Source organism: Panicum virgatum, chromosome 9K (assembly GCF_016808335.1).
Source record: "Panicum virgatum strain AP13 chromosome 9K, P.virgatum_v5, whole genome shotgun sequence".
In the NCBI taxonomy this organism is placed as follows: Eukaryota; Viridiplantae; Streptophyta; class Magnoliopsida; order Poales; family Poaceae; genus Panicum; species Panicum virgatum.
Genome location: NC_053144.1, coordinates 4,023,470 through 4,153,440, shown reverse-complemented (window position 1 = coordinate 4,153,440; position 129,971 = coordinate 4,023,470). Strand labels below are relative to the sequence as shown.

The 129,971-nt window shown below is 47.2% G+C and overlaps 9 protein-coding genes and 1 long non-coding RNA gene across 16 annotated transcripts in view; 3 read left to right on the top strand and 7 right to left on the bottom strand.

Moving 5' to 3' along the window:
- Positions 1-28,129: 28,129 nt before the first annotated feature.
- LOC120649467 lies at positions 28,130-32,736 on the bottom strand. Its single transcript, XM_039926263.1, has 4 exons — positions 32,303-32,736; positions 32,015-32,153; positions 29,968-30,332; positions 28,130-29,078 (listed from the first exon to the last, which is right to left on the bottom strand). The coding sequence occupies exons 3-4, from the start codon at positions 30,307-30,309 to the stop codon at positions 28,548-28,550; spliced, it is 873 nt and encodes a 290-aa protein (XP_039782197.1). The 5' UTR covers positions 30,310-30,332; positions 32,015-32,153; positions 32,303-32,736; the 3' UTR covers positions 28,130-28,547.
- An 831-nt stretch (positions 32,737-33,567) lies between these two features.
- On the bottom strand, positions 33,568-36,455 carry LOC120649465 (60S ribosomal protein L4-1-like). The gene is made up of 2 exons (XM_039926261.1): positions 35,292-36,455; positions 33,568-33,926 (listed from the first exon to the last, which is right to left on the bottom strand). Exons 1-2 carry the CDS (start codon positions 36,390-36,392, stop codon positions 33,813-33,815), a joined length of 1,215 nt encoding a protein of 404 aa, XP_039782195.1. The 5' UTR covers positions 36,393-36,455; the 3' UTR covers positions 33,568-33,812.
- A 1,469-nt stretch (positions 36,456-37,924) lies between these two features.
- Positions 37,925-41,876, top strand: LOC120649464 (pyruvate kinase isozyme A, chloroplastic-like). The gene is made up of 6 exons (XM_039926259.1): positions 37,925-38,614; positions 39,365-39,455; positions 39,584-39,777; positions 40,122-40,243; positions 40,648-41,126; positions 41,342-41,876. The coding sequence occupies exons 1-6, from the start codon at positions 38,078-38,080 to the stop codon at positions 41,641-41,643; spliced, it is 1,725 nt and encodes a 574-aa protein (XP_039782193.1). The 5' UTR covers positions 37,925-38,077; the 3' UTR covers positions 41,644-41,876.
- Positions 41,877-50,802: 8,926 nt separating this feature from the next.
- Positions 50,803-54,604, top strand: LOC120649466. 2 transcript variants are annotated; one of them, XR_005665266.1, is made up of 4 exons: positions 50,803-51,485; positions 51,622-51,814; positions 51,910-53,149; positions 53,900-54,604. XR_005665266.1 is itself a non-coding variant. In XM_039926262.1 (4 exons), the coding sequence occupies exons 1-4, from the start codon at positions 51,063-51,065 to the stop codon at positions 54,018-54,020; spliced, it is 1,137 nt and encodes a 378-aa protein (XP_039782196.1). In that variant the 5' UTR covers positions 50,804-51,062; the 3' UTR covers positions 54,021-54,604. The 2 variants fall into 2 exon arrangements, 1 of the variants encoding a protein (XP_039782196.1); XM_039926262.1 differs by having other exon boundaries at positions 50,804-51,485; positions 51,910-52,400; positions 53,991-54,604.
- Positions 54,605-62,518: 7,914 nt separating this feature from the next.
- Positions 62,519-68,807, top strand: LOC120649462 (guanylate-binding protein 4-like). Of its 3 annotated transcripts, XM_039926258.1 has the most exons (17): positions 62,521-62,974; positions 64,114-64,216; positions 64,345-64,414; positions 64,506-64,544; positions 64,657-64,774; positions 64,858-64,915; positions 64,988-65,052; positions 65,157-65,163; positions 65,249-65,309; positions 65,855-65,914; positions 66,025-66,044; positions 66,130-66,195; positions 66,360-66,527; positions 66,608-66,865; positions 67,201-67,413; positions 67,900-68,171; positions 68,251-68,807. In XM_039926258.1, exons 1-17 carry the CDS (start codon positions 62,859-62,861, stop codon positions 68,393-68,395), a joined length of 1,839 nt encoding a protein of 612 aa, XP_039782192.1. In that variant the 5' UTR covers positions 62,521-62,858; the 3' UTR covers positions 68,396-68,807. The 3 variants fall into 3 exon arrangements, 1 of the variants encoding a protein (XP_039782192.1); XR_005665264.1 differs by lacking the exon at positions 68,251-68,807 and having other exon boundaries at positions 62,519-62,974; positions 67,186-67,413; positions 67,900-67,925; XR_005665263.1 differs by lacking the exon at positions 68,251-68,807 and having other exon boundaries at positions 62,520-62,974; positions 67,334-67,413; positions 67,900-67,925.
- LOC120649463 lies at positions 68,396-70,616 on the bottom strand. The gene is made up of 4 exons (XR_005665265.1): positions 70,173-70,616; positions 69,537-70,067; positions 68,981-69,138; positions 68,396-68,698 (listed from the first exon to the last, which is right to left on the bottom strand). It is a non-coding gene; the product is annotated as an uncharacterized LOC120649463 (long non-coding RNA).
- Positions 70,617-71,567: 951 nt separating this feature from the next.
- LOC120649460 (bZIP transcription factor RISBZ2-like) lies at positions 71,568-75,284 on the bottom strand. The gene is made up of 6 exons (XM_039926257.1): positions 74,676-75,284; positions 73,709-73,802; positions 73,020-73,203; positions 72,521-72,596; positions 72,312-72,437; positions 71,568-72,111 (listed from the first exon to the last, which is right to left on the bottom strand). Exons 1-6 carry the CDS (start codon positions 75,057-75,059, stop codon positions 71,749-71,751), a joined length of 1,227 nt encoding a protein of 408 aa, XP_039782191.1. The 5' UTR covers positions 75,060-75,284; the 3' UTR covers positions 71,568-71,748.
- Positions 75,285-87,218: 11,934 nt separating this feature from the next.
- LOC120649459 (tryptophan synthase alpha chain, chloroplastic-like) lies at positions 87,219-90,003 on the bottom strand. 3 transcript variants are annotated; one of them, XR_005665262.1, is made up of 8 exons: positions 89,826-89,959; positions 89,323-89,469; positions 89,057-89,231; positions 88,555-88,880; positions 88,289-88,366; positions 87,787-87,864; positions 87,627-87,686; positions 87,219-87,538 (listed from the first exon to the last, which is right to left on the bottom strand). XR_005665262.1 is itself a non-coding variant. In XM_039926256.1 (8 exons), exons 1-8 carry the CDS (start codon positions 89,898-89,900, stop codon positions 87,398-87,400), a joined length of 831 nt encoding a protein of 276 aa, XP_039782190.1. In that variant the 5' UTR covers positions 89,901-89,993; the 3' UTR covers positions 87,219-87,397. The 3 variants fall into 3 exon arrangements, 1 of the variants encoding a protein (XP_039782190.1); XM_039926256.1 differs by having other exon boundaries at positions 88,804-88,880; positions 89,826-89,993; XR_005665261.1 differs by lacking the exons at positions 87,219-87,538; positions 87,627-87,686; positions 87,787-87,864 and having other exon boundaries at positions 88,318-88,366; positions 88,516-88,880; positions 89,826-90,003.
- Positions 90,004-91,791: 1,788 nt separating this feature from the next.
- LOC120649458 (indole-3-glycerol phosphate lyase, chloroplastic-like) lies at positions 91,792-98,215 on the bottom strand. The gene is made up of 7 exons (XM_039926255.1): positions 97,740-98,215; positions 97,492-97,638; positions 97,147-97,398; positions 96,936-97,013; positions 92,276-92,353; positions 92,115-92,174; positions 91,792-92,014 (listed from the first exon to the last, which is right to left on the bottom strand). Exons 1-7 carry the CDS (start codon positions 97,989-97,991, stop codon positions 91,880-91,882), a joined length of 1,002 nt encoding a protein of 333 aa, XP_039782189.1. The 5' UTR covers positions 97,992-98,215; the 3' UTR covers positions 91,792-91,879.
- Positions 98,216-127,262: 29,047 nt separating this feature from the next.
- Positions 127,263-129,971, bottom strand: part of LOC120649457 (indole-3-glycerol phosphate lyase, chloroplastic-like) — a 19,320-nt gene continuing 16,611 nt past the window's right edge. Inside the window, exons 5-7 of one of the 2 annotated variants that reach the window (XM_039926251.1) lie at positions 127,888-127,965; positions 127,725-127,784; positions 127,263-127,621 (exon numbers count right to left, since the gene is read on the bottom strand). In XM_039926251.1, coding sequence (XP_039782185.1) covers positions 127,487-127,621; positions 127,725-127,784; positions 127,888-127,965 — 273 coding nt within the window. In that variant the 3' untranslated portion in view covers positions 127,263-127,486. The remainder of the gene's footprint in view (positions 127,622-127,724; positions 127,785-127,887; positions 127,966-129,971) is intronic. The other variant, XM_039926252.1, reaches the window with a different exon arrangement.

Below are 129,971 nucleotides of genomic sequence, written 5' to 3'. Positions count from 1 at the left end.
TTATAGAGAGAAATATAAAAATTTATGATATCAAATTGATATCCTATGAAAATATAACTAATAAAGAATCTAATAATATTTAGTTTATATAATAAATATCATTATTCTATTATATAAATTTGGTATAATATAAAAAAACTTTAACTCTCCAAAATTGTTGTAATGTCTTATAATTTGGAACGGAGGGAGTAGTTCAGAGTCTAGACGGTATAGTACAGACGAGCTACGCGTACAATATTATAGTTATCATATATAAAGGGCAAGGGTGCGAAAGGCATGTAGTCTAGTGGTTATAAGGTCCTCGATAGCACCTGAGGTCCTGGGTTCGACTCTCTATGGGAGCGAATATTCTGGGATTTAACGGCGTTGTGCATTCAATGGTAGGCGACATTTCCGTCGACAACGAGGCGTCTATGTGTGACTTCGTCAAACTCGAGAATTTGCCGGCTCAGTCTTCGAAGATGCTCGTAGGGATAGTGTTTGCGTACGTATGACTTCGTCAATCTCGATGATTTGCCAATTCAGTCTTCTAAGATGCTCATAAATGTAAGATTTGCGTATGTGTATTCATAGGGGTGTAAGTGTGCATGCGTTATGAGTGCCGGAGTTGCACAAACGCGCTGCGGTCGGAACGGCAGTTGCCACCTCTCCTGCGAATTTGCTACTAGAGTACTTTCTCCGTCCCAAGTCGTTACGTTTTTCCGCTCTCTTTTACTTCCATGATTCATGGATGGCCATGTATATGCAGGGAGTAACCCCTTTTCCAACATGCTGGGAGCTAGATTGTTTTCCTTTTTCTTTTCAAACGCTCCTAGCTAATTTGTTTTTCACCCTAGATTCAGGCCCTGTTTGGATACATTTAAAAGCCGATTATCAACAAAAACAATCGAGAATCCCACCCAAACATCCCGCTTACTTTTCGCTTATCTGAGGCCCCGTTTAGTTCCCAAAATTTTTCCTACAGTACCCGTCACATCGAATCTTTCGACACATGCATGAAGCATTAAATGTAGTTGAAAAAATAACTAATTACACAGTCTAACTGATTAGCACGAGATGAATCTTTTAAGCCTAATTAGTTCATAATTGGACATTATTTGTCAAGTAATAATGAAATGTGCTACAGTGACTTTTCACCCAACTTTTCGCGAACTAAACGCGGCCTGAGAAGCGCTTATTAGAATTCGGAGAAACAACGTGAGCTCCGCTTTCCTCATACGCGAGCTCGGGCACGTGTACGTGAGAATCGAGCGGCCTTTTCCTCGCCTACCCCCACCTCTCCACGTCTCTGCATGACCCTCGCACCCACTCCCTGCATCGCAACACCTGCCCTCCCAACGCCCTATGCGTCACATCCGAGCTCGCCACAACCACCGCCACCCTCCAACGTAAGCTCCCACCTTCGACCCTCCTCCGACCGAGCTAGCCCCCAGAACGGATTCCCATCGGTCCATTGATTCTCCCTAGCCCGAACTTGCTCGCCTAGCCCCACCGGACCACCGGTCACCCGCCACCACCGGCCACTGGCGAGCAAGCTGTCACTGCCGGCCCTCCTCTAGCTCAAGGGTATTTCAGATATTTTATCACTAACTCAGAGAATCAACTTAAAATAATTAGAATTGCCAATCATCCAACTTATCCAGGCAATCAACTCTCCGTATAGCTGGTTATCTCAAAATCTTGCTTCTTAGAAAAACAAGGTCCAAAAAAGCGGAATTAAACAGGGTCTAGTATCACGAACCCCAATCCAAGAGTTTACAAAATCTTGGAAGTAGCTTTTTTTTCTATATCTAAGGGAGTAGCCTTTTTCTATAACACGGTAATAACCCTTTTCAATTACAACAAATAATAGGGAGCTGTCACCTTCTGCATCAAGATTTAAGAAGAATGAAGGGAGAAGCGCACAACACGCTCATCAGGTTTATTTGTCCTCATCAAGCAAGAATTTGACGAAACTGCTGTGTGCATCCCTTCATCTCGAAAAAGAAATATACGATCTAATAAAAAAAAAGTATGTAGCTGATTAACAAAGGGACAAACACAATACTTCAAGATAGTACGGCCCCTGAACTACAGTGGTGGTGTAGGATCAGAGAGTGAGTAGAGCCGAGGAGCACCAGCAGCTACCAGGACCAGGGCTGCCGCTTGCTGATCCCTGCATGCATCGCTGACACGAGCCATGCCCATGGCTAGCGATCGAGCCAGGGCGTTAATGCGGCCGTAGCATACAGCTGTGTATCTGTATGCATGCTTACCTTTAATTCTTGTCTTGCTCGACCCCCTCGACTGATCGGTCGTACACACACGCGACGCTGACACCGCATGCCGTCTTTTTTAGTTCATGCCAGCAAGTTTTTTTTATGGTGAACTCGAAGAGCTCTGCAAGCAATTATCGATCCATGGGGGATTGACCTGCATGATCCCCGGCAGACTGATGATGATCTCGTCGCGCCGTTCTGATGATCGTCCATCGATTGGTCACTACTGCAGCATCAGTTCTTTAAAAAAAAAAACTACTGCAGCGTCAGTGAGGAGAGGCACTGTGACAGAACCGCCAAATTAAAACTCTAATTAAGCGTAATGGCCGTCATTTGAACACATCAGGCATGTCGTGGTGTGGAAAATCACAGCCGGGTGGCGGAATGCACCCGCCTAATCCTAAGTGTAGGATGTGCTTGGGGGCAGTCAAGGAATGCTCGATCTAGAGGCGTAAGAACACGATGAACACAGCAGGTTTAGAGTGGTTCGGGCCGCCGGAGCGTAATACCCTACGTCCACTGTGTGTTGTATTGCTTGCGCTCTCAAGAGGTTGAGAACGGGATTGTTCGGAGTGAATCCGAGCTTGTGTTGTGTCTACCTTCCTCTCGCCTTAGCCCTGTCTTAGCGGGCGTGCTCTCCCTTTTATATGTCCAAGGGGAGCACGTACACTGAGCGGGGCCCCGACAGGTGGGCCCGGCGATATATTATAAACTACACTCTGGCCTTCAATGCCTCAGATCCGGAAATCTTGTCGTCAGCTTTCGTGCGTAGCTTCTGACCAGGGATGGTCTTGAGCTGTTCTGTTGGAGTAGAGTCTAGCCTCTGGAGCCGTGCGTCGAGGTCATGATGAAGCGCCGAACTACTGACTCAGTCCGCTGTAGCAGCGTGCACTGTTGCTCCAGTTAGTAGCTGGTCATCATGACTTGTTGCCCATGCGCGCGGCGCTGAGTCTTTAATGCTTGCCTTGATAACTGACGAGCCGCCTTGGAAACAGGCGGGCTTACCGTGTTGTCATGTCACGCCTGTCCAACCCGTGAGTGGGTATCCGATGCCCTGCTCTGGCAGCGCACGCCCCAACCACAAGAATTTAATGCGGCAGGAGGGCTGGCGATCCACAGTGTGGACTGACAAAAGCTGCCCCGTGCCCAGTGGCAGAAGAGCACGCCTCAACCGCTCGCAGTTAATGCGAGTGGGTGAGGGAGCTTCTAGCGGAAGGCTTGCGCCCGCGCCCGCGTCTGCGTGACACGTGGCGGCTCCGGACCCCTCCCGAGCAGCTAGCTAAGCCGAGAGCTCACGGGGGTTCGGATAGGCACGTGGAGGTCCCGGACCCACCTGCGGGGGTCCGGGTCCGCGGCCACAGGTGCTGAGTATTTCCACCTCTGGGACACGTGGTGACACCGGACCCGTCCCCGAGCAGGAAGCGGGTCCGAGACCGTTGGCCCGGTGATATGGAACCGGACCCCATGGGTCCGGCTGCTCAGCTCCTTAGGTCATAGTTACGGATAACTATGCGAGTCTTGTCACAGTAGGAGTGGGTACACCAGTTGCAGGGTACCGACAAGGCACATTCGCTTAATGGCTTAATTTTGGCGATCCTTTCTCAACCCACGGTCCAATAGAAACGACACCGGTAGTCCCACGCGAAGGCGGGCGCAGATGGTACAAGCACGACAGAATACTTGAAAATAAAACAACTCGACACAAGGTCATATATAACTTTTACAAACCCATTGAAAATACCTTAGTTTTACAATCCGAGTTCAAATACACCATGACTTACATAATTTACAAAGATTACATAATGTTGAAACTTTACAATAGCGAAACTAGTTCAAAGAAAAGAACCTGCAACTAAACTAACTCCCTGGTTCAGGTCCAACACAACCGGTCAGACCGGTTCCCAACACCGGACATACCAGTGCCCCTCGGCCTACACTAACCACCGGTCAGACTGGTCCAGACAGGACAGAGGGCTGCACACTCAGCCCTCGAGGGTGTAACCCGGCTAACTCCTAGCCTAGGGATCTCGATCCACCACTTCCCACCCCTCTGCATCTCTGTGGATAAACTTGACACAGCAGGGGAAGAAATCAACATACAAATGCCCTGAAATAAAAAAATGTGGTTGCTACAAACCCTGAGCAACTAATACTCAGCAAGACTTACCCGACCAGTGGGTATAACTTAGCCCAAATATCTAGACATGTAAGGCTTTCTGGCTGGTGGTTAATTTTGCAGAAAAAGCTTCTAAAATGAGTCCTTATTTTTTTCCATTTTTTGTTCCAAATTCTATATGCTAAAATGATCAACTAGTATTTGCACCTGCTAAGCAATCGTAACGAACATAGAGTAATAATTCATGATAATCATTTCCAATCATCACTTAAATTCCATATAGCATTACTACGATGCGGTGCTGCGATTAAGATGCTCATATCCGAGAGCGACTGACGGCGAATCGATCCTCTTTAACCTTGTAAGGTGTCGGACCACACGTACCAACTATTCCCCTCCACGCCTCGAACTACAGGAACCAGCCCAACGACAAATGGTCAGCCGAGCTCAACGTGAGACCACCAAAAGTAAACATATGCATTCCCAATTCTCCGCGACTACTCGACCACCCTAGGAGTTGGGTGCGGGTTCCTGTACTTTCGAAGCAAGGCAGTACTCGGCTTACCGGTTTCGACTACCTCCTACTCCCGGCATGCGGCTAGTACAATTCAAACTCGATCACAGGGCCAGACAACGAACGGTCCTTAACCGACACAGACGGGGCTAGCCTTTCCCCGCCCGGTCTCCAATTTTTTTTCCTTCTCCAACCTATTCCAATATTCCATATACTCGAAATAACAAGATATCCTATATCTCGCGAGTGACCAGAAATCACTCGACTTCTACCGAGATCTTATTAAGCATAGCATTTATATCGTCCTATACATACTAGTATAACTCCAGGGAACCTAGGGATCATGCAACTAGAGTTCCAAACAATTCCTAAACCTAATGCACAAGTAATAGAAACATATATATGTGTCATAAATTTGAAATAATAGGGCATGCACCGGGGCTTGCCTTGAGTCTGCTGCTCAGCACTAGGGTGAGTTGGGCCTTGGGCCGACTCCTCGCGAACCTCCTGCAGCGGGGCTTGCCCCTGGGGCTCCTGTGGCTCCGCAACCACTTCGTATACCACCTCCTCTGCCACGATTGCTACACATATGCATATGATATGAGTTAATGCAAATACGATTTTATAATTACAATTAACCATCGACCGAGTACAACTACTAAGGATCTACCCCAATTGCTCTTGTCCACCCAAAAATACCCAAAAACTCGGAGTATCCGGACACCTGCTCGGAGTTTCCGGGTCTATACCCGGAGTTTCTCCTGGAGTGTTCCAATGTCCGGAGTATCCGGACTTATATCCAGAGTTGTCCCCGGAATGTTAAAAATCCGGAGTATCCGGGCTTATACCCGGAGTCTCCGGGCCCGACAGCATTTTTTTCTACCAAGAACAGAAATTCTCATGGTGGAAAAACTAGCCCACCAAAATTGAAACCATCTTGAATCCTAGTTCAAAGATGCATAAGGAGATGATTGACTAGAGGAAACCGCTCAAAACCTCCTAGAAAGATAGATCGGGCCGGCACAAATTAGCGTACTTTGAACGAGCTGTTACCGCGCGAAGAACTTGGAAACAAAGACACCCCGTGGAGGAATACGTGGGGAAGATGGTTCTCTAGGCGGATTTGAAGCCTCCTTGGTCTTGGGATTGATTTGGGAGGGGATTTTTGAGTTCTAGAGTTTGGGGAGAGAGAGGGCTCTTGAGGGAGTGAGAGGGAGAGAGAGTAAAGAGAGAGAGTGAGAGTGAGCTGGGAGAGAGATGACTTAGTTTTAATGGTTGTGGGGCCAGATGAAAAAACTTAGATGACTTAGAAACTCTATGTCCGGAGTATCTGGGCCTACGGCCGGAGTATACGGACAGGGTGTTACAGGCACTCTTCTTACAACAGAACACAGAACAAAGTCATCGCATAGCTCGAGAGTCAAGAGACAACTCTAGCTTGACTAGTAGCATGCATCAATGCAAAAATGTTTGTACGGGTATCCCAATATATATAATGGGGTTGTCACTTGGCATTAACGATGCTGTCAGTGAAGCAAACAGGAAGCCACTATTTATATCTTTAATCTAAATTCACTTTGTTCGGCTCGCTCTGGCGAGTGCTGATTCGTTGTTTGAGAAAATACTGTTAGCTGATTGATACTGATTTGATTTGAGAAAAGTACAGATCAGAATGATTTTCCATCTAAATTTTTAGTTTGTTTCGTCTCATGTCATTGAAAGATAGACTTAGTCCATCCTCGTACGCGAGTCGAACCAGCTCTCCACATAGATCCCTATAAACTCATACACGACCGAGAATACGTATCTAATATTTATACCAATTTTATCCGTGCTCGCCTAGTAAATATAATACAGGAAGCCTATTTATCAGCATTTGTTAAGTCAGTCCACAATTTTATGGTATTAGGCTGCATCTGAAAATATAAATTATAACAAGAACTCCAAAGCGATGACAATGTTTTATTTCTTCCGTGTAAAAGAAATAAATTTATAAGCTAGCAAGGAATTCAATTCGCAAATGATGGTGTCTTCAAAAATTCCCATGCATCGTGACCGGGAACCTAAGAATTGAAATGTCTCACGCTCCAGAGTCCAAATGGAATTTCTGGATCACTGGCAATCTGTTTATATAATTGCCTTGGTGGTGGACTACAGGTAGCCGAATCCTTTTCCTTTTTTCCGTAGAAGGGAACAAGCATCTGATCGAATTTGTACCCAAGAGGCAAGAACACTACACATTCAAGATAATCGCACCAAATTAAGAATTTAGAATTATGCCACGGTTACCCCTCTATTAACAGAGGGCTAGCATTTTACAAAGTCATCAATCAATCTCCAAAAACTAGAACAAAAGAGCATTTTTGTATCCGTGCAAGGTGTCAAATGTAGCGGCAGCAAGAACCGTGCGCCAGTACATCAGCGTCTGTCTTCTGCCGAAAAATTGAAGGGCCTGACTACGACTTAATCAGTGCATGGATTCAGACTTTTGGGTCACATCAGCACCAGCGATATTGTATATTCGCCTACCCCATCAGTACCATGCTGCTCCCCGACCCGAGATTTCAGGCCGCGTTTAGTTGCCAAAAAGTTCCAAACTTTTCCGTCACGAACTTTTCCGTCACATCGAATTTTTCAACACATGTATGAAATATTAAATGTATTTTAAAAAAATAACTAACTACACAGTCTGACTGATTACCACAAGATGAATCTAACGACATTAATTAATCCATGATTGGACATTAATTACCAAATAAAAACGAAACATGCTACAGTGTCGTAACCCAAAAATTTTCGCGATCTAAACGCGACCTCGCACTACATCAGGCATCACCCTTCGGAATTTTGGGGTCCAGATTTTCAGCCTCTATCTCTGCGAGTTTCTGTTGCTGGTGCGGGAGAGAGACATTATGCAATCACAAAAATAATAGTTTGATATATATGAAAACATTAAGGACGAATTCAAGAACAAAAATTACTCAAGATCTTCACCATGCGATCATGGCAGCCATATGCAACACTGAGGACACAACTCGCTCAAGGCCAAGTTCTCTCTTGCATCGACAAGGCAAGAGTTGCTCAAAGAAACGGTAAACATCTGTAGATTTGAGTAGTTCTGCCGAGTACTGCAAGCAAGCTAGAGTAATAAAATTAAAAAAGGATGTACTTCTGCACACTAGTTAGATTCTGTTCACGCTCTAAAAAGGAAAACGTAATTATTTTCACACCATTTTTTTTTTCAAAAACGCAGCTGAAGAGTTGTAACATTAAGATGATTTGCCAAACCCAGGTATCATAGAGACTAGGTTCGTTATGTAAGACCAAGAAATTCTATAAAACTATTTTTGCAGGATTTATATTATACGATATAAAAGAAAGAAAGAATTCTTGTGTGGGTTCAAAATAATCAAGATCATGTGCTTTTGCAATCGGGGAACAGGTAACATGGATCCCGATATGCAGCTACATGCCAAAGCTCGCTGCTAGTAACACATCTCGGCGTCTGATCGAAAACGGTCGATCACGAATCATGCAATGACTGGACACAACCATGACAACCAAATGATTGATCTGATCAGTGATCCATACTAAATGGAAGCCGGATAGGACCACAAGCACAGTCAGCTCTGGATCAGAAAGTAGCATTTAGAACAGCAAAGCAGCAGGAAAATGGAAGCAAGGAACATTCAGGATTTCTGGATGTTGCCGTCTCTATGCTAGAGAAAGATTGTACCTGTGTCGTAGGTACCGCGAGTCAAAATTCAGCAGGAAAGTAGCACGGTTCCAAGCATTAGACTTAAATGAAGCCATGGAATGCACCATCAGCAATCAGAATTACCAATAATGAATCTACCACTATTCAGACCTGACACTAGCATAGACCTTTGAGCAATAATGAATCTATCGGAACCAACAAACTGGTTCTCAAAAATAAACATCAAGTGGTAAGATCGATAAACAAGCCGATATATATACAGTTAACACAAGGAAACTGCTCATCAAGGATCGAACAAGTATAGTGAAACAATCAGAATTACTATTCATACCAAGAAATGCAGGGAATCAATCAAACGCTGGGAGAAATAAAAAAATATTGGCACTACCTGCTTTGCCCAGCAATCAATCACCGTGCTGTGCCCAACGACGGGAAGAAGTGAGGCTGCCGCAGCATGACCTAGCAAGGCATGACCATGAGAGCTCGAACTTCCGTTCCTCTCGGTGATCACTCAGAGCTAGATCATGCTGGCAGCTTCACTCGTTCCCTTGGGCAGTTCCAGGCTAGATATATTGCATAAAATACCATGACCAGATAGATGGAAGCTTCAAGCTTAGATCCAAAAACTTAGATCCAAAAGCACACAGGAGATGGAAGGATCTCTATGAAATAAGGGACGATGGCCACTGAATCTAAGAAGCTGCTAAACTTATTCCTGAAGATCAGCTACCTTAATCTTTCCGCTGGAAAATTGCTCCGTGATCTGATCTGATCTGGTTCGGATCAAGAAACCTGATGTGTAGCATCTCAAAAACCAAAGATTATGCACGGAAGGAAGAAGGGGAGAAGACAGGAACATGGCAACTTCCAAGACCTACAGAGAGATAGAGACGCGAGTAGATGGGCAAGGAAGAGAGATACAGATAAGTGTACAACGGGAAGCAAGGCCAAACGCAAGATTTATAGAGGGGTTGTGGTGGGGGAGATGTAACAATATTGCAACTTATGCAACTCTCAGCTGCTCAGAATAGTGGTTGAGTGGGAGTAAAGTGGAGTGAAGGATTTGAGTGAGGGGGGTGCAGGGCAGAAGAGGCCAAAGGGCGGAGCTAGGAGCTATGCCTAGGACCTAGGGTTCTAGAGGCCTATAGGGGACCTAGACAGCCACCGCTGCAGAGCTGGTGGAGTGAGTAGGGGTGTCAGGGCAGGGGGGAGGGTGCTGCGCGCAGTGCAGACTGCAGGAGGAGGCAGGAAAAAGAGATGGTAAAAAAAGATTTGGGTTGCATAGCGTCGGTTTGATGGATGGATCGGGGGATGGGGAATCAAGACAAACCCAGCCGTACCCCATGCGGGCTCGGCCGTTTTAATGGGCGCCACCTTTATGATTCAGCCTTGCTTTCGTGATGCAGCTTTTCACACAGTAGTAGTGATTAAGGACGTGTTCAAGGCACTCGTATCATCAAGCTTTCAATCCAGGCAATAAACCTGCACATTTTGGTGACTTCATGAGATATTAACATTTACCATAATCATGCGTGTGCAAAAAACACATGCTAGAGGCAGCTGTGTTTTTTTAAAAAAAATAAGCGGGGGCACCACCATATCATTTAAGAACAAAGAAGTAGAATCCAGACCCGTACACTCGATCTCTAATAAGGAGAATACACAGAAGCAATAGTTTCATAAAGTGCATTTTGATACGAAAGGTCACATTGTTGATCTTTTCCCCTAAAACCCGATCAAACTCACACATAAATCAACAATGAACTCCAGAATTCGGAACACTCCAAGCTACCTAAATTTTGAACGCAAACAATAATCAAGCTCTATATATGTACTCCAGGAACCATTCTACTTCGAAAACCAGATTTCGGACTCCAAAATGAGAAGGAATTCATTTTGGGATTTTATATATATACCTCCCAATGAATGGGAAACATACCAAAAAAACAGTGGCATTTTCATGACACAATCTTGGAAAAATAACATATATAAAGATCTGAAGACACACCCAAAAAAAAGAGCAAGACAATTGTCAGGTTTGAGACATGGAAATGTGAAGATATATATACATACAAAATCAACTCAATGAAGACAAATGGCCGCTAGAAATAAAGGATCACTACAAAATAATTAGGATTCAAAATTTTGGAGCAGTAGCGCTCCTTTTCAACTTTACAAATTATCACTTGCAATGCTGAAGGAATGGGGCTTTCGAAGGAAGTACGTACTCATGCCATGCCATAGAAATAATCACCAGTAGTTGCAGTGATGTCGTCATCAAACTAGAGCACACAGCAACATCCACGAACCATACTTCACCAGCTGCAGCAGATTCTGAATTCACGGCTTTGCTTGAGAATAACTTCTACGCACTTTGCAGTCACATGCACATCCAGGTTCGTGCACAGTGCCGCGATTGCTGAGTACTGAGCCCGAATACTGTGTGCCGAGAGCCCGGGACTGCAAACGTCCAACTTAAACCAATCACTCATAACGCCGTATGTTGCTAATAAACACATTCATTTTACTAGGACCATACAGAAAATTAAAGGCTTAATATTTGTATGAATTTGTCTGCAAATTCAAGCTAAGGCTAGCAAGCTAAGCTCGTCTAGGAAAGCTCGTCTACAGAGACCGGAGGAGCATGAGGAAGGGATGAGGGTCGTAGTAGGAAAGGCTAGCAATGCAAGCTAAGCTCGTCTAGGCCTAGGCTCCTAGAACCATAGAGGAGACAACAACGGCAGCAAAAGCATTGTAGGTGCATGGGCGCGTTACGGAGTTACGGTGGTTTGTTTTATAGAAAAATATTCTTTCACATTTGCTAAAGAAATGCCATAACGGTCCCATATTACATCATGTTGACCGGAACCCAAAGACCTCTAGTAGATTGTGCAATGCTCAGCAGAAAAATGGATGGAGGTCCTCCCCGTGTTGAAAAGGCAGGGATTTATGTGGACTTCAAATTTCCCTCTGCATATCAACAGAACTGCCTGGATCAATAACTAGCAAATTATTCCAAACTACAGGATGAAAAAACTGCGAAATCATCGGCCATGTACGTACCCATGCGGCCATGCAAGTTTATTACCGCTTTGTACCAAAAGCTCTCCTTGTGTGGCTGAGGATGTGACAATACTTGGCAAGCTAGCTAAGCTATATAGCTAGGAGGAGCTAGGCTGGGAGGGCAGCCACCAGCAGATCCTCCTAGGCTGGGAGGAGCTATGTACCGTCGACGACGCCTTTCTTCTCCAAGGGCAGCAGAGGTGCAGGCAGGAAAAAGGAGCCCAGCTTACAAGACGCGTGCCTGCATGCGTGTAGAGCGAGGGAGACTAGTCATTGCTCATTAGTCAAGTCTTTGTTGACTGTACCTCGGCTTAGCAAAAGAGAGCAATGACAAAAGGAAAAGCCACGAGCCCACGACGATGATGTGCCCGCTATGCCTATTAGTTTGGTGATCTGGCTCCAAGGCCTTTTCGAGATCTATAAAGATCTTGTCTTTTCTATGGCATGACAAGGCTGCACGCTAACGCTTGCAGAGCATCAGGAAAAATACTCTTCCGGAGTATTTCAGGTTTCTGAATCCGTTCCTCATGAAATCTGTATGTAAACGGGGTTTTGCATGAAGGCATGAAAGCTGAGGTATAAGTGCTGATGGGATAATTTACCTTGCTCTTGGCTCTTGCTGCCGGAACTCAGGACCGCCGCCGCCGCTACCTCTATTCTCTTTTGTGTCTGATTGGTGTTGAAGCATAATTCAACCACAGTTCGTGCCTTCGAGGATACCAAACCTTTGCAGCCAGTGGAAATAGACGCCATATCGGGTGCATTATCATGTAGGAACAATTTAAGTGCGGCACCTGCTGACCTGCATGCAGTAATAAACAAACTACAAATGAAGCTGGTTTCAAAACTGAAAGTATCATAGCTATATGTCAACAAGGTGAATTTCGCATGAAAAATTAACATGAAAAAGGCAACATTTTGACAGTGGAAGAATAGCATGTGCGTGTACACTAGAACCATATGCAGCTACAGAAAAGCAGTTGAAAAATTCTTTTTTTTTTGAAATATTGTTGAAAAATTCTTTGGCCGTATGGTTCTTTGGAACTACAGCCAAGCCAGGCGGCATGCGTCATGTCCTGCTTGCATGGATGGATTCAGGCAGCCTGCATGCACACGTCTCTCGTCATGTATAAATGAAAACAATTGTGTGTTTTTTTTTGAAAAAGAACAATTGTGTGTTTGTCAAAACGGTTCCGCGCAGTGTTCACAAAAAGGATGGATCTCGGTGTAACATTAAGATTCACAAAATGTGTCAAAAAAATTAACAACATACACATGCTTAAAATCTGGGTTGATTGTTGTAAGAATTGTGCAGACGTAAACATGATGCATATAAACAGATGCTTCCTAGTTAGAACAGGTATAGTACTAAAGTACTCAAGCATATAAAAAATGCAAAACTTTGCCAATCATAAGAGCAACTAAGATTCACAGAAAAAGGTAATGGAAAAGACGGTGCAAAAGGACGTGCAGATGGGAATGGCATCTTGTATCACAAGTAAAAATTTTGAATCGATCTTTATGGCTGTTTTTTTCTCCCAGATATTTAGTCTCTATATGGTTAATATAATATAGATCTATACCCGCAAAAAAAATATAATATAGATCTACTATAACTTTATGTAACACAGGGAAATGCCAGGTATGCTGCAGCAAAGCTTGTGGCAAACTGCAACTAAGAAACTGATGAGACGCAGAAAACAGAATACGCACTTCCTCAGAAAAAGATGGATTAACAATACGCAGACGTGCTGCTTGGTTAGACATACCATATGCACTTTGAATCTAGCTACTATCCTTGATCTAAAATTATTAATACCCGGCCGCATGCCGGCCTGCCTGTGGTCCATGGCCGGTACTATACTGGAGTAACACATTTCACAAGATACTATGCAGATGCAGTCGTTGCACTGATCTAGATCTTTTAGCAGGTGCAGGCCTAGAGATGCTTAGCAGAGCTTAGGTGGTCCTCTTAGGCATGTATGCATGCGTACTTGTGCTCCCTCACCTCTCACATCCAAAGCCGAGGCAGTGTACTCTCCACTCTCGAGTCTCGGCACCCCCAGATGAGATGAGCTGGGTGCTGTCCTTGCTTTGGGGAAGGGTTGGAGGGGGTGTGGTATGTGAGAGCAGTGACAGCAGCTTGAGCAATACTGTCACTGTTTCCTCTGTACTTCGACAGGACCAAAGAATGCATGCCCGCGAGTTTGGATCCGCGCAAAATGGCAGTACTGTTTGCGGGAGAATATGCATTGTTTTGACAAATGCCACAAGCACTACGTTTTTCACTTCTGTACTTTCAGTTTTGTACAGGCCCAGGTGCGTACGTACACCCGAAGGCTTTCGCACTGCACACATCAGGGAACAGTGCCATACTTTCACCTACCAGTTACCACAGTTTTGTTGAAGCCAATCATTTGCTGAAACCAGAAAACATGAAGGCATTGGGCAGATTAGCCAAGCCAAGGTCAGAATCCTCAAAAAATCAAATCGCAGCTTTGGTAAGTTTAAACACTAAACCACCCATTCCCTTAAAAAAATAAAACCACCCAATTCGTTGGCAGCATACAGTGCCAGCAACATGGCGACATGCGTGTGCGTGTGCGCGGTGCCTGCAGGCAGCGTCGTCTCGCGATACCTTTCCGCTGCGGCGCTGCCAATGGCGTGCGCGAGTGTCCTCGCGCGTGCTTGGTTGTTGGTGGTGGTCCTGCGCCTACGATCGCCTGCATCGGCCATCATGGAGAGGAGCGCAGCCGGGCAGCCCTGTGCGGCGCGCGCAGATACGCGAAACCTCCCCCCGTTCGTCCATCAATGCCTCCTCGCGTGTACCACCGTCCAAACGAGCCGCGCGCGATCTGGGCTACCTCTAGTTTTCACACCGATCGCTCAGGCTTTTCTCTATGCCGCCAGACATTGTTGATCTACCCGCGGTGATTCAAACCCTAGCACGCGAAGTTGCGAAAATCGCCCGGTGATTGCGTTGTTGGGGGATTGGACCTTCGGGTCAAGCCCTCACCCTCGGAAATGCTCCTTAACCTGTTTGTAGGGCCACAACATGATGGAGCCAAGTATACCGAAGGTATCAGGTGAACACTAAGAAGCGCAAGCTCAAAAACCATGACCTTCGGACCCAAGGATACCACTTTCTGTAGGCCGAAGGTAACGGACGGCTGCCCAGAAGCGCAAGCGCAAACAACAAAACCTTCGGAACGAAGAACACCTCCTCCATCGTGCCGAAGGTGACGAAGAGTTGCACAGAAGCACAAGTCCGAAGACCAGGACCTTCGGGTCAGGTGATCAACCTCGGGAACGAAGGTGGTGGCCGATTGCTCGTTGTTGGAATCTTCACGGCTCTACCTCCCGAAGCTCCCCGAAGGTTGTTGTAACCTTCGTCGGTTGCAGACATGTGAGTAAAACGTGAATATGTAAGAAGGTCGGATTTGTGTACCCCTCGAATACGTGAGAAGGTCGGATTTGTAAACCTCTCACCTTGTAATTTTACCCTGGAGCCGGCTAAGAGTGAGCTGTAAATGAGTTGGGAGGGGGCAATTTAGGAAAACCTGGCCGAGGGCTAGGGGTATAAATAGCCCGCCCTCTTCACATTGTAAACGGTTGAATTTTCTAATCATTATTGGAGAGTTCGACACTCACTTTCATTGTCATCTTGCTCACTGTTCATGCTCCCTGTCTGGGCAGCTAAGAAGTTAAGATCCCAACAGCGGCGCCCACCGTTCCAGCACGTAAGACAACCCTCGATGGCCCCAGCGAAGAAGAAAGCCACCGCCGGCACCACAAGCACCTACACTGAGCCTGGCCGCATCCTCGACGGCACTCAACCGCAGCACGAAGGAGCAAACCCACAAATGGAAGACATCACCAACGAAGCTGCTGCTCATGGAGACCTGATCGACAACACAGAAAACACCAAAGCTCATCAACTTACACAAGCAGCACTCAAGCTAAAAGCTCTTGAAATGAAGAAAAAGAACATCGAAGCCCAGCTTGCCACTAAAAAGAGGGCAATGGACCAAGCAAACAAGCTAGCCAAGGCCAGGCGCAGGCTAGCAGAGATGGAGGCAGAAGTTGAGAGCTTGCAGAGGGCATACCAAGAAATGCCCGAAGGTTCCTCCCAACAAGAAAACCGCGTCATCCTCCAGACAACCCTCGCCCATAATGAGAACCAAAGGCCACCGCCGGTCAACCTCCCATTTGACCCGACTTCGCCACTCTCAGTCGCTTTGCAGCGAACTTCATGGCTGCTCGGCTACAAACCAACACAGCTCCCCAAGTACAACGCTACAACAGATCCAACTCAGTTCCTCATGGCCTACAAAGCAACCATCGCTTCAGCCGGAGGTGATGACTCCACCATGGCCAAGTCCTTCGTCATGGCCTGCGAAGGTTCTGTGGCCAACTGGTACTCGTACTTGCCTCCGCAATCAATCAACAACTGGTATCAGTTGAAAGGAAGGCTCCTACAGGACTTCCAAGGCTTCAGAAGGCTCAACGACAACACTGTAAAAGACTTCAAATGCCCCCGGCATGACCGTGAGCCTCTCTATGACTACTTCCGGAGGTTCGTCCAAAAGAAGTCTCAAATCCCAAACTTCCCAGAGAAAGATGCGATAGATAAATGCATCGAGGGCCTCCTGCCTGGTCAGCTTGCTTCCCACCTCATAAGAGAGCCTCCGAGGACTCTAGAAGAGCTTTATTCAAAAGCAGAAAAGTACGCGAAGTCAGACGCCGACCACCGCAGAATGGTCGAGCAAAGAAGAATCATGCGACAGGCTGAAAAATACAACCAGCAAACATGGCAGCAAGAAAAGCAGCCAGCTCACCAGCTCATCTTACCTCTGGAACCTTCGCATGAAGATGAGGATCAGATAACCTTCGATCCCTTCATGACACCACCAGAGCCCGAGCCCCAACGCTCAAACGACAAGCAACCTTCGTCCGGGGCACGGGGCAGAGGTCGCGGCAGAGGAAGGGGCCGAGGTCGTGGACCTTCGCATGATCCCAAAAAATTCTTCTGTCACTTCCATGGGTCTGACTCCGACCACAGAACAAACCAGTGCCCGGAGAAGAAGAAGACCATTGACAGAATGGAGGTCGAGAAAAAGGTCAAGCTAGTTGGGCACACTACATGGCCACAAACCCAACCACCTCAACAAATACAGTACACACAACCTTCGTTCGTTCCACCTCCACCATTTACACAAGCATACCGCCCACCCATGTTTAACTACAACTACAATCACAATTGGCAGCCGCAGCCAAACCCTCAAACACAAGTCATTCATCCCACAACCCAAACTCAACCCGCTCAGGAGCAGCTACCGCCACCCCCAGCCCACCCACCAAAACAAGAAAACCAAACCACAAATAGCCAACCCGCGGCACTACCATCCTTCGGCATGATCATGCCTATCTCCGGAGGTTCCACCCTGGACTTCGAAAACAAGAGGCAACGCAGGGACTACTTCAGGCAAGTCCATTGCATCGTCTCCGAAGGTCCAACCAAGAGAACCCAGTGGTCACACTCTCCGATCACCTTCTCTGAAGAAGATGTCAACCTCATCAGCTACCCACACACAGATGCTCTTGTCATCGAGGCAAACATTCAGGGCTGGAGGATCGGCAAGATACTAGTTGACACTGGCAGTTCCGCAGACATCATCTTCTCAGATACCTTCGATAAGATGGGTATCGACCGAAGCCTGCTTCAGCCCTCAGAAATCCCTTTAATGGGATTCGGAGGAAAGAGAGTGAACGCAATCGGCAAACTTTCACTCCCTGTGTCTTTCGGAGACACGGCCAATGCAAGAACAGAACACATCACCTTTGATGTGGTAGAAATGCCGTACCCATACCGCGCAATCTTAGGAAGAGGAACAATCAACAAGTTCGAAGCTATCGTCCATCAACTATACTTGTACATGAAAAAGCCAGCTCCCGCAGGGGTCATCACCGTTCGCGGGGACCAGCAACTTGCGCGGGACATTGAGCGGGGATACACCCCAAAACAGAAAAATGTCCACAATCTTCGGACTGAGTCCAAGCCTGTTACCCTTAAAGAGCAGCAAAGGGACAGCGAGAAAGCAAACTTCGAAGAAGACTGTGAAGTCAAGAAGGTCCCCCTCGATGTACATCTACCCGACAAAATGGTGACTATCAATGCAACCTTAGAGCCCGAAGAGGAGAAAGAACCTCTCGAGTTCCTCCGCAAGAATCAAGATGTTTTTGCATGGTCAGCCAGCGACCTTCGGGGAGTCAGCAGAGACATCATTGAGCATTGCCTAGACATCAACCCAAACATCAAGCCTAACAAGCAGAAGCTTCGCAAAATGGCAGATGAAAAAGTAGCAGCAGTCAAGGCCGAGGTCCAGAGACTGCTAGATGCAAATGTCATTAGAGAAGTCAAATAACCAACATGGCTGGCAAACACTGTGCCGGTCAAAAAGAAGAATGGCAAATGGCACATGTGCATTGATTTCACTGACCTCAATAAAGCCTGCCCGAAGGATGACTTCCCACTGCCAAGAATCGATAGAGTTGTCGATGATGCGGCAAACAGTCAACTGATGTCTCTACTGGATTGTTTCTCCGGATGCCATCAGATTTGGATGAGGAAAGAGGACGAAGAAAAAACAAGTTTCATAACCCCCTTCGGCACTTACTACTTCGTGAGAATGCCCGAAGGACTAAAAAATGCAGGACAGTCTTTTTCAAGAATGTCTTCTGTAGTCTTAGAGCATCAACTTAGAAGGAATGTCCTGGCTTATGTCGATGACATTGTTGTAACCAGTTCAATAAGAAGCAACCATGTAGCAGACCTGGCCGAAACCTTCGCAAGCTTAAGAAAAGCAGGACTGTCCTTGATCCCCAACAAGTGCATCTTCGGAGTTCACAAAGGAAAGGTGCTAGGATGCCTAGTGTCCACCAAAGGCATCGAGGCAAACCCTGACAAAGTAAAAGGTCTTTGGAACATGGAGGAGCCAAAGTCCATCAGGGACGTACAGAAACTCACAGGGCGGATTCCAGCCCTAAACATATTCATCCCCCGCTTTGCAGACCGAAGCCTACCATTCTTTAAGGTCCTTCACAACGCAAACAAATTTGAGTGGGGCCCCGAGCAAAGCAAAGCACTCCAGGCTCTCAAAAACCACCTACAGAATATGGTCAAAATGACCTCACCTGACCCGAAGGATGTGTTGCTCCTGTACATCGCAGCATCCTACTCCGCAGTCAGTGCAGTCCTCGTGCTCGAGAGAGAGAGCGAAGGAAAAAAGAAGCAACTACCTGTTTATTTCGTATCCGAAGCTCTCGCAGGCTCGAAGCTCCTTTACTCAGAGCTAGAAAAAATTGCATATGCAGTAGTCATGTCTGCCCGGAAGCTTCGACACTATTTCGAAGCTCACAAGATAATAGTGGTCACAGATCACCGTCGATAACGGAAAACTGTTTGATTCACAGCTCTTCAGAGAATTCTGTGACAGTCTGGGCACGAAGGTAATCTTTGCTTCGGTATACCACCCACAATCCAACGGGGCTGTCGAAAGGGCCAATGGCATCGTCTTCGGCAGCATCAAGAAGTTCTTGTTTGATCAGAAAAAGGGCAAATGGGCAGATGAACTCCCGAAGGTCATCTGGTCACACAACACCTCAGAATCAAGAACCACCAAGTTCACCCCATTCAGACTACTATATGGTGCCGAAGCAATGACACCAGAGGAGCTTAAGAATCGAAGCCTAAGGGTGACCCATCAAGTCGAGTGCACACCCTCGGAGGAGAAAGACCTCATAGAGCTAGACATCCTACAAGCTTCGAAAAATCTAGAAAAGTATCAGCAAGAAACCACGAAGTGGAGAGACAAGAAAATCGTGAAAAAGGACATCGCAGTCGGAGACTGGGTCCTAAAAAGGAAGCCAAATGCCGAAACATCCGGCAAACTTCAACCCAAGTGGGAAGGACCATTCCTAGTAATCAAAAGCAACAGGCCAGGGTCATATCACTTGTCCGACGCCGAAGGCAATGAGTTGCAGCATCCTTGGAATGCCGACAACCTCAAAAAGTACTACATTTAAACTTGTAAAAAGGACGCATCGCGAAGCTATAAGCGATTGCGGACCCTCGCATCTATTTTCAGTTATTTCTTACATTGTAAACGGGCCGTACTCTTTTCCTCACAAGGGGAAACTCCGCACAGGAGGTGAGGTTTTTGACGAGGCGGACCCAGTGTAAACAATCTCAATACAATGAATTTTCCCCAAAAAGTGTCAATCGCCTAAGCAGCCAAAATGGCAAGCTTCGGCAAGCATCCTCATGCTAAACAAAATAGTAAGTTAGCAAAGTATGCAGAATCTGCAAACTTTGCATACTTATCAAAACAAATGCACAAGAAGTGCAAAATAGCCAAGGGGCTTCGACCTTTAAAAAGGTCTGAACCAAAAAACTTTCGGCACAAGCACACAACAAGTGCAAAAATGCCAAGGGGCTTCGACCTTTAAAAAGGTCCGAACCAAAAAACCTTCAGCACAAGCACACAACAATTGAAAAAACACCAAGGGGCTTCGACCTTTAAAAAGGTCCGAACCAAAAAAACATTCGGCACAAGAACAACAAGTGAAAAAACGCAAGGGGCTTTGAACTTTAAAAAGGTCCGAACCAAAAAACCTTCGGCACAAGCACACAACAAGTGCAAAAACGCCAAGGGGCTTCGACCTTTAAAAAGGTCCGAACCAAAAAAATCTTCGGCACAAGCACACAACAAGTGAAAAAACGCCAAGGTGCTTCGACCTTTAAAAAGGTCCGAACCAAAAAACCTTCGGCACAAGCACACAACAAGTGCAAAAATGCCAAGGGGCTTCGACCTTTAAAAAGGTCCGAACCAAAAAACCTTCGGCACAAGCACACAACAAGTGCAAAAATGCCAAGGGGCTTCGACCTTTAAAAAGGTTCGAACCAAAAAACCTTCGGCACAAGCACACAACAAGTGCAAAAACGCCAAGGGGCTTCGACCTTTAAAAAGGTCCGAACCAAAAAACCTTTGGCACAAGGGCACAACAAGTGTAAAAACGCCAAGGGGTTTCGACCTTTCAGAAGGTCCGAAGCAAAAAACCATCGGCAAAAACGCACAACAAGTGCAAAAACGCCAAGGGGCTTCGACCAATAAAAAGGTCCAAAAAACCTTAGGCAAAAACGCTCAAAAAGTGCAAAAACTCCATTGGGCATTTCAAAGGACACGAACCAAAAACAAACAACAAAAAGGGGCACAATAAGTACAAAACGAAGACCAACAGGCTACCTTGGAAAAATCAAAAGATGGATGCCAGAAGGGGGGAATGTTTTTTTTCCCACAAGAACCTTTGGCATCCATCATTCGATTTACCCAAAACAAAAAAAACTAAGACCTTCGAGGACAACAGCGCGAAAGAAAGGGGGGAGACGTTTTTTCACCAAAAATAAAGTTTCCGCGCATTGCCTCGTCGGCAAACAAATCTTATATCGAAACAACAAACACTTCAGCAAAAATACATCCGGGCAACGACTCATTAGGAAGGGGGGAGACGTTTTTTCAAGAACCACCCTAACGAGCGTCGCCCCGGATAAAAACAAGTTACATCCAAAAAGGTCCTTCGGCAAGAAAAAGCGAAGGCTGGAGGGGGAGACGTTTTTCTCCAAGAGCCCCACAACAATACAACTCTGCAAACTTCAGGTGCAAATACGCCTAACACATCACACAACAAGGCACCTCGAAGGATGCGCAAAGCACGGCACCTCGAAGGATGCACACCAAAAAGAAACCCTAAGGATGCGCAACGCACGGCACCGCGAAGGATGCACACCACAAGGCACCTCGAAGAATGCACATCATAGCACCTCGAAGGATGCACACCAAAAAGAAACCCGAAGGATAAGCAATAAAAGCCATTACAAAGAATCGCGAAAGTCACATTCAGGTCCTGCACACTACAATGAATTTCTACCGGACCAGATTAAATATTCCGCAACACTGCATCCAGGACAAGCAAGGCTAATAGCCTCCCAGCTCATCAATACCATAGCATTGTTCACATCCTGCACCATGGCAATATTTACAGACCAAACTGCCAGAAAACTACCAAAGTAAACTACAAACCAATCTCTACACCTGAGCCCCGGAAGAACCAGCAGCAACATTCCTCGATGGAGATCTCCGATCCTCGGACATTCGATTGTTCTCCGAAGGCCGATCAGGAGTCGCCTCCTGCACCAAATAGACGAAACCAATCAAAAACAAACAAAAGACAGAACGAAAGGTTGCTGAAACCAACCCTACCTCAGCAGCTGCAGCCGCCAGAGTCCGAACGGCAACCTTCCCAGAAGTTTCCCAGAACTGCTCAAAAAAATGCAGCCTTCAACTCTTGAATTTTTTCCACCTCTACTGCCAAACCTTCGTAGGGTACATACTGAAAACCATCCAGTCGGGCAAGATCAACTGCGCCGGCACGAAGAAGATTTCCAACAAGCCCCTCGAAGGAAACAGAGGCCGCGTTGTCATTTGCCACGCTCATCACCTCACCAAGACCCTCGAATTCCGACAGCAACCAGTCCAAAAGCAGAAAGAAAACTTGGAGACCTTCGACCGGCTCAGGCAAGGGCAAAGGCTCAACCCCAAGGGCATCAAGAGCCTTCTTGTACTCTTGGTACACTCCATCGGCCCGTCTGGCAACCTCGGGTATGGCCCGCTCGAGTTCAATCATTCTAGTCTGAACCCACTCCAACTCGGTGATCCTACTCTTGAGGGCAGCTTTCTCGTTCGCATCCCCCTCAATGGTCCTCCGAAAGCTCTCTAGAACCTTCTCGTTATCCGAAGCAGTTGACTCCAACTTCGAGCACTTAACCTTCAGTTGCTGGTTCTCCTCTCTCAGAGCGAGAACCTCCGCCTCAGCTCGTCGCAGTTTGTCAGCCAGACCCAATCTCTCGGTGGCGCTTTTCTCCCGAAGATCCGCATCTGCCTTAGCCTTTTGCAATAACATCCGGTTGGCATGGGCAAGCTTCTTGCTCAACTCGGTAACGATAAAGGCAGCGTCGGAGGTAGACGTCTCCGCCACGGCTGCATTAAATTCTGAAACAAAAACAAAATCACATTCGGGAACACTAAAAGATTGATCAGAAGCTAAAAATAAAACAAGGCCACTCACCTTTCTCGGGGGGGGGGGGGGGAGAATCCCAGTCGTGCCAGGCCCGCGCATCACGGCCAAGAGCTGTTGCATTGACGCCGAAACAGCTGCAAAAAGTAACATAAGTAAAAAGCCGTTTGAGAGCAACAAACAAGTTAGGTAATCAGGAAAAAGCCAAGTAGGTGAACCTTACCAGACTCGTCGAAAGCCATCCCCTCTAAAGCCTCCACCTCTTTGTCCGAAGGTGGAGCAGAGGAGCCTCCAGGAGCCTCTCCATCTCTGAGCACCATCAGCGTCTCACCAACCAAGATCTCCCCTTTCTCAATGTTCACCGCAAGAATAGGCTGCGCATCCTTCGGCGCTGGAGCCTGATCCTTCGGGGCTTCAGCCGTCGAGGCAGTCACCCTCGTCACGGGTGGCTTCGGAAGGTCCGTAGGCTTGGGCCCAGTCTTAACGAGGCTCTGAATCCTCTTCCTCTTCGTCGTACCTTCGGAGGAACAATGAAGATTAATCAGCGCTTTCGCCACCTCAATCCGACGGCCGGAACCAAAAAGCATGGTCCCGTACTCATCGCTGAGATCATAACGGGATCTAAAAAGCCTCCCCTCAGGAACTACGATCTCCCCGCCCATCGTCCCCATGAGCTCTTCCATGAATGAGGGCGTACCGCTGTCGTCCGAAGAAACCTCCTCATCTCGCGCCTTCCTCTTGGCGCTCTCAGCCCTCGCGACAGAAGCCTTCGTACTCGAAGGTTTCCAACAACGCCCGCATCCCCGCTTGCCAGTAGCCCCGGAGTTCCCCGCCTCCTCCACCTTAGCCTTGCCCCTAGATTTCGACTTAGGAACCTCCGAACCAACGTTCCCCGGCGGCGTCATTCTTGGAATGGCGTTCGCCGGAACCGGTCGAGGCTCGTAAGCGACACCCATCTCAGCCAAGCACCAGTTCAACCGAAGGTTCCCTCCGCACACCTCCACCAAAGAAAGATACTCCTTTTTGTTCCAAGGGCCCAGTATCTCCGCAGCCTGCCGCTCCAGCTCATCCACAATAACTTCGTCACTGGAACCCTCGGGTCTCCGAAGCCCAAAAACCGGTGAAGTCACATCATACTTCAAACCAACAAAGCGCTTACGCTCGAACCTCGCCGGAGACCAGCCAGCAGCAAGCGGCCAAACCTTCGCAGCCAGAAATTCCTCGACAGCGTCCCTGCCACCACAAACTTGGCAAGCCGTCATGAAGGCCTCTAGACACGATTTGAAACCTGGCCCGCGCTTGCTGAAGGCAGGCTGATAGATGTGATCGAACATCTCAATGTCCGAAGCCAGCAAATACTTCTCCTCACCAGAACCTTCGGGATCAGGGAAGCCAATCTTGGCGTAAAACCAATATCCTAACCAGTTCCCCTCCCACTTGTTCTTGTAAGCTGTCGAAAGCATAACCTTTAACATATCGGTCCTTTTGTTCGGCTCACGAGGAACGAAGGTGCAGCAGCCGTTCTGAACCTCGCTAAGCTCCGAATCATCATCTACATAGACCTTACGAGGCTGTCAGTGCAGCTGGAAAAGCCTACAAAAGGCGTCCACAGACACTTCCCCTCCGAAGCTCCGCACAACCCACAGAAATTTGGCCAATGCAACAATCCCGTTCGGGGTAAAGTGGTGTAGCTTCACGTTGAATGGCTCCAAAAGCTTCGGCACAATTGGATCCATTGGGAGTCTAAGCCCCGCTGTAAAAAAATCCTTAAAGACCACAACCTCGCCGGTCTCCGGTACAAGAATCAATTCTGCCCCCGGAGGACGACAAACCCCCTCGGTGAAATAGCCCTTCGTAACGTAGAAGTCTATCATGCTCTGAGATACGACAGATGGCTCGAAAAGCAAAGTCTTACATTTCTCTGGAGCCATCAGTTCCGACAGGTCCGCAAACACCGCCGAGAGACTCTCGCTGGATTGCTGCTGCTGCTGAGACGGCTGCGAACCACCAACCCCTCCTTCGGGAGCTGAACCTGAGTCTGCACGAAGAACCGCCCTCTTAATAAATGCCATATCTACAAAAAACAAAGACAAATTAGAAACAAAGGCTCAAACGAACCTTCGATCAACCTCGCTGTTTGTTTAGTGCGAGCCATGATCCGCAAAGCTACTTACACCGAATAAAACAATCAGCCTGATTAGCACGAAAGAAAAACCTTCAGAAAAAGTGCTTTATAATCGAAAGCGTCGAAGGTAAGCCAAGCTCGAGAGGGCACAGGCTTTACCCCCCCCCCCAACCACCTCCGCTTTTATAGGCGGTGAAAAACAACAGTACCAACGGTAAAACCGAGGAGATGGCCAACCAAGCGGCGTAATCAGAGCCCGACACGTACACAACAAAAATCGACCGTTGCAGCCGACGATTCGGGAGACATTTTTCATCGGGAGCTTATCGAAGGTTACGCGCAATCTTTTTCATTAACAAGGGTTCGGACCGTCGGCTTCGGACCTCGCCCTCGAGGGGCTACTGTTGGGGATTGGACCTTCGTGTCAAGCCCTCACTCTCGGAAATGTTCCCTAACCTGTTTGCAGGGCCACAACATGATGGAGCCAAGTATACCCGAAGGTATCGGGTGAACACTAAGAAGCGCAAACTCAAAAACCATGACCTTCGGACCGAAGGATACCACCTTCTGTAGCCCGAAGGTAACGGACGGCTGCCCAGAAGCGCAAGCGCAAACAACAAAACCTTCAGAACGAAGAACACCTCCTCCATCGTGCCGAAGGTGACGAAGAGTTGCACAGAAGCACACGTCCGAAGACCAGGACCTTCGGGTCAGGTGATCAACCTCGGGAACGAAGGTGGTGGCCGATTGCTCGTTGTTGGAACCTTCACGGCTCTACCTCCCGAAGCTCCCCGAAGGTTGTTGTAACCTTCGTCGGTTGCAGACATGTGAGTAAAACGTGAATATGTAAGAAGGTCGGATTTGTGTACCCCTCGAATACGTGAGAAGGTCGGATTTGTAAACCTCTCACCTTGTAATTTTACCCCGGAGCCGGCTAAGAGTGAGCTGTAAATGAGTTGGGAGGGGGCAATTTAGAAAAACCTGGCCGAGGGCTAGGGGTATAAGTAGCCCGCCCTCTTCACAGTGTAAACGGTTGAATTTTCTCATCATTATTAGAGAGTTCGACACTCACTTTCATTGTCATCTTGCTCACTATTCATGCTCCCTGTCTGGTCATCTAAAAAGCTAAGATCCCAATATGCGTGACCTAGAACTCGAGGGAGGAGCATCCATGGCTGAGATCAGTGGCGGAACCAGGATTGAGTCGAACCCCGGGCCGAGTTTTAAGTATAGACGTCCACAAACTCACAGTTCAAAAGATACATGAAAATATAAACGGAAAGATAGATAACATACAAAAAGCGCCATCGCGAAGTAATATATTTATTCTTCTTCAGCAATTGATCCAAGTCTTTCTTCAGCAATTGATCCAAGTCCAGAGGTAGAAACTACTGCAAAATGAAAAAGATATATTAAATATCTAAAACATGTAGCAATGATAATGTAGAAAAAGATATATTAAATATCTAAAACATGCAAAATTTGGGCCGAACCCCGGGCCATGGCCCGGGTGGCCCGAGTGTGCATGCGCCCCTGGCTGAGATTGAAGTTGGGACGGAGGAATCCGTTCAGGGAGCGCACCTGTATCATCGGCAGCGAGATCGCCGCCGCCCCCATGCCGATCGCCGGCGCCGGCGGCGCGGCGGCAGAAAGGGCGCACCAAAAATTCGGAGTTCCGCAACGCGCCGACCAACCCGCTCCGTCCCCGCGCGTGCCGCCGCCAGCATGTCCACGCTTCCCTAGTTCCCTCAATCCTCGCCGACTTTGCCGAGCCCACCGACTGCGCGTCGCTTCTCTCTCCGCTTTTTTCCCGGACCGGGCCCGCCGGGCCTTCAACCGCTAGGCCCACACAAATTTGATGTGGTACAAGCCCATCAGGAGTGGCACGGCCTGCCAGACGCTTGATACAATTGCACGGCCCTTATACGCTAGCGTCTCCCATCAGGTGGGCTTGCCTGCACGATCGGAACCCAGGGAGCAGCTGGCTGAGCATGCGCCGCGGCGCGCCGGGGAGTCTGGGAGATGCCGTGGCGCGGCCGCAGGCCGTCGGTGAATCACGCGCGCCGTACCAGCATGTCTCGGTTGGATTCTTGTTTGGCTCAACGCGCGCCATTGTCACGATCACGCCAGGCTACGGGGGCGGGCCGTGCCGGGGACCTCTGCCGGCGGGCGGGCCGTGCCGGGGACCTCGGCCGGCGTCTGCAGGGCCGTATCTAGGCCCGTGCGAGCTGTGCGACCGCACAGGGTCCCTAAATTTTAGGGGCCCCAAAATATAACGAGTATACTAGTTATAGTTATATAGCAAATTTTGTTTTAGTTATATTTTGATCCAATACGAAGTAAATTGTAGCCCAAATATGTCATAGAAGAGGAAATATGCCGCTTGATCATTGTCTTTCAATCAAATCTGCAAATCGCAGTGCAATCTTTTTCGCTTCCACTGTAACCGCTCGCCAGGCACGGCACAAGTCACGTCTGCACTTCCACCTTCCGGATTTCACTGGACACTCGCAGGCTCAACGATGGTACTAGAGTCCAGTTCATAGTTTCGCACAGGGCCTTCGAATTTGCCGGTACGACCCTGGCGTCTGGCCCGGGAACTCCGGCGGCGGGGGCGTGGCGGCGACTCCGGCGAGGCAGCGCACGCCGGCGCGCCCCGCGGAGGAAGGCGGCGGTCCGCGCCCGCCCGAACGCAAGGCGCGGGCCGACGCCGCCGCGGCGCGGACGGCCCGGCACGGAGGCAGCAGCGACGCCGTCACGAGGCGGACCGGCATCGTTGCGCGCTGCTCTTCTTGGGCTTGCACGATTCGATCGAGGACGAGAGGCTAAAGGAGGCATGGAAGACCCACCGGAACAGTGCGGCGGTGTCCTTATACGGCTGTCAACTCGATACGTTTGGCAACGAGCCGGAGCACGTGGCGTGCGTGCCGCTGAAGGTGGCTTTCTCTCGACACGTGCGTACGTGTCTGTCGCCTGGGTGTTCGCTGAATCACTCTTCTCCCGAAACAGAGATAGTCGCATGCTAACGATTGCAACAAGAGCTTCCGTGACCTTCCAAAACGTTTGTTGGGCGTACGTTGGAGCTTGGACTCGTAAAAGTGTTCAAGACAAAGTATTTTTTTTTATTTTGATTGTTAATAATAAAAATTATAAAGATCGATAATATAAAACCAATATCATTAGGTTGATGGTGAAAACAAAATATCATAATAGGTAACTCCTATTTAAAATATTTTTAACAGTGGTCTTACAAGATTTGACTTGGAACAAATCTAACTGACAAATATATATCAACTGTCAGTGAAACAAAAGTAAAGAACCTGTAAACATGATTCCTCAGTCAGAAGGAAAACTTGTAAACATGTTCGCATTTACAAGCAAGATAGGTATTCAGGATACACAAGGCAGGACAAAGATGCAGACTTTTCTCTCTGTGTGTGTATAGATCCATATCTCGACACTGGTAAAAACAGGATTCTACTTGAACTAGACAAGACAGGGGATAACCATGCAGGCATGCAAGAACAATAAAACAAGAGCTCGATCGAACAGGACGTGGTTCGGCGAACCCAGCGTGTACGACTTGACTGACGCTGGTGAAGAAGGGTGGCTGTCAACGATCACGAGGACATGAGCCGCCGGAGCTGGAGCAGGTGCTCCTCGTTGGAGATGTTGAGGGACAAGCGCAGGTTCGTCAGCAGGGCCTCCTGCTCCCACGTCAGGGGCCCCGACGCGTACAGCGCCCGCATCGTCGACCGGTACGCCTCCAGCTCCAGCCCGTGCACGTCCACCGCGGCCTCCTCCCGATCCCCGGACGTGCACGGGCACGCGGACATGGCGTCGTCAGGGAGGCAGCCTGCGCCGCGGCGGCGCCGGCCGCTGCCGTTGCCGCCATTGTCCAGGCGGCACGGGTCGTTCACGCTGCAGCTGGCCACCGAGCATTCGGCGTCCTCTATGGCCTGAGAAGAGCTGTGCAGGTAGCTGTCGGCCATGGATGCCACGGCGACCTTTCGCGGGTGTGCTCTTTTGCTCGGATGGTGAGAGGCACCTGCGGCTGCTTTCCTCTTCTTGCCGCTGCTCCCCATTTGCTGCGCAACTCTTGAGCCAAGCAAGACGCAATCAGCAGGATGGCGTTTGCCGCGTCCGGTGGCCTGAAAAGGATATGGGAACTTGTAAAATCGTCCAGTTGGAATGAGAAGCATACCAATGCACAAGATGAAAAAGTTGGTCTAATGCTTCATGCATCAGTCATTTTTGTTTAAAATCTTTGCTACTGCAATCAGACATTCAGAATGCGCGGATCAAATCAGTAACCAGTCAGTAATAGACATTCAGAATGCGTCAAGCTTCAAGTTTCATTCAGAATGTGCAGCTCTAGTCAGTAACAATGCTGCCGTAGTCACCATCAGTGTTCCTGCGGCCCTCAAATTTCAGAACTTAGGAGGCTCAATGATCAAAATGAGGTGTGAGGTCAAATGCATCAACTGAATTGCAGATAGATTCACATCGCAACAAAGCAACGTAGCATCTAAAATGTAGCACAACTTCCGTTTTGTTTTAGAACAGATAGAGAGAGAGCAAGATAACAACTCTACTGTCAGTGACATAATTCTGATATTGGACAAGGTGTGGTAGATTTCCCAGGTCCATCCTCTACATTATACCTAGGAAGAATGGAGTATGGACCCCTATAGCATTAATGTGGTCCCAAAAGAGAATAAAAGATCATAAATCATGTAGACAATAAATAATTCCCTGGAAACAACAGAAGTCTGTGAGAGTGTTTGTGTTCCCTTCAACAACATCAATAAATCACTCAATATTACAAGACTCCTGATGATTGATAGTCCAACACTAATGAAACTAAGAGGACACCAAAATCACAAAATGCAGATGTTGCTGTAAGCCAAGCAAGGTAAATCTAAGTAAACAATGCCTAACACTAGTTTTGCAAGAATTATCGGCTATCGGTTATGTAAGAGAAATGAACGTGTAAACTCGAAACAAAGCAACTTTGCATCCCGAGGAAATGACTGTTACCTTATCTGCTGCAGGAAAGGGATTGCTCTGTGGAGCTTCCAGAGTATGTGGAATTCTCAAGCTAGATATGTGGAACTCTTTCAGTTGGATGCAATCAGCAAGCCTTATAACAAAGTAATTGTTCTTTAGCATCTTTAAGATCTTGCCAAGCTTCCATGTGTTGCGATCCAAAACCTCAGTTACATCTCCAATAATCCATTTGCTTCTTGTCTGAACTACAGCTGGTCGGTTTGGCCTAGCACCATAATCGTCTTGCACTTTTTTACAGTGGAGATTTCCTTCAGAAGTGAAAATCATATTGTTCTCCTTAAAAGCCTCCGCTGTACTATTTTTCAGCTTCATGATTCTACCAAGGAGGCTGGCGGCTGGGTCAACACAAATGAAAGGGTCAGAATATGCCGTAGCACCAGAGCAAGGAAAGAAAACAGATGTAGATCACAAAGGTATCATGGTAATAAAACTATCAGTTTCTGAATATTGGATCCAAGTAGAGCAGAATTCGTGCAACTCATTGTGTTCTGACATACATTCAATCTTATATGAATACACCTTCAGTCACACATAAATTTCGGGTACTAATGTGGTCCTAAAAAACGAGCACAGCTTCCATGTGATGCATTATTGAAACCTACTGAAAGTATTTTTAACACAAATAAAAAACATATTGCTTTCATATTCTACTTTCAATATTGATATTAGCAAGAGTCTTTTATTAAAAAAAACTAGCATAATGACATCAGTTTTGAGTTGATTAAAGAATATTGCATTACCATTCAGTGGGATGCAAATACCAAGGACCAAACAACATGATACTGTGGAAACATCCGAATCAAGACAAAGAAACAGAATAAAAGGAGGGCCTGGAGTGGAAGGCAGAATCCAGAAATCTTCATATGTCAAGTTTAACAGTGAGAACATCAATAGATCACAACAAGCTCAATGTTTTCTCTATCAGAATCATTGCAAGAATCAAGATTTTCAACGTAATCTCAAACATCTGGTGCTCGTGGTTAAAGAAGGTTCAAGATCTATTCGGAGACAATAGGTCATTACTGACACATCAATTCATGGAACAACTGAACAAGTAAACCAAAGCCAAAAGGGATCACCCCTACATTCTTCTGAAAACAAAACACATGCGTTTCCCTCATTCTTTTGTGACCTAACACATTCCTAACTTCAGTCCTAGATGTAAACATCGCCTTCTGATGGGGGCCAACAACTGGAATGTTGATGTAGGAGATAAATCCACAAGATACCAAAACTAGAGAGAAATTCAAGTGGAAAAGATCATATGAGATCTAAACAAGGAAAAAGCTACATCAGTTGCATCCATTTACAGTAAAAAAGGACTCAACAGATAAGTCAACTCCAATTCAGTAAAAAAACGATTCAGGTTCAATTCCAAAGCTAACAGCACGGATTCAGGTGGGAATTTCAAAGCAGGAACTACCAAATTGGACACCTTTAAAACAATTCAAAAAGAAATTCTACGTCATACGGGGCAGGATGAACCAATCAATTCATCTATGAACAGAGGAAATACCACTAATGGAACAATAAAAGGGATCCAACTTGGACCACGGTATCGCAAAGGATCATCAACGCGAGACCGATAAACTAAGTTTCCAAGAAAGGGGATTAGTTTTGACGAACAAAGAACATGTAACAGCTACCAACTAAACTTGCCTTCAGTCCGAATAACCGGATTCCTCGATCGGAATTTCCAGCTAGAAAACCAAACTAAAATGCGATAGTGAGAATCAATCAAACTATGAACACTTGCAACCTGACACAACTCGAACATTGGGCGTCAAAGATCGAACAGCATGGAAGAAACGCCTATCAAGACATCACTATGCAGAAAATCTGATTGGGATTTCGAACTGGAAACTAAGAGCAGAAGCTCTAATCGGTTTCAGAAACAGGAAGTCTAGAAGATCCATTTTATTACCGCGCAATCTAGAAAAGAAAGCGGAATCGAACGCGCAAGGAATCAATCCAATCCATTCAAATCGAATAGCCGTGAGTAGTCGTCAGTCCTCACCTGCAAGGAAACCAGCCGATTCGCGTCGCCCAATCCAAGAACACGAGGGGCGGGCAGCCCAGGAGTAGAAATCCCAATTAACCCCCAATTGGGTTGCGCTCCAACCCAATTGGGATTAAGCGGCGAGGTGAAAGCCTGGCTGGGACAGCAGTTCAGGTCAGAGAAAAAAAGGGAGACAAAAGGAGCTGAAAAAAATTACCACCACCGGACTCCAAGAATAGCAAAGAAAAATTGCATGTGTAGTAAAAATAAATTGGATAGAAATTTGGAGACCAATCGGAGACCAACCTTGGAGGAGCGACTGATGAATCAGGTGGTTACGAAGCGATCGGGGTGCCTGAGTTGGAGGAGCCGAGCCTTGCAAATGTTTTGGCGCATGGGATGTTCTTTACTTCAGTTCTTGGCTCCTGTTTTCTTTTCTTTTTAAATTTATTCTTGAACTTGCTACCTTAAAATTAGTTGTTACCTCATGGATTCATCCGGTGTCACCATCCCACAAATAGTTTTCAGTTTGACGAACCCAGATTCCAAGTTCCCCAATGCTAACTCTGACGACTCCTCTGCGTTCATCTACACCGTCCAAATCACAGGAAGCGTACCAAAAGGAGCAGTTGCTTGCAAAATGTACAGATTAATGCGTAAATGCTAAATGTATAGATACTTCCTCGAAAAATGGAAAATATTCGAACACTTGTCTCTTTACCGAAAAAGTCTGGAATCTCATATAGCTATTCCTTTCGTTTTGAGCACCACGAAATGGTGGCAGGATCAAGGCATGTTCCTCTGTGTTGCAAGTTTATGCACGTCAACTCTTGCTTAATTTAAGAGGCGACAACAAATGGATCTGATTTGTGCAAGCAACCCAGCTCCAGGCCGACGAGGCTGCACAACAAAATTTCTACCTCTTCAAGTGCACTCGCCTGAACGAGAAGCTGTGAGCTTTTCTACAGCGATGAAATGTTGTCATAAGAATTACCCAACTTATTTCTCACTTGATGCGCATTCACTAATCTCGGCAAGGTTTACGTTTTGGAAAATGAAAACGGTAAACCTAGAGAAGTCAAGTTTGATGGGTACGAAGAGAGGATAGGATGGAATGTGGATTGGCAGGAGGGGTTAAAGTGGATGCGAGATGGAGACATCCACATCTCAGAGAAGCACAAAAGCACCCCACTTTTTGTCGGAAAAAAAATGCAGAAAGTGTAGCTGGATAGCGTTGCAAAGCACCAAAATAAATTAGAGTGGAGGGATCATTGGCTTTGCTACCACCGCAAGCAGCTTTCACAAACTACTTACTACTGGTTGAAGGTTAATAAGCCTTAAATCTTGACGAGTCTTCAAATATCCCATCTATTAGAAATACAAGCCCAAAAAGGAGGCGACTCAAAACATATATTAGCAAGGAACCAAGTCCTGTATGATTTGGCAAACCACATGAAATACAACCATATGAACAATCGTATGGTACTACAAACTTCGAAAGACACAGACCATTCTCCCATCACCTAAACAAGTGCACGAGAAACATTACTATTAACAAGAAGTTGCAACCATGAAAGCATAACGCAAAATCAGCCACAATCGAAGACACATTATCTGTCAAAATTCGCATATACTTTGTTCTCATAATAGGAGTCTGGAAGTAATAAAAGACCAGCGGTAAACAACTACCAAAGCCAAAACCAAAACAAGATACCATGTCTGATGATCTCAATAGCAAGTGACATAAGATAATAGCAAACAAAATCATAATTCCTGACTGTGGCAGTGATAAACTACGAAGACTTGGGCTGGAAGATCACTGTGTCACACCAAGCCACTTGGAGAAGTTCTCAAACTCTGTGTAGTCGCTGTCCGAGATCATGGTCTTGTACCACGCCTTTCCAGCAGCCTTGACCTTAGAAGCCTCCTCCTAGAAGGAAATTTCAAACACGGAATCAGCACACCACTTCAGTATTATAGATTTCAGAACTGATGAAAACAGAATAACCATGCCCCTCACAATAATTGGGGAGATGATATGGCAAATGGAATACAAAAATATAAGAATGGGATGAATCTAGTAGGTGGATGCACAGTTCAGTTAACACCATCAGCCTACCCATATGTGAGCATCAATACGTATATTATAAGCCTAGAACAAAACCATTGCAAGCCTAGAAAAGAAACTTATGTGCATAGAGACATGAACAAAAACATCCGCAAACATGAATAAGTATGTGCCATTAAGTCCACATCTTCAAAAAAATCTATGATTGCAAGAATTAAGGTACCGCAAAATGTAGTCAAGTCAGCAATGATAAGCAAAATCCTACTGAGAAAAAGGAACATTAATATACATAGAGACCATTAACATGATATTACAGCTAGGTTACGAGGCTCTGTTTCTAAACTTTTAGATTGTGAATCGATAATCTGCAAGCTGGCATGAGCCAGATTGCAATAATCTGGCCCAAAAGCTGCCAACCTTACAAGCTGAAACCAACAGTGGCTAAATAGAGAAGACCTTATTCTAACAAGGGACAGACCTTTAGGAACTATAGCAAATAAACAGACTAGGTTACACGACAAATTCTAAACTAATAAGTTACATTGTAACATATAGCATTTTAGGTGTTATAATAGCAAGTTAATACTATATGGCAATAAAATTAATAACTAAAGAAAGCTATCTAGGCTTAGAGAAACATATGACACTACATAATACAGGCACACGGTCACCATACAACTACATACAAAATGCCCAATATTATATACTGGAGATTAAATGGAAGTGATAACTTGCTCAATCAGAAATAACTATGTGAGAACCAAATCAATAACTTAAACATTGAGAAGTGCACAAATATTCCTACGGTGAGCATTGATAGTTTCACATGTTCCACAAATTAGAGCAAACAAACTGATTCATTAACAAAACTAACAAATTCCAAACAAATTGCAAGGTACAGATAGTCTAGCTGCATCAATGACAACAGATCCTAAAGGGTTCAGCTGCGTGCATGTTAACCAAGCATATCAAGACTATTTGGAAAGTGCAATGAGAAGCACTATCGCTCTCAACAAACTATCTGCCCTGAGCTACCAATCAATAAGTATTCTATTAGGATGAATATGAAATGGTGAAACATCCAATGCTGCAACATTGGCAAGGAAATGATAGTGACTAGAACAATGCAATGCTAATAACATACAATAAATGTAGCATAGTATGAAAAAGCTAAGAAACTATATACAGAGATAGTGCAAAAGAAAAGGTATGAAAGGGATATCATACTGGGCTGAGCTTGGTCCTCTTGGAGTCCAACTTCTCCTTCCTGGCCTTGACACGCGCTGCCTCAGCAAGAGCTGCCATCTTGCGCGCAGTGCCCAAGTACGGGTTCAGCTTGAGCACAGCGGCCATGTTCTTCAGCGGGTTCTTCCTAGGCTCCCTGCGCTTAACCACCTTGTTGATGGGCTTCACGACAGACTGCACCTCATCAGAGTTGATGAGCCTAGACAGGTCAGCGTTGGCCATCTTGGGCCTCGGGAGCACGAAACCCTTCTTCTTAGCCGAAGGCGTCTCGAAGGTACCGTACACCTCATCAAGCTTCTTGAACGCGCATTCGGTCCAGATCACAAACCGGCCAAGGTGGCCACCAGGGGCGAGGTCGAGTAGGTTGAGGCGCTCGACATTGGCAACATCAACACCTGGGAGGTTGCGGAAAGCCTTGACGATCTTAGAGCCCTCAGTGCCGTAGACAATGAGGGGCCCCTTGCGGTTGATGTAGCGACGGTTGCGCATCTTCCCCTTGCCGGGGCGGATGCCAACGGAGTTCTTGGCCTTCTCAGCATCAGCGTATGCACCGAGCTGCTTGAGGATCTTGATGGCCTGGGTCGTCTTCTCAATGGACTCCGCAGAGTCGGAGACGACGAGCGGGAGCTCGGGGACGGACTCCACGCGGTGGCCGCGGGCGAGGACGAGGGACGGGACAGCGGTGGCGGCGAGGGCGGAGGCGACGGCGACGCGGCGGAGGTGGATGTTGACGCGACGGTGCCAGCGGCGCCAGATCTTGGTGGGCGCGAACATGCGTCCGCCACGGCACATGTTACCGAAGGCTCCCTGGCCAGCGCGGTGGGTTCCGCCGCCGGGAACACGGGGGATACGGGACACCGCACGCCCCGTTCCCCAGGACTCCGCGGAGGTCTGGTGACCGGCGCGGCGCGACACCGCGTAGGGCTGGCGGCTGTTGCAGGACAGGAGCTTGTGGACGAAGCGGACGATGTCGGGGCGGATCGGCGCGCGGAGGACGTCCGGCAGCGGGGCGCCGGCGGAGTCCGTCGCCATATCGCCCTCCAGGGCCCTCACGGAGACCAGGGGGCGCGCGGCGGCGGCCATTTGCAGCGGCGGCGAGGGGGAGCGGCGCTGCGGCTTCGGCGGCGGGGCGGGAAGGGTGGAGGCGTGAAGGGAGTGAGCAAGCTTATATCAGGGTTGGGGTGTGAGAGCTAGGGTTTGAGAGGTGAGATCTGGGCCGTTGATTTTGACTTTTGAGTAGGTGGTGTGTGATCTGGATGGACATCTGGGTGGTGGTGGGTAGTTGGGCTGAGTTTTGTTGATGGGTTGGTCTTTGCCGGCGTTTTTTTCATTTTTATATTTTTCAAAATTATTTTTTATATAAATATATTTTCGGTTTCACAATTTACAGGTTTGTACCCCTGCCGCCCCCCTGCCGGGCGGTAGGGGCCTCCATGCGATAAAACATAAATTTTAATTACATCTTGGCCCCTACCGCTGTTGAGAATTAAAAATACCTGTAAATTGTAAAATCGAAAATATATTTCTGTAAAAAACGATTTTGAAAAATATAAAAATGAAAAAAACACGTCTTTGCTGATGGGTTGTTAATATTCTTTGCTGACGGGCTGGGCTTGGTTGGTAGGTTTGCAAGGAAAAAGTCATTTCTGTCTTTCTCAACTTTGGACCGAATCCGCTTTTCCTCCCTAGACCACAAAACCGGTTATTTAGACTCCTCGAACTTTCGAAACCGTTCGCGCGACCTCCTTTGAGCGGTTTCAAGGTGACGTGACAGCGGTTTTCTCTTTTTCTTTTATATTTATTTTGACTGAATCTTTGAAAAATCATATTAAATTATAAAAAATCATAAAATAGAAAATCCAATTTTGTTGGACTCCACATGAGTAGATCTATGTAGTGAACATATTATATAGTATACTTTAGTATAAATTTTTTGCTGTAATTTTATATATATATACTTTTCTGTAATTAATTTATAGATACAGTTTCCGCTGTCTAATTATGGTGAATTTTTTATGGTAGGCTAATCATTATATGGTGGAGTTGTAGTAAAAATTTTATGATTATAGGATCATGTATGGTGGTGCTGCTTCCATTTCTTCCAAGGTAGTGATCTTTCGCTGTCAATGCCCCCCAACTCTGACCAGTTCTCTACGATATTGTACGAAAGGTTAATTAGTGATGCATATTGATAATACGCTAAATGCAACATATCTTAAAATCAAATTGCTAGGTTTGCTGTAACATATCTTGAAATCGTTTTTTTTTTTTGCCATTGAAATTGAAAAGGTAGAAATGGCAATTCTCTTACGCAATTTATTGTTGCTTCGGATCACAGTATTTTGGACCGTTTGTGCACCAGGATAATCGATGAGCTCTTACATTTCTTCCAGGAAATTGATCTCGTCAATGCAAACTGTCAAAAAGGTTCTTTTCTATAGCTTCGACCATCTCTTTAGGGTATTGGACAATCCTAAAAAAGTTAACGGATCATGCGTCATGCCTTGCTGATAAATAACAATATGCCAGATCCGAATGCGACGAAGCGCCGTTGGCATCTGACGCTGCATCCAAGCGCCCAGCTCTCTGTCCGCGGCTACATCCGAAGCGGGGCCAGAGCCATACCCGCCATCGCAGCCATCCTGACTCGCGAGGCACGGGCGACAATCCCAAAGCCACATCTACGCCGCCGCCGCCGCCTCCTGCTGACCCGCCTCGCCGCTGTCCCCAGCGTCGTGGACTGCTCTCCGCCGCCGCGGCTAGCAGCCATGGCCACCACCGCTCGCTCTCTCCACCTCCCGACACCTCCTAAACCCTCTAACCCCTCCCACCACCGCATCCCTGTCCCCTTCCACATCCGCCCCCGCCCCCAGCGCCTCGGCCGCCGCCTGGCCGCCTCGTCCTCCGACCTCACCTCGTTCCCCGACCCGGCCCCGACCCCGAACGGCGTCTACGTCCCGTGGGCGGCGGCCCACCCCGCGGCCGCCGCGGCCATCGACGTGGACGCCGCCACGGAGGCGGAGCTGCGGGAGAACGGGTTCCGGAGCACGCGCCGCACCAAGCTGGTCTGCACCATTGGGCCCGCCACCTGCGGCGCCGCCGAGCTCGAAGCGCTCGCCGTCGGCGGCATGAACGTCGCGCGGGTCAACATGTGCCACGGCGACCGCGAGTGGCACCGCGGGGTCATCCGCGCCGTGCGGAGGCTCAACGACGAGAAGGGGTTCGCCGTCGCGGTCATGATGGACACCGAGGGGAGCGAGATCCACATGGGCGACCTCGGCGGCGCGGCCTCCGCAAAGGCCGAGGTGAGCACGGGCCCCTGCCTCTCCGCTTTCATAGGTTTATTCCGTGCCTAAACACTAGAGACCTAGGATGTCGGTTGATATATATACCTGATTCATTCATTGTTCATCTGATGAGATCTTAAGAGGACGACGTAGTTGATGATATTCAGGATGAGATTTAGTGTGTAAGTGCAGGATGAGATTCAATCTTGGGCTTCGTTTGTGTAAGATGTGTGATAAAATTATGTCTCTGTTCTTAAATTTGATGCAAAATATCAAGCTTCTTGTAAAACTCTAGTTACCCATGATCGAAACAAACACTCAGCTGCATGGGTTACACTTGCTAAGGCTTGAGAATCAACTATATAGGAGTAATCTGGTTTATTGGCCGTGTCTTCCACCAATTCGGAGACAAGCAGATATAGATTTCACTATAAGTTGAGATTGTAGTGAAAAATCTGTTTGGAAACTATGAGAGTGTTGGACTACTCAATGTTTCCGAAATGGAGAGCAGAAACCATATTGTTATAGCATAAAGGTCTTGATTTGAAATTATGATGATAGAACCTAACCACTAAATTCTTCTGAGAAAAGGAAAATGTGGCATAACCTAACAAAGATCTTGAGTTCAGATCATGCACACTATGAGTACTTAAAAAGTGAAGCATCTAATTCATTCACTTTAATCTGAACTCTGATGTACTGAATTTTTCATGTTGAGCCCTTTTAGTTGTCACTCATCAGAACTTACTATTTTCTTGGATTTTGCAGGATGGAGAAGTTTGGACATTCAGCGTTAGATCTTCTGACACATCACTGCCAGATCGAATCATTCATGTGAATTACGATGGCTTTGCTGAAGGTTATCTATAATCCCTGATCTTCTTTCTCGAGTCTACTTATTTTTAGTTATTGTTGCAAAATTACTCCCATCCAGTAGTGTGATTGTAATATTTTCCTGTTTTGATAATTTATCAAAACCCTACCCAGATGTTAAAGCTGGCGATGAACTATTTGTGGACGGTGGAATGGCCAGGTTTGAGGTCATTGAAAAGCTAGGGCCAGATGTGAAGTGCCGTTGCACCGATCCTGGTTTGGTGCTGCCACGGGCTAATCTTACTATTTGGCGAGATGGCAGTGTAGTGCGAGAGAGGAATGCTATGCTTCCTACAGTTTCATCAAAGGTAATTTATATAGTGAAACAGCTCTTGCTTTGTTTTGAAATATGCTTCTCATACTTTGTGCTCAACAATCAATATAGAAATTCAATACAGATTGTCTTGTAAATTTATGGCATTCCATATTGACCCTAGGGTTGGCTGATTATTTTTTCCTGGATGCTAAAATTATTTTCAAGAATGTAAAGGTTTGATGTGCCTCACTCTGGAACTCTATATATAATCATATAATGTCTAAATGCAAGTAAAAATGAGTGAAAAATCTTTATCTTATAGGCTGCACTCAGTTAATATATAGTAAAAGTTTGGGCGCTACTTGCAGATGATAATTTATGATCTCAACTTTGCAGGACTGGATTGACATTGATTTTGGAATTGCTGAAGGTGTAGATTTCATCGCTGTATCATTTGTCAAGTCTGCAGAAGTAATTAACCATCTGAAGAGCTACATTACTGCACGGAGCCGTGGAAGGTAAGTTTAACTTTTGAAAGTTGTTACCTCAACACATGCAAGATGTACCTGGGCTTACTAGCACTGTATTGACTATCTGTACGTCTGAAACAGAAAGGAAGTGTTTCACTAGTTATGACCTTTTGCACAATCCCATACGGCTTCTGGACAATAAGTATCGGACCATGTATTGAACAATCTTGAGGTTTTACAGGAGTCTGCCACAGGGTTCTCTTTTGTGCAATAATCAACACACTATTAGTTTTGCACACTTAGGGTGTAGCAGGTCTATATGCCCTAGTTTAAACACGAACCTGTCGCACTTATTAATATTAGGTTTAGACACCATATGTGTGAAGTTTTCTTTTCAGCTAAAAGTTGTTGCTTTGTCATTTAAGTTGTTATTGTTTCGTTGTTTGTGCCAGTGACATAGGGGTCATTGCAAAGATTGAGAGCATTGATGCTTTGAAGAACTTGGAGGAGATTATCCGTGCATCAGATGGAGTAATGGTAGCCAGAGGGGATTTGGGGGCACAGATCCCCCTGGAACAAGTACCTTCCATACAGCAGAAAGTAGTTAGAACGTGCAGACAACTCAACAAGCCAGTCATTGTTGCTTCTCAGCTTCTGGAATCAATGATTGAGTATCCTACACCTACTAGGGCTGAGGTTGCTGATGTTTCTGAAGCAGTCCGCCAGCGTGCAGATGCTCTCATGCTTTCTGGTGAGTCAGCCATGGGAAGGTATCCAGAGAAGGCTCTCAGTGTCCTTAGGAGTGTTAGTCTCAGGATTGAAAAGTGGTGGAGAGAAGAGAAACGCCATGAGGCACTGGAGCTTCAAGATGTCTCGTCTTCCTTCTCTGATAAGATATCAGAGGAAATATGCAATTCAGCAGCGAAAATGGGTAAGCCATACAATCACTTTATCAATACCTGGTGTAATTTGCAGAGCCGTATAATAAACTGATGCATGCCCGGACTTTGATTGCTTTGCTTTTGACATTAACTTAGAAGTTAGTTTGTGGGTGAATTCTGAACTAGTTTGGATGCTGTAAATCATGTTTTGTGCATAATGATCTCTAGATAAACATTTGAAACCAACTTTTGCACTTATTTGCAGCCAACAACTTGGGAGTCGATGCTGTTTTCGTCTACACCAAGCATGGCCACATGGCCTCCCTGCTCTCACGATGCCGCCCTGACTGCCCAATCTTCGCATTCACGTCCTCGACGTCTGTCAGGAGACGGCTGAACCTACAGTGGGGTCTCATCCCGTTCAGGCTCAGTGACTCCGATGACATGGAGAGCAACCTCAACCGCACCTTCTCCCTGCTCAAGGCCAGGGGTATGGTACAGTCCGGTGACCTGGTGATCGCGCTTTCCGACATGCTGCAGTCCATCCAAGTGATGAATGTACCCTAGGAATAGTTTCCCCGTGTCCTGTCATTTCCTGGACAATCATTATCCCAATCAATTTTGAAACTGATCTGTACTGTAGCATGGAAGGGCAATTTTCTTTTGTGAGTTGTGAGACTTGAGAGCTTGTTATATTGTGTTGATGTTCAATGGTGCACACTTGAATATACTGCATTCGCTTGCTATCCATAAGAAGTTTGTGAGTCTAACAACTGCACCCACAATGTTGTGTTTCTAGATACAGCGATATGCCGATATCGGCACATTACTACGGTATTAAGATATTGAAGAAAGTTAGAATTGCAATGATATGACCAGAATTTGCTTCCTCTCTCTCCCATGGGCGGGGAGAGCTTTCATGCTCATTGTTGAATCGCTGATATAGGCTAACGAGGCCAGATCCATCGATAGGCAAGTGCGAAGGGAACGATTGTTTTTTATATAGCTTCAAGGTACAATTCTGTTTTTTTGGGATACTGTCGTTTGCTGGTGCTTTTTATACTGTTACGACTTAAGACATTCATAAAAGCCAAACAGGTTCAGGTACATTCCTCCCGTTCGCATTGCCGGTGTGATCTGACAGTTTACTTTTGCATTACCGTTGTAAATCAAATCAAATAATTCTCGCAAAAAAATGCCCAACTTATAGAATTGATAGAGACATACACAAATATCTTGCAAACCAATGAGACGCCAAATAAAGGTTAATAGTACCATAGCAAAGTACCCAAGCAACAACCACTGGACTCCAGATTGTAAAATGCACCAAGACTCCAGGTTGTCTCGCTGTAACTGACATTTTTCACCGCCTGATTCCACGCATGAGTTTTATGTGGCTTCTTGCTTTGCTTGTACCTGCAAAATAAGAATGGTTGCACTTGCCCTGGCCCATGCAATTGGGTATTCAGGGCCAATGGAGTCCAGCCCATCATTATCAACAAAACTATGCAGCCCATTCGTCTGCAACATCTCGACACTTTTGTTTCAGTTGCATAGTAAGCTACTATGTTCGAACTATACCAAGTTAGTGTTGATTTTTTTTAAAAAAATGTAGAGGCGTAAACACTGTACATGTACAGATGTACTTGTTCAGCCCTATGAATTACGTATGCATACACTAACCGTACGAGTATCGCTCAGGTACCGAGCCGGCAAATCTCAGACGAAATCACCACGTGTCTCCCCATTAACATACTAATTGGTGTCTACCACTAAAATAATAACTTAGTCAATTTGTGGAATAAATTTAGAAATTACAAGCACACATGCTGATAAAGGCTCGAACACATATAATTGATTATTGATACACAAACAAGATTAAAAGGAATTAAAAGAATGCTTTGCTAAACAATCTACAAACCTGACACGACTAGAAAATGTGTCGCAAATGATGGCCCTTTTTGGCACCGCATTCCCTTTAGCCAAACCCCCTCACGAACGCTGAGGCATCATCACCACCTCTACCCGAAATCCGTCACTAGCAGCAGGGCTGTTAGATTAGATGCAACACCAACTGCTTTGCTTGTCGCGGACAAAGCCTCCAAAAAGGATCCCTTTCTTCTCTCCGGGCCCCACCTTGAAAGTGGTTGGCGGCACCTTTAATTGCTGTTGTTATTATTACATTTGTGTACTCTAAATTTTGATTGTGGGCCTATTTATTTTAACCGAGGGAAACAAAAGGGAGCTGATGAATCCAAGAACAAATCAAGAACAATCAGGTAGGCTAGGTGCCCTAGGTCATCGAAAAGTCTGGAGGACTTGACAAGCTGAGTGCGACTAATTGGCGATAATGCCCCGGCACGTCGCATGTGGGCCAGGTCTATTCGTACATCAAAGGTCCACATCTCAGCGTCACAAGTTGATATTCCAATCCATACATTTTGAGATGAGAAAGAAGAAGAAAAAAAAATCCCATACCTGGTTCGTCTAATCGTCTCACCCTCTCTGAAGCCATCTCTCCGCCACCAAAAAAAAGAGAAAAAATCACCGTCAATTTTACTAGTCGAATGGAATGGATCTCGCAGCGAGATGCCAAACGAGGACAGTGCCCGTCTTTGATGACCCGGCGCGGGGAGGGGAGCACCGCAACAGTCGCCGGTGTCGCGCTTTTCGCGTGGAGGCAACAGCTGATGTGAGCCCTCGAGATGATGCCTCTGCGACCCCACCATCCACACGGGCCGGCCGGCCGGGCACCTCGATTGACCTAGCTACACTGCGCGTACGGCCGCGTCGCGCAGCGCCGAAACCCCGCCGCCGCGCCCAGCACGGCGAAGCTGCCGGCCGGGGCCGGCCATGCCGCGCCGCGCCTGCCGTTTTCCCGGCCCGGGGTCGCCGGGCGCCACGAACAGGTTGGCGTGCCCAGGCCGAGGCCGGGCATGTGCTTTCGCCGCGGACTGACCGTGCCCCTGTCCGGCTGGCAGTCGGTCGTGCGTGTACCCTATTCTTGTCACGTAGGGTTTTAGTGCGTCGTCATGGTGCCCACCACCCGACGACGGGACGACGATGGTGTAGCCCTGGACGGCCACAGTAGCGGGCGTGCACGGCGGGTCGGCAGCAACAGCGGGCGCGAATAACTCGTGCCACTGCGTCCGTGACGCAGCAGTGTGCTCTGCCTGTGCTCCGCCGCGCAGGGTAGGGACTAGGGAGGAGGAAGGAGGGGGCAGGCAGGCACGGACCCGCGCGCGGCCCACCCCGCGTCCGCGTCGGGTGGGGGGGCCGCTGCCGGTGCCGTCCGATCCAAGGTGTGCGTACGGTCGGAATCATAGTCACAGAATTCGGGGTCGATGCCTCGTCCCACGACCCGGGAATGCCGTTCCGATTCGAGGGTCGGGGTCGAAGAGGGTCAGTGTCCCATTCAAGGTTGGATCGCGTCCCGGTTTGAGAGGGGTCGCAGCCCCATTGCTAGCAGATTTGATTGGGATAAGAAGGTTATTGATAGCGGATTGAGGTGGTTTTTATTAGATAATAAGCTGAGTACGTGTAGTATGATCTAAATGTACTATTTTATATGTTTCTTATATGCTTGTGCAGATTAGTTTCTTCATTAGTAGCACATATATATATAGTTTTTGTTTTTTTAAAGACGCATCGATCCGAAAATATCGACCCGGATGAATTAGAGTCGCGTTCCACATAATAATTTATCGTTCCATAGAGATATACCCCCTTCGTACCACAATTTTATAAAGTGACGTCCCTCGACCCTCGACCCCGTTCCTCGACCCGGTCGACCCAGGAACTTTGTGACTATGGTCGGAATCACGGCGACAGCAGGCGGGCCCAGCCGCCCAGGCCCACGCCCCGCCCCGCCGGGCCCCCGCGCGTGCGTGTACGTACGAGTACCACGACGCGCAGCAGCAGGAGCTGGTGGTGGGTGGAGTCCGGCAGGTACGGGCAGGCACCGGAGAAACACCCGCGCCGCCGCGGCGTCGTGTGCAGGCACCAGGCAGGCGGCAGGCCGCAGGACACGGCCGTGGCGTCGCCGACGACCCAGCAGCGTTCAGCTTCCCGCAGCGTAAGCGCTGCCGAGCCGAGGGCTGCTCCATTCCGAGGCTCGAAGCGGAGGCGCAGGCAGGAACGCGTGCGCCTGGGATGTGCGTGCATGCGTGGGCGCGGTCTGAGACTGGGAGAGCCGGCGGAGGAGCAGAGGCGTACGGCGATCGTAACACAAACGTGGTGACCTGACCGGCTGACCCACCCACAGGGCGCGAGCAACTGTTGTTGCCTCGAGAGCAGCAGGCCAGCAGGGCTTGCAGGTGCGAGATGGCCACGTCGTCCAGGTCCATCCCCAGGGGCCAGGTCCAGGAGGTGGAGACCACCTCGCAGCTGCCGAAAGAGACGGACAGTGAGTCAGTGACCACCTACCAGTATCAGGCTACCAGCCTGCCAGTACCAGAGCAGCCCAAAGGTCCTTTCGCATGATCTGAAGAAGGGCGGTTGCTCCAGAAAATTTTCCAGATTTTCGGTCCGATTCGAGCCACACGGGTTCAGCTTGTATGCTTCCGATCCACACCCACCGGTGCTTAAAAAACTTTCATCCATGGGTTGCGGTTAATCCGTGGTGCTGCAGGTAAGATCCGTGGTTACAGCCTTCTGATCGACGGGTCAAAGCAATCCGTACGTAATCCGCAGCGTCGCCGAGAGTACAGTGCTTCGCGCAGCTACGACTCGAGCGCTCGTGCACACGCTCGTACACGCACGGTTGATGTGATTTTTTTATCGGTTATTAGTTACAAGATAATCCATCCATCAAATGACCTCACAGCATGATGCCATCGGAATTAAAACAATGGGCCACGAGCCCATGACGGTGACTTCTGGTGGCAAAATACGGCCGGGTCCACATCCACGAGAGGCTTTATCCTAGCGGCCTAGCCCAACTGGGGTTACACCACTAGAGAAGCTTTTGTTTATATTTCTTCTATAATTTTATTTTATTTATTTTGTCAACTACAAGCTTATTAGGTTCACCGCTGGTACAAGTTTAGCTCGCTTAAATTCGCATGATCTTCGGATCTTGCAACGAAAATGGCACGCATTGTCCAGATAATAAGCACTGCGCATGAATGTTCCAAAAAAAAAATGTATGCCATCGTGTGCACACGGACTCACGGAGAGGGACGTCTTTTGCTAGCGTGGCGTTGATTGGCCTGGCTAGAAAGAAAAAAAAAAGAAGCGGAATTGCCCGCATAATCCGCGAAGAAGCAATCGGCGTAGGCTAGCTGTATCCTGGTTTAAGCGAGAGTGACTGATGTAGTAGGATGGATGGTCATTATTTTTTTTTTGAAAAGGAAAGGTGGATGGCCATTTGACGATCGAGTTCCTTTCAACTCTCTTCGGAAAAAAAAAGTTACTTCCAACTCGGCCTCGCTTGGCTTCTTTTGCAGCTTCTAGAAATCTAGCTGGCTAGCTGCTTAGTTTTTTTTTGGAAAGTACTTAAAAGCTGTGCGAATATATAACGATGATTAAAATGTATTAGAAGGGGAAATTAAAATAATGAGAGTTGCGAGGGACGGAGAGATTTCTGTAATGTTCTGCGTGGTTAATCTCCATTACCCTATCATTGTCAGGGTCATAATAACTCGGCTGGCCAGAATGATTGACGGGTTAACACAGTTCGCCACGGCACTGAGAAAACTCGTCACCGTCACTCAACTCAACCCTAGCTAAGGCGTTCTCCAACGGGGCACCCTAAAGCGCCCCCCACCCTACGTAGCGGGGGCTTTGGGGGGAGCAAGCTGTCCAACGGCTCCCCCCACAGCTCCCCTATATACGGGGGGAGTTGAAACTCCCTCTATATATAGAGTGAGTTTCAACTCCCCCTATATCTCTAATCACACCGTTTCTTCATGATATTAATCCCGTTTGAGCTCCGTAACATGATGATAATGTGTATTATGACAGTACAAATATTGTATGTTTTTTTTTAAATTCAAAAACGTTAATTAAATAGTTAGTTAATGAGTGATAGTATATAGAGGGAATAGATATGGAGGGAATGGTTGGAGAGAAGGAGTTATAGGGGGAGGAATCTTTTGGAGGGAGGTAGTAAAATATAGTAAATAGTAAGTTTGGGGGGAGTTGGATGGGGGAATGGTTGGAGAAAGCCTAAGCTCATCTTCCCCCGTAAGGTCGCCGTCGCCTAATTTAAGCTCACGGCATCGTGGTTATCTTAGTTAATGTGCAAGGCGCACGTCATCTCCGCAAGTTGCCCGCGCTAAAATATTGCGCCTCATCCAGTTCTGCCGTGGGGAACAACGCTGCTTGTCACGTAGTAGCGCAGTATACTAAATTCTTCCGAAGGGTACGTTTAGTTTTTTACATGAATACATGAAAACAAAACTCTGCATGCATCTTCCTGATGGCACGCGAACACAAGCAGATAAACGCACACATCAGAGTAGAGAGGAGCAGCGTTCTTGACACTTACCCATCCGCAAAATTATTACTCTGAGTACGCTGCTGTTACCTTCATGACTAAGCAAGCCTTAGATTCTTAAAATGCAAACCTAGTAAGTGTCTGAGTTTGCGCCACTCTGCTTCGGGTCAAAGGATCTCACGCTATCTCAATTTCTCCAATTTAAGCAGAAAATGATCTGTTTTTCTACTTCTTAAATTTACATCATATGAAATTCCTAAATGTTGCTCCAAGAACTAACAGACATTCGGTCTGGATTCTATCTTCCAATGGAATTATTAGTCAATAAAAATTAAAACGAGCATGGAGGCCGGCTAATCCAGCCATTCCACAATAGCTAGCCCCTGCCTCCAGTGGGCAGCGGAGGCCAAATTGCCCTCGGAGCAACCCTATCTCCGCCGGCGATGGATGCCAAATTACCCTTGGATTACACCTCTAATTTAGAAGGTTTCACCCCAAACAGCTAGTGTACCCCTCGGAGAGGCCATCTCAGTTTCCAAAGACAGGCCTCGGAGTCCCGCATAACCAGTCGTGGGGGGGGGGGGGGGGGGGGGGGCGGCGCTGCAGCACCTTCTGTTTGGAAGGACGAGTCGTGCGGCGACAGAATTAACAAGTAATCAAACGGTCGCAGCGGCCGGTACGGAGGAGGGAGGACGACGAAGCCGCAGTACGGCCAGGCACCAACCACCGCCGTTGGGTGATCCGGCCGTCTACCCTGCGTCCCCAGCGAACGCCATGCGAGGGATCGAGCGAGCGAGAGGAGGAAGAAAGGCGCCCAGCAGCTACAGAATCAATGCGATGCGGCGGCCCTGCTGGCGCGGGGCCCGCCGCCGGTTATTCAAACGGCATTTATGGGCTGCGTGAAGCAGCGAAGCCCGTCCATTCACGCCCGATAGGTGCATGGTCAAGTACGTACTTCCATTTCAGGACCCAGCCAATCATGAGCAGAGGAGCCGTACTGTGCCTCGATCGAGTGACAGAACTCGGCCCAGCAGGATCACTTGAACATGAGCAGCTCGAGATTACCAGCATCCAGAAAATTGCGTGTAATTAGCCGAACTTGAATGCATTTTTAATTTGGTGGGCCGACCGCAGAGGAGGGAGTACTAGAAAACTTTAACCGCTAATTACGGTATCAAATAAAACCAGTTTACAAAACTAACTCCAGAATCCCAGCGCTAAGAACTCTGAAAAATTTAATGAGGTCTTTGACCACATAATTAGAGGATGGTTACTGTAGTATCAATGTAGCCAATCATAGATTAATTATTGTCATTAGATTCGTCTTGAAAAATTATACTCATTCCTAAAAAGAATTTATAGATAGATTTCATTTTTCACTTTATGCATGTGAGATTCTTTTCTCCGTTGCTGTGCACTAGAAATCTCTATGGTGAACCAAACAAGGCCGATGCGTAGAGTATCCTGGTTGGGACGTCGCTGCCGCTCTTTCCGTGCCCGGCTCTGTTTTCAGGCGCGGGCGCCAACTGAAACAGTAAACACTTATCAGGGGCGCATGATTACCCCGACGCCGTGCGGCCGCGCCATCTGTGGCCATCGCTGCGGCCGCTCGCCTTAGGGGGTTTCGTGGTTGGACGCCTGCACCACGGTACACAGCCACACAGGCACGGCCGAGTATTTTTCCGCTTCCCCTTTGTTTGACAAAAAGTCAAAAACGACGTTCTATCCCATATTTGCGCTGTTCCTAGTGTGAGTATAGTACGAGACAGCGTTGGCGGGAGGAGTGGGAGAAACGTCACGCCGCTTCAAACGTAAAGTCTTCATTCTGCTGGTTACTGTCATGCGTTATAGTCAAACTATTGGAGTAAATGGTACTGTTGCAGGTTAGTAGAAAGCATAACAACTACTCCATCCAGAATACCCCAACACTTATGTATGATTCGAGGGAAGATGGTAAAGTCAAATGAAGGTGGATCATTATGTATGGCAACAAAATAATGTATACACGAAAATATTAACAGGAAATCATATCTGACAATAGATTTTTCATTAGGATAGTTTTACGCGGAACCATTCTCTTCTTAAGCAGTGCAATGATAGCTTTCAATGAGTGCTATTGATTATGCATCAACAACTTGAGAAATTATACTTTGTTTGGGGCTATATATCAGAATGATGTCCAATGCAACATTTGTTTGTGATCCTAGGGAAGAGATGCAATATTTAAACCATTTTTATATGTTCCTTTATTAAAGTTTCATACTCCTCGATGTCGACAACGCAATATTTAAACCATTTTTATATGTTCCTTTATTAAAGTTTCATACTCCTCGATGTCGACAACGACGGGCAGTTTCGTACGTGTTTGTGAGCGTAATGCTTCTATATCTGTTAAAAAAGAACTAAAAGAGTTATTATAAGCGCTATTGGATTTGTAACATAAGTTAACTAGAGCTTAACAATATTCACTAAGGTATTGAAAAAATTCAATATTCCAATTTAACCATATAAATCGAGTCCAATCTAATAACAAATATGCTATTCTAGAATGAATTGGTGACAAAAGAGTTTTTTTTATTCCGTATACTGCAAGAACACAATTTTTCTATTTATATGAGAAATAATAGTAGTATTTTTTGTAATTTTTCTGCAAAATTCTCATCTTCCAGCCAATGCTGCCTCGTCCAACTCATGGCTGTTGAAATGTCACCCAGGCCCATGAAATTTCAGGAGCCCTACCTGAATGAGTGCTGTGTGCGCAAAAAAAAAAAACTGAATGAGTGCTATTATATCGGACATTTGGTGCTCAAAAGCAGCTTGCACAAAAAAAGTCTCTATAAGATATAGGTATTCTGTTGGCCCCACAGTTTAAATTTAAAATATAAACCCTATCCAGAAAGTAAAATCTAGAACGGGCCGAGCCGGTAGTCGGTACACTACCGACTCCACTCCACCACTGTCCGCTCCTGCCGTTCCCCACGTCCGCGCACCATCCACCCTTCTCGCTATTCCAAATACCAATCCTACCCTGCAGTCCTCAAACATTTTCTCAACGAGGAATGGAAACCACCACCCGTCTGCGGGGCGATCCCGTCATTTCGGATTCCCCTGCACGAACGGCAAAACGCCGTGATCCCACCATGCGCGACGCGTGCCGCCGTCCCTGCAACCCACGGTCGCGACCGGCTCCGACCACTGCGAGCTCGGGCCCACCGCACGGCGACGTCACGGTGGGGCCCTTCTGAGCCCTCGCCTCCTTTAAAATCACCCAGGGTCCTCGCGTTTGAACCCTCCCCACTCGCTCGGTGGTTTTCCCCCTAGCGTTGCGTGTAAACTGTGAAAAAGGAGGAGAGGGGAAGGGGAAAAGGGGGAGGGGACGTCGCCGCTGTTCGCCGGAAATGGCAGTCGCCTCCGACGAACCACCGGTGCACGGGCAGTAGTACGCTGAGGTTGGAGCGGTGGTTGTTTTAGGCCGGTGGCGTGTTGGTGCGGGTGGTTCCGGGTTGGTTGCTTGGGCGAGATGTTGTGGTTGTAGTGCCTGCGCTTCATGCGATCGATGCCGTTCCAGCTGAAGAACGGTCACCACCACCACCACCACGGTGCCGTCATGGACGGGAAGCCGCCGCCGCCGCCTGCGACGCCACGGGTGTCGATGTTCCGGAGGCTGCTCGTGAGGGTGTCCGCCTCGGAGAAGTTTGTCGCGGATGGCAAGGAGAGGGACAACGACGAGAAGCCGCAGCCGCCCCCCGCCGGCGAGGGGGACGCCGCGGGGTCCGTTGGGCTGGACCGCATGGTGCTCAGCTTCATGGAGGACGCCGCGACAGTCGAGCGGCCGCCGCGGGGGCGCTGCAACTGCTTCAACGGCAGCAACCACGAGGAGAGCGACGACGAGGAGTTCGACTTCCTCCCCTCCGAGCACGCCTCCGCGCCGGTCGCCGCCGGCGCAGGCGACGCCTTGGAGGCTCTCAAGGTGCGAAATTTCTGGCGTGGCGAAGGCGAATCCCCTCGAATTAGGGAGGGGAAAGCTGCAATTTTTCCCCTTCCAACCCCACATGGATCGAAATGATGAAGGGGGCTTTGTCTTCTTTGCGCGCGATTCTTGGCAGGGCCTGGTGCAGAGCGCGAGCCTTGCGGAACGGAATCTTCTCGCGGACGCGTCTAGGATCGCGGACAAGTGCGGCAAGAGCTGCAAGGGCAAGGCGGAGTACCGCCGCTCGGTGGCCGACGGCCTCAGGACCCTCGGCTACGACGCCGCCGTGTGTAAGTCGCGGTGGGAGAAGACCCCCTCCTACCCCGCAGGTATTTGCCGCCGTCCGGTTGTGTAGAGCGATCCCTTGAATAGGAGGTTGCCGTCCAGCCGGTGCTGACAGCGGTGGCGGAATCTATCTGCGCAGGGGAGCACGAGTACATCGACGCCGTGGTGGGGAAGGAGGAGGTGAGGCTGATAGTCGAGGTGGACTTCCGGTCGCAGTTCGAGCTGGCGCGGTCGACCAAGGCGTACCGCGCGGCGCTCCAGGCGCTGCCGCCGCTGTTCGTGGGGACCCCGGACCGGTTCGGCCAGATCGTGGCCGTCGTGGCGGAGTCGGCGCGGCAGAGCCTCAAGAAGAAGGGGCTGCACTTCCCCCCGTGGCGCAAGCCGGAGTACATGTGCGCCAAGTGGTTCTCCCCGCATGTCCGCTGCGGCGGCGACAAGGCCGTCGTTCCCGGCCCGGCAGCGGCCGCGGCGACGCCGGTCCAAGCGGCGAGCTTTTCCGGCGAGTTCGAGCTGGTGTTCGACAGGAAGCCAAATAACGACGCCGCCGCCGGCGAGAAGATCACGGTGGTCGTGTCGCCGTGGCGCCCAACGGAGGAGGCGAGCAAGAAGCAGCAGCTGCCCAAGGCGAAGGTCGTCACAGGGCTCGCCGCCGTCCTCTGAGCGTGGCGTGGTGAACAGAGAATAACTAGTACCGCTAGCTAGCTTGGTAGCCGCTCAACTACTACTACTCCGCCCCTCCCCTCCCAAAGCCACATCTACGCCGCCGCCGCCGCCTCCTGCTGACCCGCCTCGCCGCTGTCCCCAGCGTCGTGGACTGCTCTCCGCCGCCGCGGCTAGCAGCCATGGCCACCACCGCTCGCTCTCTCCACCTCCCGACACCTCCTAAACCCTCTAACCCCTCCCACCACCGCATCCCTGTCCCCTTCCACATCCGCCCCCGCCCCCAGCGCCTCGGCCGCCGCCTGGCCGCCTCGTCCTCCGACCTCACCTCGTTCCCCGACCCGGCCCCGACCCCGAACGGCGTCTACGTCCCGTGGGCGGCGGCCCACCCCGCGGCCGCCGCGGCCACCGACGTGGACGCCGCCACGGAGGCGGAGCTGCGGGAGAACGGGTTCCGGAGCACGCGCCGCACCAAGCTGGTCTGCACCATTGGGCCCGCCACCTGCGGCGCCGCCGAGCTCGAGGCGCTCGCCGTCGGCGGCATGAACGTCGCGCGGGTCAACATGTGCCACGGCGACCGCGAGTGGCACCGCGGGGTCATCCGCGCCGTGCGGAGGCTCAACGACGAGAAGGGGTTCGCCGTCGCGGTCATGATGGACACCGAGGGGAGCGAGATCCACATGGGCGACCTCGGCGGCGCGCCCTCCGCAAAGGCCGAGGTGAGCACGGGCCCCTGCCTCTCCGCTTTCATAGGTTTATTCCGTGCCTAAACACTAGAGACCTAGGATGTCGGTTGATATATATACCTGATTCATTCATTGTTCATCTGATGAGATCTTAAGAGGATGACGTAGTTGATGATATTCAGGATGAGATTTAGTGTGTAAGTGCAGGATGAGATTCAATCTTGGGCTTCGTTTGTGTAAGATGTGTGATAAAATTATGTCTCCGTTCTTAAATTTGATGCAAAATATCAATCTTCTTGTAAAACTCTAGTTACCCATGATCGAAACAAACACTCAGCTGCATGGGTTACACTTGCTAAGGCTTGAGAATCAACTATATAGGAGTAATCTGGTTTATTGACCGTGTCTTCCACCAATTCGGAGACAAGCAGATATAGATTTCACTATAAGTTGAGATTGTAGTGAAAAATCTGTTTGGAAACTATGAGAGTGTTGGACTACTCAATTTTTCCGAAATGGAGAGCAGAAACCATATTGTTATAGCATAAAGGTCTTGATTTGAAATTATGATGATAGAACCTAACCACTAAATTCTTCTGAGAAAAGGAAAATGTGGCATAACCTAACAAAGATCTTGAGTTCAGATCATGCACACTATGAGTACTTAAAAAGTGAAGCATCTAATTCATTCACTTTAATCTGAACTCTGATGTACTGAATTTTTCATGTTGAGCCCTTTTAGTTGTCACTCATCAGAACTTACTATTTTCTTGGATTTTGCAGGATGGAGAAGTTTGGACATTCAGCGTTAGATCTTCTGACACATCACTGCCAGATCGAATCATTCATGTGAATTACGATGGCTTTGCTGAAGGTCGTCACAGGGCTCGCCGCCGTCCTCTGAGCGTGGCGTGGTGAACAGAGAATAACTAGTACCGCTAGCTAGCTTGGTAGCCGCTCAACTACTACTACTCCGCCCCTCCCCTCCCAATTTTTTTCATCATCTTTTTCGTTTCTTTTTCGCCGCGCCTGTCGATCCATTTGGGGATCTAGTTTTTGGTGTTTTGGTGTTTTCCGGGTTTTTTTCGGAAAAGAGAAAAAACACTTGCGTTCTATTTTGCGCTCGTCTTTACTAGAATCTTCCCTCTTCTTTTTCCTTTTCCTTTTTGACCCTTGTAATTTTTGGTCTTGGCATCTTGAGGGGCTTGTGATCCCTTCCGAGTCCTGCCTAGTAGTATGTAGCGGTAGTAGTTTCAGTTGCAAGGAAAGTGGTCAGGTCAGGTGAGGTTGCTTGCTTGTGGCATGCCTCATGATCACCAGCTTGGCTACTTGTAGGAGCAATCACGCCTCTCCTATTATTAGCACTCCTTGTTATTGGTATGGAAGAGATGAACCATGAGTACCTCTTGTTACTGCCATCAGTGAAGAGAATCAGATATGCACAATGAGTGTATTGCCACTTTGCCAGTATGTTGTCAATTCCCTGAATGTTTGTTCAATCAGTTCTTTGGATCTCATTTACCACCACCTTCACGACGAACAGCTGAATGTTGCCAGATTCTGATGAATAGATAGATGGATACGATCCTGAATTCTTGATAGATGGATACGATCCTGAATTCTTGACCGTCTACCTGATCAAGCAAAGAAGCAGAGGTTGAAGATGCTCCGTCGTCCCCTTGCGCGAGAACAGAGGAAAATAATAATCTTAAAATAATAGGGCCGAATGCGGAGATCGGCGGCATCGCCTGGCACGGTCTGACTCCGCTCGTGCAGTCTCGAGAGGCGTGCCGCTGCCGGCCCACCCCACACCCTGCTGCATCGGTGCCAGCACTGAACTGCGAGCGCCCTGCCCATGGGAACGCCGTGACTGCTGCTGAGTGCTGATCGCGCACTCCATCACCTTTACCCACCTCGCACTTCACCTCTTCCACCGCTGTAAAAAAAAACTACTGTAGAGTAGTAGTATATTAGTAGTATAGGGTAATTCTTTTGTTTTAAAAATCAGGATGTATAGGGGGCGTTAAACCAACTAGCTGCCGCTGGAGCTCCAAAGTACGGCCGTTGAAACACGAGGAGAAAAGAGCAGGACTTTTTTTTCCACTAGCTACCGGTGTCCGGTGGATGAAACGAAAGCAAGAAGAAGAAAAAAAAAAGGAACGAGTTTGGCCGTTGCCACCAGCAGCTCGCGCGCCAGGATCCTCGTGACACGCACCCACTGTTCCGGCAGTTAAAAGGGCCATGTTTGGATGAATGCATCAAAATTTTTTCACAAAAAGACGAATGCATGCATGAAGTACTAAACGAAGTTTATTTGCAAAACCTTTTTAGAAATGGGTGTAATTTTTCGAGACGAATCTAATGAGCCCAGTTTCATCATGATTGGCTACAGTGATGCTACAGTAACCGCACTCAATCATCTTCCAATCGTGCGGTCAAAGACCTCATTAGCTAGAGCAACTGCTACAGTACCATAGTTGTGGAGGTAATTTTGTAATTAGACTTTATTTAATATTCCTAATTAATGGTCAAAATATCATTTCTCTCTCATCAAAACTTTTACACACCTAAACCAAACATGGCCAAGCAAAAGGCACGCTCGGTGAAACCGAAACCAAGGACCCGACCATGCCATGTGTGCGGCCTCGGGCACGGGGCGACGGCGAGCCGCGTCGTGCTCCGGCATCCCGTCCCAAATCCCACGGCCCCGCGCGCCATCTCGGAGGAAAGCCAACGTGATCTCACGCCTTTTTCCCCCTCCTCCGTCCGCGAGCCCGAACCCGATCTCCCTGGCTGGCTCGTCTCGCCTGATCGCGTCACGGCAGGCGGGGGAGCTGAGGCGAGCACCCGGAGACTCCGGGAAGCGGCAGGACGTGACGTGCCCTCGGCGGCGGCGGCGGCGGAGGCCAGGGAGCGGGTGGGAGCGGCGGGGTGGCGCCGCGTCGTCGGACCACCTGGCGGGCGGCGGCTGCGTGCCGCCGAGTGGAGGCTTCTGGCGCCTGGCGGTCGGTCGCCGCGATCTGATAAAAACCGCCGTGGCCTTCGCCCGGTAACTTCGCCAGTTTACCGTCTCGCCGTTCGCGGACGGAAAGTGGTAACCGTCAACCGACACCATGCGGCAGGGTGACGTACGATTCCCTCTGCGACGGGACGGGGTCCCCGTTAACCGTTGGACGGGGCCCACCTGTCTGTAACCGTGCCTGTATATTTCGTCCTCCTCCGCCCTGGGCAGTGGGTCCCCCTGCGAAGGGCCCGTGATCCGGGCCCACGGACGCGGTAGATAGATACTCCCTGGCCGCAGCGCTGCACTGGGCAGTGGCAGCGGGTGTGTGTGGTGGTGAGGATCATTGGGAGCGTGACAAGGGCAGGAGGATTGCTGGCTGCAGGTAGTAACAGATGCCACTGCAAGCCAGGAACAGTATGCACGTCTTGCTTTCAGGAAAGCTACGCGCCACCGGCTGCAGCTCCTGCGCCTCCTCTTCCTCCTGGTTCTCGCTGCAGCTGGGCCTTCTTTAACTCACGAAATTTTTTAGATTTTAATACCGTAGTTCTTTCGTTGTTATTTAATAATTAATATTCAATTATAGACTTATTAGGTTTAAAAGATTCATTTTGTCATTTATAGTTGAATTGTATAATTAGTTATTTTTTAACTACATGTAGTGCTCCATGCATATATTCGAAGATTCAGTGTGATGGGTACTGTAGGAAAATATTTGTTGGTTATTTTTTAACTGCATGTAGTACTCTATGCATATATCTGAAGATTCAGTGTGATGAGTACTGTAGGAAAATATTTGAGAACTAAATCTTTCTCTCTCGCCCCCACCCCCCGCGCTGTAAATCATTGGCTTCATTGCCCTCCCTCTCTTCAGACCGGGAGAAGGGCGGTAGAGTGCGACAGGGTCAGCAGCAGAACCCATACCAAACTTCAGAGGCAAGGAACAGGATGAAAGAGGAGGCAGGAAAAAGAGGGAGGACAAATCCACCACCACAGTGCGTGAAAAGGAGAGGAGAACGACCTGCCCGGGCGCAAGGCCAGGTCCCCGAAAAAGGAAAGGTTCCCCGGTGAAACAGAGAAAAATGAAGAGAAAATAAAAGGGGTTAGGTCTTTCCCATCATCTCTCATGAGACTTGAGAGGGAGGGAAGCAATTGCCTGATAGGGGAGGGCAAAATTACTTGCTCCTTTCCTGCCAAAAAGAGATTAAATGCTTGCGGCATGTGAGTGGAATGACCAAGCTTTACTTGGGATGCTTGTGGCTTGTGCGATGACCAATGTGTAGATTGCCCAAAGCTGCAGTATGTTCGGTTTCTTTTAGCGGTCTGTGTTTATAAACTCGGGTTATGATCCGTATTTAACCAGACATTGTTGATCATTTGTAAATTTTCCTGTAGACAACTGATAATGTGATTTCAACCAATATTAAAGTTGTTCTGAGCAGAGACAATTATGCCTTGAAAGAAAGGTGCAATAGTCAGAGAAAATCAGAAAATAGCGAACGAAAATCACCTGTATACTTTTTCATGAAGCCGACTCATTATAATTTGCCCCCCTTTCCACTACAGCTGTGTTTGACAAGCAGGAGGCGATAAATATCCATGATTCCATATTGGACTATCAGCCCACAACGGGTTTGCATCGGCATATTTTTATAGACTGATTATTACCTCTAATTTTCTCCACACCCAAAGACTTGGGAACTTTAAGTCCGGAATAAAAGATAAAGGAGAAAATGACTTCGGCTAAGAAAAGGAAAAAAAACTCGAGCAAAACTGCAAAAGCAGCATGACCAGGGCGTTGCCTCGTCTGTCTCTCCTCCAGGCTCCAGCCTTCACTCTTCACGGGAGAAGTTTGAGCTTGCGATCGAGACGAGAACATAAAGGAAAAGAAGGCAACGGCACGGTGATGGAAACTTTTCGGAGAAACGGAATCGAATGGGGGAAACGGCCGGGGAAAAGAACCCGGCACGCGAGTGGGTGAAAAAAAAAAAAAGTTAGGAAATGCCAACCAAGAAACTAAAATCCAAAGGCACGCATTTGCACGCTTTCCTTTTCACGAGAGGCACCCGCTTTGATTTCTTCTCCCCCCCGGACCGGGCGTCTCTTTCGGGAGAAAAGGAAACAGTGCCAGCGGGCTAAACCAATGGAGGAAAAAATGGGACGGATGCAGAGCTCTAGCTCTAAGACAAGTTTTAATGGGAGTTTTATGGAGGGTTTCGTGATATTAAATATAATCAATTTTGCTGACGTGGCAAGGAGAGAGAAGAATAAGATTTCATGGGATGTGAGGAGAATTTCATCACCATGAAACTCATCTGGCACAGTTACCTAGTTCTCAGTCTAGATAATTGTGCCCATAAAACTTTCACTGAGACTGATCTAAGAATTTTTGGAGCTTGCAGCCAAAAGAACTCTTGGAGCTGGAACTATGGGCATGCCGAGGGGTATATATATATATATATATATATATATATATATATATATATATATATATATATATATATATATATATAGACACACTTTATTTTATTGTAGAAAAATACAAAAATACAAATCCTATGTCGATCTCGAAGCTAGAGCTTGTGCAGGCCCAGCGTCCCCGCATCCTAGCTACGTATCTTGCTCCAAGCCCCCGGCTCCGGCGCAAAGCATCTGGGCGTTGCTGTCACCTTCGTCGTGTGTTGGCCCCGTCGCAAACTCGCAATAATACGGGGAAGAGCATCCCGGCCCGACGCGTACATGGTTGGATGCTTGGATCTCTGGCCGGGCATGCCGTGCCGCCTCTCCTCCGCGCCTCTCGAGTCGTTCTCGGCCGAAAGCACGGTTTGGCGCGCACCGGGACGGCGACGGCGGGCCGGGGGACCTGTCACGTAAAAAGAAGGGAGAACGAAATGTGTCGTGCTCGTATGCAGCACGGACCGGTACACGGTAGCGGGGTGTGTGTGTGTGTGTGTGTGTGGGCCCATTCTCGCTACCGTTTTGCGCGGCGGCGTGTGGGGTAATCTTGTGTGCTTGCGACGGATCGTCCTGTGCGTCCAGGTCTTGTTTTGTTTGCTTTGAAATGGCTTGCTCGATGCTGCTCCGAAGCAAGCTCACGAGGACACCATTTGTACCTGGGCCACAATGAGTCTGGTGGAGGTGGACTGGGCCTCCACAGAAACAGGCTTGAAGGTGGGGTGGTCCGCGGCCTAGTTGCTGCGGCTTCCTAGGATTCCTCACGGCAGCGGCGGAACCAACCAACGGCATGTTGCGCCCACTGCCACTGGCCCCGTAAACATCATCATCAGTATAGGTTTGATGACGCAATCAGCAACCTCTCGGATAGCACGAGGAGATGGGCCCATCCATGATAAGCAGGGGCGTGCAGTATCCCAATGTCTTGCTGTTGGGCCTTCTTCAGAAATATGAGGTGCTACACACAAGTTGTCTATCAACACAATATTTTTATCGGATATATTTGTCGGATGCTGAATAGTATGGCAGCAGGTAGTTCTGTGGTTTCGCAATAATGAACAACATAACAGGAGCAACAGATAGACTCGAACTAACACAACCTCTAAACCAATGTATTCTTCCGCCAAAACAAGATAGCAGCTACTCGTAGCAGGCAAAGGAATCAGTAGTACTAGTAAAGATTGGCACAAGCTGCAAAAAGATCTGTAGTCTAGTGGTTACAGGAGTCTCAGTAACACTTCAGGTTCCGAGTTTAACTTTCTATGAGAGCTAATATTTTAGAATTTAATGTTACTGTGCATTCAGTGGTAGGCGATGTTCTCGTCGACATTGAGACACCTGTGGTGACTTTGTCAATCTCAAAGATTTGTCGGTTCGGTCTTCAAAGATGTTCATAAGAGTAGAGTTTGCGTACGGGATGAGTGTGCATGAGTTGTGTGTATCTAAATTGTACTATGTAATTAAAAAAATGGCAAAAGCTTGCACGATTAACTTGTAGGAGCAAAAGCATCAATGTAGTATGGATTTTGGAGCAGCTTCCGACAACCGTTTGCGTCCCGCAAATTGGAGCAGCGAACGAGGAAGAATTGGCTTGGCCCGGCTCGAGTGCACGTGTTGGCGGGCCGAGCTTGACTTTACGGCAAGATCCGGTCGCGACGCGTCGTGTAGGAGAGCAGGCTACGGCCCACAAGAAACGGGCCACCAGGGCCTCTCGGATCCTCTCTGACCTGACGGGGTCAAATCTCTCCATTTCCCACACTTTTTTACCAGTACAAAATTTGGCCCATCTGTAACTGTACCGGACGTGTTTCACGATTTCGAAATGAAATAAAGCCATACACATACCATACCAGTGGCCTTTTGTAGCCCCGTTGGCCGGTACTACTTTTATTTTTTTAAAAAAAGATAGCAGGAGCACTCTATCATATAAGAAGGAGAAAAAAACGTAGCCGTACATCACGCGCTGAAGTATACACCAACACCACATAAACAACGCACACAACACAACACAACGCTACACCACCGCCACCTGGAAGAGGAGCTGAAAGTAAACCGACGAAAATTGCGTCGTCGTCACTAACACTATGCCACACCAAAAGCCGCAGCCCGCTGCAAGCCCAAGCGGCTATCAGAACTCCTCCATCATGAGGCCAATATCCACAAGCCGCACACACATGATCGCCGACCCTCCTGTTCCAACCTGACTTCAGCAGAACACTCCCATCGCAACATCATTGAAAAACACAGATCCTGGCCACTCTGCGTGGGGGCCTCGCCTCTTCCACCGCCTCATACTCCTCCGAGCAACTACCTTAAAGTGTACGGGGATCTCGCCGCCCGCCACACTGGACACTGCTCTGCCAAGCACCCGAACATCCGAAAACTGCTTTGAGAGCATCGCCTACGCCATGCCGTCGCCGAGGCCACCACTGCACCATGCGCGCCATCTCGAGGCATGTAGCACCATGGGCCCTCTGTGCCTCACCACTAGCACACTGACCCTGCGCACCTCCTCGGCCACTGCATACGGGCCATCCAAACCACCACCAACACTGGCACAAGCCATGACGGGTCTCCATAAGCAGCGCCTCCAGGGAGGACGCGATGCCGATGGCGCCGCCGTCGCTCGTCCATAACACTGGACCGGGTTTCACCCCGAGACCCATGCTTTAGGACACGGTGTCCCGTAGTGGTGCCCGCACAGGAAGTACGACGCCCCAAGGGCGCCGCCACCACTACCACCAGCCACAACACCGGTGAACACTTCCGCCTGGATCAACACCGTGCCTATCGCATATTCATGGACAAGCAGCAGCAACATGCTCCCTGTTGCCACCGCAACGCCTCTGTCGGAGATATGACTCGGCACGTCCCGAAATGCCACCACGGCACCACGAGAGCACACCCATGCTGGGAGCACCCAAGCGCAAGCTACCCAGACCCACCACCAAAGCAGCGCCGAATCCGCAGTCATCGAGGAGGAGAGACAGGGCACACCAGTCATCTCACCTCCGTCCCCACTGCCCACACGCAAATGTCTGCCGGCTCCACCTCCAGGCCACCATGGCCAAAATCGGCTAGCCACGTCGGCGCCCCCCGCGGCGGCGCCCTGCACTCCGCAGGCCGTCGCCGCCGCCGTTCCTGCACAGGGCAGCGCCTGTGCACCTCCGGTCCCTGTGCCGACCGCCGTCTAAGTCCCACGTCGGCCTTAGGCGCTGCCAAAGCCGTTGCTGCAACGGCCGCCGCCGCCGCCGCCAGCGCCGTCGCGCCGGCCGAGGCCGCCCCCCATGCCGCCAGCACCTGCCGTCGCCGTCGCTGTCGGACCCCGAGCCGCGCCCCACCACACCAACTCCCGCCCCCGCCGCCCGGCCACCGGATCCGGCCGGGGCAACGCCGAATCCATGGCCCCCAAACTCCGCGCACCGCCGGTGGGCACCCTCGAGGGCCGGACGGCCGCGCCCGCCCCGACGCCCCCAAGCCAGGGCTGGATCCCGCTCGCCGTCCCCCCGGCGCCCAGGCGACGGCGCCCGCGGCGGCCATTGCCACTCGCCGCATTGGGGAGCTCACGGTGCTGCCTTCGCTCGCGGGTTGTTGAGCATCAGACGGTGCACGGGGGGCGACCGACGCTACGACCCTACGATTCCATCAATCATCAGTCAACCAGTCAGCCACCGCCATGTGGGCCCCGCTAACGTGCCCTCTCTCCCATCCCCAGGGAGCTCGCTGTTCGCCGAGTCGCCGGGCGCCCCCCCACCTCCCCAAGTCGTGGCTCCCAACAGTCCACCACGACACAAACCCACGGCCCAGTCCCACTGCCATGCGGGCCCTGGAAAATTTAATCGACGCGATTAACCACATTAATCGACGTCATAAACCGCTAAACAATTTGCCCGCTTAATTACGGAAGCGGAGCTCTCGCCGCTCACATCAACACCCCTCCGTCCTCCCCGTTCCCTTCCCCGAAAGTCCGAAAGTTTCCTCTCCCCCTTCCGAGTTCCGACCTCGTCGTCCCGGCTCCAGTTCTTCCCATTCATTCCCTCGCACCGAAGCAACAACGACTCCGCGCGCACGCCAAAACCCTAGGCCCAGATCCCGCGCTCGCCCGCCTCCTCCTCCGCCTCTAACCCTTGCTGGATCCCGCTCGCCGTCCCCCGGCGCCCAGGCGACGGCGACGGCGCCCGCGGCGGCCATTGCCTCTCGCCGCATTGGGGAGCTCACGGTGCCGCCTTCGCTCGCGGGGCGGAGATCCGGGTCGAGGAGGAGGTGATTGGCCGCGGGGCGCAGGGGATGGGGCGGGGGCGGCGGGCCCCGGGGATCCGCGCGCTGGCGCTGGTGCTGCTCGCGGTTGCGGCAGCCGCGGGAGTCGCCGCGGGGGATCCCGATCCCGACGAGCTCGAGCGCGCGTAAGTGTTCTCGGTTCTGCTTCCGCGTGTCTGCTCTGTCGGTGCTGCCGCCGTTCCCCGTTGCTTTGCGTTGGGATTTCGCATTGGATTGCGCAAATGTCGCGTTGCGTCTGTGGGCGAGCATTGCTCGTGCGTTGACCGGTGGAAGCATGCGCCGTCCGGGCCGTGCATGCCACGCGATGATGATGTGGTGTAGCGTAGGGAACGGGAGCGCTCTGCTCGCCATACATCGCATGCAATTTGGGACATTTCTGGTTAACGTTTTAACCTCCCAAACTCAATCCCGCCGTCTTGTATGTTGTTCCATGAGTTTCTCATGTCGACTTGACGGGAGTTAATAGAAGAACAGGTTAGGTGAGATGTCGAGGAATAATACGTGGTTGGTAGTTCATGCCTTGTAAATGGAGCAGGCCAAGAGGAATGGTGTTTTTTTATTGCCATTTTGTTAGCAAAGTTTATTTTTGGGGCGCAATTGTTTCAGTTTGCAAGGAGTGTTGAAATTTGGACTACTTTGACTGGACAATGACACATTGGATGTGGTACCCTTGTTTTGGAAATGTTGCTGTTTGAATATTTTTTGGGTGCTCTTACATAAGCTTGTAATTTGAGTAGCTTCAAGCATTGCTAGGTACCCAACCTTTCAATTGAGTTAACGTCCTCCTATCATAAATGAGTCATGAGTATGCAGTGTTCAAACTTCAAGTATATGCTTGTTTTGTAGCTTTTTAGTTAAAGTTCCTGAGCGAATCGTTTCCTACTTTTACATTCGCGAACTTTACGTAGAATTGTCTGAGCCTATGGATTGTACTGAACAACAAAGGGTGGTTAATGTTTTGGCTTTCTTTCGAGATTTCTAAATGTTAGTAGCTCACATATAAGACCTCACTGCAAACTTTTGTATGTGGTTTTGAGTCATTGAGCGAGAGACCACTTGCTTCTGCACTCTTATGGTTATGGAACCTTGCTGCTGACCCCCTCACCCCCCACCCCCACCCCCACCCCTCAGCTGTCTGTTACTATTCTCTTGTACTTTTGATTGGAAATATGTAACATTAACTTACATTATTCTCAAGGAAGCGTTTAATGGAGTAGATCATTGAGTCAGCCTACTATCAACTATTGACTCTATGTAATTACAGGTTTCCAATAGTGGAGCCAGACCATGGACACACTAAACTTCGTCTCTCAGAACAAGGTCTAGATGCAATTCGCAGGATTGAAAATCCTATTGCTGTCGTTGGTGTAAGTTTGAATAAGTTGTAAACTGTTTGTCATTTTACGTTATTGATTATTGAATAAGACCAATGAAGATTTTAGTGATTGCCTATTGCAATGTTGACACCTAAATGATCGACTGCTTGTGAACCCAGGTCATTGGTCCCTATCGATCTGGAAAATCTTTTCTCCTCAACCAGCTTCTCTCCTTGTCATGTGATAAAGGTAGTTAGACACTGCTTATGGTATTATAAACATGGATTCACTGAAATACATACTAGGACTATTTGAGGATGTGACAAACTTAATTATGCAGGTTTTGGAGTTGGTCATATGCGTGATACTAAAACCAAAGGTGATGTGATTCCCAATTTCTCTAGACTTGTGCCTTGTTGCTATCTTGTCTATTTTCTTATGGAAAAGATAATGAAGCAAAGCAATACTTGCATGTTTTCCTATTGTTGCAGGTATATGGATTTGGGGTACTCCTGTTGAGATGGATGTTGATGGTTCCAAAGTTTCTGTCCTTTATCTAGACACAGAAGGATTTGAAAGTGTTGGGAAATCAAATGTATATGATGACAGGTGTGTGCCTAGAAATGACATCTTTCTGCTTTACTTTTCCTAGGATGGAGAATTCACCATTGTAGTCTTTTTCCCCATTGTAGGATATTTGCTTTGGCAACTGTCTTAAGTTCGGTGCTTATCTACAATCTTCCTGAGACGGTGCAGTTTCTCTCACTCTGCTAGTGTGTGTTTGTTCATTGGCTGTTTAATTTTATTGTAATGGCATTGCAGGTGCGTGAAGCTGATATTTCTAGGCTTTCATTTGCTGTTGAAATTGCTGAAGAATTCTATGGAAGGTTTGCCATCTCTCTTTTGCGGCTTCTATTTTCATTTCAATCTTCAACACTAACGTTTCTGCACTTTTTTTCCTTCTCTTTCCCCCCTGTGCTGTGTTTTGCAGAGTGAAGGTAACGCTCCATTTTCATGAATATGAGCCTGCAAAATAGGAATACAGACAGCTTTTTTTATGGAATGTGTTTATTGTTTCCTCAGGGGCAAGATGTGGCTTTTGAGCCTGCAAAGCTTCTCTGGCTTATCCAGAGAGATTTCCTCCGTAAGTTTCTTCTATAATGGTTCTCTATTAAGATGGTTCGTGAACAGTTCCAATATGTTTGGAAATGCAAAAGCTTGACCTTTAAACCAGCATCTTTGATTGAATTGTGGAAATTGTTCTGTAATCTGCTCTGCATGTAATCAATCACATATGAGTAGCTTGTAACCACTTCTGTTTGGGTCTCAGTTTGTGTTATAATATTCTGCTGCAGAAAGTAAGAGAAATGGTGCCATGAATTACTTGTGATACCTGGAATTATTGCTACTACTGTTGTTGTGTGATCACATGTCGCAAACAGCAAACATGTTTTTATTCTGCACCATAACTGTGCTGTTTTATGAACTGGTAAAAACTCAATTTGTAAGTTAAATGGACTTAACTCCTGAAATTGCTTATATGTCCTAGCTATCGATTGGAAAAAAAATTGTGTGAATGTGCAATTTCATATGCTTTATTTTGTTTGCGACTGTGCTAGTGTATCCATATTTACTTGTGCTAAATATGTGAATTTTCTCTAATGGTGGATTCTTTGACATTTTAAACAGAAGGAAAATCTGTACAGCAAATGGTTAATGAAGCCCTCCAACGGGTGCCTAATGATAATGGTTAGTTCCAGCAGCCATACTGGCTGGTTTTATTTCAGTGATATTAAACCATCTAACGACCTCTCGTGTCTAGTTGAATTGATGTGTTGTTTTGGTGTATATTTCCGCAGGGGACAAATATATCGATGAGGTAATTGTTCATGAAATCTATACTGTTGGGCTAACCTATTTAGATCCAAACTCTGCTATAATATTTGCTTTCTATGTGCTTTTAGGTCAATCAAATTAGAGATTCTTTGGCAGTTATGGGTGACAACAGCACTGCTTTTAGCTTGCCTCAGGTGCATTTCTTAATCATTTAAATTGTCAACTGCTCTGCAATAGAACTTTAGTGTGTTTAATGTTGGTACCATTTTTATTTTCTATGGTGCCGATAAATGTCGATGCTTTTGGTTTGTACTGTGTATGCCGATAAATCATATGGATATTGATTTTATTTATACAGCCTCATCTGCAAAGAACAAAATTATGTGATATGGAGGACAAAGAGCTTGAACCGTTATATGTAAAACGGCGCGAACAATTAAAGCATCTGGTTGCATCCATCATAAAACCGAAAATCGTGCAGGGGAAAACTCTGAACGGAAAGGACTTTGTGTCTTTCCTGCAGCAGGTAAAATACTTTCAGATTTGGTAATTGCTGAGATGTATCTGATCCATTTGAACTGTTGGTGACCTTACCTCTTGTTTCAGATTCTAGAGGCTTTGAATAAAGGTGAAATTCCATCAACAGGATCCCTTGTTGAAATTTTTAATAAAGCCATTCTTGAGCGCTGTCTGAAGGTGTATAGGGAGAAAATGGATGGCTTAGGCCTACCAGTACCTGTAGAAAAACTGCAGCAAGTTCATGAGATGGCAAATGATGAAGCCAGAATTATCTTTGATAAGCAGCACTTTGGTAAACATCATGCGGCTCAGTCGGTCCTCAAGCTTGAAGACGAGATTAAAAAGGTTCGTTAATACTCTATATAATATTTGGATATGTTTAGGTTGTGTTTCACATTGAGAAAGGAATTCCGCCTTGAAATGTTTTTATTGCACGACAATAGTATTGTAACGGTCTTATGATGCATTCTTGTTTCTATTTGTTCTTGAAATTATAATTCGACTAGTACAGTTTGAAAATTCTTTTAAAGCCGTTGGCACCTCTCATTCTTTCCATGGGAGATTAGGGAACACCGCTGAAACTTTCTGTGGCATCTCTTTATGCCTTGAAATTAACTTTCACCTTCTATCACTTTTAGAAGATAATATGTTTTACATACTTACAGGTATGTACTTTGTAGGTGTACAGAAATTTCCTTCTAGCTAATGAGTATCAATCATCAAAGCTTTGTGAAGCTCGCTTTTCTGAGTGTGAAGATAAGATGGATCACCTTCAAGTATTGAAACTTCCTTCAATGGCAAAATTCAATGCAGGCTTTACTCACTGCAACCAAAGTTTTGTAAGGGAATGCGTTGGACCTGCAAAAGAAAGCTATGAACGTAGAATGTCAAAGGTTTGCCTCCTAATTTTGAATATAGTTTGCATGTTAGTCATCAAGGAGGAAGTGTGAAATCATGAATTTTGATTGTCGTAACATTAGCCATATGTTTTGCGTGCTTATATTTACAGCCTAGTTGTCAAAGACAAACTAGACCTTTTCTCTGCTACTAATTTTTAGTGTTATCTGACATTTCAAGAAATTCGTTATTTCGGTTACTTTCATATTGGCAGCCTTGGTTCAACCTGATAACAGTACTAAGATCATTTCTGATTCTTTTAATAAAAAAAAATAAACATATAAGATGATAAAAAGATGCACAGACAGTAAGAATAATATGTTGTACCTCCAGAGCGGAGGGAGTTTTGTATCCATTTGAAGTTATTCTGCATGTTAATATCTTCTGCAGTTCTGCCTTTTCTGGTTAGTCTATAGTATGCAACTCTTTAAAACATTTTTATGGTTTGCGTGGACTGAACTCCAACATGGTATTGCATTCAGATGCTTGTCAAGGCTCGTGCTCTTTTCATCAAAGAATACAATAACAAGCTTTTCAATTGGTTGGTGACCTTCTCCTTGGTCATGGTGGTCATCGGGCGCTTTGTTATCAAGTTCTTCTTACTTGAAATTGTTGCTTGGGTGATGTTTATCTTCCTAGAGACCTACACGAGAATGTTCTGGTCAGCAGAGTCGCTGTACTACAATCCAGCTTGGCACATCATTGTTTCTTCCTGGGAGACCATCGTGTACAGCCCTATTCTTGATCTGGACAGGTAGTCTCTTTACTCCACTCAGTTGAGTATATTGTCCTACTACGCTAGTTTTGTCTAACATGCAATTTTCCATGCACAGATGGGGTATCCCCATTGTCATAATGCTGTCATTTGGGATTCTTTACTGGAGATGCTTTGGTGGTAGAAGGAAACGGGGCAGGGGTTCCATCCTACCAGTGTACAAGAACTCATACAAGAACTCAACTCGCCCAAGATCAGACTAGTGATATCAAATGATTGTTTTTTTTTTCTTTTTGAAGAATGGTACAAAATATAAACTTATATAGAAGAGAAGCAAACTGCCCATTGTGCATCATCTATCCGTGCTGTTGGATGGGCATGTTTGACAGTGCTCTGCCAATGCATCTCCGATTCTTTTTGGTCGATGAAGAGAGGCAGTGAAACTACAGGCTTTGGGGCACTTGCGCAAGCTTCTGTTGTAATTCAGACACCAGGATATAATATCCATCTTCTGTAGCTAGTCTGTTCTTACGACCTCTCCATTCATTGATTATTGTTTACATCCACTGCAATGGTTACAAGAATTTTGTTCTTAACAAATCATACACCAAATTGTAAGAGTGCACTGTGATAGTCAGTAACGAGTTGAAAGTGGTGATCTGTGGTGTTTGGAAATTCATAGTATTACTAGAAACTCTGGCGCGGCCGTTGCCGCGCCTAGCTGAGATGACCAGTGTATTTTGGTCGTTTTGCGCCCTTGCTTCATCATAGTTGATGTGGTGACGATATGTTTAAGCAATGGAGATGTTATTTAGCAAGTAAAAGACAAAGATAAGCATGAAGAATACTTTTTTAGAAGCAGCAGTAGATTTCCCAAGTAATATTAAATATATTGGTTGAGTGAACCAGCATATTACACAGCTTGCCGCTATTCAGAACAACAAAACCGCAAGACCTCGTTTGCTCAGCCATTTCCTAGCACGGGTGTCTTTAGAATAACATCTGCCTGTTGAAGGGGTCAACCATAAATTTGAGCAAATTAATCAACAGAAAATAAATAGCGTATACAGAAGTTTGAAAGCTTGCATAGTAGTTTCTAAAATTATGCTTTAACCAAGGTAGTAATTATTTACCAAAGCAAATGAAAAAAAAACAGTTATATATCAGGGGTTAGATCACAAATGGCAGTAAAATGAACTATGCATTATATGCTCAATATAAAATGAAAAATTAGTCACACGTATATGCTCAACATAGTTGGTTCATGATCATCAAACAATATGCTATATGCAACATAATTACATAAGGCAAAGGAAATAACAGGAATCTGAAATACTGATGATGCTCTGTAATTGGAGAGTAATAATTTGAATAGAGGGTCATTTTTTTTTGTAGAAGTTTTACCTTGCTTTCTCATGTTCATACATCATTGTAGCAGCAGTAGATTTTTTCCTTATAATGGCTATCTGCAGTAATAATTGGTGAGGCTCAAATTATTTTGACACACAATTAACAATTCATCTTGTCAAATGAACTCCAACATTAGAAAGTTTTAAAGTGCAATTATTTCGTTGTTTTGGAGTCAGAAATATTTGAACATTGTGTAAATTACAGAGCATCTGTTGTAGCAGTATATATAATTTGCAAGAAAGCAAAGTCAAAGATTGATGGAAAAATGGAATCCAATCAAAGTGAGGTAAAAAATGCGAGTTGGATACCTTTAGCTATTTCATCGAACAGCTGATATGCATGAACATTAACACATAAAAGGAAAAAAAACAAAAATCGATTGGGTATGTAGAATACACGGAGCAGCTAGCATCAGACATGGAGCTCATGAGATGGCCTAGAGCCACTCCAAGTTGCCGCCGCCGCATCCGCTACTGACGCCTGGAGGAACCTCTCGCTACGCATGCCGCGTCGTCGCTGCCGCTACTGCCGTGCAAGAATCAGAGATATCATAAGTCTGGGAGCTCGGGGATAGAGAAAACACGACACCTCTGGCTTCTGTTGCAAGAGCAATCTCAAGCACTTGCTCACCGATGAGCTTCGGCTGTGCCCACCTCTGCTTTTGCTGGTGCTCCTCCTCTTCAAGCCGTGCCATCGACTTTTGCTCTTGCACAGACGGGACGGGACGGGACAGGACAGGTGAGGCAGCGGAGGTGAGGAGTACGTCCGTGACAGCGGTGAGTGGAGGGGTGGGGAGGAGCAGAGGAGCAGCATCGAAGGTCAGGCTGCACATCGTCAGCAAGCCCTCTCCACAAGCTCCCCTCTCTGCCCTTCACACCAAGCCTTGAACACCCAGCGTAGCCGCTCGAACCGATTCCAGGTCGCCGGAGGAGAGCCACGCGAGGAGCACGGGAGGAGAATGGGTATCGGCGTTGGCTACAGCCTGCGGAGGGGAGCAGCGGGGAGGTCCGATGTCTCGTGAAGCCGGAGCCGTGGCCCTTGGTCTTCCGCGATCCAAGCCATCCATGGATGATCCGACGACTGAAATTTGCAGGCGACGTGGCCCAATGAGAGGCCTAATCCAGGGTCAAGTTTCGTCTTTTAGAGATTGTATAGTTGGTGACGTCATCTGTATGCTAGTCTTTTTGGTTAGGCCCTGTTAGTTCCCCAAAAAAAATACATAGTATAACTCTTCTATATAGGGTTGGAAAAATAGCTCGTGGCTCGTAGCTCGGCTCGGGCTCGGAACGGCTCGGCTCGGCTCAGAGCAGCTCGCGAGCCTCAAACGAGCCGAGCCAGCCAGATTTTTTGGCTCGCAAAAATAGCGAGCCGAGCCGAGCCGGCTCGTTCAGGCTCGCGAGCTCGACCCAATACAGTTTAAGAATAATTTCACGATGATTGATGAATTAATTCTTCATCATTAGTGGTATAAATTAATATTTATACACATAACATAGCAATTTGTATGTACATAAGAAATATATGCCACATAATTATTGTTATCATTCAAAAAAAGTAAATTAATTTATTTTGAGTTTAGTTCACATTGTTTAGTGTGGCTCGCGAGCCGGCTCGCGAGCCTCCACCGAGCCGAGCCGAGCCTGATTTTCTGGCTCGCAAAAATAGCGAGCCGAGCCGAGCTCGGCTCGTTCACTTGCCGAACCGAACCGAGCCGAGCCGAGCTCAGCTCGCCTCGTTTCCAGCCCTACTTCTATACAAGATGAATTTTTTAAGCCTAATTAGTCCATTGTTGGACATTAATTGTCAAATAACTACGACCAAAATTCAAACATTTTCGCAAACTAAACACGGCCTTAGGAGCTTTGATTTGCAATGTGGGTCCCAGCTTTGTGCTTCAATTTGAACCTTTGGTGGTGGCTAATGGGCCAAGTGGCCATCGATTATTTCTCTTTGGGACGTTAGGCTTGGAATAACTATACTTACAAAAAGAACAGCATGTAACCTGCGGTTGGGTCAAAACTGAACTTGCGAAGCAAAGTCCACATGACCGAGCATGGCAAACACTATTGCGTTTCAAGAACAGCAGCAGCATGAGTACAATAAGTCAATGACCAGTTGACCATATATGTCCACAACGAACAAATCAACATCAATGTCCACTACAATGTATGTTGAAATTGTCAAATTATCCCAATGGAGCATACGTCTAGGAGGTTGACCCAGATGAAGCTGGCCCTCCGCACATCCTCTTCTGGAGGTGCTCCAGGCTCGCCACCCGCTGCAGTGAGGCTGTTCTGTCCATCTTGCCAGCAGCCAGGGCTGCGTTGACAAAATCGTCATCCTCTTGAGCCGAGGAAGCCATCTCTGGCATGTAACCGTTGTTACCTCCAATCTCACTTGGACTAGCAAAGTAACTGTTCGGGTCATCTTGGATGGGGACAGCAGCGTCGGAGGTGGAGTCAGATGGGGAGCCGTTGAACGGCAGGCTGAGGGATGACATATCAGATCCGGCAGGGAACAAAGCGTTCATGCCTGTCACCCGCTTCACCGAGTCCTCTGCCATCTTCACCTGCAAACATGATGCATTCCCACATTCAACCAGAATGACCATATACCATCCAATTATGTTTGGAGGGTCTGTACGATACAACAACAATGGATCCTCTAAAATCTAGGGTCCATGATTCACCTATTGCAAGTATTTGAAACAACCCAAAGTGCCCAATTCAACATATACAGGCCTCAAAAAGCGTAAACAAAATAACATACCTTTGCTCTTAAGGTTCCAACGTCTGCCTTTAGCACCCTATTGTCAACAGCAGCCTCATTAAACTTCTGATTAACATCTGCAAGGCGCCTTAACAGTGAAGAGTTTTCAACTCTTAGCTGTGCTACCTGTAACAGGGCATCCAAAACTCAACTCACTAGAAGAATTCTTGGACATTTACAAGTAAAAATAATGGCATAACCCATCAGACCTGTGCCTCCAGTTCATTCAAGTGAGCTGCCTTTCTGCTTCTTGAACGCCTAGCTGATTCTCGGTTGGACTGCTTCCTATAAACAATCAGGAAAACTGGCATCATCTCCAGGAATCGCATGCAAGACATCATCAGCAGAATAAACGAATTAAACTAGTAAATCACAAGGTGCAATCACGAATTAAACAGAATCTTCTGATACCATTGATAGAGACATGGATGTTGTCAACTCTATTGCGTAGTTCACCATACCTTTATAGGCTGTGAGCAAATGTATCTGGCTGTGGCACTAAGGCAACAAGTTTTGACAGGGAGGCTAAATTATTGGCAGCATAAAAAATAAGTAGACTACTCTGCTTGAGAATCGGTCACTAAGTAAAACTAGAGCATATAAGAAAAAAACGGTGATACAAATTATAATTGCTGTGGCATTTGTTAATGTATACCATAAAGTAAACTAATGATGCATATACATTTTAAATCAAGCAAAAAAAAGAACCTTCTCTGCAGCCTCTGTTGAACAGGGTTTGCATTTCCAGTAGTCTCAGCTTCTCCTTCCATGTCATCATCGTCTGATTGCTCTCGTGAGGAAGAACTAGTGGTTTGCTTAAATAGGATATCAGAATTTTGTACCACCTGTGGACCTGATCCCCCAACTGGAGCGACAGCTAGCTTGTTTTCAACTGGCCATTCAGCCAGATGTCATATAAGTAAAAAGACTAGCATTTGCAGTTTGTGCAGGATTCACTAAAATAAAATAGCATGATGTCTGTGAAATCACAATTTCAGCTACTTGGACCAATTCTGTAGGCTGTAGCAAACTGCCTATCCTCGCATAGTACTGGATATGCTATAAGGATACAGCAATACAGGCCTTACCAATCGTAACAGGGTGTCATAATTGAGTTTTAAGTTCACCATGGTCAACTAAGGCACCCACGAACATGTATGCTAGGAAGGAAGGTAACAATATTAAGATAAAAGTAAAAAAAATCTTAAGAAAAACAACCTTTATCCTTTGTTAAGAATGTAAAGAAAATATGGTGCTTATAAGGAACTGAAGATTTAAAATCTATTATGCTAGTGTGGAGCATGGAATCCTAACTCATTGTAGCCAAGTTTCATGATTAGTTTGAAGCTGTGCCAAGTTTTGTAATTAGTTTGAAGATGTGGCAAGAGGATGAGTACCTCCAATGGGTTTAAAGGCGACTGCATGTGAAACATCCACATTTGGCAAGGACGAACCAGCTGCAGAACGTTCTGGAGGCGTCGCACCAGAGACCTGTGGAAAAAAAATGGTATGGGAATACTGCAAATAAATGCACGCTGGGAGAAGTGCAAGGTGGGTTTTCATCAACCTTTTACTATAGCACTTAATCCTAGGGAATGGCTTACAGATGTTGGGGAAAGATAACTCAGTGCACATATTCTGGTCAACATATCCAGTAGCTATAACATCCGACAAGCCAGGCTCGTATAATTCCAATATATAAATTCACTTATCAAGGAAACGACAATAACGTATAGGAGACAAACCAAGCTGATACTACTCACGTACTCAACCAATGCACAATCACCTACGCCCTACAACACAACAACATAATCGCTTTTATAACACACACACACGAAATGACAGGAACCATCAACTTGCAACAAAATATCGGATCTAGGCAAACAACCTAGGGGCGTAGCCAGGAATACATTTTTTCCATTACAGTGGGGGGGGGGGGGGCAACAGTGCTAATTTATCTAATAGTTTGATCAAATTCAAAATTTGTAGTGCAAAATTTCATATCATAGGGGGGGGGGGGGGGCAGGCCCCTGCGCGTCCTCCCCGTGGCTACGCCCCTGAATCTAGTCCCATAAACACATGGATTTCATCAGTCCTAAAAACACATAATCACTAGGAATATTTACACGGTTCCGCCACCATCTTATCGCAATTGTAAAGGTCTAGATATGGAACTATGCACCAGCCGTTTCGTGTCCTCTACAGATCACTAAAAAAACTAAGCGGAACATTGCAGCACTAGTCGTACTCACACCGTAGACTGATCACATATGAACACAAAACAAGCTACTATGCGCCCCAACCATTCGATCAAACAGCATTGCAGGTGAGCTGCAGCTAAAGGCAAGCGCTCGTAAGTCATACCCTCCACATGGCGACGGCAGCTAAGTCCTTCTCCAGCTTCTGCTTCAGCATCGCGTTGTACTCCACCGGGTCAACAACCGCGCTCGAGGCCGCCGCCGCGACCCCCAGCGGCTTGCTCTCCGCCGCCTCAACTCCACCTCCACCGCCGCCCCTCCCCACGCCCGCCACGGGCCCCGGGCTGTCGAGCACGGCCTCCTCCAGGAACTTCTGGAAGTACCACTCCGACGAGCACCGGTTCATCGCGCCCGCCGCGTCCCCCGCTCCCCCTGCTCCTCCTCCGCCACCGCCTCCTGGCGCAGCAACAGCGCCGGTTGCCGCCACTTGGGGCTGCGGCGGGGCCCAGTAGGGGTTGGGGATCTCCTCCACGGAGAAGACGCGCTCCATGGGATCAAGCCGGATCGCGACGCAGCGGAGAGGAAATTCGGGCTGATTCTCGAGGGCTCGGAGGATTCGAGGGTTTGGTCTCTGGAAATTTTTTGGGGAATTCCTCTGGTTGGGTTTGGTGGAAGAGGAGAGAAATGGAAGGGAAGAGGGGAAGAAGAGAGGATGATGGGTTGGAGTTGGACGGTGGCTGTAAATGAGGCAGCACAGACGGCTTCACACCTCCCCGCGCCCGCCAGTTTTACTTGCAGAAGGTGTGGGTTCCGTTTCAGCTTTCCTGGGACATGTTTGATTTTTCTTACACATACACTTTATACGGGTAATTCGGGTTTATCTTCACGTGAAAATAGGAATCCGTAAAACCTATTATCCTCTTAAGAATACTGTAATTTTTATTTGGGAATTTGGCTTAAAGATGAATAAAAAATCAAACAACTACAGAGTAACGCTTATCTTGTCAATGCAGCTCGACGGTTTATGGAAAAAAAAACTTACCATTTTCCTCTTATTATCAAGTCTTAACACATTTTTTTGACACGATGTGCGTGCAGCTTTGCATGATCATCAGCAGGGTTTAAAGGAGGAGAAGTCGGCACCTAAATTTCAGCTCGGCTTATATCCTGCGATGGTGACATGGCGTCGATTACACGAATCAGGGCCGATCATGAGGTGACGTGGACACGCTCGATTACAACGTGGTCGAAGCTTATCCCCCTTTTCTGCAGCACTACTTGACATGACCAAAGTGCAGATTCTGAGATGGGCCCTTTCCCGTTTCCGGATGGAGGGATATCCTTGTTATTGCCTGATAGAGATCTCAGTCTCATCCAAAAAGCCGAGGCCATTGAATTCTTTCCAAGGAAAAGACTCGCATTTGCTCGCGGCCAGGCCCTCTGTTTTTTTTTCTTCTCATTGGTTGGAGTCTCGACATCAGATCAATGTGGAAAATTAAATGCTTATTATCGATGCATTTTTACTATTTAATAATCTAAGCATTCGTTTTTCGATCAGGGGAGCTTTTGTTCATTGCAAAAAAAAGTTAGGCTACACCTACCGAAAAGAAATTTGATTCTCTGCTAGATTCATCGGTTTATTTTTTATGAAAAAAAGTATTCGATATTTCCCAGTTCTTTCGTGTAAAAGCTTCTTGAGTGCCTGCCCAAACATGTGCCACTTTTGTAGCCGTATGTTTTGATACTAACCCAAGGAAAATTTGTATCCGGTTTCTCTTTATATGATGTCTACAAGAAAGATAATCCAAGAAAAAAGCCAGAGTCAAACTCACATGATGATCCTAGCTGTTCACCATCCTTTTTTTTTTCCCTCTCCCTTTATAGGCGGAGTTTTGGATCTACTTGAACGTGAGAAGATTGCGCAGCGTCGCTTCCCTGAATGCGTCTTGGCGCATGCAATTGACTTTTCATGGGCCCTAGACCCTCTCAGCAGGAGCGCCATCTAGCTTAGCTGCGCACTTGCATTGCTGCACAAATGCAGGGAGCACAAGTCATCCGCAGCTACCTGTACATGGGAAGTTCAATATCAACACCGCTTCTTCACAACCAGATGTGCTTCTCTTTCATACCGTTGCCACCATGGCAAGCTACAATACATACATAATCGATTCATCAACATGTTAAGTATCATGATAAGAACCAGAAAGGCTTCAATAGTCTAGACTAAAAAGGTGGCAACGTCCGAGACTGAATTTGGAACTCAGCATCCGGGACTGAATTGACAATAAATAGAGATTAAAAAGGTACCGAAACAGAAAGAGGCTTGAATTGACTCTCCGTTATCCAAAAACTCAACATCTGGGACCATTGGGATCATTCTCTGCCCCTAATATTCTTCCAGAAGAGAGTAAGAGACATACTCTGAAGGCAATGCCATTTTCAGCGCAGCCCATTATGCTGCCTCATCCGTGGACATCAAATGCGGGGTTCAAATCACAAGCCAGCCATATAAATCAGCACGACCTTATCCACTCTTATTCCTATCCTCTCAAGAATCAGGGCAGCCTCATTCCAATATTCCATCTTTCAGACAAAAAGGATCAGCATATAAAATTTTAAAATACTTTCCCTCAAAACCATGATAAAATATCACAATCTTATACTTCAGTCAATTAATGAACTACCACCGCCTTTATTCTGTTTAGAATTCCATAGGCAGGAATAACCTTTTCAAAAAAATAGGCAGGAATAGAGTTCCAGCACGACAGAAGCACCAAACAACACTGTGACATCCCAGAGTTTTAAAATGCTAAGCAAGAAATGTTAAACATGTCATCATGCATCATTAACCAAGAAGCATTGAAATGAATGCACATGTATGCATGAATGTCTCTATGTATGTGTGTTTATGTGTATTTGAACTCAGATGAGAAAACTTAAATAAATTTTAAAATGATGCAAGTTTGCATCTGAAATTGAATTGACATATCACTTACATCATGGTAAACCAAAGTCTAGTTGATGTCAATGGGAGAAAATAAAATTTTACACATGAAATGACGAGTTCTTCATATCAAAGTTTTTAAATGTTTAAAATATCTTTCAAATTGACACAAACGAGTTTTAAAAATGAATTTCGAAGTGTATTGGAGTTTTAAAAAACGAGTTCTTCAAAGTTCTTCAAATCAAAGCTTTTGCCTAAAACTAAAGTTGTAGAGTTTTAAATAACGAACAACTTTTGTGTTCAAAGTTTTTTGAGTTGCCACACGAAAATGGGAGAAAAATTTGAATTTCAAAGTGTATTGGACATTTTCAAATGCACTCAAGTTTCAAATTTTATCTTTCAAATTGAGCTTCCAATGAATTCGTGTCTGAAATGAAAGTTGTAGTATTTGAAGTTTTGAACAACTTTCGTATTTAAAAGTTTTTCACTTGACCTTTGGAATAGGGAGAAAAATTTAGTTTACAATCTAGAATTTTTTAACTTCATTTTATTTACGATATTGCCATCACCACCATCTCCTCCTTCCCTGTCGCAACGCCGTCGCCTCGCCGTTCGTCTCCATCTCGCCGACGGCCACGCGCCGCCCTCCCCGGCCAAACTCGCCTCCTCGCTCCCGGATCCTCCCCGACGCTTCTCAACCCCGCCACGTGGCGCCGTCTCCCTGCGCGCACGCCGAGGCCGGCCGCTCGAAGCGCCACGGCGACGACGCGCCGTGCCGTGCCGTGCGCCCCTTCTCCATCTCCCTGCGCCCTCGGCCCTCTCCTCCCCCTTGAGCTCGCGCAGCGCATGTTCCTGACCTCCCTCTCCACTCTCTTCCCAGCTCCGAGCCGAATCGAGCTCGCCCCTCACCCCGAGCGCCGCCGAACGCCATGGCCACCGCCGCCGCCCCTACCTCGCCGCGGAACCACCATCTCCGCCCCTCCTCAGCCCAAATCGTGGACACAGACCCCTTCCTCACATTCCATCGATGCTCCCCGACCCACTCGCCGCCGCCCAGGGCCATCAGAGCGCCGCCGCCGGGCCGCCTGCTCCCGCGGAGCCCCCACCGCGGTCCTCGTCGGCCTAAACCGACCCCACAAGCAGCTCGCCCTCGTCGCCCTGGTCCTCATCGGCCAAGCCTCGCCGCTTCCCCCTTGCCGGAGTGGCGCCGCCGCGGCACAGGCCCGCCGCTGACCGCCGGAGCACGCGGCACCGCCGCCACAGGCCACCCGGAGCCGCGCCGAAACCACCCAGAGGTAGCTCTAGGCCTCCTCTACCCCCCCTACCCCGGGCCCCTCGCCGCCGGTGAGCCTAGTCGCCGGAAACCGGCCGGCGCCCCCCCTGTCGCCCTCCTCTGTTCCCTCCCTCCGGCCAAGGGCCTTTCTGCAAGGCTTTCAATTTTTCCAGGGGCCTAGCCGCGAATCTTTATTTCCTTTTTGTTTTCAAAAACAGCAAACTTCTAAAATAAATATAAATTCATATAAAAATTGGAAAAATACAAACTCAACTGTTCTGAAATCCTTGCACCTAGATCTACAACTTTTGTTACATCCACTTTTGAATTTGACCAATAGTTTTATCTCTATATTAAATATTATTTTTATCCACATTTGTATGTATCTCAAGTTATACCCACGATCTTTAGCTGACTTTTGGACAGTGTGCTAAACCCTAGATGAATAGCTTACTATAAAAATTTGACGACATTTTGACAAATATAGCTATAGGTTTCATTAGATCTTGGTTTAAGCCTATGTTAAATAGAATTAAATCCACAGGTTTCGATACTATTTTTCTGGAGCTAACATTTTTACAACAGCCTTACCTTTGTTTCTAGATGCTATAGAAATTTTTTCGGAATTTTTAATAATGTATAACTAGTACTTTTGATTTATTCATGAATAAACTTTGTAAATCAAAAACCCTGGTTTCCTTCATTGGAAAAATCTCATATTTTCTTTACTAGAGCTTTTCCTTGAGTACATAATCATGACAGTAAAGTTTGAGCCCCTGAAACCCAGTATAATTGCTTGTATAATTTAAACTTGATTAATGTAGCTATCACTTGTTTTATCTTTTTCCATGTCTTGTGTACTGATCTTTTAAATCTGAAAAAAAATTATAGTAATCTCGTCTTAGGATAGTCAACGTTCAGTTAAATTTTCACTACCATTACTTGCACTATTTCACCTATACAATTTAACCTTTAGTTAGGAGGAACTTTATTGTTGGATTACACACTGGTGGACTAGTCTTTGTTAAGGTGCTGGTGTTACATGAGTTAGTAAGATTTTGAAACCCACCCCGTTCTTTTATGAACTAAATTGTGTTAAATAACTACTCTATAAATGACTGCCCAGGAAATATTAATTGACAAGTTTCCCCTACCAACTCACTTTATGTTGGACTACAACTTTATCGTGAAGAAAAAATAATAACACCTAAATCGCTAAACAACTCGGAACTTTGCATTCATACATATGCATTGTTGCATTTCATTTAGGTATGATAGATGAACCACGTGAAGGATGTGACGTTGTTGCCGAGCCAGAAGACGGTGAATGGTGGACACGTCTAGAAGATGGACGGATGGATCCCGATGTGCACGACCAAAGGAAGATGCTCGCCGAGCAACTATCCTTTAACTAACACTGACCTAGTGTTAATCCCAGGCAAGCCCCGATGCATTAATCCCAGTATTTTAAATGCTATTCAAATTATATTCCTATTATGTATCTGTGCATTTACGTTTATAGGAGTTGACCGGAACCTTAGATGCATGATCCTAGGTACCCAGGTACTAGTTACTAGAAGTTAAGTGCGAGTAGATGCCCTGCTAATTAGGACCGGTAAAAGCCGAGTGGTTTCCTGCTGCTCGCGAGATGATAGGTTCTCTACTACATACTGCAGAATATAAGGTCTACGGGCGGGGTCAGGGTGCTATGTTTCTGGATGAGACCCCGTCTGTTTAGTGCAGAAAATGCTAAGGCCGCAGTGTGTGGTAGTGGTGGTTAAGCGTTTGAACGTACTAGACACATGCCGAGAATATGGTAATCGGTAAACTTAAGTACTGGATTGAACCGAGGCCGGAACATACCTCCCCACTGTCTTGACTTTGGTCTCATCTGGGATGACGGGTGCAGAGCCGGGCTTTGTAGTCGAGGGCGGTGGGCCTGTTCCGTGAAGCGGGAATTGAAGGAAAAAGTTGCACGTGTGACTCTGGGAGTAACCACGTGACGTGTGTTTAGGTCTGCCTGGCCAGGTTAACAAAATCGATTCGAATCGTTCCGCCGCTCACGGATAATGAGACTGCTTAACCATTTTGCCACATAAAGTAAGAAGTGGAAGAAGAAGATGATGATGAATTTGGCTGGTTGGATGATAAAAAATAATTGTTTTCACCATGTACGCTATTGGATAGATGTTCACCTAGAATGGTTAATTGAACTAGAACCTGAAAGCTAAAATATGCAATTAAGGATATACTCTTTGCTGCTTTTCGGGAAAACAAACCCCTCAAGACAAAAGCCTTGCATGTCTAGATTAAGGGCTAAGTATACCCTTAGTCGGGTAAGTCTTGTTGATATTAGTATACTCAGCCTTACTTGTGGCTTTGTTTTTCAGGTGGTACATCGGAGGTTACGGTTGACGTCATGTACGGACTTCATCATGACGTCTGGTTTCGACGCTAGACTATTGTTCGTTTTTCGTCAAACTTGAACTCTGTTGTACTTTTATAAATTTAAACTCGGTTTGTAATAATAACAATTAGTTTCATACTCTGTACTGTAAAATTTGTGGAATGTTACATTCTCTGGACTGCTTTGTCGATCCTGTTTCAAGTGGTTTAATCGGGATTTTACCCGGCAGCACTGCCGGATTACTCCGTTTTAAGTGCGTGTTAACCCTGGTTGCCGTTTCGGTGATGGTTAGCGCACTTAAGCCGGATTAATTTAGGCGGGGCTGCCACAGCTGGTATCAGAGCTGCAAAGCATACTTCAGAGAGGACAACAAACCTTAAAAACCTATTTTTTTAAAGACTTGACCACAAAAATCGCGTTTGCAAATGCGTTGGTCCGTTAAGGATTGTGCATAGTTCGTAAAGCCCTAGGGGAAATTATGGGAAGTTGCTAGATGGCTATCTATTTATGGTTTATTTATATCTGACTTTCAGCACTTTACATTTCTGTCAAACCTTACTTTTGTGCACAATCAATCTTTAAATTCTGTAACGACGCACCTACGCTAAGGTAAGAAGGTAAGGATCCTCAGTCAGTTGAGAGAGTCTGACCTTTCCGTCGGTGATGCGAGCCGAACACTGCCCTCAAGCAGTGGCTTACTTGAGGTGCTGTCAATATACCAACTATCGGTTGACTATATTGGGAGTAAAGTATACTCAGTCAGCTGAGGGAGTCTGAACTTTCCGTCGGTGATGCAAACCGAATGCTGTGCTCAAGCAGTGGCCTACTTGAGCTGCTGCCAATATACCGACCATCAGTCGATTATATTGGGAGTACAGGAACTCGTGAATACGCTATCTCGGTGGCGTATGTTAACGTTGGTCATACGGCGGAAAATTGTATGACTGTCGTTTCTATAGTGAACGGTAATGTATGGGTGAATATGTGGGCAATTGCATATGCATTATCCATGTGGCGTAGGACACATGGGGGCCGTTCGTGAATGCTGGCACGAAGGGTCCAGTCGTGAATATATATATATATATATATATATATATATATATATATATATGCTGCCAATTCTCTGCAGCTACGCTAACCACGATTGCGATAGGTTAAAAACGAATAGAATTCGGCTAAATATATATAGGGAGAGATGTAATTTGTGCCATGCCACCGGCGCTAACCCCGTAAGTCCAAAGTTATTTGGCAGTTGTTTTGTTTTGTGAGAACGTATAGGACGTGCATGTATCATATCATATCATGTTTGATTTGAAAATTGGTTAATGGCAAACAATGTTATGTTTCTTATCAAATTTCCTTGTATGATTCCTACTTGTTTCGGATCATGCCATGGGTTGATAACACAAATTTAGGTGCCTACCAGTGATCTGCACTAGGAAATGAAATGTCTTTATGCATGAGCATTTTTCAATATCAATGCATTTCACCATTTCATGATAGCATATCAGCATCATTGTTAGATAAAAAGCACATGATCTAACCATTACATGTGCATTTTGGGAAAAAAATATAGGTTAACTGTCTATAAGCATTTCTGATCTCCTATTTTCTCCTTTGTATCTAGATGCGATATCCTTGATTTTGTAATTATTTTCTTTTGCAATGGGTCCATGAGCGATAAACTAAGATGCCACGATACGACCAAGGATCTCGTGTATCTATCTATTTTGTTTTGGTGCATGTGGGCTTGTACTTGGATGGTCATCTGGTACCATGACAACCAGTACACCTCTGCTTGTGCTGAACAATGGAGGTTGCACGATTGTGTCATTGGCGTAGCGTTGGTATCTTTGATTTATGTGAATGCGGCCCTATTGCATTGATCTTCGTACCCCTATTCCACCTCCGCATTGCACCTCTAAGTTTTGGTAGTTGATATATTTTGTTATTATATATACCAATTCTAAGGTACCATTTCATCGGAATCTCGGGACGAGATTCTTTTTAAGGGGGGTAGGCTGTGACATCCTAGAGTTTTAAAATGCTAAGCAAGAAATGTTAAACTTGTCATCATGCATCATTAACCAAGAAGAATTGAAATGAATGCACGTATATGCATGAATGTCTCTATATGTGTGTGTTTGTGTATTTGAACTCAAGTGAGAAATTTAAATAACTTTTAAAATGATGCAAGTTTGCATCTGAAATTGAATTGACATATCACTAACATCATGGTAAACCAAAGTCTAGTTGATGTCAAAGGGAGAAAATAAAATTTTACACATGAAATGACGAGTTCTTCAAATCAAAGTTTTTAAATGTTTAAAATATCTTTCAAATTGACACAAATGAGTTTTAAAAATGAATTTCAATTCGTTCCTCAAATGAACTTTTGCCTAAAACCAAAGTTGTAGAGTTTTAAATGACGAACAACTTTCGTGTTCAAAGTTTCCTGAGTTGCCACACGAAAATGGGAGAAAAATTTGAATTTCAAAGTGTATTGGACATTTTCAAATGCACTCAAGTTTCAAATTTTATCTTTCAAATTGAGCTTCAAATGAATTCGTGCCTGAAATGAAAGTTGTAGTATTTGAAGTTTTGAACAACTTTCGTATTTAAAAGTTTTTCACTTGACCTTTGGAATAGGGAGAAAAATTTAGTTTACAAACGGGAATTTTTTAACTTCATTTTATTTACGATATTGCCATCACCACCATCTCCTCCTTCCCTGTCGCAACGCCGTCGCCTCGCCGTTCGTCGCCGTCTCGCCGCCGGCCACGCGCCGCCCTCCCCGGCCAAACTTGCCTCCCCGCTCCCGGATCCTCCCCGACGCTTCTCGACCCCGCCACGCGGCGCCATCTCCCTTTGCGCACGCCGAGGCCGGCAGCTCGAAGCGCCACGGCGACGACGCGCCGTGCCGTGCCGTGCGCCCCTTCTCCATCTCCCTGCGCCCTCGGCCCTCTCATCCCCCTTGAGCTCGCGCAGCGCATGTTCCCGACCTCTCTCTCCACTCCCTTCCCATCTCCGAGCCGGATCGAGCTCGCCCTTGCACCCCGAGCGCTGCCGCACGCCATGGCCACCGCCGCCGCCCCTACCTCGCCGCGGAACCACCATCTCCGCCCCTCCTCAGCCCAAATCGAGGCCACAGACCCCTTCATCACCTTCCATCGATGCTCGCCGCCGCCCAAGGCCATCGGAGCACCGCCGCCGGCCGCCAGCTCCCGCTGAGCCCCCACCCCGGTCCTCCTCAGCCTAAATCGACCCCACCAATAGCTCCCCCTCGTGGCCCTGGTCCTCATCGGCCAAGCCTCGCCGCTTCCCCCTCGCCGGAGTGGCGCCGCCGCGGCACAGGCCCGCCGTAGGCCGCCGGAGCACGCGGCGCCGCCGCCACAGGCCACCCCGAGCCGCGCCGAAACCACCCAGAGGTAGCTCTAGGTCTCCTCTACCTCCCCCACCCCGAGCCCCTCGCCGCCGGCGAGCCTAGTCGCCGGAAACCGGCCGGCGCCGCCCCCTGTCGCCCTCCTCTGTTCCCTCCCTCTGGCCAAGGGCCTTTCTGCAAGGCTTTCAATTTTTCCAGGGGTCTAGCCGCGAATCTTTATTTCCTTTTTGTTTTAAAAAAAACAACAAACTTGTAAAATTGATATAAATTCATATAAAAATTGAAAAAAAATACAAACTCAACTGTTCTGAAATCCATGCACCTAGATCTACAACTTTTGTTACATCCACTTTTGCATTTGACCAATAGTGTTATCTCTATATTAAATATTAGTTTTATCCACATTTGTATGTATCTCAAGTTCTACCCACGATCTTTAGCTGATTTTTGGACAGTGTGCTACACCCTAGATGAATAGCTTACTGTAAAAATTTGAGGACATTTTGACAACTCTAGCTATAGGTTTCATTAGACCTTGATTTATGCCTATGTTAAATAGAATTAAATCCACAGGGTTCTATACTAGTTTTCTTGAGCTGAATTTTTTACAACAGCCTTACCTTTGTTTCTAGATGCTATAGAAAATTTTTGGGAATTTTTAGTAATGTATAACTAGTCCTTTTGATTTATTCATGAATAAACTTTGTAAATCAAAAACCCTAGTTTCCTTCATTAGAAAAATCTCATATTTTCTTTACTAGAGCTTTTCCTTGAGTACATAATCATGACAGTAAAGTTTGAACCCCTGAAACTCAATATAATTGCTTGTATAATTTAAACTTGATTAATGTAGCTATCACTTGTTTTATCTTTTTCCATGCCTTGTGTACTGATCTTTTAAATCTAAAAAAATTTATAGTAATCTCGTCTTAGGATAGTCAACGTTCAGTTAAATTTTCACTACCATTACTTGCACTATTTCACCACCATTACTTGCACTATTTCACCTATACAATTTAACCTTTAGTTAGGAGGAACTTTATTGTTGGATTACACACTGGTGGACTAGTCTTTGTTAAGGTGCTGGTGTTACATGAGTTAGTAAGATTTTGAAACCCACCCCGTTCTTTTATGAACTAAATTGTGTTAAATAACTACTCTATAAATGACTGCCCAGGAAATATTAATTGACAAGTTTCCCCTACCAACTCACTTTATGTTGGACTACAACTTTATCGTCAAGGAAAAATAATAACACCTAAATCGCTAAACAACTCGGAACTTTGCATTCATACATATGCATTGTTGCATTTCATTTAGGTACGATAGATGAACCACGTGAAGGATATGACGTTGGAGCCAAGCCAGAAGACGGTGAATGGTGGACACGTCTAGAAGATGGACGGATGGATCCCGATGTGCACGACCGAAGGAAGATGCTCGCTGAGCAACTATCCTTTAACTAACACTGACCTAGTGTTAATCCCAGTCAAGCCCCGGTACATCAATCCCAATATTTTAAATGCTATTCAAATTATGTTCCTATTATGTATCTGTGCATTTACATTTACAGGAGTTGACTGGAACCTTAGATGCATGATCCTAGGTACCCAGGTACTGGTTACTAGAAGTTAAGTGCGAGTTGATGCCCTGCTAATTAGGACCGGTAAAAGCCGAGTGGTTTCCTGCTGCTCGCGAGATGATAGGTTATCTACTACATACTGCAGAATATAAGGTCTACGGGCGGGGTCAGGGTACTATGTTTCTGGATGAGACCCCGTCTGTTTAGTGCAGAAAATGCTAAGGCCGCAGTGTGTGGTAGTGGTGGTTAAGCGTTTGAACGTACTAGACACATGCCGAGAATATGGTAATGGGTAAGCTTTACTGGATTCAATCGAGGCCGGAACATACCTCCCCATTGTCTTGACTTTGGTCTCATCTGGGATGACGGGTGCAGAGCCGGGCTCTGTAGTCGAGGGTGGTGGGCCTGTTCCGTGAAGCGAGAATTGAAGGGAAAAGTTGCACGTGTGACTCTCGGAATAACCACGTGACGTGTGTTTAGGTCTGCCTGGCCAGGTTAACAAAATCGATTCGAATTGTTCCGCCACTCACGGACAATGAAACTACTTAACCCTTTTGCCACATAGAGTAAGAAGTGGAAGATGATAATGATGATGAATTTGGCTGGTTGGATGATAAAAGATAATTGTTTTCACCATGTATGCTATTGGATAGATGCTCACCTAGAATGGTTAATTGAACTAGAACATAAAAGCTAAAACCTGCAATTAAGGATATACTCTTTACTGTTTTTCGGCAAAACAAACCCCTCAAACCAAAAGCCTTGCATGTCTAGATTAAGGGCTAAGTATACCCTTAGTCGGGTAAGTCTTGCTAAGTATTAGTATACTCAGCCTTGCTTGTGGCTTTGTTTTTTAAGTGGTACATCGGAGGTTACGGTTGACGTCATGTACGGGCTTCATCACGACGTCTGGTTTCGACGCTAGATTATCGTTCGATTTTCGTCAAACTTGAACTCTGATGTACTTTTATAAATTCAAACTCAGTTTGTAATAATAACAATCAGTTTCATACTCTGTACTATAAAATTTGTGGAATGTTGCATTCTCTGGACTGCTTTGTCGATCATGTTTCAAGTGGTTTAATCGGGATTTTACCCGACAGCACTGCTGGATTACTCCGTTTTAAGTGCATGTTAACCCTGGTTGCCGTTTCGGTGATGGTTAGCACACTTAAGCCGGATTAATTTAGGCGGAGCTGCCACAAACACTAGCTGAACTACGGGTGCTAATCCTTGACCAGACTACCACTGAAATCGGTATTCTGTTGTGTTCTAATCAGCTTGCTCATGATGGGCGTGATCACCTCAATGGCATGGCAGCTGTTATATTCCTGGTGTACTCCTCTAGCCTTTTCAGCCCTTCTTCAGGAGTAGCAGCTTCACATAACTGTCTAACAATTGCACTCCCAATAATCACACCATCTGCTCCCCAGCCTGCGATCTGTTTAGTAATGAAGATATCAGAAAGCTGTAACACAGGTAGTAATAGACTCATGTTTAGCAAGAAAGTTCAGAGAAATCTAATTCACCTGTTTTACATGCTCTGGAGTTGATACACCAAAGCCAACAGCTACAGGTTTGTCTGTAACCTGTAACGTCAAGAAGATAAGCATTTCTTGAACACAAATTTTCCACAGAGATGTTATTGTACTAAAACAAATTCACAAGAAGATTATATAGTTTCCTAACCTTCTTAATCTCCCTAAGAAGATGTTCCACACGTAAGTTTACATTTGAGCGTGCACCTGTAACTCCAACAGCACTCACCTGCATAACATACAGGTTAGTAATGCCACTAATCAATATATAAAACTGAAGAGCAGAGGTCGAATATGATGGTGAAATAGAATGACCAGGCGTATGTTCTAGGTGCCATAATTCCCACCTGACCTAAAAAAATTCTACTTTCCGCTATATTTTTCTGTACAAACATGTCTGGTGAAATTAATCTCTTCGTTAATGTATGGATGTGATATAATAGTTCACAGTTATTCCCTATGTTGTATACTAGTAAGTCCTACTTCAGAATGTAAACTTTCACCTTTTTTCCAACATGAGGCTCACCCCATTTCCATTTTAGCAAAAGGAAATGTCAACTTTCAACTAGGGCAGATATAAAACATATCCGAAATATATAACAATGTCCAGGACTTCTAACTAGGAAAATAGCTGGGATCTTCTAGACACTCACAAGATAAAGAAATCCTTCTGAAGCTTTTACAATTTCTATCATCCTCTCTGTTGGCGTGGTTGGCGTTGTAAGCAGCACCTGTGGGCAACACATGAAAAATAAATGGTAAGGCAGGTGGTCAAGCTATCTCTTTTGTTGATTAGTCCACCATCATAACTAATATGCAAAAGTATACTGCTGTCACACCAGCCCGAGTTATCCATAATATATTTTAAAATGGCCTTAACCTAGCTTATCCTGGATTTCTGAAAGTGAAATGGACCAACCCGCCTGACATGTGTGAGCCAAGTAGACTAGATCTTGCTTCTAGGGGCAGGCTGATACAATGCCCTAGAAGATCTTTTGCAACTGTGTATTTTTGGAGGCCTGGGCTGGACTGAGCCAAGCTGAAGATAGGTAGGTCTCATCTCGAGAGAGAATTTAGTTAGGAACTTGATAGCAACACAACTATGGAAACATACAATAAATTTAAATTTTGTGTGAGTAGTATATAAACAATGAGAGTGAGGATGAACCAGCTCTATGCTGTGCATAATGGCCTCGCTCCTCAGCAACACTGTCTCCTCCAAAGGAAGATCAGGTACTACAAGTCCTACAACATATTGTGTAAATCAACAAATCCGACTGACACAACAAAAAAATGTCTGAATCAAGTGTAAATCATGTTTACGAGATACAGAAGAAGCAAGAAGAAACATCTTATAGTAACAAAGTATAAAACAACCATAGTCCGCAACTCCGCATGACTCGCTATGTAAGGAAATTTACCATTTATGCCAGCTTGTCTGATAGTAGCCATGAAGTTTCGCACCCCACGCTTCAGAATTGGGTTGTAGTATGTGAAAAGAACTATAGGACAAGACAACTCAGGTGCAACCCCTTTCAGCATCCCTATGACAGATTCTAGGGTAGTGCCTTTCTTAAGTGCACGTGTTGCAGATGCCTGGAAATGAACTGAAGTTAACAAAGCTGTAAAAGCTATATGAAACAAAATATGTTGCAGCTGGTGGAGAAAAAGACCATCATCCGCCTACCTGAATAACCGGCCCATCAGCCAGCGGATCCGAGTATGGTACGCCAACCTCAATCACATCTGAACCGCAGGAATCGAGGATCTTCAATGCTTTCGATGTGGTTGCCAAGTCAGGATCACCCGCAGTGATGAATGGGATAAATGCAGTCTGAAAATTTCCAAGGTTAGACCTCTTATAAGCAAAATTTCTACTCCAGAAAAAGCTAAAATCACACTGAGACACAGCATAAGGCAAGATCACTGCAACTAAAGGTTGGCCTCCACTTAGCATCTTATCAGTAATCTGGATACAACAACTTCCTAATGCAGATAATTTGCTGAAAAGCAGACTACACAAAAAGACACGCTGATTTTGCAGATACAAGTAGTTCAGTTATCGACATCCAGACAATCTTGCTCACGGCAAAACCAGAATTTTCACTGAAGATTAAGACAGGTAGAGAGTGCGTTTACAATGAGCGGCCTATGCCTTACGAAGTGAAGGGGGAGGTCAAACGCACGAACCTTGACCTGCTCCCTGAGCCTGGAGAAAGTCCCCGCGACGGTGCGCTTGCCGGCGACCACGCCATGGTCGGCCATGGGCACGGTCACGGCCGCCCTGGCCCAGAAGTCTGCAGCGCCGGCGCGCGCTAACCTCGCTGGGGCAACGGAGCAGCCGGCGACGCCGCGGCGTTAGTGAATCCTGGATTGCGATTTTTTTTTTGAGAGGTCATACGCGACGTGTCCCGGTTACCGGTCAGCGGTGGTCTACTACTGACTTCGGCCCGTTACGCAGTTTTTTTTTTCTTTCGTCTTTTTTTTTTCGTGTTAAGAAGGTGTCGAAGCCCAAAAGAACGGACGGCTCATTCCTGATTTCGGGCAATTATAGAATGTCCTATTTTTATTTCTCTCCATTTATTCTGATTTCCTATCCATTTCATTCTTGCTTTTTGATTGTCATCTTGTACTTCCAACCTTGGTCATCAGCCAGCACCACTCTTCCAGTGTATCTGTTGCAGCAATCCAGCTGCGCCATCCAGCTTTCCGTTTTCAACGACCACATGGATGAGTGTCCGTGCGTTGCTACGAAAAAAATAAGTAAAGAAAATAAAAATATACCGATAAGTAATAATATTCATCGTGTATAACGTCGTTGTTCCAAACAATATTGAGATAAATCAAATGCGTAGGTACACTATTATTGCCAAGTCCAACTAAATATGCAAATAAATATACAATATGCATTGTTCCATCTTCTTGAGTTTTAACAACATCATCTCTACATCATAGTCTCGTTCTCTCGGAGCACCACCTTCTTCCTACCGCTTGCCTTATTTGGTAGCGCTCCTTTTATCCATGACGTCCTGCACTACTACAAAAACCTTGATTTGTCCCTGTTGGGAAACCTTTTTTGTCCCGGTTTCTCAACCGGGAACACCATGCCGAACCCTTTTGTCCCGGATCTGGCAACAAGGAACGCCATGCCGAACCCTTTTGTCCCGGTTGGTAACACCAACCGGGACAAAAAGAGCTTTTTTTTAGCGTCCCCCGCCGGAGCTCCGCACCACCGGCTCCTCCCTCCTCGAGCTCCAATTCCATCACTCCATCACCAAAACATGCTCAACTCCCTCACAAAGATACAATCACACTTGAAAATTTTTTCAGATTGAAGCTAGAAACATTCTTATCTTACATGGTCATCACACATCACACAAGTAAAATAGCAAAAATCTAATTCACAATACAAGAGACTGATTTGATTCATCATACAAGAATTGACCACCACAGTCACAAACCAAAAAAAACAAAACAAAAAAACATATGCCGCCCTCACCGGCCCACGGCGGCGGGCGTGCCCACCCCTGCGCATGGCCGCGCGCGGCAGCGGCGGCTTGCTGGGCCGCACCGCGGCCTTCCTCGCCGGCCCGCACACGGGCGCGCTTCCCGCGGCTCGCCGGCCCGCGCCCGCCCCCACCAGAGTGGCCGCGCCTCCTGGCCGCGCGCTGCGGCGGCGGCGGCTGGCCGGCTCGCCGGCCCGCGCCCGCCCCCATCGGCGCCTGGCCGTGGCTGCCGGCCCGATGCCGCGCGCTTCCCGCCGGCGCCTAGCGCGGCTCGCCGCCCCCGCCTGCTCCTGAGAGGGAGGAAGGACCGGATCGAGGAGGGAGGGGAGGAGGAGGAAAGCTCGGGGGGGGGGGAGATGCCAGGGAGAAGAAGAGTCGAAGAGATAAGAGAGGGGACAGAGTTAAATAAATGAGGGGTAGGTGGAGGCCACACCCGTGAAATTAGGGGTGGGCGTGTTACCTGCTTCTAGTTCTCGCAGTTAAAAACTTTATTTTTAGGAGTGGATATCACACCCGCTTCTAAAAATACGATTTTAACCACCATCTAAAATTGTTTGTTGTTGTAGTGATGCATGCAAACAAAGGAATTCAACTATGCCTGCATTTGCCTAATTAACCACCACCAAGAGGAAAGGCAGCTTCAGTGGTAGAGCTTCCCTTGAGTTTACTGATCACTAAAGCTTTATTACATAGCAACTTAATTGCTGGTCCTGTAGCACTCCTGTATACATCTATATTTCATGGCAATGCGTTCTTCATGCTCCTAGCGTAATCCTCTAGCCGTTGTAGCCCTTCTTTGGGAGATGCTGCTTCGCCTAACTGTTTCACCATTGCACTACCAATGATCACTCCATCTGCACCCCACTTTGCAATCTGTCCGCGAAAGCAAAACGATGGAGTCAAACAAACTTAGCCACAAAATTAGTCATTGCTTAATGAATTAACCAAATGATGTGATGGTAACTTCTCTTGCTTGCTTTACGTGCTCAGGTTTCGATATGCCAAATCCAACCGCCACAGGTTTGTTAGTGACCTGCCACGAAAAATAAAACAAGTTCAGTGCATGGTAGAAAGTGTTGTCTAATAATAGAAAAGTAGACTTTACATAGTTCCTTTCACAAAATATATGTATACCTTTTTAACCTCTTGAATGAGTGATTCGACACGTGTGCTCACATTTGCGCGGGGGCCTGTGACGCCATTGACGCTTACCTGTAGGTGACGATTGAATTTAACAAGGAAATGTTATGAGCACATTCAGCACAGGAGCTAATAAACTTCAAGAAACAATTGTGGTTTTAGATGGGCATGCACTCACAAGGTAAATAAAACCTTGTGAATCTCTTGTGATTTCTTTCATCCTTTCTTCCGGTGTAGCTGGTGTCGTGAGCAGCACCTGCATGCATGCAACAGTTGTTCAGATTTGTCAACAGAATTAAAGCTTCCTTGGTCTCAGTCTCTGCTTCGCGATGGCAAGAGAAGGGGGAATAGGAATGTAAAGTCAGACGAATTGCGAATGGACCTACCAGCTCGAGGTTGTTCTTCATGGCTTCACTCCCGAGGGCATCGGTGGAAGCGTATGGGAGGTCGGGCACTATCAGACCCTCTACACCGGCTTCTTTGGCGGCGGTGGCGAAGTCGGCCAGCCCCCACTGAGCGATGAGACCGAAGTAGGAGAAGAGCACCACCGGGCACGACAGCTGCGGCGTCACCTCCTTGAGCATCGCCAGCACGCCATCCGTCGTCGTGCCGCTTGCCAGCGCCCGCGCCGCCGAGGCCTGAAGATCATGTGCACGAGAGGTGTTAGCCAAAGCTCGAGCACGCCCGCGCTCGCATGCACGGGGTGGGTGGGATCGCGTCACTTGCTAGCTGGCTGTGCGTGTGTGCCTGGATGACGGGCCCGTCGGCATTGGGGTCGGAGAAGGGCATGCCGAGCTCGATGACGTCGGCGCCGCAGGCGTCCAGGAGCCGTAGCGCCTCCGCCGTCGTGGCCAGGTCGGGGTCGCCGGCGATGATGCACGGGATGAACGCCGTCTGCGATCACACGCAAGGCATTTAAGCACCCGTACACGCAAGCCAAAGCTACAATCTATGTATGACAGGAGCGCACAGTACTACACACCTTGCCATGCGCCTGGATCCTGGACATATATAGTCTGCGACACCGATAGACGACACCGCTTGTCCGCTGGCCTTGCCGGTGCCGGGGCAGGCGGTGGAGCCGCCGCCGCAGCCTTGCTATGCCCTGCCGACGACATATCTTCGCCACCGATGACACCCGCGTCGTGATGAGGGACGACGACGACTGATGATGAATCGCCGGATGACGAGGATGAGATGCTTCTGCCCATGTTTATTTATATAGCTGCAGCCAGCAGGGTTCGTGTACAAAAAACGTCTGTGGTTTGCTGATCATGATTCTGTACTGGTGCATATTTAAATCGCAACCGACACCTAATGCTTGCTTGTGCATGCATGTCTTTGTGGAGATAAAAAGGAGAGGGCTACTGGGCTAGAGTGGAAAAAAAAACTTGTTAAGACGGCTAGTTTGAAGATTGCTACCATTTTTTGGAGATTGCTACCAAACACTCGTCGAATAATCAAACTGTTTGTAGGGTTGGGAATCTTAGGAACGATTTGGCACATTTTGATTTTGCGAATCTTGGGAACATGCCAGGTCGGTGGCATCATGCGCAAGCTACCAAACACTTATCGAATAATCAAACTACGGCTCATGCCCAACGTTTGGCATGGCGATTAATTATATTCTTTAGTAGGGTTGGGAATCTTGGGAACGATTTGTACATGGGATTTTGCGAATCTTGGGCACGTGCCAGGTCGGTGGCATCACGTGCAAGCTACGTTATACATCGTCGTTTTATTTGCTTGTGTGTTTTATATTCCAGCACAAACTAGCTAGCCACCCAAAAGTAGCTTCAAGCCTATCATGTCAGAAATGAGGAAGTTGCGTATATATATGGTGATGACATTTGAATTGAATGCTCTCCTGATCATAGATGGCACCGCTATATATATATACTTAATAAAATTGGGACTCAATAATAATCTAGAAAAGCTCGAGACAAGTCTCCTTTTCCTGCCGGCTGCAGCCGCCGCTCCCGAGTTGCCGCCGCTAGCTCTCGCGGGCCGCTGCCGGCCGCAGCCCGAGCTCGGGTCTCGCCGCCCGGTTCCACCCCATATTGGGATAGAAGTAGGAAGAAGAAACATAACACGCGGCACCCACTTGGAAGTAAGGTGAGAGGCGGCTGGGCCGACCTGAGCCTAGTTGAGCCGGTCAGATATTTGCTGGGCTGGCGAGTTGGAAGGAGCCGAGCTGTCCTTTTAGAGTTGTAGAGTGGAGCTATAGAATATCCAAACAGAATGGACTACAAGTACTAGAGTAGTAGAGTGGAGTTGGTGGAGTAGAGTTGGTGAAGTGGAGTGACTGTTTAGAGAGTAGAGTGCTTCCAAACAAATTCTTAGTTAAGGACACTACTACAAAATAGGCCTTTTGTCCCGGTTCCAAACTGCCTTTTGTCCCGGTTTTGGAACCGGGACAAGGCTTCCGGGACAAAAGCCTCGAGGCTTTTGTCCCGGGTGGCAGAACCGGGACAAAAGGTGCCCGCCGTTAAAAAAAATTTTGCACACCACGGGATTCGATCCTAAGACCTCTTGCCTAGCGCATGGTTTCCTTACCAACTCACCTAAGTAGTACACGTGACTCAGTATAGAATAACTTCCTTTTGAACTATCACGTGGAGGGGCCTTTTGTCCGGGTTGGTAACACCAACCGGGACAAAAGGGGTCTTTTGTCCCGGGTGGTAACACCAACCGGGACAAAAGGGCCACCCTTTTGTCCCGGTTGGTGTTACCACCCGGGATAAAAGGGTTGGGCCTTTTTGTCCCGGGTGGAGCCACCAACCGGGACAAAAGGGGGGCCTTTTGTCCGGGTTGGTGACTCCACCCGGGACAAAAAGGCCCTGTCCCCCGCGTTGGCCCGGCTAGCCGTTGGACCCGGGATAAAAGCCACCTTTTGTCCCGGGCCCAAAGGTAACCGGGACAAATGGCCTGGAAGAAAGACCTATTTTGTAGTAGTGTGAGTTAAATTGGATTGAGAACAGAGCTAAGCGTTGAAGAGGACGCACGCGTAGGCCAACCCCTCCCTTGGCTTTTGGCTTCTAGGCTTTTAATATTTTGGCTTGCAAGCTAGCTCGAGCTGGCTCTTAAACTACCGAGTTAAAATTTTAGCTTGGTTTGGTGATATTTTTTAACGAGCCCCGCCGTGCGCCGCCTCCTTGCCGGCTATTAAGAAGATGAACTGAATCAGTGTATGTTTCCTGAATCCTGATCGATCGTCTTGTGATCTCTTCATGATTTATCGAAGGCAATTGCCCGAATCAGACATGAGCCCATCTCTTGTTCTCATACATAGCGGAACCGTACCGACTTTTTTTGTTTCTGTTGGTGAATAATAATTAACACCAACAGTAGTCTTTTTTTAATGGAACCGGTAAGAGTTTTGCCGTTCTTGTATTAATATAGGACTAATTAACAGTAGATATAGTCAGTAAAAACGAACCTCAACTCGGCTCAGTTCTAGTTTAGAAGATGAACTCAATTAGTATCTTTCCTGATCCATGTTATTTACTTTGTTCCTGAACTCAATTAATTGTACTAAGGTCTGAATTTTGTTTGTTTCACTCTTTTCCAGAGTAAGGATTTACTTGTATGCTAACTGAAAGTGTTGCATTTTGTTGGTGTGGCAGATGTCGAGGTCCGAGAGGCTTCGGCGGTGGCGGGAGGAAGAGGAGGAATCCGATGAAGATGATGTCGTCTTCCTTGGTGCTATGCTTGCGGCATTGAAGAGGAAGAAGAACAAGAAAAAGTTTCGCGGATCTTTGCCGGGCCGCCACAACGTGCCACGAGATATCCTAGGCGGTCACGAGAAGATTTACTGGGATTACTTCGCTGACAAGCCTATTTACAACGAAAATCATTTCAGAAGGAGGTATCAGATGTCAAGGGCACTTTTCTTGAGGATAGTAGCTGCAGTCGAGGCTCATGACGAGTATTTCCGCCAAAAGGCTGATGCAGTGGGTCGTCTGGGTGCATCTGCAATTCAGAAGGTTGTTGCACCCTTTCTGATGCTTGCACACAGTGTGTCAGCTGATTTCTTGGATGATTCGGTCAGAATGGGTGAAAGCACCATAATTGAGTCTTTCAAGCATTTTGTGAAAGCTGTTGTTAACATCTTCAGTGAAGAATACCTGAGGGCCCCAATGCCCGAGACACAGCCAGATTGCTAGCCATTAACAAGGAGAGAGGATTCCCAGGGATGCTTGGATCCATAGACTGCATGCATTGGAGGTGGGAAAAGTGCCACGAATGGCGAGCGGCGTTTCTTGGATGCCGAGGTAGGCGCGGCCGGCCGGGGAGGGCGCCCGTCGCCGGAGATGCCGCGAGGCAGCGGCGTCCCGGCCAGGCACGGTGGCGGCCTGGTCCGGCTCGGCCCGTCGCTGTCTCCGCCCCAAGCCGGCAGTCCGTCCCCCAGAGGGGCGGATCCGGCCATGGCGGGGATTCTACCGGCGGCGGGCGGGGATCTCCGGCGACGGCGAGCGGGATGGCGGCGGCGGCGGCGAGTCGGGTGCTGCGGCGGCGATTCGGGGATGGAGCGAGCGGACCAGAGAAAGGGGAAAATAGAGGTTGGGCCCACACGTCGGGTGCAAATAGAGGCCCTCCAATTGTAGGGGCTCTAGATCAAAATTTGGTGGGCTCTAGATGGGCATGCACTCACAAGGTAAATAAAACCTTCTGAAGCTCTTGTGATTTCCTTCATCCTCTCTTCCGGTGTAGCTGGTGTTGTGAGTAGCACCTGCATATGGATGCAGCAATTGTTCAGGTCAGTCAACAAAATTAAAGCTTCCTTGGTCTCGATCTCAGCATCGCGATGGCAAGAAGGAAGAATAGGAATAAAAAATCGATGGCTGCATGGCGAATGGACGTACCAGCTCTAGTTTGTTTTTCATGGCTTCACTCCTGAGGGTACACGTGGCAGCATAAGGGAGGTCGGGGATTATGAGACCTTCTACACCGGCATCTTTGGCGGCGGCGGCGAAGTCAGCCAGCCCCCACCGGACGATGGGGTTGAAGTAGGAGAAGAGCACCACCGGGCACGATAGCTCCGGCGTCACCTCCTTGAGCATCGCTAGCAAGCCATCCGTCGTCGTGCCGCTCGCCAGCGCCCGCGCTGCCGAGGCCTGAAGATCATGAGCACGAGGGCGTCAGGCAAAGCTCGCATGCGCGGGGGTGCGTGGGATCATGTCGCTTGCTAGGTAGTTATGCGTGCGTGCCTGGATGACGGGCCCGTCGGCGTAGGGATCGGAGAAGGGCATGCCGAGCTCGATGACGTCGGCGCCGCAGGCGTCCAGGAGGCGCAGCGCCTCTGCCGTCGTGGCCAGGTCGGGGTCGCCGGCGGTGATATACGGGATGAACGCCGTCTACGATCACGCACGGCAAACCAAATTAAAGCTCGTTAGAAATTCGTACATGCAAGCCGAGGCCACAATATGATAGGAGAGAGCAAGAGCATGGTACACACCTTGCCCTGCGCCTTTAGCCTGGACATGGTCTGCGACACCGACAGGCACCGCTTGCCCGCAGGCCTGGCCGGCGCCGGGGCAGGCGGCGGAGCCACCGCGGCGACCGCCCTGGTGACCGCCGCAGACTTCTTCCGCCCGGCCGGTATCTTCGTCACCGACGCTGCCGGTGTCGTGAGCGACGACGACGGCCGATGAACCGCCGGGAAAAAAGTCAAGTGGGAGGTCGACGCAGCCTTGATCGCGAAAGCCATGTCGCTAGTTATTACTAGGTGGCACGGGATTGTCTCGCTTGATCGATCGATGGGATATAGCCTATCCGCTCGTGTGTGGGGAGGAGCCAGGAGCAGGTCGCCGTGGCTTACCGGGCCGCTGGTTTCTACTAGTGGCGGTGCGGTGCTGTGCCTAGCTTGTTTCTCGATCGCTGGAAAGCTCGGGGTTCCGTGCAGCGCTAGCGGTGGTGGGAGGATGAGATGCTTCTGCCCACGTTTATATAGCCGCAGCTAGCAGGGTGACGGCCGGGCTGGGGGGCAGGTGCACGAACAAAGCTTGCAGCTTCGTCTGCTCGTACGTGATAAGGATTGGTTGCTGCAACCAGCATGCCACAATGCTCCTTTGTCAAATCAAAATCATAGCTGGAAGTTTCACCACACGCCTTAAATATGAAAGAAATGCATGAATTCCAAGGTGAGATGAGAACCAAACACTCGTCGAATAATCATATAATATGGCACATGCCTAAAGTTTCCCGCATGTTGATTTTATAAATTAGCGAATCTTGGGCGCATGGCAGCTGAAATGATACAGTCCAGGTCGGTGGCACGTACATGTGCAATCTACAGTATATACACCGTCATCTTGTGTTTTAATATTCCAGCACAAACTGGCTAGCCACCCAATAAAGCCTATCATGTCAGAAATGAGGAACATGCACGACGATGACAATTAAATTGAACGCTCACATGATCATAGATGGCATCACTATTTTATAAATGCATACTTATTAAAATTGTGACGCAGGCAGTAAGAAAAGGTCGTGTCCGACAAGTGTCCTTCTCTTTGGTCAACACATGTAAAATGCTTATAATTTGGTACTCCTACTAGCTAAGCCAGATGGCGAGCTGCGTTGAAATCTCCCAACGGAAAGATGCTCGAGCACACTTTAATTGAGCTGCCAATAAATTTTTTTGTGAATTCTCAGTTGGCAGGAAAGATGCTCGAGTACACTACTTTAATTGAGCTGCCAATAAAAAAATTTGTAAACTATCGGTTGGCATACAGCGAAGGTGAGGTACCTCAAAGACGGGCCGTCACGGGCCTAAACCAGAAATTAGCCACCCTCCAGCAGCCAAAGCCGGCACGCCTAACAATCAAGAGCACGACCAGCATCGGCCACGGGCGAAGCCAGAAATTTTTGCCGTCGGGGTCCGATGCATTCGGCGCCAGAGTCCACCACACATATGAACAATACTAAATAGTGATTTCCCCTTGATTTTGATGAAATCCGTCGGGGTCCGACGACCCCGGTGCCTCCATGCAGCTCCGCCCCTGGCATCGGCCCAATAGATAGGTAGGTACTCCCTCCCTTCTAGTTTATAAGGCATAGTTTGATATAGCACGGTCTCTCAAATCACAGTTTGACCATTTATTTATTTTATACTATATTTTTTATGAGTATAAACTTAAGTTTATTAATTGATCAAGTTTGCCTATAATCACTCTGTTCGCCGGGCTGGAGCTGGAGCTGGTGGCTGGAATATTGTGAGAGAAAAATACTGTTGGCTGGCTGGTGGTTGGAAGCTGGTGCTGGAACAGTGTGAGAGAAAAACACTGTTGAGATAGAGACTGCTGGAGCTGCCGAACAGAGTGAATAGTTAAAAATTGTTGGCCAAATTATTGTTCAAAAATTATAGGGTTTGAATCTTAAAAGCGTGAGGGAGTAGCGCAGAAGTCTAGACAGGACAACGATGGGACACATGGTGCGAACCTATCCCATGCCAAGCATGTGGACCACGTAAAAGCTGGTTTCGACCCCACAGGCCCTGTCCGAGGGGGCATTAACTGCGCTGGACCCAAGACGTGCTTGCTCGCCCCTCGCTTGAGGCTGCGTTCACTTCTAAAATTTCACTCTCCAAACTTCATTATTCACCTATCACATTAAATCTTTTACCTCATGTATAAAATATTAAATATAGATAAATAAAAAACTAATTGCATAATTTTGATGTACACGACGAGACGAATTTTTTAAGACTAGTTAGATCATAATAGAACAACAATTATCACAAACAAATAAAAAATACTACAATATACTATAGTATTCGATATGACCTATTTTATCACTATTTTACAGATCTAAACACATACAAGCGGAGTAGGGGCGCTCGCCTATGGGGCGAAGGAATCGACAGGAACGATCCTGATCAATCGGACCATCATGACGTCACAACTCGCAACTGGCGCTCACGTCAGCTGCGCTCCCTCTCTGTCAGCCCGATGGGACAGCCATGCCTGATCACCATCCGTAGATAGGCATAGGCCGTGTTTGGTGTGAAAAAGTTTTTATGAATTTTTTTTGTTTTTTTCACCACTAATTAGTGATATTAAATGAAGTTTAATTACAAAATAATCTCCACAATTATGGTATTGTAGTATGTGTTATAGCTAATAAAATTATTGACCGCATGACTAGAGGATAATTAAGAACAGTTACTGTAGCATCACTGTAGCCAATTATGGTGGAACTTGACTCGTTAGATTCGTCTCGAAAAACTATACACATCCTTAAAAAAAGTTTTATAAATAAATTTTCATTTAGTATTCTATGCAAATATTTGTTTTTTCTGAAAAATTAATGTGATGGATAACCAAACACAGCATATGGTGAGGCGGGGCACGCCGAGCTAGGAGGCCCTACCCCATACCGATGGGACGGGGGGTGGGTGCTCGATCCAGCGACCTCCCTAGAGGGAACCATCGTCGAGACGGAAGCGGGAGGCCCGCCCTTAACAGATCACGGAGTGTGTACTGCAAGTACGATAACACCATGCCCTGCCACGGTGATGACAAACAGGGCTGGAGCCACGTCGAGCGGCATCGCGGACTACAGGTCGACAAGACATGGCTTCAACACATGATGACAGAGGGCAGCTGACCGGTGGACCCTAGCGTAGGACACATGACATGTAGAGCTCCCGACCTGCCCCGCCGGGATGTCGACCTAGGGGGTGAGGCCCCGCTTCTTGTCGCATTGTAGCATGTCCTAGCGGGGAAATTTTAAGGTGGAGCTATAAAGAGGCGTTTTGAAATTTCTCTACCATCATATGAAACTTTCTCTTCTCTCTCCTTTCAATGTCAGCAAAGTTAATATAATTACATAGCATAGAATTTAGTATCATAAAATTTTTCATAAAACTTCAATTGAGATTGGGCTTCAAAAAACACGTCTAGCTCAGGCTGGTAATTATATTTCTCGGACCAAGAACCTCGCTTCGCAAATTAAACACTACTAGTGGAGCTGGCCGGAGAGCAAGCGTATCCTATCCGATCCTCCCTGCCACTCCAGCTCAAAGGAGACAGCAAAAGGTGAAGGTTCGGGGGTCAGGGCCGCGAATCCAGGGTACACGTCGTTCTCCAATTAAGCGGTGTGGCGGTGGCAGTGGCATGCATGCGCGCGCGTGTACCATGTGCACAGTTCGTTGTATCACATTCCGACTTGGTTCGGGCTCTCTCTCCCTGGAACTTGGATGCTAGCCATTGATTCCTCTCTGGTAGCTAGCTGCTGGCTGAAGAAAGAGAAGAACAGAACACATCTAGCTCGTTTAGAACATGGAGGGGATGGCGATTGATTCGGATCTATCACCTCTCCCTCTCCCTCTCCCTCTCCCTGTCGCATGCGAGCGATCGACGACGGGTGGCCCTGAGCCACAGACACATCAATCCCCTGTCCCGATCAGCCTCTGCGCCGCCATCAAGCCACGGGCGCGTCCGTGTGCGGATCGCAGACTATTCCAACACGATGGGCTGTCGTGTCAGGTAGCCCGGCCGGAGGCAAGGCAGCCGGGTTGAAGCCGACCCAAGGTGGGAAGCCGTATCTTCCGTTTGGAACGTGGGAATATATTGCTTGCCCACCGATTGCAATATTGTTTATCGTTCCCAGAAGCTTCCAAACCCGTGGTAATATACGAAGCTATATCTAAATATATAGACAAATCCTTCAACTTTAAATTTAACTAATAATTAAGGTCTAAGCAACGGAGCTATCCTCCCACTGCACCCAACGGTAGCACGTCTGATATAGCAGAAGGATGCACACGACCACAATTTGCAGCGACAAGATCCAATCCAGGGCAGTCAGGCAGGCTCAGCAGATGATCGGGGGACCGAGGCCCGGCAAGGTTGCCTGCTGCATGCTCGAGCAACATGTGCATGCACATGTGCTGGCCGTGCGCAATCTATTCCAAACTGATGCAGAGCAGCAGTGGCAGGTAACTCCCTGGAAGCCGCGCGTGTGTTGAAGACGATGATGACTAGCTCGAGAGAGCTAGCGAGGCTGATCACTGATAGATGCCGCCGTGCTGTTTCTCCCGGCCCGTTCGGAACGTGCGTGGGAAGTGGGAATCTCAGCGGATATATATGTTTAATTTCAAGCACGCTTATGATGGTGCAGATAAAGATATACAGATATACTCTACACAGTTCGCTGCATATATAAGAATATACTAGCATAGTACGTGTGCGTGAAGCGTCCCCTCGTAAGAGAAGACTTAAATGAAATATAATATCAGTTCCAGGAGGCTGATAACATATTTATTACATCAGATGGTACATCACCGTACAACTCTACGCGGTAATGGGCAGTGAAGCGCCACTATCGCGAGGATAACAACTAAAACTCACACAACGATATTAACTACGAAGAGGTCATCAGAGTCTTGCGCCATACGGAGCTTCCTGCGGGTGACCCTATCCACAGGCAAGGTTGGGTGCAGGACGGAATCCCTACTCAACGTCTTCGGGAACGAAGTGTGAATCTTCCTCTGTAAAAATTAAGAATGGGGTGAGTACAAACGTACTCAGCAAGTCCAACCACACCCACGGAGGGGTATAAACAGAATTTAATGCACGGGGTAAATCAAGGATAATGCTAGGGTTTAATTTGCGGAAAGCTAATTATTATGTAGGGGTTTATTTGAAAGAAAGGGTTTTCAAAAGCAATTATCTTCTACTGAGTAACACATAGAGTTGATCCACATAGGATCCCAGTTTTAAGTCCGCTTCCCCGAGTATGGCAGGTCACTCGTACTCCCTCATCAGGTGTACCACCTTGTCAGCACAACCTATGAGACCATTGTGTAGGTTTAACCAGTCCATTCCAAGGATCACGTCTATTCCCTTAGACTTAAGTACTACCAGGTCTGCTAGAAATTCGACCCCACTTAAATTGATCCTTACTTGTTGACAACCTAGTTGACACTTGATGTCACCTCCAGGCATCTGGGTTAATAGGGGTGTTTTTAGTAGTACTGTAGGTATATTGTGTTTTCCACAAAACTTGAGGATATGAACGAGTGTGATGCTCCAGAATCAAATAGTACTGTTGCAAGAGCTGAGCTGACTAGGTACTCACCGAGCACTATGCCCTGAGCTCCTTGAGCCTCCTGCGCATTGATGTGGTTGATGCGGGCTCGTCCAAATGACTGCTGGGGCTGCCTCATCTGCTGACTGTTGTTGTTGTTGTTGTTGTTGTTGTTGTTGTTGTTGTTGTTGTTGTTGTTGTTGTTGTTGTTGTTGTTGTTGTTGTTGTTGTTGTTGTTGTTGTTGTTGTTGTTGTTGTTGTTGTTGTTGTTGTTGTTGTTGTTGTTGTTGTTGTTGTTGTTGTTGTTGTTGTTGTTGTTGTTGTTGTTGTTGTTGTTGTTGTTGTTGTTGTTGTTGGTGCTGCTGCTGCTGCGGATGGGCACTCGGTTGGCACCTGACAGAACTGGCCTTGGTCCATTCACAGAGTTGGAGAAGGCTGAGGCTGCCGGCTTGTTGCTGGCATATGGGCAGTTAGCAATGAAATGCCCTGTCTCACGGCAGTTAAAATAGACCCTAGCATTGTTGTTGGTGGTGGTGACTTGGCTTGCATTGCTCTGTTGGGCCTTCATGGTGTTCTGGCTCCTGAACGGTGTGTTAGGGGCCTATGGGCCTGTCACCTGAGACTGGGTCCTATACTGCATTGGGGCATGAGATCTTGGTGCAGTGTAGCTGAAGCTTCTTGGTTTCTGAAAGTGATCCTGCTGGCGGGCCTTGCTTTCCAGAAACTTGCGCTTGTTATCTTTTCTTTCTTCAGCTTTGGCCCTTTCTGTGAGAATGGCCTTGTTCATCAGAGTGTTGAAGTCCGGGTAGATCTGAGGGGTAAGCAAGGTCCGGAGCTCTGGGTTTAATCCCTCCTTGAACATGTCCTACTTTTTATCATTTTCCACTTCCTCTGGTGCATATCGGGCCAGCTCCATGAACTGGTAGGTGTACTCTTATACTGACATACTTCCTTGCTGCAGTGCGCGAAACTCATCTGCCTTGTGCTTCATGGTGGCCGAGGGGATATGATAGCAGCGGAACTCCTTCACAAATTCCTTCGAAGTGATGGTGGAGGCATATTCGGCAGTGGCACAGTAATTCTCCCACCAGGCTAAGGCAGTCCCGGTGAGTTGGTGGGCTGCCAGAAGAATTTTGTCTCGATCTTGGCATTCGAACGGCTTGAGCTTCCTTTGGATCACACGCAGCTAGTCGTCTGCATCCAAGGGGTTGCTAGATCCGGCAAAGGTGGGTGACTTGGTCCTCAGAAAGGCTGTCAGCTTGTCATTCATGGTCTGCTCTCGTGGCCGCTTGTTGACGAGGGCATTGGCCAGTGTTTCCAGTATGAGGGTCTGGTTGTGTATTATCTATGCCAGGTCCCCGAGGGGTGGTGGTGGTGGCAGTGGCACTTCTCCTTGATTTCCTCCTCCATTCTAGCTCACTTTCTGTTCTTCCTGGAGAGGGTTCTGTCCATTAGGCTGTCCTCCCGCGCCAGCGGCTGCAGGGGTCCGGTTGCGGGAGGCCCTCGTACCGTTTTGGGAAGCCATCTATAGATTGGGTAGAGTCTTCGTGAGATTGGAATTAGGATTAAGTGATGTTTAAGTTGTTTAATTCGTATTTTTGAAAAGGCAGAATCTACCTTCCGCCGAAAAGCACACAACTAGCAACAAGCACACAAGCTAGCAAGCAACAAGCACAAATAACTTTATTTCTGCAAGTGGGGGTACAATACTGGGGCAAGGCCAAACGCGTACTACACGTCCGGGTACAGAGTCACACTTAAGGGTACAACTTAAGCCAGAGGGGCTGGGGTGGCTTCGGGACAAGCTACTCGCGGGGTGAGCCTTCTTCTGGGGCGGAGTGTGCGAGTAGTCCTTGCTCGCTGTCCTCTAGGTTTCCATTTTCCAGGGGTTGCACAGCAGCTTCTCTTTCAACGGCGGCAGTAGACCCTTCAGGGTTCTCGGGTGGGGCTTGTGGGGTTCTCAAGAGTGATCCCCATCCTATGACGAGCGTCCCGAGTAGAACATGATCTTCCCCAATTGCCGGGACTGGCGTTCCACTTCTGGTCCATTCTTGCATACGCCGGTCCCGGGCCTGCCTGAGGCTCTCTTGAGCAACTGTTTCGCTGCTGACCGCGGCTCCGACTCTTGCCTCGGCTTGGGCTTCCCGGATCTGTTGCAGTCTTACCGCGAGCTCTGCTTGCTCGGCTCGATGGGTCTGCTCTCTCAGGATGCTGACTTGCTCGTCAAAGAGCTGATCCAAAGAGGCTAGGTAGGTAGCCACTTGGTACAGGGGGTCTTCTTCATGGCGGCGCCGTTCCAGGCTTCTCATACGAGCTTTCCAAACTGGGGTTCTGATGGCCGGAGGGAAGAACCTCATTGGAGTGGGGGCGAGGTGTCCTTAAAAAATCCGGCACAGATAGCGGAGTGCCTTCTTGACGGCCAAGAGATAGGTGTCTTGGTGCCTAAACCCTGTGGCGGTCACTCGCCATGGCTGGATGTCGGGGTAGCGGTCACCACTGGTGACGACCAGGATCACCCTGCAGTGGAGGGTACTATGGTGCTCGTACTCTCTGCTGTAGTACCTTGGGCGTTCTATAATGCCAAGGCTTTTCAGGGCATTGATCAAGAGGCTGAGGAGGCCAGGTGTAGCTTGGCAATTGCCTTGGGTCCATCCTTCCTCAGCCATCTGAAAACAAAGGTAGAGTCAACAAGTTTTGCACAAATATTTGGGTACAAAGGGGATACATGGTACTTATTATTACAACATGGTGGGGTACAGTTTCCGTGGATACACGATTATTAGGATAGGGGTTCTAGATTGGAGTGCTACTCCTATCATGGGGACTCTTCCTCGATCTAGATAGGGCGCTTCTTTGGTGGAAGACAATGTTCCCTCACATCATCTTCGGTCTGAGTACCCCTATCCCAATGAGTTTCTTCTGGTTCTTCTATCCACCCACCTACTTCTCTGTGAGCCTCGTGTTCTTGCCATTGGGCTTGGAGACTGGCTAGGGAATACTCGGCTTGTACGGCTCTGGTCCGTTGTTCCTCCATTTCTTGGATTGACTTTTCTGCCCTGCGGATTTGGTGCTTCAGTTGTTCCGCCTGTTCACGGTAGAGTTTATCCAGGCCGGTGAGTGTAACACCCCAGGTGTTAATCACCTGTAGTTAAGGTTAATCACATGCTTGACATGATAATTAGCACTAATTCATTCTTGTATAAAGATATTAAATAATTTTGAATTCTTCTCTCTTTAGAATTTCAAATTTTATAAGGTTTCAACTTTCAAATCTAGGTGGAATGGGTTCCCGGAGCTATTCTCTACTTCTGTACAAAATATCAAGATTTTTGCATCTCTCCAACTACTTCGTTTGAGTGAGTAAAGAGAGAGGAAAGAAAATTTTATGAAAACATCAGCTTTTACTGTAGCGCCGAGAGCCTTCTCCTTCGTAAATTCGCTGTTGTTCGTCAACATGCCATGCCACCTCACCTCCACGCGTTTGCAGTCGAGAGGCCTCTGGTGCTTTCCCCTTCTTCTATACGCTTCTGCTGCAGCTCGACCACTGCCCCTCTCTCTCTCCATCGTCTCTCTCTCTCACGCGCGAGCGCCGCTCGCATGCGCTACTGCTGCTGCCTGTGCTGCTGTTGCGGCGCCGAGCCGCGCGCGCGGCCACCTGCCCACGTACCCTGCGCCGTCGCCCGCCATGGCCGCGCGGCCACGAGCCGAGCCGACGTGTGCCACTTTGCCCCGCTCACCGCGGGCCTAGCCCGCGTGGCACCGGGCCATGCCTCCGCGAGCCACGGCGTGCCGCAGACGTGCCCAGCTCCACCTGGCCTCGTGCCATCTCGCCTCGCCGCCGCGCCGTTTCGCGGCGCCACCACCCGCCATAGTCGCCGCCGCCCCAACTCACCACGGAGTCCCCTCATCCGTGCCCCCACTGCCCAAATCGAGCACGCCATCACCCTCCACTCCATCTCCTGAAGCTCATGCACCCCACCATCGCCGCCCTCGCCTGCCGGAGCGCCGCCGCCTCCATGAACGCCAGCGAGCCCCTGCTCGCCGTGGCGCCGCCCGTCCGCTCTCCCTTGGCTCAAATCGAGTACTCCACCACCTTCCTAGCCTCTCCGTGAAGCTCATAGGCCCGGCCATCACCTTCTAGCGCTGCCGGACTGCCGCCGCCGGCGAGCAGAGCCGCCGCCGACCGCTTGCCGCTGCGGCCCCGCCTCTCCGACCGCCCCCAATCCCGTCCAAGGATACCCCAAGGTAGAGCGCGATCTCCTCTAGCCCCTCCCCTACTCTCCCTCGCTGCCGGCGACCGCCGTCGCCGGAAACATGGCCGCCGCCGCCTCCTCTGTTACCAAATCCGGCCAAGGGCCTAGGTGCAAAGAAATAAAAGATTCCAGGGACCCCAGAGTAAAAACCAGGGTCATAATTGCAATAATTGGTTTTGTTTTTACCTTTTTGCAGTGAACTTTAAAAATTTATAGTAATTAGTAGAAAAATTCTAAAATAGTAAATAAATACTTTCTAGAATCCTTGTCTAAATTTCTATCTTTTGGAACCAAAATATGACATGTTTTAGTTAAACATTTTTTTTTGCTACAAAAATAGAATTATGTTTATTAGTATTTTAAAACTAGTGGTTCTTATCTTTTAAATAAATAATGTTTGGAGCCATGTCATGCTATGAAAATTTTATGGTAGCAAGTACATATGATGCTAGTAGTAAGGTAAAAATTTTAGCCCCATTACTTGACTTTTGCTTGTTATTTCATGTGCTTTGCTAAAAATGTTAAGAAATGCATATTTTATTTATATCTCATGCTTGAATGATGTGTTGCTCGTGATTTTGAGCCAAATGTTGTTCCTGTTATGAGTAGCCCTATGTAAATTTTGGTAGGACCAATACTAGTCTTTAGCTTGAGTTCTCATATATTTTGATATTTAATGCTTGATCCATGTTTACTTTGTAAAGTATTATAACTACTCCATTAATGTTTGTTAAAATTTAAGTTAGTCCTATATAAGTTATGTTAACCTCTTGAGAACTAGTTCGTGAGTTGCTTTTATTTACTTTACTTTTATGCCTTGCTGGTTATATATTTTTGTCCTAATTGTTCTTTCTTGCTTTATATCATTGCTTAGCCTTTTCTAAGCAAGCTAGTAATGCTTCTTAGTAGGAAACACTTCAGGCTAAAAATACTTGAATAAGCTCCCGTGTTGTAGCACCAACCCAGTTTACCTTTTGAGTGTGTATGCGGTGCTTGCTCGATAAATGATTGCCCAGTCATATCTTTGTTCCTAATCGTATCGCATTGCATTGCATCGTGTTTGTGCCCATCCAAGCGTGGCTTTGTATCTGCCCTACTTGTCCTTTTTGCGGTATCGTCTATTGTACTTCCATGCATTCAAACATCTGCCTTGGTGCATCTCATTTAGGTACGCTAGATGTACCACGTGTGGACGTGGAGCACGTGCTGACGGAACTGAACCACAAGACGGTGTTGGGTGGACGCGTCCTGAAGAGTGAAGGACCCACTGGAGCAATCGAAGATCCGACTCAAAGTCGGAAGGGCCCAAGGCCTTGTTAATACTAACACTAGCTTAGTGTTACTCCCAGGCAAGCCCCGGAGCATAACCCTTAACTTCAGTATTCAATGTTTATTTATATAATTATTGTGCATTTACGTTCTAGGAGTTGATTGGAACCGTAGATGCATGATCCCTAGGTTTCCTCAGTTACTCCACTAGTGTGCAGGTCGTTAGTATTGCAATGCTTAATTAGGGCTCGGTAGAAGTCGAGTGATTCCTGTCACTCGCGAGCTATAGGTCCTGGTTACTTATGGAAAAGTGGTTTGAGAATGAATCTGTGAGGAAAGAAAAATGGAGACCGGGCGGAGAGGAATTGGATTATGGATATGGAATGTTTGGAAAGTGGACCTCCACCTGTGTCGATTGAGGACCGTTCCGTTGTTGGCAGTGCTGATCGAGGATTGAACAGTACTAACCACATACCAGAAGTAGGAGGTAGTCGAAACCGGTAAGCTGTGAACCACCTTACAGCGGTGATTTGAATTCCGCCATGCTACGCTGGGCGTGGGAGTTGGCGGGTGTTGGATAGGATGCCGCCTCCGGGTTCTCCGGGAGTTCACTGCGAGGGGCCCATCACCTGGGTTTTAGCAGGCGTAGTTCAGATGCCGTGGTAATGTGGAAACAGTTGACGCGCGTGGCCCGACAGGGCTTGCATGTGTCGTGTGTGTTAGGACCACCTTGCAAGGTTAAATCGGATCGATTCGCCGTGACTCGCGGTTATGAGAGCCTTGATCTCTTTGTCACATCGTAGTAAGAAAATAGAATGAAAGAGGAATGGAAAAGATTGGTTTGTGAGTTACTGAAGAATAATCTGCTCCACCATGTGTGCTCTAGATGTTTAGGCGAATTTAGTTAATACTCGCTGTACTAAATGGAGCTAAAATATTGAAAGTAAGGATTCACTCCTAGCAGCATTTCAGCAAAAGAACTCCAGAGCCAAAAAGCCTGGCATGTCTAGATAATGGGCTAAGTATACCCAAAGTCGGGTAAGCCTTGCTGAGTATTAGTATACTCAGGGTTTGTTGTCACCCTGTTTTCAGGTAACTGCTGCTGGCTGGAGCTAACCAGGATTCACATCGGTGGGCTCGATGTGACGTCCTCACGTCATCGTAGTAATCGTTGTTTTTTCTAAACTCAACTTCTAATTAGTTTCCGCTGCATTTTGAACTCTGATATTTTACGTAAACTTGTGTGTAAAACTCCACTTTGTAAATTAACTTTGAGAAATTTTGTCTGCTTGTAATCATCTGTGCTCGTCTTCGTGCGAGACTTCCAGTGTTTTTCGATCCTTAAACCGACAGACGTCCGGATTACACCGTTTTAAGTGCACAGTAACTTGATTAAACATTAAGATGATAGTTAGCGCACTTAAGCCGGTTTAATTTGGGCGGTCCTGTTACAGTGAGGTAGATGGATAGGTGGGAGACCGTATCTTCTAGGTCTTCTTCTTCCCTCCCAAGTCCTCTTATTCGAGCAATCCATGAGCGTCCTCTTCCTCGAGTTGGCAGGAAAAATCTCATAGGAGTCTGCTGAAGATGATGCTTGTAGACCACACGCAGACGTCGCAGGGCTTTTCGGGCGGCCTTTCGGTAGGTGTCTGGGAAGCGAAAGCCAGTGGTGGAGATGAACCAGGGGTCCATGTTAGGGTAGCGGGTGCTTTTTCCCACGAAGATCATCATATCGCACCGAAGAGTGCCCCCGGAGTCGTACTCTCGGTAGACGTACTCTGGTGGGTCCACAACTCCGATGCGTTCCAGGCTGAGTAGCAATAACTTAGGGGGGCCGGGCTCTACGTGGCAGATTCCGCCACTCCATCCATTGTCAGCCATCTGGAACAAGGCAAGAGTCAATGGCGAGTGTATGAGTGGAAAAAGGATTAAGCAAGGAAAGTCCTAATGTGGGAAGGCTCGAAAAAGGGGTCTCGATCCTAGGGTCACGTCCTACGGCCAACCTACGGCTCTGATACCACCTGAAGCGTCCCCTCATAAGAGAAGACTTAAATGTGATACAATATCAGTCCTATGAGGCTGATAACACATTTATTACATCAGATGGTACATCACCGTACAACTCTACGCGGTAATGGGCAGTGAAGCGCCACTATCGCGAGGGTAACAGCTAAAACCCACACACTGACATTAACTACGAAGAGGTCATCAGAGTCTTGTGCCATACGGAGCTTCCTGCGGGTGACCCTATCCACAGGCATGGTTGGGTGCAGGACGGAATCCCCACTCAATGTTTTCGGGAACGAAGTCTGGATCTTTCTCTGTAAAAATTAAGAATGGGGTGAGTACAAATGTACTCAGCAAGTCCAACCACACCCACGGAGGGGTATAAACATAATTTAATGCACGGGGTAAATCAAGGATAAAGCTAGGGTTTAATTTGCGGAAAGCTAATTATTATGCAGGGGTTTATTTGAAAGAAAGGGGTTTTCAAAAGCAATTATCTTGTACTGAGTAACACGTAGAGTTGATCCGCACAGGATCCCAGTTTTAAGTTGCTACCGGACACTTTTCCAAAACAACTCACACCAACCCATCCATTCCCAGAAGAAACACTAGTTGTGTGACCAAACCGTAACTCGCCCAGTACCGTGGGCACGGCTATTCGAATAGATATTAACTCTGCAGAGGTGTGCAGCTTTACCCACAAGCGGGGTACCACAACATGATCACCTTAGTTTCGGTGCAGATCCCAACAATACCATTACCCACCTTAGCTAGACCTGACTAGCCACCACGGGATCCACCAAGCGGTCGTCGACCTATCACCGAGGTTTAACTAGTGCATCAGTCACACAGAGCTTATCCCTTCTCCTTGGCTAACCGAAACTGAAGCGGAATTGAAACTATTCGCTTAGCCAAGACTTCACCCCTCTAACTATGACTCTAAGGCACCTCTAAAAAGATCCTACACAAAGCAAATGGAGTGCCAAGCTAGTAAGAGCTCTCCTAATAATTCTAATGCCAAGTCATACAAGTCTAAGCACTAGTACTTCACAAACCGGGGGAGCTCTTACACAATTCTAATGAGCAAAAGCACAAAGCCAAATCTAAGCTCACTAGATGCTCAAGGACAAGGATACACAATCCAAATCCAAGAGCTCAACTTGCTTAGCTACACAATCTAAGCAAGAGCAACTAATTAAGCTATATAAGCTAACTAGTTACACGAGGATCTCTACTTCTAGCTACACAAGCAAGAAGATGATTAGCAAGCTACACAAGCTAACTAATCACTAGAGAGCAACTACACAAGCACAAGATATAGATGAATGTAAATACAGGGCTTGTGATTTGGAGAATGCAAACCACCGAGAAGAGTAGACAAGATTGACACGGTGATTTTTATCCCGAGGTTCACTTGGTTGCCACCAAGCTAATCCCTGTTGAGACAAGCTCCAAGGTTGCCGCCGATCCTCTTGCTAGTGGTGACTCTCAAGTCACACTCTCTCACATGGAGTGCTCACACCGAGCTCTAGCACATGATCCGGCCGGACCACTTGTTGCTCTTCACGTCTCGCTCAACTAGAGTTGCTCTTCGCAGCTCCCGCGGGGTGAGCACAATACCCCTCACAATCTCTTCTCCGGAGCACCGCACAATCTTTTTGTGGGCTTCAACGGAGCCTCTTGCCACCAAGCCGTCTAGGAGGTGGCAACCTCCAAGAGTAATAAGCACACCGGCTTGCAACATGATCACCTAGTGCCACTCGATGCAATCACTCAAAGCAAACGCACTAGAATCGCTCTCTCACTCGATCGGATGATTACTATCATGTTAGAGTGAGTAGAGGGCTCTCAAGCACTCTCACACATGGACACCAAGTCCCCAAGGAGCTCAGCCTCCTCAAATGGCCGGCCACACCCTCTATTTATAGAGAGAGGCCCCAAACTAGCCATTACCTCACAACCCCGTCGAAACAGAGCACTCGCGGACTGTCCGCTTCACAAAAACCGGACTGTCCGTCATTCAAACCCAACGGCTAGATCTGTAATGATTATGTGTCAGAGTCGACCGTTAGACCCCTTCGCGGACTGTCCGCGAACTATTTGCGGACCGTCCGCCGTTCAGAAACTCCGAGCACTCAGAGAGACAGCGTCTCTGGACAAACATAAAGTTTGAGGGGCGGACCGTCCGCACCCTTTGAGCGGACCGTCCGCCCTTCACAACGTGCAACCCACCAGAAGCAAAAACGTCTCTGGTCATTTTCTCAACTGACCGGCGGACCGTCCGCTCCCCAATGGCGGACCGTCCGCCCTTCACTCTTAAATCCCACCAGGGACCCAACACGTCTCTGGTCAAAATGTTAAGTGACCTGCGGACCGTCCGCGCCCATGGGCCGGACCGTCCGCAGTCCAACCTTTCAGCCTAAACCAGAGAAACAACCTCTCTGGACGATTTCTCTAAAACACCTTCGAACTGTCCGCGCCCCAGGAGCAGACCGTCCGCAGTACGGCCTTCAAGCCCAAACAGAGCTGCAACCTCTCTGGACAAAAAGAATTAAACTAGCGGACCGTCCGCACAACAGGGCCGGACCGTCCGCCCGTCAATTCTTTTTCCCTCAAGTTGATCAACCACAACTCCAACACCTTCTCCTTTGCAAAAGTGCCAACAACACCACGTGAATAACACCATGTGCATGTGTGTTAGCATTTCACAAACATTTTTCAAAAGATTTTTACTTGATCTCACCACGCCACTCGATCCTAGCAACATCGCAATGTTAGATTGCTCAAGTGGCACTAGATGACCGATGTGCAAACAAGTTTGCCACTCTTGATAGTACGACCATCTATCCTAAATCCGGTCATGCACTTCTCTACACAACCTTTGACCGGTGAAATGAAATGCCCTACAAGTCATACATTTGCCTTGCACATTCCATTTCATCTTCTCAAATATTGATGCCACACAAGCACCAAAACTCCATCAAGCCTTTTGATCATCAACATGAGTCAACACTTGGCTTGATCTTTCTTAAATGATATGATCCACTCCATATCATCACATGACCTCTTTGGTTCATCGATCTTGACCTTGCTCGCTCTTCACCATTGTCTTGGTCCATCGGCGCCAAATCTTGCCCAAGCTTCACCGCCTCGCGGTCCCTCGCTTCAAGGCCTTGACTTGCCCTTCTCCATTGCAACCGGTCCATCAAGCCAAGCCTTGTCTTGATCTTCTCCACTTCGGTCACATAAGTCCATGTCATGTCTCATATGCAATGAGCTCCTCGATCACACTATATGAGCATAGCATCAACCATTGTTCCTCCATTTCTTGGATTGACTTTTCTGCCCTGCGGATTTGGTGCTTCAGTTGTTCCGCCTGTTCGCGGTAGAGTTTATCCAGGCCGGTGAGTGTAACACCCCAGGTGTTAATCACCTGTAGTTAAGGTTAATCACATGCTTGACATGATAATTAGCACTAATTCATTCTTGTATAAAGATATTAAATAATTTTGAATTCTTCTCTCTTTAGAATTTCAAATTTTATAAGGTTTCAACTTTCAAATCTAGGTGGAATGGGTTCCCGGAGCTATTCTCTACTTCTGTACAAAATATCAAGATTTTTGCATCTCTCCAACTACTTCGTTTGAGTGAGTAAAGAGAGAGGAAAGAAAATTTTATGAAAACATCAGCTTTTACTGTAGCGCCGAGAGCCTTCTCCTTCGTAAATTCGCTGTTGTTCGTCAACATGCCATGCCACCTCACCTCCACGCGTTTGCAGTCGAGAGGCCTCTGGTGCTTTCCCCTTCTTCTATACGCTTCTGCTGCAGCTCGACCACTGCCCCTCTCTCTCTCCATCGTCTCTCTCTCTCACGCGCGAGCGCCGCTCGCATGCGCTACTGCTGCTGCCTGTGCTGCTGTTGCGGCGCCGAGCCGCGCGCGCGGCCACCTGCCCACGTACCCTGCGCCGTCGCCCGCCATGGCCGCGCGGCCACGAGCCGAGCCGACGTGTGCCACTTTGCCCCGCTCACCGCGGGCCTAGCCCGCGTGGCACCGGGCCATGCCTCCGCGAGCCACGGCGTGCCGCAGACGCGCCCAGCTCCACCTGGCCTCGTGCCATCTCGCCTCGCCGCCGCGCCGTTTCGCGGCGCCACCACCCGCCATAGTCGCCGCCGCCCCAACTCACCACGGAGTCCCCTCATCCGTGCCCCCACTGCCCAAATCGAGCACGCCATCACCCTCCACTCCATCTCCTGAAGCTCATGCACCCCACCATCGCCGCCCTCGCCTGCCGGAGCGCCGCCGCCGCCTCCATGAACGCCAGCGAGCCCCTGCTCGCCGTGGCGCCGCCCGTCCGCTCTCCCTTGGCTCAAATCGAGTACTCTACCACCTTCCTAGCCTCTCCGTGAAGCTCATAGGCCCGGCCATCACCTTCTAGCGCTGCCGGACTGACGCCGCCGGCGAGCAGAGCCGCCGCCGACCGCTTGCCGCTGCGGCCCCGCCTCTCCGACCGCCCCCAATCCCGTCCAAGGATACCCCAAGGTAGAGCGCGATCTCCTCTAGCCCCTCCCCTACTCTCCCTCGCTGCCGGCGACCGCCGTCGCCGGAAACATGGCCGCCGCCGCCTCCTCTGTTACCAAATCCGGCCAAGGGCCTAGGTGCAAAGAAATAAAAGATTCCAGGGACCCCAGAGTAAAAACCAGGGTCATAATTGCAATAATTGGTTTTGTTTTTACCTTTTTGCAGTGAACTTTAAAAATTTATAGTAATTAGTAGAAAAATTCTAAAATAGTAAATAAATACTTTCTAGAATCCTTGTCTAAATTTCTATCTTTTGGAACCAAAATATGACATGTTTTAGTTAAACATTTTTTTTTGCTACAAAAATAGAATTATGTTTATTAGTATTTTAAAACTAGTGGTTCTTATCTTTTAAATAAATAATGTTTGGAGCCATGTCATGCTATGAAAATTTTATGGTAGCAAGTACATATGATGCTAGTAGTAAGGTAAAAATTTTAGCCCCATTACTTGACTTTTGCTTGTTATTTCATGTGCTTTGCTAAAAATGTTAAGAAATGCATATTTTATTTATATCTCATGCTTGAATGATGTGTTGCTCGTGATTTTGAGCCAAATGTTGTTCCTGTTATGAGTAGCCCTATGTAAATTTTGGTAGGACCAATACTAGTCTTTAGCTTGAGTTCTCATATATTTTGATATTTAATGCTTGATCCATGTTTACTTTGTAAAGTATTATAACTACTCCATTAATGTTTGTTAAAATTTAAGTTAGTCCTATATAAGTTATGTTAACCTCTTGAGAACTAGTTCGTGAGTTGCTTTTATTTACTTTACTTTTATGCCTTGCTGGTTATATATTTTTGTCCTAATTGTTCTTTCTTGCTTTATATCATTGCTTAGCCTTTTCTAAGCAAGCTAGTAATGCTTCTTAGTAGGAAACACTTCAGGCTAAAAATACTTGAATAAGCTCCCGTGTTGTAGCACCAACCCAGTTTACCTTTTGAGTGTGTATGCGGTGCTTGCTCGATAAATGATTGCCTAGTCATATCTTTGTTCCTAATCGTATCGCATTGCATTGCATCGTGTTTGTGCCCATCCAAGCGTGGCTTTGTATCTGCCCTACTTGTCCTTTTTGCGGTATCGTCTATTGTACTTCCATGCATTCAAACATCTGCCTTGGTGCATCTCATTTAGGTACGCTAGATGTACCACGTGTGGACGTGGAGCACGTGCTGACAGAACTGAACCACAAGACGGTGTTGGGTGGACGCGTCCTGAAGAGTGAAGGACCCACTGGAGCAATCGAAGATCCGACTCAAAGTCGGAAGGGCCCAAGGCCTTGTTAATACTAACACTAGCTTAGTGTTACTCCCAGGCAAGCCCCGGAGCATAACCCTTAACTTCAGTATTCAATGTTTATTTATATAATTATTGTGCATTTACGTTCTAGGAGTTGATTGGAACCGTAGATGCATGATCCCTAGGTTTCCTCAGTTACTCCACTAGTGTGCAGGTCGTTAGTATTGCAATGCTTAATTAGGGCTCGGTAGAAGTCGAGTGATTCCTGTCACTCGCGAGCTATAGGTCCTGGTTACTTATGGAAAAGTGGTTTGAGAATGAATCTGTGAGGAAAGAAAAATGGAGACCGGGCGGAGAGGAATTGGATTATGGATATGGAATGTTTGGAAAGTGGACCTCCGCCTGTGTCGATTGAGGACCGTTCCGTTGTTGGCAGTGCTGATCGAGGATTGAACAGTACTAACCACATACCAGAAGTAGGAGGTAGTCGAAACCGGTAAGCTGTGTACCACCTTACAGCGGTGATTTGAATTCCGCCATGCTACGCTGGGCGTGGGAGTTGGCGGGTGTTGGATAGGATGCCGCCTCCGGGTTCTCCGGGAGTTCACTGCGAGGGGCCCATCACCTGGGTTTTAGCAGGCGTAGTTCAGATGCCGTGGTAATGTGGAAACAGTTGACGCGCGTGGCCCGACAGGGCTTGCATGTGTCGTGTGAGTTAGGACCACCTTGCAAGGTTAAATCGGATCGATTCGCCGTGACTCGCGGTTATGAGAGCCTTGATCTCTTTGTCACATCGTAGTAAGAAAATAGAATGAAAGAGGAATGGAAAAGATTGGTTTGTGAGTTACTGAAGAATAATCTGCTCCACCATGTGTGCTCTAGATGTTTAGGCGAATTTAGTTAATACTCGCTGTACTAAATGGAGCTAAAATATTGAAAGTAAGGATTCACTCCTAGCAGCATTTCAGCAAAAGAACTCCAGAGCCAAAAAGCCTGGCATGTCTAGATAATGGGCTAAGTATACCCAAAGTCGGGTAAGCCTTGCTGAGTATTAGTATACTCAGGGTTTGTTGTCACCCTGTTTTCAGGTAACTGCTGCTGGCTGGAGCTAACCAGGATTCACATCGGTGGGCTCGATGTGACGTCCTCACGTCATCGTAGTAATCGTTGTTTTTCTAAACTCAACTTCTAATTAGTTTCCGCTGCATTTTGAACTCTGATATTTTACGTAAACTTGTGTGTAAAACTCCACTTTGTAAATTAACTTTGAGAAATTTTGTCTGCTTGTAATCATCTGTGCTCGTCTTCGTGCGAGACTTCCAGTGTTTTTCGATCCTTAAACCGACAGACGTCCGGATTACACCGTTTTAAGTGCACAGTAACTTGATTAAACATTAAGATGATAGTTAGCGCACTTAAGCCGGTTTAATTTGGGCGGTCCTGTTACAGTGAGGTAGATGGATAGGTGGGAGACCGTATCTTCTAGGTCTTCTTCTTCCCTCCCAAGTCCTCTTATTCGAGCAATCCATGAGCGTCCTCTTCCTCGAGTTGGCAGGAAAAATCTCATAGGAGTCTGCTGAAGATGATGCTTGTAGACCACACGCAGACGTCGCAGGGCTTTTCGGGCGGCCTTTCGGTAGGTGTCTGGGAAGCGAAAGCCAGTGGTGGAGATGAACCAGGGGTCCATGTTAGGGTAGCGGGTGCTTTTTCCCACGAAGATCATCATATCGCACCGAAGAGTGCCCCCGGAGTCGTACTCTCGGTAGACGTACTCTGGTGGGTCCACAACTCCGATGCGTTCCAGGCTGAGTAGCAATAACTTAGGGGGGCCGGGCTCTACGTGGCAGATTCCGCCACTCCATCCATTGTCAGCCATCTGGAACAAGGCAAGAGTCAATGGCGAGTGTATGAGTGGAAAAAGGATTAAGCAAGGAAAGTCCTAATGTGGGAAGGCTCGAAAAAGGGGTCTCGATCCTAGGGTCACGTCCTACGGCCAACCTACGGCTCTGATACCACCTGAAGCGTCCCCTCATAAGAGAAGACTTAAATGTGATACAATATCAGTCCTATGAGGCTGATAACACATTTATTACATCAGATGGTACATCACCGTACAACTCTACGCGGTAATGGGCAGTGAAGCGCCACTATCGCGAGGGTAACAGCTAAAACCCACACACTGACATTAACTACGAAGAGGTCATCAGAGTCTTGCGCCATACGGAGCTTCCTGCGGGTGACCCTATCCACAGGCATGGTTGGGTGCAGGACGGAATCCCCACTCAATGTTTTCGGGAACGAAGTCTGGATCTTTCTCTGTAAAAATTAAGAATGGGGTGAGTACAAATGTACTCAGCAAGTCCAACCACACCCACGGAGGGGTATAAACATAATTTAATGCACGGGGTAAATCAAGGATAAAGCTAGGGTTTAATTTGCGGAAAGCTAATTATTATACAGGGGTTTATTTGAAAGAAAGGGGTTTTCAAAAGCAATTATCTTGTACTGAGTAACACGTAGAGTTGATCCGCACAGGATCCCAGTTTTAAGTTGCTACCGGACACTTTTCCAAAACAACTCACACCAACCCATCCATTCCCAGAAGAAACACTAGTTGTGTGACCAAACCGTAACTCGCCCAGTACCGTGGGCACGGCTATTCGAATAGATATTAACTCTGCAGAGGTGTGCAGCTTTACCCACAAGCGGGGTACCACAACATGATCACCTTAGTTTCGGTGCAGATCCCAACAATACCATTACCCACCTTAGCTAGACCTGACTAGCCACCACGGGATCCACCAAGCGGTCGTCGACCTATCACCGAGGTTTAACTAGTGCATCAGTCACACAGAGCTTATCCCTTCTCCTTGGTCACCCGTTGCTCTCAGCTCTCCTGATGGCTATCAGACTAACTAGTGGGGTTTATGCTAAGCTGTTGCCCATACAACGGTCGATTGGTTTGCACGATAGTGGAGTTAGGCAAGATGACACACCAACTCGGTCCTTAATTGTGACAAGATGGATATCTCCCTTCCTCGCTCAACCACACAGGTACGAGCACACTATTTGGCAATTCACACAGAAGTGCCATCCATCCCATCTAACTCATATTTCGAAAATTCCACATTTTCTCTTCCCACACACTCACACATTTTCTTTTTATAAAACAAGTTGTACTGTGTTTAAGGTCCTAAGCGTTCTAGCAGCGATTAACGTCCAAACAATTCACATTCAGCCATTAATCTAGATGGTCAAGGAATGGTTATAGCAAATCAAGGGGTGGCTATCCAACCATGTTTTCAGCAGCAAAATAATATGCAGTTTTGTAAAACAGGCCAATAGGTTATGTTTATAAAACTGGGACAAAATATGCATCAAAGGATGAGATTGAACTTGCCGTTCTCAAAGCCTTCCGGGAAGTCTTGATCGAGGTACTGTCCTTCGGGTTTGGGGTCGCGGAACTAGTCCTCGTTCACTTGCTCACAGTACTGCTCGTCGAAGGGTTCTCCCTCGTTCACACCGTGATCTACGACACACACAAACAAGCACACAATCAAGAAAAAGAAATAAAGGTTTTATCGTTGAGCTTGAATCATAGAAAATTAAGATATGAAGATAGGAGAAATATTTTTGGGAGATTTTCTAATGGCACGGTTGAAATTATATTGGAAAAGGCGCGGTCAAATTTTGGGAGAATCGGAGGATGTTTGGCGCATGAAATGATAGGTTAAAGGAGTAGTTAGGGGCTAAACCGGGATTCGGGGACCTATTAATAATCATCTATGGTAAGGGAAGGGGTTTTGTTGGAATTTCTGAAAATAGTTGGGCTACTGTTGATGCTCCTTAGCGCCCCCGATTTATATACCGCAAGCGCATGGTTCGTGTAGCTTTTCCCTTAGATTATTCCCCCAAGGTTTATCAATACACGGAACCAAAGATGCAAGAAACAATCTACTAGCATAGAGATTCCTTTGTGTTGAGATGGTGAAAAACGAATCTAATCTATTAAAAACGACAAACACCGAAGGTAGCAAGAGAAAGTTAGAGATAACCAATCTAGATCACCTAGATCATGTATATGTTGTAGTTCCAGCTAGATGTAGTGAAGTAAGATAGATGTGAATCTCAATGAAAAGTATATTTAAACTCAAAATCTCCAATCCGATCCCTCGATACCCCACCTACTCAGTGGCAACGCCCTGTCACGATGCCACCCCTTTGGACAAAGGTACCCTGAAGCAAGTCGAACCCCCTTTGGTAGTTCCGCCATGAACCTCTAGCCACCATGACTACAAGATCATGCTAGGCGATATATCTCGATAATAGATCTAGGATGAAGCAAACCCAAAGAAAAGAACGAAATTGAAAGAGAGAACATGGTCGCTAAACATTTGGAATCACAAATAACTTCACCATGAATGATTGTACATCACAAGATCACAACCGGGGCCCTACCTTGATCTTGATGATCCTAGCTCCAGAACTCCAACGTGGTCTTCCTTGCAAGGTTCCCACGTCGGCTAGGGAAACCCCTAGACAACTAGCACGACCCTCGGCTCTCCGAGAGGTGTCCCTCTATCTTCTCTGCTCCTTGGCATCGTCTCCCGAATTGATCTCTGCGTGAACTTTGGGGAGGGGTCTTTAAATAGGCTCAGGAAACCCTAGGTCAAAGGGGAGGCAGAACCGCCTCAAAAAGGGGCTGGGCCGGCCGGCCCAATGGACCCAGGCCGGCCGGCCTGGCCCATTTCTTCGCCGCCTCATGTCCTCCTTTCTCCCCAAGTCTCCTAGAGTCTTCTAGAGTTTATGCCTTTCACGATTGCACCCCATTAGACGTCGTTATCTTCGAGATTTCTTCGAGGAAAAGGATAGGATGGAAAATCCTTCCTTAAATCTATCTTTGTTTTGCTTAGCCCCGAAGTATCTTGATCTTATCTTGTGGGCTTTGTCCTTTGGGCTTCATTGGAGGGTGGATGTGCACGAACGGGCCTCTAATCATCATGGCCTTCGGTCCTTTGTTCGGGCTTTGGCCTTCGTCTTTCTTCGTGTCATCGCGTGATCGTGGGCCTTGTCATTTCATGCTCCAAAATTGGTCAAAAACCTGCAAAAACGAAGTACCTCCAAAATATATGTGCAAACGCGAAAACGATCAATAATTGGGCCGAGGTTAGGATGGTTAGTGATTTTGATATTAAATTCATGCCATTATCAAAGTTAAACAGGGGATAAAATGGATACATGGAGCTCTGGAAAGGTTAGTCCTAACAAAAGATATTATAATCAAGATATTATCAAAACAAGAAATACTTCTTATGGATTTACCGAGACTCGTCAAAAAGACCATTGGAAAATAATTTCTTTATGGAGAGGGAGAGAATGGAACACACACTTTAGATGGTGGACATGTGCAAATGACAACGGTTGATCCCAAGACACAACTAAAGTCCTTGTTATTGGATTGCCCATGGTTGGAATAATTGAGTATAGAATAATCTTTGAAGTACCTGGGTTTAATGAAACAAATGGGACCGAGGAGCTTTTCATCATCATTTTTTTTATTTTTTTCTCTTTTTTATTTTTCTTTCTTTCTTTTTGCTCCCCAGAACCGTTGGCAACACAATGCACTTACTCCACCTCCCCCCATGCTTGAACGTTTGCTTGTCCTCAAACAATGAAGTGATGATAACTTGATGGAGTGAGTGCACCAAACCTTTATCAATTCTCTGGACTCAACTTTGGAATTCAAGGGAGCATCTCCTCGTGAAAGATTGAAGCCAACAGAGGAGGAAAAGGGGCAGGCCGGCCGGCCTACTGCCTGTAGGCCTCCACTTCTTCGGATTTTTCTTCTGCGAACTCTTTGATGCCTCCTAAGCTTATGTTTTACTGAATTTTGCTCTTGATTCCACTGTTTTGCCGTCAAAATAAAAATATATACTCAAAATATAGGTTGTGGTCAAGGAGGTGTTTCACAAAAAGTTGTTTTTGGTTAAGGGTGGATATCCAGCGAGGTTTGTGATGTTCCCGGTATAGAAACTCACAATGCATGGATAGAATGGCTAGCAAAAGAGAGGTACATAAAATACGGAATGATCAGTTTCTTAGTCTCGTACCAAAGAAGATAAATCCTGAATTAATTCACCTGAAAATAATTCTTGCTCTATGGTTTGTTATGATATATCATTTAGGCTTGTAAAAGGATAGAGCAATTGCAAAAGGTATTCATTGACAATGTTAGCTCAAAATTAAATTCAAATTAAATTTTCCTTGACAAGCTTAAGTAAGAGAGCAAGAATAAAAGATATGGGTCTTAATTTATCATAACCTCCACAATTGAATTAGCCGGCATTTAATTAATTTTCAGATCATGTTAGAGAGAGCATTAGTTTAATCATGCACAAACCAAGCACAAGAAAGTAGACAATGGAGCAACGATCATCATATTTAATCATGGCACAAACTTTCTATCATCATTACTAATGTAGGGTCGAGATGGCGGACTAGACGGGGTGGGGGTGAATAGTCCTTTCTAAAACTAATTTCTCCGGCTAACCGAAACTGAAGCGGAATTGAAACTATTCGCTTAGCCAAGACTTCACCCCTCTAACTATGACTCTAAGGCACCTCTAAAAAGATCCTACACAAAGCAAATGGAGTGCCAAGCTAGTAAGAGCTCTCCTAATAATTCTAATGCCAAGTCATACAAGTCTAAGCACTAGTACTTCACAAACCGGGGGAGCTCTTACACAATTCTAATGAGCAAAAGCACAAAGCCAAATCTAAGCTCACTAGATGCTCAAGGACAAGGATACACAATCCAAATCCAAGAGCTCAACTTGCTTAGCTACAAAATCTAAGCAAGAGCAACTAATTAAGCTATATAAGCTAACTAGTTACACGAGGATCTCTACTTCTAGCTACACAAGCAAGAAGATGATTAGCAAGCTACACAAGTTAACTAATCACTAGAGAGCAACTACACAAGCACAAGATATAGATGAATGTAAATACAGGGCTTGTGATTTGGAGAATGCAAACCACCGAGAAGAGTAGACAAGATTGACACGGTGATTTTTATCCCGAGGTTCACTTGGTTGCCACCAAGCTAATCCCTGTTGAGACAAGCTCCAAGGTTGCCGCCGATCCTCTTGCTAGTGGTGACTCTCAAGTCACACTCTCTCACATGGAGTGCTCACACCGAGCTCTAGCACATGATCCGGCCGGACCACTTGTTGCTCTTCACGTCTCGCTCAACTAGAGTTGCTCTTCGCAGCTCCCGCGGGGTGAGCACAATACCCCTCACAATCTCTTCTCCGGAGCACCGCACAATCTTTTTGTGGGCTTCAACGGAGCCTCTTGCCACCAAGCCGTCTAGGAGGTGGCAACCTCCAAGAGTAATAAGCACACCGGCTTGCAACATGATCACCTAGTGCCACTCGATGCAATCACTCAAAGCAAACGCACTAGAATCGCTCTCTCACTCGATCGGATGATTACTATCATGTTAGAGTGAGTAGAGGGCTCTCAAGCACTCTCACACATGGACACCAAGTCCCCAAGGAGCTCAGCCTCCTCAAATGGCCGGCCACACCCTCTATTTATAGAGAGAGGCCCCAAACTAGCCATTACCTCACAACCCCGTCGAAACAGAGCACTCGCGGACTGTCCGCTTCACAAAAACCGGACTGTCCGTCATTCAAACCCAACGGCTAGATCTGTAATGATTATGTGTCAGAGTCGACCGTTAGACCCCTTCGCGGACTGTCCGCGAACTATTTGCGGACCGTCCGCCGTTCAGAAACTCCGAGCACTCAGAGAGACAGCGTCTCTGGACAAACATAAAGTTTGAGGGGCGGACCGTCCGCACCCTTTGAGCGGACCGTCCGCCCTTCACAACGTGCAACCCACCAGAAGCAAAAACGTCTCTGGTCATTTTCTCAACTGACCGGCGGACCGTCCGCTCCCCAATGGCGGACCGTCCGCCCTTCACTCTTAAATCCCACCAGGGACCCAACACGTCTCTGGTCAAAATGTTAAGTGACCTGCGGACCGTCCGCGCCCATGGGCCGGACCGTCCGCAGTCCAACCTTTCAGCCTAAACCAGAGAAACAACCTCTCTGGACGATTTCTCTAAAACACCTTCGATCTGTCCGCGCCCCAGGAGCAGACCGTCCGCAGTACGGCCTTCAAGCCCAAACAGAGCTGCAACCTCTCTGGACAAAAAGAATTAAACTAGCGGACCGTCCGCACAACAGGGCCGGACCGTCCGCCCGTCAATTCTTTTTCCCTCAAGTTGACCAACCACAACTCCAACACCTTCTCCTTTGCAAAAGTGCCAACAACACCACGTGAATAACACCATGTGCATGTGTGTTAGCATTTCACAAACATTTTTCAAAAGATTTTCACTTGATCTCACCACGCCACTCGATCCTAGCAACATCGCAATGTTAGATTGCTCAAGTGGCACTAGATGACCGATGTGCAAACAAGTTTGCCACTCTTGATAGTACGGCCATCTATCCTAAATCTGGTCATGCACTTCTCTACACAACCTTTGACCGGTGAAATGAAATGCCCTACAAGTCATATATTTGCCTTGCACATTCCATTTCATCTTCTCAAATATTGATGCCACACAAGCACCAAAACTCCATCAAGCCTTTTGATCATCAACATGAGTCAACACTTGGCTTGATCTTTCTTAAATGATATGATCCACTCCATATCATCACATGACCTCTTTGGTTCATCGATCTTGACCTTGCTCGCTCTTCACCATTGTCTCGGTCCATCGGCGCCAAATCTTGCCCAAGCTTCACCGCCTCGCGGTCCCTCGCTTCAAGGCCTTGACTTGCCCTTCTCCATTGCAACCGGTCCATCAAGCCAAGCCTTGTCTTGATCTTCTCCACTTCGGTCACATAACTCCATGTCATGTCTCATATGCAATGAGCTCCTCGATCACACTATATGAGCATAGCATCAACCCTTAGCCATTTCTCCTCCATGGCACATGTTGCTCATACAGTGTCTTTGTGTGGACTAATCTCCGGTGTATCTCAACATAAACACTTATTAGTCCACCTAAGTTGTCACTCAATTACTAAAACCAAACAAGGGTCTTTCAACTAACCATAACATTAAAGCGTGGGTGATGCATTTATTTATCATGGTGATGAAAACAAAACAAAGCAAATTGCACACATTCTGAAAAATAAATAAAACAGAAAATTGTTACGCACACACAAGCTTGCACACATGCTGAAAATAAATGAAAAGAAATAGAAAAATCCAAACCACACGTGCGAGCATTTTATTCATGGTCTTATCGTCGATCACTCTTCTTGATTGCCTCTTGCGTTGTATCCTCAAAAGAAAGCAAATTGCACACATGCTGAAAAATAAATAAAACAGAAAATTGTTACGCACACACAAGCTTGCACACATACTGAAAATAAATGAAAAGAAATAGAAAAATCCAAACCACACGTGCGAGCATTTTATTCATGGTCTTGTCATCGATCACTCTTCTTGATTGCCTCTTGCGTTGTATCCTTGGTCATGATATTGTTGAAATGCTCCTCCATCAAATTGTTCCGGTGGCGCCAGGCCTAGAAGTCCCATTTGATACGCAATTCCCGCGGTTCCATCTTCTAGTTGGCTTGTGTGCCTCCGGATGGCGTCTATGTCTTCCATGTTTCTTCTTGCATAGTCACCCATGATTCTCATTCCTTGTTCCGGCTGAGGGAGGTCAAAAAATTGTGCTCCAAATGACGGATCGGGCATCTCTCCTTGGTATGATGGGGGTGGGTAGCCGTAGTTGCTAAATGGTGGGGGTGCCGCCGCAGCATGCCCCCATGCTTGATCTTGGTTCTCTTCCCATTGACTCGTCTATCCTTGCGGGTATCCTTGTCCACTTGATGCACCTTGAAATTCATTCCTCCAATAAGCGGAACTTGATGCATCCCGGCCGCGTGGTGCGCGTGGGTGCACAGGCGCACGTGCGTGCAGCGCGTGAGGGAGATGCTGTGCTCTGCTCTGTGCTTGTCCGTGAGTGGGAAAGGAGAGAGGAAGAGAGAAGGAAGAAAGGAGAAGGGAAAAAGAAACGGAGAAAAAGGAAAAGAGAGAAGGGACAAAGAGGAAAAGGAGAAAAAGAAAAGGAGACGCAGGCGGGATTCGCGGCGACAGTCGTGAGCTGGGCGTGGCGTCGACGAGAAGGGACGCGCACGAGAAACGAGGGAAACAGGAAAAAATTAGACGGTGACTGATGCGGGTGCCGGGACGGCGGATCGCCGGGGGATTTCGGGAGATTAGGAGTTCGGACGGGAAACGATTCGAGCTCAGCGACGAAAAAGTTTTGAAAATTATTTTTAGCGCGTGATTTAATTTGGTGAATTTTTATGGGATGTTACAGCGCGTTGCTACGGGTAATATAACGTAATACTATCAACTTTGTGCTCGTCCACTTTATATACAAGCCGTATCGTGATTGTGCGACATTGATTGTTCGTGTTCTGATTGTCATTCCAATTGATTTGTCCGGAATCCGATTATGATTCTGATGGATTTGTCCGGATTTCGATAAGGTTTATGATTGACGGACCAAGAAAACGTTGCTTGCTTTAGAAATAGTAGAAATAGACATAGAGATAGAGATATATAGGAGGCACAAACGGTTGCTACCGTACCCTAACTAAAGAAACATATATGCATGCAAACAAAGGAAATTAAAAGCTCCTTTTCTAGTAGTGACGCCTGCCTAACGACAACCGAGAGGAAGCTAATTGAAGGCAGCTACAGTTGATCTTATAGTACTAATCTTGCTTCATGGCAATGCGTTCTTCATGCTCCGGGCGTAATCCTCTAGCCGTTTCAACCCTTCTTGCGGAGATGTTGCCTCGCCCAACTGTCTCACCATTGCACTGCCAATTATCACCCCATCAGCACCCCACTCCGCAATCTGTCCAGCGAAAGGAAAAAGTTGCGTCAAATATAGCCACAAAATTAGCGATTGCTTAATGAGTAAATTAAACCAGATGATTTGATAAGGTAACTTCTCTTACCTGCTTTACGTGCTCAGGTTTCGATATGCCAAATCCAACAACTACAGGTTTGTCAGTGACCTGCAAAGAAAAATAAAACAAGTTCATTACGTGATTGGCGAAAGTGTTGTCTAATAAAATAAAAAAACAGACTTTACATTTCTTTCGCAAAATAAATGTATACCTTTTTAACCTCTCGAATGAGAGATTCGACACGTGTGCTCACATTTGCACGGGGACCTGTAACTCCATTGACGCTCACCTGCAGGTGACAATTGAATTGAACAAGGAAATGTTATGAGCGGATTCAGCGCAAGAGCTAATATAATAAGCTATCAAGAAACTGTTGGTGATATGACCAAGAGCCCATCATCACAATACGGTTTAAAGGCCCAAGTAGATATTGACCCAAGAGGGATTAGGGTTACTAATGGGCCTATGAGATAGAAGCCCATTAGTACGCCCTATATATATGAGGGAGGGGCTAGGGGGGCGAAGACCTGAGCCACGCCACCTCCCTAGCCGCCGCCCCTCCCTCTCTCTCGGCCGCCGCCCTTGCCGTGCGTGCGGTGCTAGCACACCGACGCCCGGCGTTTCATCCCCGTACGTGTGGACTCCGTGGAGGCGCTGCTGCGACTGCTGCGCTGATCGGCTGCTGTGATCAAGTAAGAGGAGCTCGGTTCGTGGGACGTGATCGACTACTTCCTCTACATCGACGCGCGACTTCTTCCGCTGCGCTGCGCATCTAGTGGTAACGATCTATGATCTTCTACTCGCAAGTATCTTGGGTTTATGCGGTAGTGATGCTAGCGTAGCCTACCCGTTTCCCTACAGTGGTACCAGAGCCATCTTGCGTAGTTTTTGGTCTGGATCTTTTGCATATAGGTGATATGTTGTTGTAGTAGATTGGATCTATTACTTTTGCACGGTTTGATTAGATCAATTGGTCATAAGGGGTTAAAACTGGAGCGAGTTGATTGCGCGGCATGTGACAAAAGATTAGTTTGTGTTCTTTCTCTATTATGCATACGACATGTCCCTACCGGCTGGAATCACCATCGGGACTAACTGTGTGCATAGTCAGCAGATTGAACCAACAGATCAAGGTCATGTGTAGATGCAGTCTTCTCAAGTGCAAAGTTTGCACGGTCAAGGTGATTGACCTAGTGAAAATTGAGGCATTATGAATGGCTCGGATTTGAGGTGATGCGATCACTCTGATGAGATTTTCATAGGGATTCCATAGATGCGATCTGTGTAATTCCGTGAGGTTTTCAGGGCGCTGCCCTGAGACCCGCGGGGGGCGGCTCCCCCCTCGACCGCCGTTGCTTTCTCGCTGTAGCTGCTTCCCAAGCGCTACTTTGGTAGAACACGTCGTACGCCTAACTTGTTTTTGCAGGGTGTGATGTGAATGGTATGGCCTCAATGTCATGTGATGATGTATGTGATGATTTGTGCGGCCTGCGTGTCGCAAGTTAACACAACCGGGTTGAGGTTGCACCATTATTGTATAACGACCTGCGTGTCGACTTGTGATGTTTGAATCCTCATGTAATTATTTCACTGGCTATTAGATGTAGTAGCTTAGTATCTTTTCATGGAGGTTTCAATCATGATGGCGATGATGATCACCACAAGACAGGACGGATGGCAATGGAGGTCACCTTGGAGCCATGGCGATGGAGCCCATTGTGATGCAAGAGGCCATACTATTCACAATATAATATGATTATATGCCTGTGATATTTATTTTCCTGTCATACTATTCTTTCATGCTTTTACATATGGTGGATGCTTTAATCATGATAGAATAGCTTCCCTCAGAAAAGTTTGAGTTTTTGATGCCTTTTACCAATAGCTGCACCTATAAATTTTGATCGTTGTGTGGTAGGTTTACCAAAGTAGAGTACCCTCAGCTATCACTTTTGTATAGGGTGGATGTCGGACATTCACAAGCATAGTATTGGTTTACTCAGCAAAGCTATCAAAACAGTTTTGGGCTTTAAGGCATAGGGTTGGGGCCGGGGCATTGGATGCCACCCAACAAACAAGAGTCGCATAGAGATGTGATTAGTAATTTGTTACTTACCTGTATCACTACTTTTCTAGCCGTGATGCTAAAGCTCACTAGAATTTTAGTGATTATGGATCTTGAACTACTATATGTCATTAGAGGGAAGATGACTTTGATATAGTAGGTTGTCTTTTGTTAAATCAGTTAATGAAAGTCTTTACATAAACTTAGTGCTGAAATCTTGCTTTACTTTA

Excerpts from the sequence above, each read along its gene's own strand:
- LOC120649467 (XM_039926263.1), bottom strand. The coding sequence starts at position 30,309 with ATGAAGCTGAAAAATAGTACAGCGGAGGCTTTTAAGGAGAACAATATG. Across the intron at positions 29,079-29,967 it reads CCTTTCCTGCAGCAGATAAG|GCCACCGGACGCGGCAAACG; the intron begins GTAACAGTCATT and ends TATCCTTTTCAG.
- LOC120649465 (XM_039926261.1), bottom strand. The coding sequence starts at position 36,392 with ATGGCCGCCGCCGCGCGCCCCCTGGTCTCCGTGAGGGCCCTGGAGGGC. Across the intron at positions 33,927-35,291 it reads AGAGGACCAAGCTCAGCCCA|GAGGAGGCTTCTAAGGTCAA; the intron begins GTATGATATCCC and ends ATTTCCTTCTAG.
- LOC120649464 (XM_039926259.1), top strand. The coding sequence starts at position 38,078 with ATGGCCACCACCGCTCGCTCTCTCCACCTCCCGACACCTCCTAAACCC. Across the intron at positions 39,456-39,583 it reads TTACGATGGCTTTGCTGAAG|ATGTTAAAGCTGGCGATGAA; the intron begins GTTATCTATAAT and ends AACCCTACCCAG. Across the intron at positions 41,127-41,341 it reads CAATTCAGCAGCGAAAATGG|CCAACAACTTGGGAGTCGAT; the intron begins GTAAGCCATACA and ends ACTTATTTGCAG.
- LOC120649466 (XM_039926262.1), top strand. The coding sequence starts at position 51,063 with ATGCGATCGATGCCGTTCCAGCTGAAGAACGGTCACCACCACCACCAC. Across the intron at positions 51,486-51,621 it reads ACGCCTTGGAGGCTCTCAAG|GGCCTGGTGCAGAGCGCGAG; the intron begins GTGCGAAATTTC and ends GATTCTTGGCAG. Across the intron at positions 52,401-53,990 it reads AGCAGCTGCCCAAGGCGAAG|GTCGTCACAGGGCTCGCCGC; the intron begins GTCGTCACAGGG and ends GCTTTGCTGAAG.
- LOC120649462 (XM_039926258.1), top strand. The coding sequence starts at position 62,859 with ATGGGGCGGGGGCGGCGGGCCCCGGGGATCCGCGCGCTGGCGCTGGTG. Across the intron at positions 64,415-64,505 it reads CTCCTTGTCATGTGATAAAG|GTTTTGGAGTTGGTCATATG; the intron begins GTAGTTAGACAC and ends TTAATTATGCAG. Across the intron at positions 66,866-67,200 it reads TTGAAGACGAGATTAAAAAG|GTGTACAGAAATTTCCTTCT; the intron begins GTTCGTTAATAC and ends TGTACTTTGTAG.
- LOC120649460 (XM_039926257.1), bottom strand. The coding sequence starts at position 75,059 with ATGGAGCGCGTCTTCTCCGTGGAGGAGATCCCCAACCCCTACTGGGCC. Across the intron at positions 73,803-74,675 it reads CTGCCGTCGCCATGTGGAGG|GTCTCTGGTGCGACGCCTCC; the intron begins GTATGACTTACG and ends TTTTTTCCACAG. Across the intron at positions 73,204-73,708 it reads CGCCTTTAAACCCATTGGAG|TTGAAAACAAGCTAGCTGTC; the intron begins GTACTCATCCTC and ends CTGAATGGCCAG.
- LOC120649459 (XM_039926256.1), bottom strand. The coding sequence starts at position 89,900 with ATGGCCGACCATGGCGTGGTCGCCGGCAAGCGCACCGTCGCGGGGACT. Across the intron at positions 88,881-89,056 it reads CAGACAAGCTGGCATAAATG|GACTTGTAGTACCTGATCTT; the intron begins GTAAATTTCCTT and ends AATATGTTGTAG. Across the intron at positions 88,367-88,803 it reads TTATGCACAGCATAGAGCTG|GTGCTGCTTACAACGCCAAC; the intron begins GTTCATCCTCAC and ends TGTTGCCCACAG.
- LOC120649458 (XM_039926255.1), bottom strand. The coding sequence starts at position 97,991 with ATGGCTTTCGCGATCAAGGCTGCGTCGACCTCCCACTTGACTTTTTTC. Across the intron at positions 97,399-97,491 it reads CCGACGGGCCCGTCATCCAG|GCCTCGGCAGCGCGGGCGCT; the intron begins GCACGCACGCAT and ends CATGATCTTCAG. Across the intron at positions 97,014-97,146 it reads TGAAAAACAAACTAGAGCTG|GTGCTACTCACAACACCAGC; the intron begins GTACGTCCATTC and ends ATCCATATGCAG.